This window comes from Silene latifolia, chromosome 6 (assembly GCF_048544455.1).
Source record: "Silene latifolia isolate original U9 population chromosome 6, ASM4854445v1, whole genome shotgun sequence".
NCBI classification, from domain to species: Eukaryota; Viridiplantae; Streptophyta; class Magnoliopsida; order Caryophyllales; family Caryophyllaceae; genus Silene; species Silene latifolia.
Window position 1 is genome coordinate 132,081,636 of NC_133531.1, and position 121,697 is coordinate 132,203,332.

The following is a 121,697-nucleotide window of genomic DNA, read 5'->3' on the forward strand; positions in this document are numbered from 1 at the left end:
TGACGAAAACCCGCAAATATTGATTATAAGGGATTTAAGTCGGTTCTAAAGATGACAAATTATTATGAATTATGCGTTATAATTATTAAGCGAATGGAACATGAAGGAAATAAGAGAAGACGGAATAAAAGAGACGAACCAACAAAGAACAAAAGAAGAGGAAGAAAGGCAGAAACTGCGGCAGCCTCAGAAAGAGGCGTAACAGATGTTGCGACTCTTCGAAGGGGCGCATCAGTTGTTGCGTTTCTTCTCGCCGTTTGTCTTCTGTTAATCCGTAAAAATAGGTTTGATAAAGGGTTTTATTAATCGGTTTTAAGCATATTTTCGACGTAAACCTTACATTAATTAATACAATAATGAAATACAACAATAAAAGATGGGATTTACACCCTCAGACTTACATGTTTGACGAAACGAGATTAACTAAGTTAACGATTAGTGATTACTCGACTCGAATGTATGAAGAAAGGTGCCCTCGTAAGAGGATTTAAATTAAATTGATTTGATTAAATGAGTGGAGTTGGTCAAATTGGTCGGTCATGCAACGAGACCGGTACTCAGAAGGATCCGAGCTTACGTGGTCGATTGATCAGGCACGTAGACGTCAATAAGCTTAGAGCACGGTCTTAGAATGCAAAGGGAGAAGAGAAGGGCGGACACTCGCGTGAAAAATATGTGAGGCCAAAGGTCTCTATTTATACTAATCACACGGAGGAATTATGGTATGACTGAAATTTTGGAAACAAATCTCGAAAAGATCTGAAAATACGCATAAAAGGGCTGGGGAAGAGGCGCAGCAGCCACTGCGGCCCTTGGAAGAGGCGCAGCAGGTGCTGCGTCCTTTCCCCAGAGGTTTCCTCTTGCGGAAGAAAGATTTTCCGCGTTTCTGTTATGGAATTGCGGTAGATCTCAACTTCCTTATTGTTCAAAATAAGATTTCGGGATATATTTTACCAAAAGATTAAAACTAAAATTACGGAATAGAAATATCCGAAATATTCCAGAATATTCCGACTCGGCATTTTAATCGGCTTATTAGGAAAATAAAGACGGTTTTTGACCCGGAGTCCAAATGAACTCTAATTACTGTCAAAACGACCATAACGGCGCGTAGATGACGACCAAGGGGTAGACACAAGTATTTGAGCTATCACTTGAGGATAAACTTACGAATTCTCATAAATCGTTCCGTGTACCAAACATGCGGCCCAATCATCACCAGGTGGCTTGCGGGAGATGCAGAAATGAGGTATCTACACCGACACTACAACAACCAAACCACATCAAAAGATACACTAGACAACCAAAAGTACTGAGTAGGCGAACTTACCTTTAGCCAACCGCAGCGACTCCACGTCCGATCACATGATACCAATCAACCAAGCAACACACCTATACAAACAGTACAACCGTCTATCACTACCACTACAACCCTAACTGAAAACAACAACGACAATGATGATGACGATGACATACCTACGCATAGCAATCCGGCATCAAGACCGCTACCCGACTCAAGCAACCCATCCCCGTGGCACAAGCATCATTAAGGACTCCAATGGAAGAAACTATGGTGAAGGGAAGAAGAAGTGACAACCTCTAGGTTTAGGGAAAAGAGGCGGAAATGATTTGCGGTTTCACAAAACACGATTTATAACTCCCCGCTGTAAACTCGTTACTCGATCGAGTAACTGACTTACTCGATCGAGTGACCTCTACTCGATCGAGCTCTCAAGCTACTCAATCGAGTAGCCTCCGCTAGATCGAGTAACTCTCAAACTGAAGCTCACACCATCACCACTCATCGCTCGTAAGGTTTTCGAAGGTCAAGATATGCGTCTAAGGTCGGTCAACGAGTCCCTAAAAGGACGAGTATTACAGGTTCCTTAGACTTACATCATCCCTTGCCCACATTCACTTACTTTTTCATTACTCAACACACAATCATATCACTCATCTCATATCACAAAACATGCTTCATGCCTCAATAAGTCTTACCAATCTTCCTTTTCTTTTTCCACTAACTATCATGACCACATATAACTCATGTCCTCCCCACCGAACTCATACTCACCACAGGTGCCACTCCTTACATCATAAGATTGGGTAACTTACGCATGAGGACCAACACATAGGTAAAACAATGCATAAAGAAGCAAAAGAACACCTTTGAATTAAACATAATAAGCGACGAAGTCAAAAGATAAACATATGACCCAAAATAGGGGTCACTAGATCGAGTACAAGTCACTCGATTGAGTAAGTGACTTACTCGATCGAGTAGGTGAAGGTCAGAGGCACGTACAACAAATTACAAGGGCTACTCGATCGAGTAAGAGTTACTCGATCGAGTAACACGTGGTGCACTCGATCGAGTAAAGGCCACTCGATCGAGTACCCTACGCATTTTTCAACACTGTCCAATTTTCATAAAACAGTCATATCTCACTCGTTTCTTCGTCATTTTGGGCGTTTGACATATCGTTAGAATCTTAAAAGAACGTGCTATCACCTCCAATTGGAATCACATCTAAATCATATATACATCTCAGGTTATAATAGTTTAAAGACAACCTCTCTATAATCGAACAACATAACTATTTGATTTTCTCTTTCAAACAACTTAAACGTCAACAAGGTGAACAAAAGCGACTTGATACTTGTAGAACCACTATCTCTAACCACATGTTACTACTTACCAAAAGCCAAACAATAACATCTATCATACTCATATAACATTCAACTTATCAATCATGTACTACCCGCATGCTTTAACTTTATAACCTTTCGTAACACAAAACAAACTCATACATTACAAATCCTATTTCCATGTTACTGATACAACAATATTACAAATCCACTTCGTCACCTAAACATATTCATAATCACGAAATTCATATTCTCGTGCAATTGCCACTTCATCTTTTCCAATCAATTCATCCATTTCAACCACATTCTTAATCTAACAAGTGCATATGATACAACAGTAGACAAGTATATGAACTTATTATATAACTTTACGCAAATAAAATTATGTATAATTATATCACATCCCCTAATCACATGTTACTAGTATAGCCACATTGTAAATCATGCATCCTGCAACATCATTATTCATCACATATTATCATATATGAACTACTTCATTTTTCCACCACATCATTCATCATTCTCATATACTTTTCCAACAATTCCAAACAACATTGTAAACCAACTATCATGCAACATGCTTATTCACAACACTTTATCATTTACCACATTCCCCATTCCACCACAATCATTTTTCAACATTTCTATACAACACATCATCCAACATACGCAATAGAACATTAGTAAACACATAGCGATCCCATGACACCCCATAGTGACCGGTTTAAAGTTGTAGGGCGAGTTTGTGACTTTAGGATGTCTTCCAAGTCTTTGCATTAGCTCCTAACAACTCCTACCCGGGTTCATTTTATTTTGACTCTTTAGATTCATTGGGTTCATTAGTTACAGGTTCCAAAATCGTCACTCTGATGCCACTTTGTAACACCCCCACACTCCAAGTGCCTTACCGGGACCACTTAAAGCATGAAAATGCTACCATCTTGGTTATCCGAGGTAATTTATATCAAATAGACCATAAAATAACACACTTTAATAAATAAGTTTAAGTGATTACATAACAAAACCAACTGTAAAGTAAAGTACAATTGTTATACAACCAAACAACAACTGAAGTAACAAAAGTATAAACACAACACAACGGAAGACTACTATCAGACTCGTGGCAACTCCATCCCCATCTAATCCCGCGCGCATCCATAGTATACCTGCTAGACAACTGCTCACCACTCCCGAATGGATCACCATAGTTTTTAAAACATTTAAACGGGGTCAGTACTGATTACACAAAACAAACAGCTGCAATAAAACAATACCACAACCAATTCAATCAACCTAAACTCCATCACATTACCACACAAGTGTGTAGTCCTGCCAGAATACTCATCGCAACAAGTTTTCCACACCGCCAGTGGGGGACCGCAGCCGTTCCCACCTAAGCCCCGCTCATCTTATCCGAGCGATAAACCCATGTTCCTTAATGTGCACATCCCTTCTGTGGCGGGTTCCACATAAGGTGAATCAAGGGCGTCAAGCCACTCCTGCAAGTGACTCCACTCAGCCGAGGACGTACCTCGCAAACCACAGACAGTTATACGATAATCACATTATACTACCAACAATCACCAATTCAGAATCCAATTCAGAATCCAATGCCAATACGATCTATAACAAGACCAATCAATCACCACAAACCATGTAATCAATACTGAGTAGGGAAATCCTACCTGGAAATAGCAATCACAGACCGTCACACAGCTAATCAATAACGTTCCTCAACGAATCCTCCTCCTATAACACATATGCATACAATTACCATCTAATCACATAATACTCCCAAAACCCCCAATCTACCCAATTAGGGTTTTAAACAAAATCAAGGAAATACTAAAAAAAACTATACAATGATCTTATCCTCGACACGACGAACTCAACGGCGTAAAGAACGTGATGATCCGACAACCTTAGCCCTTGGGATTTGATGGTAATGCGACGAACGTAGACAACATAACTTCGTTTCTCTTTTGAAAGGTTTTTATAAAAGATAGAAATGATGAAAAAAGTGACGGAAAGCTTAATATATCAATCACGCGTTACTAATAAAACCCAACTAAAACAACCCGCAAAAGTAACTTACTCGATCGAGTAAGTAACTTACTCGATCGAGTCCCCAACTTACTCGATCGAGTACCCTTCAGCAGAATACTGTTTCGTAAACCAAACTTACTTACTCGACAGAGTAAGCCCTACTCGATAGAGTACCCATAGACATAGAAAACCGTATTATTACAGTCTTCCCTCCTTAAAAAGAACTTCTTCCCCGAAGTTCAACCCATACTCAAAACAAACATACTAACTCGGTCAAGACACAAGAACGCAACTAATAACTCAAAACAAAACCCCAACCTATAAAACATGAACTCTTAACACCAACTCCACGACCTATGCTCACCTCCACAACACGGCTCACGATATCATATCAACTACATTATAGCCTCTCGGCCGTAACTCCATACACTATCGAATACCATCCATAAACGCCGCTAGCTCCGTTTCCTTAACATATTATCCACTAGAAAAACCAATCTCAAGATACTCATAACATCAAATGCAATGTTACAGTACTGATTAACCAGAATACCAATTTTAACCAAGACAAAAAAGAAGTCTTCCAACCAACTATAACAAGGGATAGCAAGAGCTGCATAAGACGCAGCCAAATGAACAGAAAAGAGGACCAATAGTCAAAGCCTAACCGAACCCAAATAAACCAACAAACCCAAAGAAGTCAATCAAGACCAAGAAGGAATAGGACGACAGACAAGGGGTATAAGACCCGTCACTTAAGGGGACATACAAGACTGAAAAAAGACACCCGATTCACCAAACGACACCTCTCAGGACCACTGTCGTACAAGCAACCAAACGAAACTAAAGGAAGCTTCTGGCAAAGGAAGCTTCTGACAGACACTAGTGAAAAAAAAAAAAGGGACTGATTGATGGGGGAAAAGAGGGGATCATAAAATCTGACCCAAAACACGACCACATAGAACAACAGCGCAGCAACTGGATGAGCTATACTCATCGACACATACAGACAAGACCAATAACAAGAAAACCAAACCAGAGGTGGGGGAATGGGGGCATCACCTATGGAATAGACAGAAGAACCACGGCGACAAGACAAGGGAACGAAGGGACGAGAACTTCACCGATTCAGATGCATGCAAAATCACCTATAAAACGACCAACAACACAAACTAACCAACTCGGAGATCGACGACTCAGACGGGAATAAATGAGACGGAAAAAGCAATGACCACAGCCAACACGCACCACATCGAATACCACGGCCTTGATTATAGAAGGGAGGACGAAATAACGATTCAATCTCATCGAGAAAAAGGGGGAAATTGGTATATAATGAATTAATCAAAAACAGAAATAATGGTTCGCCGGAGATGAGCGCAATCAAACCCCGATAGCCTCATCTCCGGTGAAAGGCGATGAGATATGGGATATGGTATGGAAGGATGGCAGCGACGGCGGTACAAAGAAAAGAGAGGATAGGTTTTTTTTTTTTTTTTTTTTTTTTGGGGGGGGGGTTAAAGAGGATTTTAGTGAGATGTGTATGCTTACGGGGTGGAAATAAGCTGCTGCACACGATGTCATGTAATCTCAGGTGCAGTGACAATGCAATTCAAGCATAAGAGGTTTGATTACCAGTCCATCCAAAGAGGTGTCGGATATGCTATTGACAAAGTCCATTGAAGGTGGAACAAAGTTTTAAGTTTTGACATTGTACTATTATAAAAATAAAATAAAATAAATCCGATTCATGCACCATTTTGCAAATATAGTTGTAATTAGCATTATATTTGAAAACAGCCTCCGCATTTAAGTAAGGTAGAGGAATGTCATGTTAACTAGAGGTGGCAATTATTGACACGACACGAAAACACAACACGAACCCGACAAGAAGTTAGCGGGTTAGGGTTAAGACTCTGTGACCCATTTAAGTAATTGGGTTGACACGGACACGACACGAAATAGAAATGGGTCGGGTTAGGGTTGAGCTCATTTGACACGAACCGGACACGAATAACCCATTTATTTAACATGTCATAATATATTTGAATTGAACCAATAATTCAAACAAACAAATTAAAAATCTGCAATTTATTCATCATTTTTGGATAATAGGGCTATAAAGCTTAATTGAGTTTATTAGTTTATTGGGTTAAAGTGGGTTAAAATGACCTACTAAAAGATAAACGGGTTAAATAGGTCGGGTTGGGTTATGGAAAAATTAAATGGGTTGGGTTAGGGTTGAGACAAATGACCCATTTATGTAATTGGGTCGGGTTAGGGTTGGGGTGGTGATGACCCGTTTAAAGTTGACACGAACACGAACACGACACGACCTGATCTGTTTGCCAGGTCTAATGTTAACATATCTCCTTTTACCTTGCCATAGGTTGAAAGCCAAAGCCTATTTTACGATTACACTCGTATAAATGTTAATCTGAAACTCAAGGTCTAGCTCCATTTCATGGTATTCTGAATCAAATTTTATAGTTTTCAATTGCGGAAGACAAACAAAACCCATTTTGTTATATTTGAAAAAGAACTATATTTTTCAACTTTTCTATTGTCTTATTTTGGGAAGAGTAACATTTTTTTTATCGTCAATTATAAATTACGGGTATATATTCAACGATGAAAAAATTGTTGAAATCCACACATCCACTACTAAAATTTTAGAATCGCCATTGGTTGGAAGCTTCTTAGGTAACTTGAGTACTGTTTCTTTCTATTGAAACTTGTAGCATAATTGAGTTGTTATCTTCAAGGTTCACACGGCTGAAGAGTTAACAGCATAATCAGGACCTATACTTTACTTTTTTTTTTGCGATAAAGACCCGAACTTATTCCGTTTAGCGTTAAGGACCTCTACACTAATCCGTTACTCTTTCCGTTAACTTTTATACTCAACAATAGAAAAATAAATAAATAATACAAACCTAATGAATCTTCAAATAAGATTGCTGCTACATATTTCTTCTAAGAAGATTCTGCTAAGAAAATTGCTGCTACTTCATATAAAATCATAAGATCCAAAAAACTGATGACATATTTTGTAACTAAATACAAGTCAATCTGTCATCAAATCTGCTACTTAAAATCCGTTACAGCAAAATATTCAGTAATTGGAGTTTCTTCGTGACAAAAAGAGATACTTGAATATTGGAGTTTCTTCGTGACAAAAAGAGACACTTGAATATATACCTGCAGTCACGGCTAACTTTTATTTTGTGTACAAATCTCGTCACGGGTGGCTTTTATGTTTAAAATTTGAATGAGCAGAACCTCTTGATTTTTTTCTTCTGAGAAAATTTCTGAAAAAAGAACATGTAAAAACAAAATTTAGTGATCAATGTTGTTATTAATCAAGCAAAAGATTTGAATAGTTTATTTGTATTGGATATTCAAATCATTTTTGTTGAGAAATAATTTTGAACGTGTAAAGGTTGCCTTGTTATCGTATGCTTGCCACCTGCATCTATCAACCATGGAATGACGCTTGAATTAGTAGTTTTAGTTCCGGAAGGTAGACGAGGAGCATTTTCATGTAACGTCAAAACTAACTGAATAGTTTGTTCCCCTTCATAATCTGTGTATATAGCCACCCTTTATGGTACAGATGACATCGTCTAATGCAACAAAAAATAAAAAGTTAAAAAAAATAACATAGTTAAGTTTCTAAAGAGGAAACTGGAATAAAAGGGAGAAAGACTAACATGACAATTAGAATTGCTTCTGGTTTGAGAGTGTTTGTTTGGTGCTGTATAATGCCTTCTCTTGTTATTTTGCAACTTTGTAGCTAAGTTGCTCAAAGCGGATGAAGGTAAAGTAGATGTAGTATGTGGAAGTGATGTAATAGATTCAACCTGCTGGGCATCCTCCTTTATTGTGTCTGTAATACTCCGTATTTATATGTCTTGGGGTACTCTATCGAGTAGCCCTTACTCTGTCGAGTAAGGGCAAGTTGCGAAATAAAATAGTTTCTGACCTGTTGGGTACTCGATCGAGTAGCTGGGGTACTCGATCGAGTAAGGGGGTACTCGATCGAGTACCTTGGGTACTCGATCGAGTGTCCGGTTTTACGGGGGTTTTTCTCGGGTTTTGTTAATTATGCGATTTAGGTATTTAAGTTCGTCGTCATTGTTTTAAATCACTTTTACAAAACCTAAAACCCTATTTAAGAGAGAAAGCAACCAGTTCATCTTCCTAATCGCATTCTTAGCAATTCCCGGAGTTCAGACGGTCAGTTCTTGTCGTTGTTTATATCGTTGGATTCCTTGCGTCGAGGGTAAGATCTACGTACCCTTTTTATTGTCTTTCCCTTGTTTTGATTAAACCCTAATTTAGAGATTGGGGGTTTTTGTGTGTAGTATGTGATGTGTAGCCTTTATGTGTTATATGATAGGAGGAGGGTTCGTAGAAGAGGATTTTTGATACAGCTGTTGATACCGTCTGACTGTTGTGCTTTCCAGGTAGGATTTCCTACTCAGTATTAGTCCCATAATGGGATGTTGGTGATGTGCTGTATTCAGTTGTTTGATATAATGATTGTACTGTGTTTGTGGTTGTGATCGTTGTTGATGGTTCTCGAGATGCGTTCTCGGCTGAGTGGGGTCACTTGCGGGAGTGGCTTCACGCCCTAGTTTCGCCCTCCGTGGAACCCGCCACGGGAGGGGATGTGCACATTAATGGACAGGGTTATCGCTCGGTATGATGAGCGGGGCTTAGGTGGGAACGGTCTGCGGTCCTCCCGGGTGGTGGGTCCGGTGGACGGTCGGGATTGAGATGATGGAAATTGTTGGTGTGTGTGTGTGTGTGTTGATTCAAATTGTCTGTTTATCTTATTATTGTTATCTATATTGATTGTGTGATTAATCGACGGCCGGTGTTGTTTTGTAAACTGCGGTGATCCATTCGGGATGGTGAGCGAGATATTGAGCAGGTATTGAGATGAGTCTGGGATAGCCGGGATGCCACGACATGATGATAGGAGTCTTCCGTCGTAGCCTTTAGTTTATTTATAATTGATTAGACAGATCGATTGGAAATAATGTATCGTACTTTTGGTTTGGTTTGAGGATTGTATCTATTCACTAAATTATTATATTAAGCATTGTTTCTTTATTGTTGTTTGATTATCATTGCCTCGGGTAACCGAGATGGTAATGTCTTCATACCTGAGTGGTCCTGGTAAGGCACTTGGAGTATGGGGGTGTTACAAATGGTATCAGAGCGACGATCCTGAAACCTGTAACCAATGAACCTAATGAACATAGGGAGTCAATTAAAATGAACCCGGGGTAAAAGTTGTAGGAGCTAGTGCAAAGGCTTGGGAGACGTCCTAAAGTCGCAGGGGTCGCCCTACAACTTTGAACCGGTCACATGGGGGAAGTGTTTGTCGAGTCGTATGTGTGTTTGGTTAACTGGTTTATGAATGTGATGGAGTGTGTTAATTGTTGGATGTTGAAGTAGAAAGTTGAGCATGTGAAAGAAAATGGTGATATGAGGAAACTTGTTGATGAGATGATAACATGTTGGATGATTTACAATGTGGCATTTAATAACATGATGAAATGGTTTCGTAGATAGTAGAAAAGATGCTAGTATGCCTATTATGATATAATATGATTTATAAAGTTTAGCATGTTAGCATATGACGTAACATGCGGGTAGCTCTTACGAATTAGTGTTACTCGATCGAGTGAGACTGACTCGATCGGGTGGGTTTATGGCGATTTTGAGTCCAGAATCGAGCTTTGGGGCACTCGATCGAGTAACTAGGGGTACTCGATCGAGTAGGGGGTCACTCGATCGAGCAGCCTAGATACTCGATCGAGTAGGTAAGAGATCAGAAGGTCTGTTTGGGTTCTGGAGTTTGGGTACTCGATCGAGTACGTGGGGCACTCGATCGAGTAGCCCGTTACTCGATCGAGTGTGTTTGGGAACTCGATCGAGTGGGTTCCGGGCAGCGTGTTTTCGTGTTTTGAGGTTTAGTACGTGTGTTTATGTTTACCCTTTCTTATATAGCTTCAAGATGCCGCCCAAGAGAACTGCGTTGTATGCGAGAGCTGAGCTTATGACCACGGATGACATCGTTAAGATGTTAGAGCACCAAGATGCTCTTACTGAGACCCTGAAGAGAGTGAATGAGGATAAGGATAAGGGTAAGGAAAAGGAGGTTGATCATTCTAAAATCAGCCTCTATATTGCGAGGTTTAACCCGAAAGAGTACAAGGGAGTTGGGGAGCCTAATCTGCTTGATAGTTGGCTGAGAGAGATGGGGAACATCTTAGACCTGGTTCATTGTCCTGATGAGATGAGGGTGGAGCAGGCTGCGTTCTATCTGAGGGAGGCAGCAGGGAAGTGGTGGGATTCAGTGAAGGTGAGTGCTAAGGAGATATATACCAACCAAGGCTTACCTGCTATACCTTGGGAGGAGTTTCGTAGGGCTGTGAGGAAGGAGTTCGTACCGGAGCATGTGAGGAGTAAGTTGAGGGAAGAGTTTGATAAGTTTAAGATGATCACGAGATGTCCGTAGCCGAGTACTACGGCATTTCAATGAGAAGTCCAGGTATGCCGAGGATATGGGTTTGAGTGAGGAGAACCTGGCATTGAGGTTTGAGAGAGGGTTGACTACCACGATTATGGATAAGTTACCCGTGGGAATCCTTACCGATGTTAAGGAAGCTTATGAGAGGGCTAGGAGAGCTGAAAGGTTGGTGGAAATGGCTCAGGAGAGGTCTGGTGGTGAGAAGAGGAAGTCTGAGAGCGAGAGTGGTGGCCAATCTAATTACAAGAAAGGCAACCACAATCGCCTAAGGGATTTTCTTCCGGGTCGGGTTGATCTTGGGCTTCCTTTGGGCGTGGCCGTGGAAGTGTGAGTAATAGTTGGGGAGTGACTGCTTTGGTTGTGGTGGCGTAGGCCACAAGAGACATGAGTGCACCAGTGCACCGGGATCTTTCGGACACCGCACGAGCTTCGCGAGCAACAGACCGGGCCTGGATCATGGCCAAACCGGGAAGTCGAGTTACCAGAGTGGAGGCAACCGCAACGGCGGTAATTCTTATCAGAAAACACCGACGAACAACAACAACAACCAAGGGTCGGGTGCTAAGCCGACCGCATCAGCCAGTACTGTCCAGGGAGGTGGACAGAAGACCAGTGGCAAGTTATTCATGATGGAGAAGAAAGCAGCTGAGGAAGATGCGCATGTTATCACCGGTACATTCCTTGTTAATGGTGTTCCTACCTTTGTTTTGTTTGATTCGGGGGCTTCTCAGTCGTTTGTGTCTTCGAGTCATGTTAAACAGTTGGGATTGAGAGTATATGAATCTGTTAGTGAGCAAGTTTTCATACCTTCGGGTGAGTCTGTCTCGTGTGGGAGGTTGTTTAGAGATGTATCTTTGATAGTTGGGCAAGTTGATTTCCCTGTAGACTTGCTAGAGTTTCCTTTTAACGGTTTTGAGATGATAGTTGGGATGGATTGGTTAGGTAAGTATAAAGCTAAGATAGACTGTCATCAAAAGAAAGTGTCCTTAAGAGGTCCAAAGGGTGTTAGTGTGTCTTATCGTGGGTTTCTCGTCAAACCCAAAGTTAAGTTGATTGCAGCTGTTACCTTGAAGTCTTATCTGAGGAAGGGATGTCCTTTGATCTTGTGCCATGTGAGAGATAATCGGATAGAGAGTCCGACAGTTGATGAGATACCAGTGGTGGGAGAGTTTGCTGACGTTTTTCCTGATGAGATTCCGGGATTGCCACCGAAGAGGGAGATAGAGTTCACCGTCGAGTTGAAGCCAGGGACGGGGCCAATCTCTAAGGCACCGTACCGTATGGGTCCTAAGGAGATGGAGGAGCTTAGGAAGCAGTTGGATGATTTGATAGAGAAGGGATACATTAGACCAAGTGTATCGCCTTGGGGAGCACCAGTTCTTTTCGTGAAGAAGAAAGATGGGAGTTTGAGGCTGTGCATAGATTACAGGGGAGCCGAACGTGTGACGATAAAGAACAAGTATCCTTTGCCAAGGATAGATGACCGGTTTGATCAGTTGAGCGGTGCAAAATGATCTTTTCTAAGATTGATTTGAGGTCGGGGTACCATCAGGTGAAGATTAGAGAGGTGGACATACCAAAGACAGCTTTCACGTCGAGGTATGGTCATTATGAGTATGTGGTGATGCCGTTTGGGTTATCTAATGCGCCGGCAGTGTTTATGGATTTGATGAATAGAATCTTCAGACAGTTCTTGGACCAGTTTGTAGTGGTGTTTATCGATGATATCTTAGTCTACTCTAAGACTAAGGAGGAGCATGAGGAGCATCTGAGGATCGTGTTGCAGACTTTGAGGGATCATGAGTTGTATGCTAAGCTGTCCAAGTGTGAGTTCTGGTTAGAGAAAGTTGCTTTTCTGGGGCATGTGATCTCTAAAGATGGGGTAGCTGTGGATCCGGCGAAGATTGAGGCAGTGACAAAGTGGGAAGCACCGAAGAATGTTGCTGAGGTTAGGAGTTTCTTGGGTTTAGCTGGATACTACAGACGGTTCGTGAAAGATTTCTCCAAGATAGCTAGACCGATGACAGCGTTGATGAGGAAAGAGAACAGGTTTCGTTGGGATGAGAGTTGTGAGACGGCGTTCCAAACATTAAAGGAGTGTTTGACCACAGCTCCTGTCCTAGCATTGCTTGAAGGGAGCGAGAATTTTGAGGTTTATACGGATGCCTCGAAGAATGGGTTGGGATGTGTGTTGATGCAGAATGGTAAAGTGATTGCCTATGCTTCTAGGCAGTTGAAGCCTTATGAGGAGAACTACCCTACCCATGATCTGGAGTTGGGTGCAGTGGTGTTTGCTCTCAAGATTTGGAGACATTACCTTTATGGAGCAATCTTTAAGGTATTTTCTGATCACAAGAGTCTTAAGTACATCTTCACGCAGAAGGAGTTGAACATGAGACAGAGGAGGTGGATGGAGTTGATTGGCGATTACGACATGGAGATCATCTACCATGAAGGGAAGGCTAATGTTGTTGCTGATGCTTTGAGTAGGAAGAGTGTACATTCCTTGTGTACAGCTCTATCTTTGATGAGGCTGAGGGATGAGGTAGCGAGCTTTGGGATACATATGATGCAGAAAGGAGATGCCATGGGTGATATGACAGTACATCTGGAGTTTTATGATGATATTCGAGGTAAACAGGCTTTGGATCCTAAGATAGTTGAGTGGAGAGCTGGAGTAGAGAGAGGGACAGTGTCCCGGTTTTCTATTCATACAGATGGTAGTTTGAGGTTTGATGGTAGGTGGTGTGTTCCTAATGATGAGGAGTTGAAAAAGACAATCATGACAGAGGCGCATTGCACACCATATTCAGTTCATCCAGGTGGAGACAAGCTATACAAGGATTTGAAGAAAACGTTTTGGTGGCCTGGGATGAAGAAAGAGACAGCTGAGTTTGTGTCCCGTTGTTTGACATGCCAGAGAGTTAAAGGGGAACAGAGAAGACCACAAGGTAAGATTCAGTCTTTAGAGGTACCCGAGTGGAAGTGGGAATCCATTTCCATGGATTTCATTGTGGGTTTGCCAAAGAGTCAACAAGGTAACAACATGATTTGGGTGATAGTGGATCGCTTGACCAAGTCAGCTCACTTTGTTCCAATGAAAGATACATGGACTAAGGCACAATTGGCTATGGCCTATCGAAAGAACGTGCTTAAGTTACATGGAGTCCCTAAGGACATAGTGTCTGACAGAGATGCGAGGTTTATATCGAGGTTTTGGAAGGAGTTGCAGGAATCGTTGGGAACAACCTTGAAGATGAGTACAAAGATTTCATCCGACGGACAGATGGGCAGACTGAGAGAACAATCAAGACTCTGGAGGATATGTTGCGAGCTTGTGTGATGGATTTTGGTGGTAGCTGGGAGCAGAGGTTGGACTTGATAGAATTTTCTTACAACAACAGCTACCACACCAGTATTGGCATGGCACCGTTTGAGGCTTTGTACGGGAGGAGATGTAGGAGTCCAATCTGTTGGGACGGCAGATCGAGGCAAAGATGGTTTTAGGACCAGAGATGGTGCATGAGATGGTGGAACAGATTAAGATGATCAGGAAACGGATGAGAGCAGCCCAGGATCGACAAAAGAGTTATGCAGATCTACATCGTCGGGACATAGAGTTTCAAGTTGGGGACAAAGTTCTTTTGAAAGTGTCTCCTATGCGCGGAGTTATGAGATTTGGGAAGAAAGGCAAGCTAAGTCAGAAGTTTATAGGGCCTTATGAGATCTTAGAGCGAGTTGGGGAAGTTGCTTATCGCCTGGCCTTACCAGCTGCGTTAGAGAGAGTGCATAATGTGTTTCATGTATCGCAGCTGCGGAAGTATGTGAGTGACCCGTCACATGTGTTGGAGGCAGAGAGTTTAGGGCTAGATGAGTCCTTATCATATCTTGAGGTGCCTAAGCAGATTCTAGACCGAAAGGTTAGAAAGACTAGGAGTGGTGAGACAGTTTTGCTTAAGATCCTTTGGTCTAACCACGAGACTGAGGAAGCTACATGGCAGGCGGAGGATATCATGAAAGAGCGTTACCCTTTCCTCTTTGATCAGGTATGTATGGTTACGGGGACGCAACCTTGTTTCTTTTAGGGGGGGTAGGAGATGATCGCGAGCAGTTTTTAAGAGTTTTTATACCCCTTTTATATGTTGTGTCGGTATGTTTGTCGGGATAAGTTGGGTTAGTATCATGTCTTATGTTGTTTTTGTTTTGGTTGCCGAGTCGGGAAGCTTATGGGAGTACCTTTGTTTAGTAGTGGTTTGAACTTCGAGGACGAAGTTCCTTTTAAGGAGGGAAGACTGTAATACTCCGTATTTATATGTCTTGGGGTACTCTATCGAGTAGCCCTTACTCTGTCGAGTAAGGGCAAGTTGCGAAATAAAATAGTTTCGACTGTTGGGTACTCGATCGAGTAGTGGGGTACTCGATCGAGTAAGGGGGTACTCGATCGAGTACCTTGGGTACTCGATCGAGTGTCCGGTTTTACGGGGGTTTTTCTCGGGTTTTGTTAATTATGCGATTTAGGTATTTAAGTTCGTCGTCATTGTTTTAAATCACTTTTACAAAACCTAAAACCCTATTTAAGAGAGAAAGCAACCAGTTCATCTTCCTAATCGCATTCTTAGCAATTCCTGAGTTCGACGGTCGAGTTCTTGTCGTTGTTTATATCGTTGGATTCCTTGCGTCGAGGGTAAGATCTACGTACCCTTTTTATTGTCTTTCCCTTGTTTTGGTTAAACCCTAATTTAGAGATTGGGGGTTTTTGTGTGTAGTATGTGATGTGTAGCCTTTATGTGTTATATGATAGGAGGAGGGTTCGTAGAAGAGGATTTTTGATACACTGTTGTTGATACCGTCCTGATCATTGTGCTTTTCGGTAGGATTTCCTACTCAGTATTAGTCCCATAATGGGATGTTGGTGATGTGCTGTATTCAGTTGTTTGATATAATGATTGTACTGTGTTTGTGGTTGTGATCGTTGTTGATGGTTCTCGAGATGCGTTCTCGGCTGAGTGGGGTCACTTGCGGGAGTGGCTTCACGCCCTAGTTTCGCCCTCCGTGGAACCCGCCACGGGAGGGGATGTGCACATTAATGGACAGGGTTATCGCTCGGTATGATGAGCGGGGCTTAGGTGGGAACGGCTGCGGTCCCCCACTGGCAGGCCTGGTCCAGTGGACAGTCAGGATTGAGATGATGGAAATTGTTGGTGTGTGTGTGTGTGTGTGACAGTTCAGCTGTCTGTTTATCTTATTATTGTTATCTATATTGATTGTGTGATTAGTACTGACCCCGGTGTTGTTTTGTAAACCTGCGGTGATCCATTCGGGGATGGTGAGCTGATATTGAGCAGGTATTGAGATGAGTACTGGGATAGCTGGGATGCCACGACATGATGATAGGAGTCTTCCGCTGTAGCCTTTAGTTTATTTATAATTCAGTTAGACAGTCAGTTGGAAATAATGTATCGTACTTTTGGTTTGGTTTGAGGATTGTATCTATTCACTAAATTATTATATTAAGCATTGTTTCTTTATTGTTGTTTGATTATCATTGCCTCGGGTAACCGAGATGGTAATGTCTTCATATCTGAGTGGTCCTGGTAAGGCACTTGGAGTATGGGGGTGTTACAGTGTCCCTGACCACCACATTTACTACATCTCATACTACCTCCAACCCTACTCATTCAAGTATTATTGGCAACCTCGCTAGCTTGTTTTCTTCTTTTAGTTGTTGGCTTGCAAGCTTTTAACTTCTTCAAGGGAGGAGGCAATATAGGTTCAGTTTCGGATTGAGGCCATTCTTGGAGCCCGTTCAAAGGTTCTAAGCAGTGGTCATACGCCTTTAGATATGTAGCTCTCCTATAACAATCAGCTACATATTCTTCTGGTTGATGACCTTTTTTTCCAAATAACTACTACTGCATGGTGACACGGCACACCACTGATATGCCATACATTACAGCTACATGTCATATTTGACAAATTGACGACGTATTTTTTTTTGTGTTGCACCTTCCCTGACACCAAAACGTACAGAAATTTCCATCCCAAAACGCAAACCATCCTCTTGCATTGAACTTTGACCTCTCCAGTCTTTCTTGAATTCTTGGACAAATTGCAACATTTTTGCTAGCAATAAAGTCTCTCTTCTTATGCATTCTCTCCATCAAACTTTCTCTAATATCCTCGAGCATAGTTATAGCAGGCTTGTGTCTTGATTTAAGAATGTACGCATTGAAAATTTTGGACATATTATTGTCGACATTATCACATTGAGACTGTGGTGTGAAGAATGCTCTGCACCATTTCTTATAATACTCCCTCTCAGTCACTATAATGTTCCCTCTTTCCCGAAACGGCTTATTCAAGTAATGTTCCCCTTTCTATTTTTAGAAACTTTTACTCTTATTTTATTCATTCCTCTCTCCTATCATCAAACCTCACACAACTCTTTTACTCATATTTTATTACTTTCCTTTATGTGTTGGTCCCACAATTCTTTATTTAACTACTAATAATTCATCCCTTTCTTCTATCACCAACCCCACACAACTATTTTACTCCTATTTTACTACTTTTCCTTAAGTATTGTGCTCATATGAAATGGGAACAATATAGCGACTGAGAGGGAGTATCTCCTAAGAATATCTTCACCAGCATTAGTAGAAATCTTATTCATATATGCGATTCTCTCGACAAATTCATTTTCAATGGTGCTTTTAGCGATCTTCCAAAAAGCTATTATGTATTCCTTGCCTCCTCCAAAGACCTCTCTAAAGTTACAATATGCATGTCTTGTGTAACACCTATGCTCAGCTTGTGCCCAAACTTCCGTGACGGCTTTTATCAATCCTTTTTGTTAGATCTGACATTATAGTGTAACCGCTTCCTCTGTTTGCAAGAGTATATTATTTTGCTTCTTCAGCACACCAAGGGTTTGGCTTCTTTTTAGTGGGCCCATTAATATATTTTATATAGAAAAAGGATAAATAAGCTAATTAAAAGGTCCATGTGATCAGTGGCGGATGCAGGATTTGACTAAAGGGGGGCACACCCAAAAAAAAAAAAATTTGCGGACAACTTTTATACATTAAAATTTTTTCATCGTCAATACATAATAATATAATCGTAAAGAAAAAATATATCAACAAACCCTAAACGGCTAAACCAAATACCAACAAGCCCAAGTGCATTATTTTAGAGGGAATATCCATTTTCGGCGGTAGAATTTGGGGTCCTGTGTAAAAAAAATTCGAGAGACCCCTTCAATTTCATATATTATCGTCATGAAAATAGTAAAAAAATTAACCAAAGAGTACCATAATCTTTATTTATAAGACAGTGGGAAATTTTACATGGAACTACTTCTAAAAGTGTATAATTCTATAGATATAAAAATATATATGCTTAACAAACAATATTAGTATGCAATTGGTGTGTTGGACAATCATTGAATATACTAGCCTAACGTCCCAGGTTCGAACCCTTGTAGCATCATTTTGAAATTCAATTAATTAAATCTAATTTTGAACATACAAAAAAAATAAGCCAAACCTAACCATGGTGAGATTCGAACACAAGACCATCAGGGAAGTTTATAAGCCTCTTACCACCAGACCAAGAGCATCATCTTACTAAAAATAGGCGCTCTAAATATGTAAACATAGATTTTCAGTTTTTTTTTTCCCGACACGTGAGGGCACGTGCCCTCACTTCTCACCCCCCTCCCCAAATCCGCCGCTGCATGTGATAGCAAAGTAAGAGCAAGTCCAATGGTTTGGCTTAGGGACTTGCTTGCAATTTTTTAAAATTGCTAAAAAAATTGCAAGCTAGTAGCCAAGCCATTGGAAATGTCCTTAGAGAAACTTCAATGATTTCATATAAGGACTTGCTTGCAATTATTATAATTTATCAAGCATGTTGCTCACCATTGGAGTATAAAAATAGCTTACTGCTTGTAAGTTGATGTAGCTTTGTCAAGCTACGTAGCTTGAAATAAAAGAAGTAATTACAAAACAATAAAATAATTTATATTACAATATTTATATGTTATGTGGGACATTGTAAGCTAAATTTATTGTAGTTTGCCACTGGAGGGGTTTTGCACAAATAACATTATATCTCCAGTGGTACAATAGCATCGTACAACCAAGTTATATTTTATCGAGCTTATGTGTAATTTTATTGAGCTTTCTTAAAGTTAATTTTTTTTTATGTTTAAGTGAGTGAATTCAAAAAATTTATGGTATAACTCGACTTCTTTAAAACAAAACTCGAAAACTTTATTATATAGCTCGGATTCTAGAGCATACAACTGGGTACAACTGGTTGTAGGATCTATTAACTGGGGGTTTTGTAGCTTGAAAGCATTGTTGCTTAGAATTTTTTTTTTTTTTTTTTGTTAAGTGTTCCTTAGAAAATTGTTGGGGTAAGGCAAACTACACGATTTTGTAGTTTGCCATTGGAGTTGCTCTTATAGATTAGCTTGGTTTAAGCTACTAGTTTCATTAAGCTAGTTGCTTGAATTTGGCTAAATGGACCTACCACATGAAAACAACCAATAAAAAGTTAGTATCTTAAAATGTGGGTCTAGTTTAGCTAGTGAAAAATTAAGCCAAACCATTGGAATGAATTGTTAGCTCAAAAATTTTGTAGCTTAAAACTTCATAGGACAAAAGTAAGCTAGTAGGTAGGGGTGTTCAAAATAAACCGAACCGCAAAATCGAAAAACCGTCCTTAAGATTCAATTAACCGAACCGTTTCGACAAAGCGGTTCTTTGAACCGAACCGTTAACTTTATTATGGAAAACGTTCGGTTAAGGTTCGCAATTTTGGATAACCGGTTAACCACGAACCGAACCGTTTCACAAAAAAGTAAGCAAAAAATTAAAATATTATATAAAAACCTGTTCGTTCGTTTAATTTTCTTAGTGTATCCAAATTTAAAATTTCTTAAATTGATTAATGCTAAAGTTTAGCTTATTAATTTCATTGTTGGGTATAATATATAATGAAAATTTAATTAAACTATTAGAAAAAATTCCCAAAAATTAACGAAAACTGAGAAAAAAATAATATAGAACGATTATCGGTTAACCGGTAACCGAACCGCTAATAACCGTTTAAAGTAGTTAACCGAAACGTTTATAACCGTTTCTAACGGTGCGGATTAGGTTCGGAGTTTTGGCGAACCGAACCGTGTGTGAACCGAATTAAATTAGAGGTTCGGTGAACCGAACCGCGAAAGAACACCCCTACTAGTAAGTACTAGCTTACCATTGGACTGGACTTGCTCTAACGGAGTAAATAAGCAAGTCATTTTTCGCTAAACAGAATGAATACAAGTCCTTATCTCAAAAAAAAAAAGTTAAGTATAGGTCCTGATTGTGGTGTTAACTCCACGGCTGAATGTTAATGTTTAGAACATGTAAAAAAAATGACATGATACAAATTTCAAACGGACGGCCTTAATAAGTAACTAGTGTAACACCCGTGAAAATTCACGGGATTGTTTTTTAAATTTTTTTAAATAAAATTATTTACAAAATTTTTAAAATGAATATTACAATTATGATAGTTGATATCCCGCTTTGTGTTTCTCAACATCGTTAATGGTGGAGCACGTCGTATGATAAATTGTTGTATTAACATGAGTTTCAATGTTGTATTTGTAATTTCTTGTTTGTGTTACTTGGTATCAACTTTGTGCTTTTAAGTTATAATGAGCATCTTAAAATTGGATATCTACGTATTCTTACAAATTGAGTAAATAATTTAATTTAAAAAGTTAACTTTGTGTTACTCTTGTTTGTCCTAATTCACCAAGGTTCAATTGCATTAAGATAATACTCATATTTTTTGTTGACTTAAATAATACCGAACATCATATGTTATTGCTTTTGACAAATTTCATTACCAGATAAGAATTCCAAACCAAATCGTATATCTAATCATCTAAACAGATTTAAATCCGTTTCGAGAAATAAGTTGGATTGGATATATACGTATTTGAATTTTTCAGATATCAGATCCACTATTGATATTCATCATGTTCCCTTCAACCACCATGGCCCCGGGTCTCTGCCTTCAACCACCGTCTTTAAGAAGGATCTCCCAAATATTTAAGCATTTCTTCTCAGAACAATAGCATAGTAGTAGACTTGCAATTTGGACACATAAAAGCAAGTTGTTTGTTTCAATTTGGACACATAAAAGCAAGTTGTTTGTTTCCTGCTGGATAGAACATAGTTTGAACACATAAAGTAACTTATCAGCCTTAGCTTCTTTTTGCCAAATTATATTTCTGAAGAAGAAAATAAATGAGCAGGTCGGAGCTATAGATACTTACTTTGTCCCAAGTCACGGGTTGTTTTTGAGTCTCCCTGACCCCACTCGACATTGGAGAATCAAGTAAGTGAATCAAGAATTCCAGACCCAGGAACTCACCTCTAATACCAATCTGTACAAAATCAAGGAATTTCAGAACTCCCTCCATCTCATCCGATTTTGGCAAGTCAGAAATGATGATATAAAAAATGCGGCCTCAAATCAAATGTGATAAATTTTACTCACTCCGTACAAATCATTTATTTACCTTTTTATATTTTTTTGTCAGAGATATATCAATCAAAGGTAAACCAGTTATTGAGACGGAGGGAGTATATTTTATATCTTCACCAGCGTAAATGGAACAAATGCATTCAGAATATGAAAGGCTAGTGTATAAGGAAATTGCAAGGAGAACAACCTTATAGGACCATTTATGCCACGTCAAGTCTCTTTCCTTCATTCAGACAACTAAGCAAGACGGGACCAAGAACACCGGCATTCGACATCTCAAAATGTGAGCCAACATTCTGAATTAATAAATAAAAAACATCAAAAATTGCATTGGTAATATAGAGAATTGATCAAGGTTCCGTTTCTTTAAGCAAAGTGAGAAATAAGTAAAGCACCAAAAAGAATAATAGTGAGAAAAGCTCGTCTTTTGTTTGTTCTTGGATGTGTGCTTTATCTTTCCCCAAAAAACTGAAAATGTTCGACAAAATATACAAATGAGAGTCCAAATATATCAATAAATCAATTAATCCAAAATGTGGAGTACTCACAAATTAAGAGTCTCAAAACATTATACCTAGGAATCATCTTATACTATTATCACTCTACTTTTCTAATAATATGTGAATATCCTGCCAAAAATCAACATTTAAAATAATATTATTAGAATGAATGTTCGAGTGATGAAAAACGAAAACTCAAGTATATGACTTTGCTAAATGGATAATTTAACAAAGTCTCTCGTCATCAATATGCGTGTTAGCTTTGGATAAAATTGCAACATTGCGGCATGTAGTTATCAAAATTTAGATAAAACATTAGAGGAGAAGACATGTAGACAAAAGCGCCGAACTCTCAGATAACACGTGTTAGTTTTATTCTTGAGAAGTAGTAACATCGATAGAGCTATTTGTATTGCAATGTGCCTCAATAGTCACCTTATGCAAAAGATGCAGCTAAGGTGCCATAAGACATTTTCGCACGTCTGTAGCGTTGTTGTTTTAACTACTCACCCTACCTAGCTTTTTAATTAATCATTCCCACATGAAAAATTTGAAAACAAAATGTCATACTTTTACTCAGGAGTGATAGTAACCAAGACAAAGTTGCTATCAATAAGATAGAAATGTCAGAGAAAATGAAATGCAATAGGAATGAACCATGATCAATCCGACAATCCCCTCTATGTATCTGCCATTTAAAGCAAGTTTTTATTTCACAAAAATGGTCTCATATTCTGTCAAGAAACCATCTCAACCAAAAGCTTAAGCCGATGGTTGAAGTTCCTTGATTCGTTTTATATTCTAACATATTCCATTCTCCGCCTTACTTGTTCAAGAAAAAAAATATTAAACAAACCCACAAACTTCATTAAATTTCACAAAGATAATATTTAAAAGAAATTTATGTAAATGAAAAATTTCAGGGACTAACCTCATCAGCCCCAGGAACTTGATTGTTCATTCAAAGGCCTCAAACTCGCCAATGTTATCTATATAAAAGCAAGAGACAATACTGATCAGAGAACGCGCCACGTCATTATTCCATTTTTTTTTTTTCGAAAATTGACATTATGGTGGGACCCATGTGTTCGCAACGTTTTTAATTTCTGAGATATCCGTCTTTCAAAGCACGTGCTAAAATCCGTCTCACTACAAAATCTATAAAGTCGTCTTACGGAATACTTCTTGAAAATAACATTATGATAAAATTTTATAGAAATTGATTAATAATTACGCATAATTAATTACAAAAGCGAGTTACCGTAATTGAATTACATAATTACAAAACTAAAATTAAAGAACAAAAATACATAGTTTCAGGAAAAAATATCACTTATATACGAATCGAAAATACATCGAGATGAATGACAAAATGAATAACAAGTATTTTTGTTATTAACGATTTTGCCTTGTGCAGTAAATTAATTGAAAACATGATTTTTTAAAAATACAGTGTACGCGAATTTTTTTTTTAAATATAAATAATGACGAGAAATGTAGTTGGAATATAAAACTCGGCATCTGATGAACCAGTCACGCACACCGAGTTAATCAGTAAAAGCTACTTTTAATTTTTTTTTTACTCTCAAAATTTAAAAAATAAATGTTCATTTAAATTACGAGTGATGTAAAAATTATATTAAATTTTTTGTAATAATTTTTTTTCAAATAATTTACAATACTGCACGGTTTTCTTAGGACTTAATTCACAATACTGCACGGGTTGTGAATTAAGATTAATTAAAATTAAATTAGTATACCCGTGAAATAAAACATATGCACGGATTTTTTTTAGATTTTAATAAAAAAAATTTAAAAACGATACGAAAAGTCGAAACACTGTAAAATATGTTTTTTAAAAAATTAATCCTCTCAGATCTGTATAGAAAGCCGTTCATCACCGAGGATTATGTACTTGGAGCAAAAATTCTGGCAATTTAAGAATCAGCCTCGCACTCCGAATTCGGAAGATGGCAATGATAAACTACCGAGTAATTTCTACTTCTACAAGTACGAATGTTAGGCAACGTTGTTATCATCATAATATATACACTTGGACCGTCCAACCATGAAATCCGAAACTGCATAAAATTAAAATAATCAGCATATTCTGAAATTAGAGCATATGCAGTTAAATATGGAATGGCAGCAGTTACAGCAGTTTCAAAGAAGTGGGTTTCATGGGTAATGGAAGTAGTGGGGGATTTAGGGTTTACAAGGGGTGGTAATTTAGTATATATAGGATTGCAAACATTGAGATTTTCACAGAAACTCAATATAGCAAATTCAATCAAAAACTTGAGATTATGGCACACATCCAGAGCATTCCAATTTCGAGCATCACCAAAGAAACATCAAGGACGGAACAATTAACTGTTCGGGTTATGAGATTGTGGTACATAAAGTCGGAGACAAATCCCCAGGACGTGAAAGGTGTAGAACTCATCCTAATTGATGAGAATGTAAGTCTCCCTTTACCCCTTTTCCTGTGGTCTTTTTCAAATTATTGTCACAAGGTATTAACAAATATGAATGAATGCAGGGAGACACAATTCGGGCATCAGTCAACCAGAGGCTGACTCGCCTTTTCTTAGAGCACCTTAATGAAGGGAGCACATACAAAATCAGAAGGTTCAGTGTATCATCAAACCGAGTGGGACTTGACATGGCAACAATTCACCCGTGAAAGATTTGGTTCGAGTATAGCACTAGGGTGGTACCGATTCCAAATGTAGATATTCCTCTTTCTACCCATGCTTTCTACACTTTCAATGAGGTCGTGTTTGGAGCAATGCCAAATAGACTTTATATTGGTAAGCAACAATGGCCTACAATTAATTTTTCATATATGCACCCTAAGTGTTTACTACCAACTGAAAAAATTTGTTAACTAACAACTGAAAATTTCTGTGACAGACGTAATTGGAAGGTTGGAGCACATTTATCCAATAAGAGACAACAATGGAAAGAAAAGGAGGACTATTGTTTTGGGCAATAATCTGTAAGTCGACTATATTCAATAAACAATATGCCAAACTTAACACCATATCAAAATAATCATTACAAACCGTTTTTTCAGGAACCAAAACATGTGCTGCTCATTGTTTGGGGATTACCTTCAGCAAATTGCAGAAATTGAGCAAGAATTCATTAACAAACCAAAGCCAACATTGGTCATGCTTTTCGTAAAACGATCAGTTTATGAAGGTATAAAATTCTGGTGATTCAAATACCTTTTTCAGCATTACAAACACTTTGATGACTTACAAAATTTAAGAAAAAAATGTTGGAAAAAAAATTGTCTCAATATTTCCTACTATGCAGGGGAAGTTAGCATAACAACAACATGGGGTGCAACAAAAATATTGGTCAATCCAGATATGAACGAGGTGAAAGTGTTCAACAATAGCTATGACATCTAAATCCGTTTTTTGTGATGTTATTTTCTTTAGGGGAATAGTAGGTGCATTAATTGTTATTGACCAGAAATGGCACATCATGAATTCTCCAGAAAACGTCCAAAAATGAAGCAGTCGAAAACCGTCAAAAAAATTATTTGAAAAAAACAGTCTAAATACAATCCAGAAACATTTTGAGTTCAAAAGTTTTTTAACATTCCCACTTCAGCTTAAATTAATTAAGCCATTTTTTTACCAGTTTTCCAGATGATGATGAACCAATCTTTGGGGCTCCAGAAACTGCTGGGTACCACCCTCCAATCCTCGCAAGTGCAAACATCAAAACACTATCAGAGATACCAAATTTAACCAAAGGAGGGGCATATGTCACAATGGCCAAGATTATTGAGTTAGATACATCTGGTAATAGTTGGTACTACTACTCTTGCAAAGAATGCAGATCAAAAGTGAAGCAAGAAGAAGATGGGTTGTGGTATTGTGACAGGGAACAAATTAACAATAATTGCACAATTAAGGGTGTGGGGGTGACATCACCAATACCAAGGTTTCAAGTCAAGTTTATTGTCACATATGAAGATCCAGATTCGGTTGAGTTCATTATTTGGGATGATGTAATGGTTGATTTGCTCGGGAAAACAGCACAAACCATCCTTGACGAAGATGAGGTAACCAAAATCTCATTTACATACAGTTTGCAATAATATGTAACCAACTTATAATGTTACTGATTAATGTTTAAATATCGTTTCACATGTACAGTGTCGTCCCTCCCCCAGATTTCAGGCCCCTACTAGACAGGACATTTGTGGCAAAAATTCGAGTGACTGATTTATATAACATTCAACAAAAATCGAAGTCATTTGGGGTGGTCAGTTTATGTGATGACCCAAGAACAATTGCTAAGTGGGATGCTATGAATAATGCAAGAAAGGTATAAGACCAATTAATGACTAACATTTACACACTTTATTTTCGTATGTTTGGTTTTACTAATAAATATTGTCCTCCTTTAGGAACAAGCAATTTCAACTTTGACAAGGGACACTTCGAAATCAGATTCAATAATGGTGAATTTAATTTTAACTTGAACTAATTTTTTTGATACTAATGGCTTTTTAGTAACAATTAATTTTTTGTTAGGAGCAAATGAGAGAGATGATTGAATCCGAACCTGTGCTGAATTCCCAAGAGATCACACCACAGAAAGGCGTCGTGGAGACGACTGAAGCATCTGACAAGTCATCTGCCACAAAAATGAAGGAAATTAAGTTAGGCAAGCAGCCTATGGAGTTCTAAGTAACATTTAAGCAATTAAGCAATTTCTGAACTTTGTTAACAGACATTTTTGTTTTTGTTTTTGGACTGTTGTTTTATGTTCTATTTTGGACCAAGGTTATTTTAAGTTGTAATCGAACAATTTAGGTCGTCATATTGTATTTCAGCCAATCAAGAAGCTAAAGGAGAAACGGATGGCACAACACTTCAAACATGGAGCTTAAAGGAAAGCAAAGATTGGATGCAGTTTTAAAGAAGCAACATCGACGATCTTTATTTATGTACTACGTTTTTTTACTATTGTATTTCAATTCCCACAAAGAATTAATGAACTTTCGTCATCATTATGAAATTTAATTCTTTCATTTCCAGTTTACGAGACATGTCATTAGTCATTAATAAGCGAGTATTACCAAAGAAACATGGTTTTTTACAGCCAACAATAATAGAGTACATTCAATATCCTACCAATGAGTAAACGAAAAATGTTGCAAGAGTATTTGACTTATATTGAAAATCATGGAAAAAAACGGATGAATGGAAGGGCATAAATTTAAAAGCATAGTCACGGAATGTGTAAGCAAAAACGTCTTAAATATAAAGGTCTAAATTTTTTCAGCTTAACTGACGGTTTAAACAGTTATGGTAACTATCCATGATGCACTACTTGCAGTTTATAAGTTAGTGGCCAATAATTGAATCAACAAAATGAAGTAGTTGTAGCATAGTGACGGAATGATCAAGAATAAACGTCTCAAAAATGAAAGTTGAATTTTATTCAACTTTAAGCGGCCAGTTTAAACCATTATGGTCAACTATCCATGATGCACTACTTACTTGATTAATAAGTTAGTGGGCAATATTTGAGTAAACTAAACAAACAGTTTTGTAAGTTAGTGGGCAATAGTTGAATGAAGTAAAAGTAAATCAAACACATATTTTGTTTACCAGTTTTTTTCGATGAATTATAAAGAAAACCAACTAGAAACTGTGCACATTTTTTGCATCATCTTCAGAAGCATCAAAACAGAGGTGCGTTAAACATGGAAAAGGGTAATTCAAGTACAAGCCAAAAAAAAAGGAGACGGGAGCAAGGAATGAACAACGAAAACAGTAAGTTTCTTAATTTATTTCTATGAATTAAAATTAGTTACATTGTGGTATTGCTTACTTAACTTTTTCAAACTTTGACGAACAACATGCATGCTTAGAATGTTATTAGTTACTTAACTTCTTCTATCTTTGAGGAAGAATATGCATGCTACCAATGAACCTGCATTTTAGTAACATATTTTCATCAGATTAAGTTCATAAAAATTTGACAAAATTGAAAGCAAAAAAAGGTGTTGGTAATAAGAAATCAAAGTAAAGCTTAAAAGGAAACTTTTTTAATGAAACAAGGACTGAATAACACTTAACTTAATTTTTTGAAACCTTCCCTTCAAAATGTGTTGAAACCTTCCCTTCAAAATGTGTCTACAAGGAGCAATGTAAAAGTGTTAGTAAATTATGTTCCCAAAAGGGAAAATATGAAATTGAAAGGTATATTAGAAAAGAGATTGAAATTGAAAGGTATATTAGAAAAGAGAATCAGTAAACGTACTTAACTTTTCACATGTTGATAATTGATCTGCAATGAATGTTCTGCAAACAATTGTAGAACAATTACTATGATTTGTATACTATACAACACATCTCACAACTGTTAAATTAAGATGAGTTTGAAATCAAAATAAGTTTACTAATGTAACACTTTGAAACGTGAGTGTGAAAGACAACAGTTGTATTGGTTGATTTGTGGTAGGACCAACACATGGGTTGGGTTAGGTCAGTCTAGGTTGGGTTGGGTTAGGTCAGTCTAGGTTGGGTTGGGTTGGGTCACTCTAGGTTGGGTGTGTTGGGTTAGGTCAGTCTAGGTTGGGTGGGTTAGGTTAGGTCAGTCCAGGTCCAACAGTTGGGCTGGGTTGGCTTAGGTCCAACAGTTGGGTTGGGTTGGGTTAGGTCCAAGTTGGGTCGGGTTAGGTCCAAGTTGGGTGGGGTTAGGTCCAAGTTGGGTGGGGTTAGGTCCAAGTTGGGTTGGGTTAGGTCCAAGTTGGGTTGGGTTATGTCCAAGTTGGGTTGGGTTAGGTCCATGTTGGGTTGGGTTAGGTCCAAGTTGGGTTGGGTTAGGTCCAAGTTGGGTTGGGTTAGGTCCAAGTTGGGTTCGGTCAGTCCAGATTTGGGTTAGGTCAGTCCAGATTTGGTTGGGTTGGGTTGGGTCAGTCCAGGTTGGGTTGGGTCAGTCCAGATTTGGGTTAGGTCAGTCCAGATTTGGTTGTTATTGGGTCAGTCCAGATTTGGTTGTTATTGGGTCAGTCCAGATTTGGTTGTTATTGGGTCAGTCCAGTTTTGGTTGTTATGGGGTTGGGTCGGGTTGGAACCCGTATGGGGTTGGGTCGGGTTGGAACCCGTATGGGGTTTGGGTCGGGTTGGAACCCGGGTTGGAACCCGTATGGGGTTTGGGTCGGGTTGGAACCCGTATGGGGTTTGGGTCATTTTGAAATCCGTGGTATGTTTGATGGGGTTAAAACCCGGGGTGGTTGGGCCGGGTTATCCCTTTTTGGGTTGGGTTGAACCCAAGTTTAGGTAAGATTCTACCCAGACTAAAACATGCAAGATTAAGGAATTTTAATTAATCAAGTTAGGGATTTTACTTCTCATAACACCAAAAACAGCAGCAATCATCTATCATAACAGATGCAATTGTCATATTTTAAGATTTTGGGGCAATAATTTCAATAAGAGTGATAAAAATTGAAGACAAACAAAACTAAATTAAAAAAACTATATTAAAACAGATTCAATACATGCTAAATCCGTCATCTCAGATCGACTATATTACGAAAAAAAATGCGATAAATATTAACAAAAATTGATTTTAAGTTGTTAATAACATGTATATGAAATAAAGTCATAGATCTAATTAAAAATCATGGTATTTAATCAAGAAGTGACAATGATCTTAAAAAAAATCATATGTCGATTTTATTATTAGCATCAACTCAAATATGTAAAAAAATTGATAGATCTAACATCATAAACAACCATTTTAATTATATGTCGTTTTTTTAATTACCATCAACTAAAATATGTTAAAAAATTGATAGATCTGACAGTATAAACAACCATTTTAATTATAAGTCGATTTTTTAATTAGCATCTACTCAAATATGTCATAAAATTTATAGATCTAACAATATAAACAACGATTTTAGGTTAAAAAGTCGAAAAAAAATTCAAATTTACTAATTAATCGGCGGAATGAAAGGTAAATAATAGAGTGAAAATGAACTTACCAATAATACATCTTGAATAAATGGTTCGAATAACAAAAAATCGACCTTCACCATGTTAAAGAATGACCGTGTGCATGCATGAAGAACAGATCGGATAATGAAGGGTTGCTAATCGGAAATAGGGTGGACGATTGGCGAGATGGGAGTGTAGTTTTTATGAGAGAAGTAATCAATTAATGAAGATGTTTGTCTATGAAGGTAGACTGGGTAAAAGAGACGCATAAGTATTTATTTTTAGGATTTTAGTAAGAGAGAGAAGCAGCAGAGAGAGAGAGGGAGATAAAGCGATAAAGGCGGAGGCGTGTAATGAAGAGGAGACGGGATTTTAGGGTTTCATTGAGGGGAAAGGGGTATATATAGGTGGGGTAAATTATTAGGGTTATTGTGATTTGGGCTGGACGGAAATTTAGAAAGGTTTAGCCCAACTTTGCATTTCTATCAGCCCATGTTTGCTATTGTTTGTGTTTTTATTTTTGTTCGGGAATTGGGTTGGACGGGAATTGTACCAAGGTATGAACCCAAATTAATACATAATAGGTTAGTATTAGGGTTTTTTTTACTTGGGCAAGACGGGAATGAAAGAACTGGTGAGGCCAAATTTGGGTTTTCGAGATGTTGAGTGCAAATTGGGTCATTCTCAGCCCATATGTGATATCGTTTGGCCTTTTAATTTTGTTCGAGATGTGTTTACATGCAGTCTATGTTGTTTACAGTTTGAAAATGTACAATAAAATATAACGTTTGACATAAATTGTCTTTGTCATTATGGTTTACCAATATAGGTGTTCGGATATCAGAAAGAAACTTGATGATTACGGACAATACGCCACAATCAATGTCAAATCCTCGAGTACCGCTATCTGACATTAGTAACGGTACTTCTTTATTTTTAATTATTAATATTTTACTACTTATATTCAATTTTTTACATTTTTTATTTTAATTCAGTTTCATTTGTTCTTTTTTAAAAATTATAATAAGTCATTACCAATTGTGAAAATTTCAGTTTCTCATACCCCATGTCATCGAAGCAGCAGACGAACCACAAGTGAACAGTTACCGATAAGAACCCCGCCAACTAACGTTTCTTATGATCCTACTCCATCATATGCGAACACTGTTATTCTAACGCCTAATCAGTTAAGAGCGAGAACGGCAAGAGAAAAAAGACAGTCGCAATTCTCTAAGAAACGTGGTGGTAGCGTTCATAGTAACGTTTCTCAAAATACGGTCAATTGTACAGGAGCAACCTCCAACGTGACAGGTATATATCTATATTTAATTTTTTACATTTAACATGTATTAACGTTTGTGAAAGTCTAAATTTTAATTAAAAACGTTGTGTAGAACTTATTTGTAGTCCGGCCGATGTTGTTGAGCGCTTAGTGAGAGATCTATGTGCTGAATATGGTGAAACTTTCAATGAAGTGATTCCGTCTGTAAACCGAATTGAACAAACACCCGGTAGTTGTTTTTTGAATGCATCCTATTCACATGGTGAATCCTCGAGAAGTCAGCAAAATACTTTCGTGCCGTTAAATAATGATGGTTAGTTCATTCATGACTTTTTATTTTTTAATTTTAATTGCAACATGATTTCGTTATTGTAGTCTAATTTTTATGACTCAATTTATGAATTATGTTTTGAAAACTGTTTAGCATGGGAAGGATATTGGGACTGTGGTGATGCAGAATATGAGTGCGAGAAATGTCACGCGTTGATGTGGTTGAGGAGAGAAAAGATAAAAGACGTGGTACAAGACGTCCTAAGTTCTCACTTTGTTGTTCAGATGGAAAAGTTGAACTCGCATTTCTCAAAGACGCTTTGAACTTATAAAGTCGTTGTTGACCGGTCAGCATCGATTTAGCAATCATTATAGAGAAAACATTAGAGCTTATAACTCGATGTTCTCATTCACTTCTATGGGCGGTAAAATCGATCATTCCATCAATCAAGGTAAAGGACCGTATACCTTTAGGATGGGAGGTCAAAATTGCCATCGGATAGGGACTTTGGTACCGGCCCAGGAGATGCAAGGCCAAAGTTCTGTCAACTTTACATTTATGACACGGAAGAGGAAGTTCAAAATCGAAAAAATGCAATTAGGTAAATATATTTTCTTTCCGTAAAAAACTTTTTTTGTATAATAATATTTTTCGTAGGCAATAATTTTATTTTTAATTGTAGTCCAGGGGATCCATCAAGGTTCAATGACGAGTTAATACGATTGTTGGAAAATATGATTGACTCGCACAATACAATTGCAAAGACATTTAGGAAGGTTAGGGATAGACTGACTGAAAATATAGACAGTGAAGTGAGTATCAAACTGATTTCAAGGAGATCAAGTGATGGAAGAACTTACAATCTTCCAACAGTTTCAGAGGTAGCGGCTTTAATTGAGGGTGATATTGGTCCACATATGGAGAAGCGAGATATTATTGTGAGAAGGTCGTGCGGTGGTTTACGGCGGATATCCGAGTTGCACCCTTTATACACCCCCTTACAATATCCTTTGTTAATTCCATCCAGAGAAGATGGGTATAGGCCGGGTATCCTACATAGTGCTTCTTCTATTGGTGTTAGCAGGAGTGACCAACCACGTGAAGAAACAACGTGTAGGGAGTGGTTTGCTTATCATCTTATAGAGAGACCACCAGATGTTGAATTTCCAACGATCTTATTATCCGGTAAGGCATTCCACCAATTTTTAGTTGATTGTTATATCTTTGGTCGAATCGCATAGGCTCAATTTCATTCGTTTTAACCAAGATCGACTTTGAGTTGATAATTATAAGAACCTCTCAAATCTTTGTTGGAAGAGGAGATGTTGAGCCATCTTCGGCGGGTACTCGGTTTATCGTGCCTTCTTCTTTCCCAGGAGGTGACAACTGGAAAAAAAGCAAATTTCCTCGATACCATGACTATTTGTAAGTGGTCTGGTTATCAAGATTTATTCATCACTTTCACCTGTAATCCAAAGTGGCCGGAAATAGTACGATTTGTTTCTAAAGAGGCTTGCGACGAGGATCGTCCGGATATTGTATCGTCGCGTCTTTAAAATGAAGCTTGATGAGTTGATTAGGGACTTAAAGGATCGACATATTTTTGGAAGAGCGCGAGGAGGTACTACCAATTGCTAATCTTTTAATTTAATATATCGTTTGCTTTTTTAGCATTACTGTAGAAAAATCTAATGACATTTATGAACGTGTTTTTTGCAGTCGTGTATACTATTGAATTTCAAAAACGTGGACTCCCTCATGCCCATATAGTATTGTTCCTACATCGGGAGGACAAATTTCCTACAGCCGTAGATGTTGACAAAATCATTTTCGCGGAGATTCCTGATCCGACTACAGATCCCGTCTTACATAGTGTTGTTTGCGAGTATATGCTTCATGGACTGTGTGGTAAAGTAAAGCCCTCATGTCCGTGCATGGTGTGAGGCAAGTGCTCAAAATATTACCCAAAGCCGTGCACCGAGAGAACAACGGTTGACGGTGATGGGTACCCTATATACAAGAGAAGCAAGGAAGGAGTTACGGTGATTAAAGATGATGTGCCCTTGGGAAATGATTTTGTCATTCCATATAACTCTCAGTTGTTGTTGAAATATCGGGCTCATATCAATGTCGAATGGTGTAATCAATCTAGATCCATAAAGTACCTATTTAAGTACATTAACAAGGGCTCTGATCGAGTTACCATGCAGTCGTCTTATACACGACGTAATGAGGAGGACCCTGGTCGATTTGATGAGATTAAGAGGTTTTACAATTATCGATATCTCTCAGCATGTGAAGCCGCTTGGAGAATTTTTGGGTTTGATATTGACTACATAACTCCTGCTGTTGAAAGGCTACAATACCATCTTCCGGATGAGCAACCTATTGTCTTCCACGATGATGATTGGGTTGATGAGGTCGTAGAAAAGACTTCGCTCGGAGTGTCACAATTTCTTAATTGGATGGGCTGTAATAATTCGACAGTAGAAGAGATGCAGGTTGCTAAAGAATTATTGTACTGTGAATTTCCAACCAAATTTGTTTGGAAAAAGAAACTTCGTCAATGGAGCCTTAGGAAAAAAGGATTTACAATTGATAGGTTGGTTCACGTTCCCCCGCAATGTGGTGAATTGTATTTCATGAGAGTAATGTTGAATCACGTTAAGGGACCAAAATGTTTTGAGGATATTAGGACTGTGAATCAGTTTGTTCATCCGACATTTAGAGAAGCATGTTATGCATTGGGATTAATTGGTGATGATCGAGAGTATATTGCAGCTATCAACGAAGCGGTGATTGGGTCCGCTTCTACGAGAAATTTGTTCGCGACGTTATTATTTTGTGGCACTTTGTCTATGCCGAGCGAGTGCGGGACGAAACTTGGCAACTGCTATCGGACGACATCCTTCATAGGCAACGCACTATTCTTAACAATCAAGGTGTGTCTTCATTTAATAGTAAACATTTACCGCTATTTTAATTAGAACAACTTTAAAACAATTCTTCATATTTCGCATTCTTACCTTCATCTATTCTATTAATTGATTTTGCAAGTATATAAAATCACATAGATAATATTGAAACTTTTTTAACCACGATTTACAAACTTACCGATGAAGAGTTGCAAAATTATGCACTTATTGATATTGAAAATTCTCTTCAAATAAATGGTAGTTCACTTCGTCGATTTGAGGGAATGCCGTTCCCATACATGTCTGCAACGACACATCATCGAAATAGTTTAGTCATGGATGCGTTGTCATACGATAGACAGTCCTTGAGTGAAGAACATGAGATTGATTATCTTCAATGACCACTGAGCGAGAGGTTAATGGTGTATAATGAAGTGATGGAAGTCGCTTTAAATAAGAAAGGAGGGGTGTTCTTCGTTTATGGATATGGTGGAACTGGGAAAACTTTCCTTTGGAGAGCCTTGTGTGCTGTTCGTGAGAGTAAGGGCGATATTGTCGTCATTGTTTGCGTCAAGTGGAATTGCAGCAACATTGATACCAGGTGGTGTAACGGCTCATTCCAGGTTTGGAATTTCCATTAATGTAACGGAGGATTCCATATGCTCCCGAATTAAGCCCGGCAGTGATTTAGCTGAACTTTTGATACATGCTAAACTCATAATATGGGATGAAGCACCGATGACTCATAGGCATTGCTTTAAGGCCCTTGATAAAAGTTTAAAAGATGTTATGCGTGTTTTGGACGTGGGAAATGCTGAAGTGCCGTTTGGTGGGAAAGTTGTGGTATTCGGGGGTGATTTTAGACAGACATTACCGGTTGTTTCAAAAGGAAGTAGAGCAGATGTTGTCGCTGCATCCCTGTGTTCATCGTATTTATGGTCTTTCTGCAAGGTATATATATTTCTTTCTTTAAATATCAATATTACCGTTTTATGTGAGTCTTAGTTAAATTATTTTTGTCGTACTGTATTTATATAATTTAAAACGTATACCACTTATAGGTACTTAGATTGACCAAAAATATGCGATTGCAAGTTGGTAGTTCAACTGACAATGTTGAGGAGTTACGAAAATTCTTCGAATGGCTCTTGGAGATTGGAGATTGTATAGCAGGCGGTGAAAATGATGGAGAAGTTGATCTAGAATTACCAGCCGACTTACTAATTCAGGATGTGACGAATCCTATTAAGACATTAGTAGATGTCACTTATCCGAATCTGCTAGCACAATTGTGGATTCCGGAATATCTCCAACAAAGGGCAATCCTGGTCCCTACTCACGAGATTGTTGAATCAGTAAATGAATATGTTTTGTCGCTTATTAAAAAGGATGAGAGAATTTATTTAAGCTCCGATGAGGTGTGTAGTGATGACAGAGGTACAGGTGGCGGTGACGTTCACTCTATTGAATTCCTCAACAGTATTAAATGTGACGGACTCCCGAATCACCAGGTGAAGTTGAAGGTCGGTGCTATGGTGATGCTTCTGCGAAACATTGATCAATCACGTGGGTTGTGTAACGGCACTAGACTAATTGTGACTGATCTGGGGGCACGCGTGATAAGATGTACTGTCTTAACTGGTAGTCATAAAGGTGATAGAGTGCATATTGCTCGACTAACACTTACTCCATCGGACACCGATGGAGATTTCGTGCGTTTGATGAGAAGACAATTCCCCATATTGTTTGTTTTGCAATGACGATAAACAAGAGTCAAGGCCAGTCTTTATCTCAGGTCAGCATCTATCTTCCAAGACCAGTGTTTAGTCATGGCCAGCTTTATGTCGCACTTTCCAGGGTCACCCGAAAAGAAGGCTTGAAAATTTTAATTTGTGACTCAGATAAGCGTACTTCTACTACGACTACTAATGTAGTGTATCATGAAATTTTTCAATTTTTAGAATAACTTGCATTTGTTAAAGTTGATTATTAGATTATATTTCTTTTATCCGAATGTAAAGTTTTGTATGTATGCATTTTTTATTTACAAGATTAGATTACGTTATTTCCTTATAAACCAGTGCATATGAAGACATGTTTTTAACAAATTTAAACATTAATTATGTACATCGTTGATTTAGACCATTTAGAGAGGTACAAAAGAATTGCAAAAACAAATATACATCAAAAAACATTCTTCCCGGCCCAAATACATACCCGTGCAATTTTGCACGGGTTTAAAACTAGTTTTTATTTACAAGAGTAGATTACGTTATTTCCTTATAAACCAGTGTATGTCAACACGTGTTTGTAACAAATTTAAGCATAAATTATGTAGATTGTAAATTTAGACCAACTAGATAAGTACAATAGAAATGCAAAAACAAATATACATCCAAAAATATTAATACTGGCCCAAATACATATCCGTGCAATTTTGCACGGGTTTAAAACTAGTTTGTAATACAGAAGCAAAAAATTTCAAGGAAACTTGTATTTCATTAAGGTAAACAAGGACTAAAGGAGACAAAAAAAAAGTGATAATTTTAACCGAAATTTCAAATTTTCAAGCCCACTTAATTCCGTCAAGGCCTAATACATTCCCATGATGTCCATAGCCCTCAACTTCAAAAATAAAATAAAACATCAAGAATGTATATAAATCCCTCCGTTCCAATCACATGTTTACCTATCTATTCTTCCTGAGCGGTATTTTAGTTAAAGGCGAACAAATAATCACGACGGAGGGGGTAGAAACCCTAAAATTAATCAATCACACCAACTCCATAAAATAACTATCTACATTAAAATGAGTTATAACCTGCCAACAACTTTGGAAAGGGTTTGAATATAAGCATCAATCATCTGCTGTTTGCTCTCGTCTTCGTCACCGTTTTTACACATAAGAATAAGCCAATGTGCATAATCACAACCCGGAGGAGGCGACTTAAAGTCCGTAGGCGGGCGGTCACTGGAGTTGGACCCACCCGAGTTGTTGTTATTGAGTAGGGAGTATGGATCAGACCAGTTGACCCGGCATCGGATGGAGTCGAACCGGGTGGCGGAAAACGGAACGAGGGACCGGGTTGAGTTGGAGATAAGGAGGGTGGGACGGGCGGGTCGGGTTGGTCGGAGTGTAGGTGGGCGAGTGATGGTTGGGACGTTGGAGAAGAGGCGTTTGAGAGAAGGGCGGAGGAATAGGGTTGTTGTTAGGGTTTTAGTGATGGGGGTTGTCGCCATTGTTGATGAGAGAAATGAAATGAGTGTGGGTTTTGTGTTTGAGGGGATTCCAAGTCAACTTAAACAGTTAAATTTAGAGACTAGGGCCCTGTTCTTTTTTACTTAATTTCAGTTCTAATAAGTTCGGTTCAGTTCAGTTCAGCTCCATTCAGTTCAGTTCAGTTCAGTTCAGTTCAGTTCAGTTCAGTTCAGATCAGTTCAGTTCAGTTCAGTTCATATTAGTTTATTTCAACATTACTATTATTATTCTTATTGATATCATTATTATTATTTTTATATTAATGTATTTACTATTGTTGTTATTATTATTATTATTATATTATTATTATTATTTTTATTTTTATTATTATATTTATTATAGTACTATTATATTTATTAATAATTTATTCGTATTGTTTATATTGGTATATTTATATTTAATATATTTATTATTATTATTATTATTATTATCAAAATTATTATTATTATATTATATTTACTATTTTATTAATATATTCATTATTATTAATATTATTCATAACATATTTATTATTATTGTTCCGAGTGTAATTCCGGAGCAGGATTGTGACCACTTGAGCTTGCAGAATGATGTCGTTGCTCGTCTCTTCCTTTCACTCTTTCCTGTAAAGATGAACAAACTGAGGGATCGGCTTGGGGCCGAGCGTACTCACTCCGACGCTCAAGTCAGTAAACTTAGAGAGATAAGTTGTATGTTTAACTTGGCAAAGTATATTGTAGAGAGATAAGGGAGTTTTATACCAGATTTTCCAGTGGATTTCTCAATGAGAGATGTGGAGTATTTATAGACTTTCACCTTTTGTCACGTAGTGGCCAAGTGGCGTAGCGGTGGAAAAGCGGCTTACCCTCGGCCGAGGGACCCATGACAGCCGACAGGCTGGTTGACTCCATGTCGAGGGACTGGATGCGAGTATACGGATATGCCTCTCGGCGGCTAGTTTCGAGCCGAGACCAAGTGGACCGACATCGGCTTTGTTGGTTAGGCCGTTTTTCTTTTGACTTGTTGTCTTTCAGCTTTGACCTTGGTCAATATGTTGACTTGGTCAGCGGGTGCAGAATATGCCCCTTCAATTTTCCCCCAGCGTAGTCTATGCCATGGTATGGACCTTCGATGCGTGTTGAGCGTATTCTGCGCATGTCGAACTTCTTCTTCGGCTTGGTCCTGTTCAGGCCGTACCATATCCCCCCTCCACATTGTTGTGTAATGGACATCGAATGTGGAAAAGGAAATGGCGCTGGCCAAGACCAAGGTTGAGAGTGCCGCGTGCTTTTGATTACCTCCGGCCGGTGCTGCCAAGCTTGGTTGATCAGCTGGCCGTTGGCAAGTAGATACCAAGGAGCGTGTCGCAGAAGATGGGTCACTGTATGTCGATTGACATTCTGCGGCTGCATGCTTGACACGTGGCCTGGTATTGATTGGTGGACGCTGCATGGGCTTTGCTCGGATTGGTCCACTGAATGGGCTTTGCTCTATAAATAGAGCAGTATGCCCCTCATTTTGCTGCGCAAACTTCTTTTTCAAGAAAAATTTCCTTTTTTAGTTTTCGAAGAGTTTTCTCTCTCTAATTTCCGAAGCATTACTCGGCGTAACACTCTCTTTCAAGGTAAAAACAAATTCTTCCCCAACTTTTATTTGTTAAGTATTCGTTGACACCATGTCTGCTGCTGACGCTCCGCCTAGTACCTCAACCCCGGGGGACGAACCGCCGCGTCCCGCTGAACAGGAGCCACTGGTTGTCTCCCCGGTAGGGTTTGGGGGTCGCAAGTCGTCTTCTCCTGAAATTGTCGAGAAATATCTCGAGGATTTTGATGATGAGGAGGAGGAAGAGACCCAATCTGATTCAGAGAGGCCGCATTACTTGTGGCACGGCGAAGCCTGCTCGATTAAACCTGATCCCGTTTGGACGAACAAGTTCGCTCGTGCCTCCGGCCTGAACTTTTCGAAGACCACTACAACTTCGGCGGGGTATAGAATTATTGTCCCTGTGGGTGATCAGGCGTCTGTTGCCCTCCGAAGGTTGTATAGGCGTGTATATTAGACATCTGGAGTATGGGCTCCGTTTTCCTCTTAATAAACACGTCTCGGCCATAATCAAAGCCATGAATGTCGCCGTGGCACAACTGCACCCGTTGGCCATTAGGACGATTATTGGCTTCGTATGGTTTTGTCTCTTTAAGGGGAAGGCCCCAACGGTGAACCTTTTCTGCCGGCTCCACCATCTTTCTACTGTCTACCCAAGGCATCATGGGGTGGTACAGCGTGCGAGACCGAGCCGGGTTACGTGACCGTCTCAAGCGACATCCTGCAAAGACGGAAGGGGCGGTGGGTATATGTCGAGGTTCCGGAGGACTATCCACCGCCCGGTCCTTCCCGCCAGCACACGTCAATTTGCGTTGTGAGAGTCGGGGGGAGCATGAAAGATATGTCTCCGTAATAAGATTAAGATGGACGCCAAGAAGGTTTATCTTAATGACGACGAAGTACACGGCAAAGAGCATGTTCGAGGCTGAGAAGGATGGCACGCCGAAGGGATGGATGCCTCCGACGCAGATCGTCCTTCAAGATGAGCCGCTTTGTCACGTCGGCCTCATACCGGCCCTCGGCCCGGGTGAGTGGGGTCGGTATGAGGCCCACCTTTGCTTTTATGCTTCGATATTTGAGCCTCGGTTTACTTCTTTCGCTTAACTCCTGCTTTGTTTCTTGCAGATCGATTTGGCCAGGATCTCTCTGTCTCCATCCTAAGCAAGTTGGGACTTGACCGGGACAGAGAGTTGTTGAAGCGCACCCTAAGGCCGCGTCGCGTGATCGCAGCGAGGCCCCCGCACGAACTCATGGAGCGATCGTTGAAAGCAATGGACGTGGGGGCGACTCAGCGAGATTGGCGTAACGTCTTTGCGCTTAGGAGACCAAAAGCAACGTCTTCGGCGGCTACGACATCAACTCCAACTCGATCTCCAATCCCCATAGTCCAAAAAGATAAGGAGGTCGTCAATGTTGACGAGGACCTCACCGTTCTGGAGGGTCCTCCTCCTTCACATAAGAGGAAAGAAACAACGCCTGCTGCTGCTGTTACCGAGGCAGGGAAAGAGAAGGGGTCAGTTGGCCCTCCATCCAAGAAGGCTAGGACTGGTACGGATCTAACCCATGGCTCGGATTTAGTAGGTTCCTTATGCATTCCTGATGATAGGCTTTCTGATATGTCGATGAATGTTGACATGGACGCTTTGTCTGGGTTTTTTCTAGATCAGCCATCGCCAGCTGTTGCTTTCACCAAACGGCAATTGGAGAAGCAGCCTGTGAAGATGGGCGACAAAAATGTCGCCGTCGACACCTCGTCCAATAAGGCTTCCTTTGTTCAGCTCAGGGCGGATGGCATGAGGTTGGCCAAAAGGTTGGTAAAGTGGGTTTACGTTGCCGGCACTCATCTTATCGAGCAAAAAAAGCTCGTGGCTCAAACTGCCCCTACGCTCAAATGGCTTAGGCTTGAGCTTGCCGCTTCTAGGGAGGAGGCCGGGAAGGCGAAGCAGGACTTCCTCGCTGAGCGAAAGCTTAAGGAGGACGCTGAGAAGGTGGTCCTGGCCGAGAGAGCTAAGGTCTTGGCCGAAAGAGCTAAGGTTGAGTCCGCGTTGGCTGATGCCGCTAAGTTGCGGGAGGAGAGAAACAAACTTGAGGGCGGTTATAAGGCCATGGTTGAGCAGAGGGAAAGATTGAAGACCCTGCATTTGGCCGAGGCGAAGGAACACAAGGGGACAAAGGCTATCCTTGCTCAGAGGGAGAAGGATATTAAGCTGCTGAAAACCGTCATCATCCCTGAAATGTGTGCCCGGTACCGGGACCAAGCTGAAGATGCTACAAGGGATGCGATTAAGGAGCTCCTTCCTGAAGGCGCTTTTCCGTGGCAAGATTTTGACAAAACGGATGAGAAGGCGGTGCCGAGGAGGCCAAGGCCGCGGCCGAGGTGAAGGCGGTGAAGGCCGCTCGGGAAGCCGCGCCAAGGCGCCCATGATGCTAAGGTGAAGGAGGCTAGAGAGGAGGCCGAGAAGGCAAAGGCACATGAAGCCGCCAAGTCGTCCTCCTGGGCCGTCCACCGACGGTGATCTTGCTGCCGCTGCCGGTGGCGAGCGGCAACAAGCATAGGGAGACAGGCGGTCGTCACGAGACTCACTGGCCCTTCGGACAGCCTTCTGTACGGGGGCCTGCTGAGCCTTTCCTCCTCGCCATCCTTTTGGCGCTTCATGTCTTAATGTTGTAATTTTTGTTGTTCCTTCTTTTTTGTTAAACTTTGGTAGGTTGAGCTTAGGCTATCCCTATGGGGACGGCCGTCGACTTTATTTTGTCTTACTTGTAAACATTTTCAATGAAGTTTGTTTATTTGCCTTCGGCTTGGCCGAGGCTTTGATCTCATCCTCCATTCAGTTGTCTTTTTACGTTTTTAAACATATTGAGCGCTTTCTTCGTTTTACCTTTAGCTTGGCCGAGGCAATTAGATTGCGTATCTCAACTGTACTTAAACGTTTTTTAGCATATTGGTCGTGCCCTCTGCTGCACCTGAACAGGCCGAGGTAGCAAGATTCACGTTTCCCAATTTGCTCAGCAACATGTTGGCATGTCGGCCGCTTCCTCCTCCGCTCTCGGTCTGGCCGAGGCGGTCAGATTTGCGCTTTCCAACTGCTGTTGTAAACATGTTAGCATATCGGTCGTTTCCCCCATCACTCCCGGCTTTGGCCGAGGCAATCGAGGTTACGGCTCGACTGCATTCGTATCTATAGACATATTGATCGCTTCCTCTGTCACTCCCGGATTGGCCGAGGCAGTCAGATTTGCGTTTCTCAACTGTACTTATACGTTCTTAAGAATGTTGGTCGCTTTCGCGAGTATCAACTGCATTTGTAGTGACTGCCCGGCTTTGGCCGTGGCGTCTACTTTGGTACGACTACGGAGGGGACAAGCATTTCGATAGAAAACTTGGATCACTCTTCATAAGATATAATCACGCGTTGGGGTGCCCACAACAGTCTCGGACACCTCCGCCGCTATACGAAATATTTCCTAAGGTTGTCTGTGTTCCAATGGCTCATTAGAGTCACACCCTCCATGTCTGTCAGCCGGTATGTCCCCGGCCCCATTTCTTCAACCACCCTGTAGGGTCCCTCCCAGTTGGCCATCATCTTACCATGGATGTTTCCTTTGTTGGTTGCGTCCGACTTTCTCAGAACTAGATCTCATACTCTCAAGTCCCTTTTGTGGACCCTACGGTTGTAGGCTCTTCTCATTCGGTTTTGATATACTGCCAAGTTGAGCCGTGCCGTATCTCGACTTTCTTCGACCAGGTCTAGGGAGGCTCTCATGCCTTCTTCATTTTCGACTAGGTTAAAGGTTTGCGTTCTGAATGTCGGCACCGCTGCTTCAATTGGCAGGACGGCCTCAGACCCATAGACTATGTGGAATGGACTGTACCCTGTTGCTTCTTTCTCCATGGTTCGAAGGGACCACAGGACGCCGGGTAGTTCATCCGCCCATCTTCCCTTTAGATCTTCAACCTTCTTCTTCAACCCGTTCAGTATTGTTTTATTAGCGCCTCCCGCCCGTTGCCGAGGGTGGAGACGGAGGAGTATGCAAATTTGATACCGAGCTCTTTCAACCAATTCATTACCATGTCGCTCCAAAACTCTCGGCCGTGGTCAAATACAATGACTTGGGGTAACCCAAAACGAGTTATGATGTTCTCCCAAATCACCTTTCTTACGGCCATCGTGGTCTTTGCAGGTACCGCGACAGCCTCGACCCATTTGGTGAAGTAGTCAACGGCGACAATCAGGTACTTCCTTCCTCCGGAGGCCGTCGGAAATGGTCCTAATAAATCCATCCCCCACTGTGCAAATGGTAGGGGATTAAATGCACCAGTTCCAGGTCTCGGGAAGGTGCATGTATTACACGGAGCATGCATCGACAATTCTTGCACTTCTTGGTTTTTGCCCGGAATCTTTCAAAGCATGTTAGGCCGAAGTAGCCGGCTCGGAGAGCTTTGTGGGCTAGCGTTCTCGCCCCATGTGATGTCCGCAGATGCCTTTGTGAATCTCTGTCAAGATAAGCCCGCGTCGGCCGGGCCGACACATTTCAAGAGTGGTCTTATTACGGACCTTCTGTACAATTCTCCTTCGAACACTAAGTACCTTGCAGCGATCCTTCTTATCTTCGAGACAGAGATGCGGTCCTCCGCCAACTCTTTTGTCAGCTTGTATTTCATTATCGGAGTCATCCACGTCGTCTCGGCTTTGATGTCGTCCACCATGCCGACGGTCTCAGTGATGCTTTTAGCATTTCGATATCCACCAAAGCACGGTTCGACGTGACATTTTTATGCTTGAAGCGGCAAGTTTTGAGAGAGCGTCGGCTCGGTTGTTCTCGACTGGGGATGCATCGTATTTGGAAAGATTTCAATTTTGAGGTGTCGCTTTTACCCTCTCCGGTACCTTACCATCCCATCGTCTCGAGTCTCGTACTCTCCTCGGATTTGATTAGTCACTAAGAGCGAGTCTGCTTTCAACACAATATGCTCCGCCCGGCTGAGCTCTAGCTAACTCGACTCCGATTATCACCGCCTCATATTCGGATTCGTTATTTGAGGCCGAGAAGGTAAATTTCAAGGCGTACTCAAACTCGTTTCTCGTTAGGGTCGATGATAAGGATGCGCTCGAGCCGTTTGCCGTGGAGGACCCGTCGGTATACACTTCCCACACGCCGGGATGTGATTCTTCTTGATACGTGCACTCGGCCGGAAGTCCGCAAGCGCTTGCCCGTTTATCGAAGGCCTCGGCTTGTACTGAATGCCAAAGCCGGAGAGCTCCACCGCCCATTTGATAAGTCTGCCGGATTTTTGAATTTTTCTAATGCTTTCTCCAATGGTTGGTCGGTTAAGACCGTCACGGGATGTGCGTCGAAGTAGGGTTTAGCTTCCTTGCAAGAACGCATTTACGGCAAGGGCGCCTTTTCTATTAGTGGGTAATTTCTTTCGGTGATGTGTATGGCGATAAAGTAAATTGGGTATTCCGCTTATTTTCTTCTCGACGATTACGGACCGACCGTGGCCGAGGTAATCGCTAAGTATAGATATAGCGTCTCCCCCCGTCGGCACCGGACGGGGTCGCGGTGTCGGAAGGTGGGCTTTCGGTTGCACGAAAGCCGTGCTCTCGTTCCTCCCCAGCTAAAGTTTTTATTCCCCTTCAGCACTTTAAAGAACGGAGTGCTCTTGTCGGCCGACCGAGAGATGAAGCGGGCGAGATCCGCCATCCTTCCGGTCAGCGTCATAACCTCTTTTCGATTTCTCGGCTCCGGTAGGTCTAGTATTGCTTTGACTTTCTCCGGATTGTCATCAATTCCCCTGTCGCTGACAAGCACGCCGAGGAACTTGCCGGCCCGGACACCGAAGTTACATTTCTTTGGGTTAAGCTTCATTTTATATTTCCTTAGTGAACAAAATGTCTCGCCTAAATCGGCTAAGTGCTCGCTGTCAGACTTGCTTTTTACAATAGCATCGTCGACGTAAGCCTCGATGTTTCGCCCTTTTTGATTTTGGAACACTTTGTCCACCAACCTAGTGTAAGTTGCGCCAGCGTTCTTCAAACCGAACGGCATCATTTTATACATGAATGTGCCGTGACTGGTGATGAATGCGCATTTACGCATATCTTTTCCTCGCCATAAATACACGATGATACCTCGAGAAGGCGTCTAGCGAGGCTTAGCATAGTGTAGCCTGCCGTGGCGTCAATTAAACCATCTATTCGAGGCAAGGGATAGCAATCTTTAGGGCAGGCTTTATTAATATTGGTAAAATCAACACACATCCTCCACGCCCCTGACGATTTCCTCACCATTACAACATTTGCTAGCCACTCAGGGTAAGTACAAGGCATGATAAAGCCCGCCGCTAATAATTTGTCTATTTCAGCTTTGATGGCCTCATCCTTCTCGGCCGAGGAGTTCCTCATCTTCTGCTTGACCGGCCGAGCGGTGGAGAGTACGTTCAGCTTGTGAACGATCACCTCCCGGCTCACGCCTGGCATCTCGGCAGCTGAGTATGCGAAGACATCTTTGTTCTTCCTCAGTAGGTCTAGGAGATCAGCCCTGAATTTTGGCTCCAGGTTGACACCGACAGTTATGGTGCGCCCTGGGTCAATTTCCGCTTCCTCGGTCTCGGCTCCTTCGACCATGCCGACATTAGTATTCATCGGTTCGCCCTCCTGCTGCAAGGATGGGCTCTTCCCTTTCTCCGATTTCTTCGCCACTTTGAGGGATTGCATGTTGCACCCCGGCGGACACTTGGATATTGACTATTTCATCTTTCGTCCTTTGAGACGAGCTTTTGTGCTTCCCCGGTCCGAGACGTACATCAATGTCGGGCCCGGATGGACATCATCGCATCGGCCTTGCTCAAAGTGACCCGGCCTATGAGAACATTGTAGGCAGACGAACCATCGATAACCACGAACTCAGATAAAACATTTTTAGCCGCATCCGCTTGGCCGAACATCACCGGCAGTCCGATTGACCCTGGGGGTACCGAGCCGGCCCGGAGAAGTCAGTATAGCGGGTTAACGAGGGCTCGTGTCTCCAATCTTGAGGACCGAGATTAAGAAAGCACTCCCCGAACATGATGTTCGTGTAGGCGCCTGTGTCAATCAGGCACCTTTTGACCAAGTGGTTGGCTATATCCAGGTGGACTACAAGCGGTCGTCATTTGTGCGGGTCGACGATTCCCTCGTAGTCCTTCTTTCCAATGGTTATATCGGGGATGGTGGAAGCGGGGATCGCTGTTTTAGGCACAAAATTGATGGCTTGGTATAACTCATTTAGGTGCCGTTTGTGCCCATTAGCTGACCCACCGTTCTCGTTTCCCCCGATGACAACCTGGATTACTCCCTTCCGTTGGAAAACTGATTTTCTATTCGCCCGTCGGCGCTTGTTCCTGGGCCTCCAGCTACATATACTTGCCGAGGCCCCCTTTCGGATTAGCTCTTCGATGGCGTTCCTTAGATGTCGACAGGTTGTCGGTTTATGGCCGGTGTGGCGTGGTACTCGCAAAAAAGCGGCTTGTGTCACCGTCCCCCCTCCCCTTGGGGGCCTTGCCCACTTCTCGTCCATCATTCTTGCTTAGGGTAAAGACCTCGGTGGAGAGGCGACCATGGGGGTGAGACTACTGCACCGCTTCGGTAGTATGGTCCCGAACTTCCCGCGCCCGCCGAGTGTTTATTTCCTATTAGATCTCTCAGGCCGTGACCTATTCCCGTCACGGCGACCTTCATCTATGTTGTCCCGGCGGCTCTTCCTCTCTGGGTGCCCAGCTTCACTGTGGCCTACCCAGATTTTGTGATAGTCTTCCACCTTTACGGCTCGGTCGGCCATCTTTCTGGCGGAGTCTAAGTTGAGGTCTTCGCACTTGATCAGCTCGTTTTTGAACTCGCCTTTCGGGAGGCCTTTCATTAGCGCGAAGGCCGCCAGTTCGGTGTTCAGCTCACGGATCTGCTGAACCTTAGCGTCGAATCTTTTCACGTAGCTTCGGAGGGACTCGTCATCCCCCTGTCGGATAGTTAGGAGATCTGATGTTTCCACGGCCCTTCTCTTGTTGCAAGCATACTGGGCTGTGAAATTCTCTCTCAGGTCGGCATAACAGTATACCGAGCCATTAGGTAGCCCCTTGTACTAACTCTGAGCCATCCCATGCAGGGTCGTTGGGAAGACTCGGCACCACACCTCATCAGGCTGCTCCCATACCGACATGTACGACTCGAAAGCCTCGACATGGTCGGTCGGGTCGCTATCCCCTTTGTATGATAAGGGCGGCAGCTTCAGCTTAGTCGGCACAGGGATCTCTAGGACATAGGTACTGAGGGGCTGTCTGACCACGTGTCGAATGACACGCAGCGATCGGCTCCTCGCAACCTTAGTCCGGCTTATCTCCCTCTGGCGGGATGGGCTTCTTGTCCGACTTTGGTGAGTCGGACTTCTTTCATTCCTTCGGCGGCGGCTCTCCTGTTGCGGCGCGGCGACGCTGTCCTCCCGCGAGTGGGGGAAGGACTCGGTCGCCACGGCACCACGGGCTCGCTGGCGTTCTTGCACGCCCAGCTCCTTGTATCGCTCCGGACAAGTTGTTCGGGGTCACTCTATGGGCCCTGGTCACCTGTGGATGCGCTGCCGTCCCCGTCGTCGTGACAGGGGTAACCGGCGTACTACCCATCAGGTCCAGGAATAGCTTTAATTTGGCCGCATCGACCAGATTTCCCATGACAGTGACTTGGTCGGTAGGCAGCGGTGTTTCTGGCTCTTTCGGCATCCCAGGCGTCGTGTCAGTGACTCGGCGGTGGGGATCGCCAATCTCGAGATTACAGGAACGTGTCATCCTGGAAGAATGCGGTTCCTTCACTCACTGATTTCTTGTTGCTTTGACATCTTCTTAGCTCATTTGAATGAGCTTTTTTTTTTTTTTTTTTTTTTTTTTTGGTAATGTAGGTGACTAGCTTTTAGTACGTATCCCCACAGACGGCGCCAATTGTTCCGGGTGTAATTCCGGAGCAGGATTGTGACCACTTGAGCTTGCAGAATGATGTCGTTGCTCGTCTCTTCCTTTCACTCTTTCCTGTAAAGATGAACAAACTGAGGGATCGTCTTGGGGCTGAGCGTACTCACTCCGACGCTCAAGTCAGTAAACTTAGAGAGATAAGTTGTATGTTTAACTTGGCAAAGTATATTGTAGAGAGATAAGGGAGTTTTATACCAGATTTTCCAGTGGATTTCTCAATGAGAGATGTGGAGTATTTATAAACTTTCACCTTTTGTCACGTAGTGGCCAAGTGGCGTAGCAGGTGGAAAGACTGTCTTACACAAGGCCGAGGGACCCATGACAGGCCGGCAGGCCTGGTTGACTCCATGCCGAGGGGACTGGATGCGAGTATACAGATATGCCTTTCGGCCGGCTAGTTGCCGAGCCGAGACCCAAGTGATAGGCCGACAGGCTTTGTCGGTTAGGCCGTTTTTCTTTTGACTTGTTGTCTTTCAGCTTTGACCTTGGTCAATATGTTGACTTGGTCAGCGGGTGCAGAATATGCCCCATCAATTATTATTATTATTTTAGACATATTATTATTATTATTTATTTTTTAGTTATTATTATTAATATATTATATTATTATTAATAATGTTATCATTTATATTACTAATATATTATTATTATTATTACTATCTTTATTATTATATTACTATTTTATTTTTTATATATCTTATTAGAGTATTATTATTAGTTTATATTATTATTAATGAATAATATTATAATAATATTTATTATTATTGGTATTGGTATTATTTTTATTATAATATTTATTATTAGTAGTATTATTATTATTATTATTAATATAATCTTTTTATTATTATTTTATTTCGATTCGATTGATTGATTGATTGATTGATTAAGTTAAGTTGATTCGATTGATTGACTCCATTAAGTTGATTCAGTTCAATTCGATTCGATTGGACAATTTCGGTCAAAAGAACAGGGCCTAGATCCGAGTCGCATGACTGACTCGATCCATACTTGATCTATTAGTATAGAGAATTTATACTCGACTTTGAGCATGTTTGGCCAAGTTTTTAGAATATAGTTTTTGTTTTTCAAAAGTATTTTTCCAAACACTCATTTTCTAGAAATTGGGGTGTGTTTGGTTAAGCTTATAATAAAAGTATTTTTGATAACTTTTTAATGTTTGGCCTAACTTGTTTAAAAAAGTCATTTTAACACTGCAAAAATTAATATATGTATAAAATAGAGTATCGACTCTTGTAGTATTATCATTATTATTATAAAAACAAGTTATAATTACCAAATTCTTATTTAAGACAGGTGTATCCGTCTTAGGCATGAGTCTAGTCAAGTAATTAGAATAAGACAAACACAGAATGTATCCGAAAATGCAAAAGATTTATCTTATATGCTCAAATGGTATTATAATTGACTTGTTCTAATGTTAAGACGGAGAAATAAAAAAAATATGGAGTATAAGAAATAGTAGCTTGTAACATGGACAGCTTCATATACTAACGGCCCAATGACTGAATTCGTATAATTTGCTTGAAAATTGTATTGTAGTATGAGATCATAAAACAAATTTTAGTGATGAGGCTTGTTAGGGTTTTGCAATCGGTTAAAAGGAAATAAGAAAGGAAATAAGAAGCAGAAGTAGAAACAGAAGTAGCTATTTGCTGCTTCTATTTCTAGGGGTCAAATTTGATGTTCGGGCTTAAAAAAAACAGTTTTAGTTTTTTTTGAAAATTAGCGTTTGTCCTAGTTTGTGTTTATGTAGTGAAAAAACACTTTTAAAAGTGTGGCCAAACACATACTTTATCTAATTCGACCTGAACTTTTTATATTGGTCGATTGCCGTTGTAACTAACTAATGATTTCTTGTGAATTTGTCTCTAATTTTATTTTATGGTATTGTCTTATTGTTTATTTGCTTTATGAATTTGCAGTTATTAGTCGGAGATTAGAGGATTTTGTTTTGTCGGATTCTAATTCAAACCATACCGCCGCAACGATAATTTTGGAATTTGGCTTCGATCAGTCGTTTCTGAATTTTGTAAAGTTTGGGGCCTCTTATTTTTTTTTGGCACCGGACCTCCAAGCTAGTTCAATTCAACTTTCTTACATAAACCAATTCGATTGCCACGGTCCACTCGAGATCACCTCATGTTTTCCCTCATCAGCGAAATATAGTAAATCACCCCATAAGTTTGATAGTATGTATAATTAAGTCCCTTAACTTATAAATGTAGCAAATAAGCCCCATAAATTTCTCTTAATGTGCAATTCACCACATATTTCATTTTTAATAATAAAATTAATGAAATTTACTAAATTAAATATATTTACTGTTATTAAAAGTCAAAATTATTGAGCAAATATTATTCCTAAAATTCCTAATTATTAGGTAGCATAATCAAATATATATTTTTTTTATTTTGGTAAAAAGAGTATTCATAAAATGAGAATTTTTATTTTTTTACTAAAGTTACAATGAAAAGTTACATGCCCAAATTCCATCTCTCACCCAGATCTATTCCCACCCCACTCACCACTCATCTACTCCTACAACCTTCACCTCCCCACAACAATGTCCATGATGAACATTGAGAAACCCCGCCCCAACTTACCAGTGAGTGTGTATCTCTCCCGTTCCGATCTAGCGATAATCCCGTGCTTGAGCCCGCCATTGTTGGCCTATCCGGAGTTCTCCATCAACGAAACCAGATACCTACTAGATCATCTCCCAGGCTCGCCTCCTCTAACCGTCGATCAACTCAGGAAAATCATAGCCTCCCCAAGACAAACCCCATGCAAACTCCTCCATCTAATCCCACCCCATCTGCCGGACTTATCCGACCTCGTATCTCTTCCTCGGGCTCTCCTAATTTTCATCAAGTGGTGGGTAAATGTCCCACCAACGAAAAAGACCAGGTAAGTGATACACGGCTCTCTGGCGTGCCTCACCGACCCCTCCCCGATATTCCCTCAATCGAGAAAAATCTGTTTGTTGAACTCAAACCCGAAGGATATTATGATGGCAAGCTACTCGACCTCGATGATTCTGGTCCGCACGGCTGTAAGAATGAGACAATTAGTTCTTTGGGTAACATGGACAAACGTGGATTGGTCGAACCACCGCCTAACATCGGTGGAAATACAGCCAACAGAACGATACGTCTTCATAAAAAAACAAGAGAAAAGGTTAGATCTAGTAATGGAGGCAGAATGTCCAATTGCTCGAAAGGAGCAGGAAGAAAACTTCCCGATACATGTTAGCATGACGATCCTCTGTTGGAATTGTAGAGGTATAGCTAGGCCATCCTTCACCAGGCATTTTCTTCAACTTAACCGTACCCATCAGCCGAGTATTGTTATTCTTACCGAAACTATGGTTGCTAATTCGAACGCGTTAACCATTGTGAAAGGTCTTCCTTTTGATTCCTTTGAGATACTGGATCCGATTGGCTTCTCTGGTGGCATCATTATGCTTTGGAAGTCCTCGGATGTGGATGTCATCCCTTTCATCAAAATCAATCATTCTCTTAATGTGGTGGTTGAGGTAAAAGAAAATAAATTTACTTACTTTCTTTCTGCTATTTATGCTAGTACCAAATTCAAATTCCGTAAATTGTTGTGGCACGATTTAACTGAAATTGCTGGCAATATTTCTCTCCCATGGGTCTGCATCGGCGACTTCAATGAAGTAATTTGTGCTAATGAAAAATTTGGGGGAAATCCGATTAAGACTTATAGAACGAGAATGTATAAAGATACCATGGATAATTGCTGCCTCTGTGACCTTGGCTTTACCGGACCTAAGTACACTTGGACTAATCGCAGGAAAAATTCCCCTATTTTAGAAAGACTTGATCACGCTTGGGTTAATCAATCTTGGCTTGACTCCCACCCTAACTCCCATCTTGTCCACCTCCCTCGTCTCTCCTCTGACCATTGCCCCATCCTTCTCAAGACCAGCCTCCCGTGTAATAAAGTGCCAAAACCGTTCAAATTTGAGTCGTATTGTCTTTCTGAACCTTCCTTTATACCGCTCACTACCTTTGTTTGGGTTGAGTCTGGTGGAAATTTTAGTAGAAAGATGAACATTCTCACCAATGAGCTGTCCCGGTGGGCTAAACTCAATCTTGGTAAGCTTCACAACAATAAAAACAGACTCCTTGCACGACTTCATGGAGTCCAGAAGAGCCTCTGCCTCTATCCTTCTTCTTCCTTCCTTCACAACCTCAACAATACCCTTACTCATGACCTCAACCTTATCCTTGAACAAGAGCAATCCTTTTGGAGAGACCGGTCCCGCTGTGATTGGTTGGCTAATGGTGACATGAACACTAGCTTTTTTCAAAAAATGTCATCCACCGCCGTAATCATAACAGGATCATCTCTCTTGAGTCTGATGTGGGTGTCACCATATCTTCCACCCATGACCTTCACAGCCATATTGTCACTTAGTTTTCCAACCTCTTTTCCTCTGATCTGCCCCACTCCCCTTTCACTACCCTTGTGGTCATTAATCCTATCTTTCCTTTCTCTCTTTCTTCGCTTGATGAGATTGAAAATGCTCTCTTTTCTCTTGGCTCCCGAAAAGCCCCTGGGCCTGATGGGTTCCATGCTGGTTTTTTCAAAAGTTGCTGGGAGATTATCAATGGAGACTTGGTCCGCTTCATCTTTGACATCTTTGAGAGCAAAATTATTCCCCCTGCCACCAATAGAACCTCCATTTCCCTTATCCCTAAGATTCCCCATCCCCAAAACATCCGCCAATTTAGACCAATTAGCCTTTGTAACACCTCTTACAAGATCATCACCAAGATCATAGTCAATAAACTCAAACCCTTCATGCACTCCATCATCTCCCCTTATCAGGGCAGCTATATCCCAGGCCGTGGCACCGACACAAACTATATCATCACCTCTGAAATCCTTCATTCTATGAAACTTTCCAAGGCCAAGTCTGGATGGTTTGCCATCAAACTTGATCTTGAAAAAGCATTTAATAGAATCGAATGGAGCTTCATCCATAAGTGTCTCATTAAGTGTCGTCTTGATAAAGACATTATTGACCTCATCATGAATTGTGTTTCCTCCACCTCAACACATGTCCTTATAAATGGAACCCCCACCCATGATTTTTCTCCCTCTCGAGGCATTCGACAAGGCGACCCCCTCTCTCCCTATCTTTTTATTATTTGCATGGATGCCCTCTCCTCGCTCATTCACCAGTCATGCATTGATCTTGATTGGACTCCCTTCTCCCTTGGGAGAGGAGGTGCCACTTTCTCGCACCTCCTTTTTTCGACGACATCCTCCTCTTTGGTAGTGCCACAGAGAGAAACCTTTGTACTCTCCAAAGTACCCTCAATGAGTTTTGCCTCTCCTCTGGTCAGAAAATAAACTTTAACAAGAGCAAGATTCATTTCTCTCCTTCTACCCCTTTTGACTCTCATCTCATGTTTGAGACCGCCCTCGATATGAAACACTCCTCCTCCCTTGGCACTTACCTGGGATTTTCCCTCACCACTAGAAACCCCTCTAGAGGTGATGTCCAACCTACCATTGATAAAATTCAAGCAAAACATACAAGCCGAAAAAACAAGTTTCTCTCTCGTGCTGGTAGGATTTCCCTCATTCAGTCCACCCTTAATGCTATTCCTGCTCATCTTATGCAATGCATCGCTCTCCCTTCCTCCTCCCTTAGGAGCATCGATAAAATTGTAAGGGGTTTTCTTTGGTCGGGGAACGCGCCTGCTAATAAGATTCATCTTGTCAATTGGAGCACAATCATTAAAGCGAAATCTGCCGGGGGATTGAGTATTAGAAGCTCGCCTTGTCTTAACCTTGCCTACGCTAATCGCTTGTGTTGGAGAACTTGGTTTTTACAGTCCAATCTTGCTAGCACTGCCCTCTGTAGCAAATATATTTCTAATAGACCTCACCCATCCTCCTTTTCTAGAGGCTCTCACATATGGAAATACATTGGGAAAGGTTGGCCCTCCTTTGCTAACTTTTTAACCTGGTCCATAGGCGATGGTTCTGATATTAGCCTTTGGTTTGACTCGTGGTTCCCCGTTGGTGCTCTCAGACCTCTCCTTCATGGTCCCCTCTCTGTCTCGGCATCCACTACCCCTCTTAGCTCCATCATCTCCAACGGTTGTTGGGACCTTAGTCGCGTGGACTTCCCCATCCCGACTGAAATCTATAACATCATCCTCTCTACCCCTCTCCCTTTGTCTCCTAGAACTGATGTTGCTACCTCCTCCTTCACTAGTAGCAATTCCTTTTCCCTCCACCTTGCTTATAACAGCCTTCTTGATAGCTCCTTTGATGTCAGCCCCTCGCCCTCCGTGGTTGACCTAGGATGGATTTGGAAAGTCCCTACCCAACCTAGGATTTGTGTCTTTTTGTGGCTTACCTGGTGGGACAAGCTTCCTCACCGTTCTACTCTTTTCACTAGATCGATCTCTCACTCCCCCCCTTCGCGATGTCCGCCCCCTCACCATAGAAAACTCCATTCACATTCTCCGCGATTGCCCTTTCTCTCGTTCAATCTGGAACTCCATCACCATCTCCCCTGACTTCTTCACATCCAATCTTCGAGACTGGCTCACCTCAAACCTTAGCTCTCCTCGGGTTCTCTGGCCCACTCTCTTTTCCTTTATCCTTTGGAATCTTTGGATTAGGCGTAATGAGCGTTTGTTTAGTTACTCATCCCCACTCTCCCATAAACCTTGTCTTGACCGTGTCTACCACCTTACCTTCTCTTGGGCTTCTGCCCAACCTTCCCCATCCCCTTTGGCTCTCCCCCCTCTCACCCATAACCTGCCTTATAGCCCTTCATGTGGCCCCTGGTTTCCCCCCCCCCCCCCCCCCTGATTCTTGCTTAAAAAATAATGTTGATGCGTCCTTTTGCTCTACCTCTCTCTCTCTTGTGGTATAGGGGGGGTGGTTAGAGATAAGAATGGGAGTTGGATTTTTGGGTGGGCGCGTCGTTGTCTTGCTCCTAACCCCTTAGCATGTGAACTCTTTGCTATTAGAGAGGGAATTAAGTACGCGAGTATGTCCGAGGGTACTTTTATCATCAGTTCGGATTGTAAAGTTGTTGTAACACTTATTGACTCCATTATAACCCCTTTGTGTCCTCTTGCTAACATCATCATGGAGTGCAGGGAACGTTTAAGAGCCTCTACGTATTTGAAGATCCTTTTTGAAGGAAGATTAACCAACTTGGTTGATGATTCTCTTGCCCGTTTTTCTCTAGATGACCGATCCCCTTGTGATGGAAGTTTTTGCTGGCAGCATGCTCCAAGCTTTGTTGACAACTTTTGTAAAATTGATTCGGATATTGTAACTCTATCCCCAAACCCGCCCCCTTGATGTACTCTTCGATTACTCTATTTTTTAATTAAGTTCCGTCTTTCCGCCAAAAAAAAAAAAAAATTTTTGATCTTAAATTTGGTTCACATTTTTGGTGAATATGTAAATATTCTACTCGTATTTAATTTTTAATAGATATATTTAAAATGATTTTTGTAATAGAAAATAATAAGTTTTAGTTAAAAACAATGCTAGAAAAATTGATTTGGGTTGATTGCACATTTTAAAAAACTTACGAGGGTAATTTGCTACAAGTGAAATTTAGGGGATTGAATTGCACAGAGTTTTTGGGCTAATTTGCTACATCCTCGTTTCCCTCGTCTTATAACGACTTCTATCACCAGATCTTGGCCTATCACCATGTCTTGGAGCAATTGTCTCAACTCTCCTTTTCCTTTCTGGAGATCTCTGGACGATTTCACCGTTAACAAACAGCTCCGCTGCAGAGAATAAGATGGATAGCACATTTTAGTGTCTAAAATGTATGTACAAACTACAAACTAGTAGTGAGTTGCCTTACACCAATTTGGTGGTCTACTAATACGAATATAAATTCCTCCCTCCAAATATATGTAGTGTGTAAATTTTATCAAATTTAATTTACTACTATTATTTTCTATTATCATCTTTATAAAGTACCAAATTACCAACTATTGTATAGATTGTGAAAATATTCTCAAGTAAACACTCTTAATAACTAAAATCAAATGGTAAAATGAGATAATATCTATGAGGTTTGGTTAATACAATTCATGAGTATTTAAGTTTATCATCAAAAGTATCATTTTGTTTTTCTTAGGAAGGATTCCATGAAAAACGAAATTATCTATCTATATATCTATCAATATATATATATATAGGGGCGGGTTCAGGTACGAACTGCCTTAACGTACGAACTGGCTTATTTTGACCTTTTTTTTTTTTTTTTTTCAGATACACTTTGTTTCTTTACTACATACACTTTTTATTAGATACATTTTATTACATATGTAAATACAAAATTTTTAACACTAAAATTATAGATACACTTTTACACTTTTTTAAACTAATTTTTTTACGGATACATTTTATATTTTTTGCGGATACACATGACATTATAATATTTCTGGATACACAGATCTATACTTCCGTATACGCATCATATTAATACCAGATACACATGGTTATACTGCCGGATACACATGTATCTCGTATTAATACCGTGTGTATCTAGGGTGGTATAATAATTATCAGATACACAGTATAATACATCTGGATACACAAGTTCATACTTCCGGATACACAACATGGTATTACTACTAGATACACATGTATCCTGTAGTAATACGAGGTGTATCCGGTGGTAATACGAAGTGTATCCGTCGTGGTATTTTGTGTAACCACTACCCCACCTTCACCACCACCACCGCTGCCGCCACCAGTACACCGCTGCCACCACCATTACACTACCACCACCACTCCACCGTCACCACCGCCGCCGCCACCACCATCACAACTGCCACTATGCCACTTTCCACCATTTTTTATCGTCTCACTACCCCACACTCCTCCCATAACCATGCCGCCACTAACACCAAATTCACCACCACTCGCTACCACCACCACTGTGACCACCCCCACCAGCAGCGCTACCGTTGCCACCGACACCACCGTTGCAATTAACTATTTCTTAGCATAACGTTTCATATTCAAAATATCACCAGAAATCATCAAATGCACTCAGATATGTGAAATTTTGCTTACAAATTTGTAGATCTGATCTTTTCAAAATTAATGTTCAAAAATTTAAGAAATTAAAAACTATTTGTAGATCTGAGATTTCGAGTGACGAGTTAGACCACAATACAGCGACCTAAACCACCGCTGCCACAACCACCATCCACCGACCTAGACAACCACGGATCCACAACCTCCACACCCACACAAACCGGCAGCGTTGTTGGCGAACACGATGTCAGAATATTTGGACTAAAATTTCATCTCTTAAGTACTAGATCTACGAAAAATGGAGGAGATTTATGAAAAGTTAGCCGCATTAATCACCATGTCGGAATATTTGGACTGTAATTGAATCGATTATTGGCGAAAATCGAAAATTAATTAGGCTTGAAGAAAAAGATGAAAAAGAAGTGCGCGAGTAACACAGACGACGGATCTCAGGTGGTGCACCAACGGGTTTGATGTCGGGGCTCCGACGGTGATATGGTGGTGTTCGGGTGGATAAGGATTGGTGGTAAGCTGAGGTTGGGGTGGACGACTTAATGATATATTTCTATTATACACTACCACGACCACACCTACTTAATCTCAGGCGACATAAAACGATATCACCAACAATGTCAGACGACAACCACGACAACCCAACGCCCGACCACATACCCACACTAACCTCATGCTTACCCAGATATCCCGTCGGACAACAACACCGACCACCACTAGAAGAAATGTCAGAAATCGCACTTCTTTCACACCACCATGAATCTGCTTCCTCGCCACCCAGCTCCGGCATATAATCACCGCTATCAAAACTATAACTCGATTCATAACGGCAAAGGAGGAGCTTTTCTGATTATAAATCTTTCGAATAGGCTATTAACACCATTATTTTTTCGAAATTCAATTCGGTTTTTGTTAGATCTAAAAAAACAACGGTGAACACGGTGCGTGACGAGGGATTGAGGTGAGTGACGGCAAGAGATGTTTATTAATGGTGGTCGCCGGAGACTCGCCGGACGTTATCCGACAGTGGCAGCAGGTCAGATGAATGAAGATGGGAATTGATGGGAATTGGAAAGTTTAGTTTATTAGATTTGGTGAGATTTGAGTGTGGTAGGTAGGAGTAATGTTACTGGGTTTGAGTTTTGTGAGAGACTTAGAGGTAAAAGTATGTCACGTGGGTGGGCCTGCGTTCTTTAATCTGAGAGTTTTTATTCAGTTCGTACGGTTCGTAACTTAATTTGGTTCGTACAGGATCCCGATTCTATATATATATATATATATATATATATATATATATATATATATATATATATATATATATATATATATATATATATATATATATATATATATGGGGATGGAATACAATATGTTTACCTCCATAGTCATTGTACTCAGGGTCAGCATAGGAATCCGGAAGAACGCAAAAAACACCCGGCAAACCTACATGCAAACCAACTTCCAGATGAATAAATGCATACGGAGTAGTATATAACTAAACAAGCCAATTCAACATAGAAAGCCACATTACCTTCCATCTTTTTTGCAGTCTCTTCATCAACTTCACAACCGAACCCAAAGTATCCCTCACAGGAGACATTGTAAATCTTCTTAATCGCCTCTTCCTTACTGATTCATTCATTCATATACACAATGTAATCAGTCAAATTGAAATTTATAAAGCAAGTTAAGGAAACAAATTGTCGTAGACAGACGAGAAAGCAAACATCCACAGATGAATTCAAAAATTATAATGGGTTTGTCTACAGTGTACTCCTCAAATTTTTACCTTTCTAGCTTGTACCCTCACTTTTTAAAAATTATACCATGTACCCCTAAACTTTGTTAGTAATTCCAAACCATGACCAATTGTCAAAATTCCGGCAATATTAACTGATACGAAAATTACTCAAAAGAATAAGATTCGTTAGAGTTGCAGCGGAATTAACAAAACTGGACAGTGCTGAAGACTGTTTGATTGTCGGATTTATATGATTTAAACGGTTTAGTGAACTGTTTGAATCTGAACGTGAACTTAATTATTTTTATGTGTTTTTTGTAATATAAACAAACAAGAAAATAAAAGAATATTTGCTTGAGCAAGACCTATAGCTCAACCAATGGTGAATTATAATCAAGACCAATTGATTATAACTCGTGTTAATGTTCGAAAGCGCGTCAAACAATAACGAAATTCGGAACGAAACTCGTCGAACCTATGGTTTACAAATCATGTAAACGGAAAAGCTTCTGCTTTATTTCTTAAACACTCAATCTCTGCATCAATTTCGTATCATCCCCTCCCCCTTTGAAAGGAATTGTCCTCAATTCATGATTCTTCAATCCTCCGGGATTAAATATGAACTTCACAAACCTGGATGCAAATTCATTTATAAGAAATAGTAATAAACTTGAATTATCTTTTAGTTCATCATCTTCAATAAAAACTTCAAGCTCATCTATCTTGTTTCCTTCCAAACTCGTCTCGTGCCTTCCACCCCTCCACCCTCTGTGCACAAGAATTAGAAACTTGTTAATATCTGCATATTCAAGATCAAGTGAACATGATGATCTTTTAACAGTTGCAGCATTCACATCCATTTGAATACCGACCATATAAGAACTATGCACCTCTTTCAACTCTATTGAGCCAAATAAGAAGTTATCATTGCCTTCAATATCTTCATAATTCCCCATTAATACCGAAGTGAAGACAGTAAGATCAGAATACCTATCACCATATAAGAACTCATCTATATATGATTCCAATGCTGATTTATATTTTCCCTTCATCAATGTTGGTTTGACATGAATTAGATTGTTATGAATCGAATTAATGTCCAATGTCAATTCTTCAACAATTTCTTTTTTCTCTTCTTTTTTGTTATCATCCTCATCTAAATTCACAATCTTTGAAACTTCATCATCAAGAGCATCAACCGTTTCTTCATCACCATAATCGTCAAATGTTGGTGGATGATTTAAATACAGAAAAGAATCAATGGTGTTGTCTTTAAACTCTTCCTTGTTTAGCTCTTGGTCAAGTTCGTCTTCCATAGCAAACATTGTTAGACTCGATCTTTTGTCACGACCAGAATGCATAACATAAATTGCTTCGGACGACATAGGCCTCAAGACGATTTTCTTTCCACTAGATGATAGAATATAGTCATTGCTTCGACCTTTATGTGTCACATCTCTATCAAATTGCCAAGGTCTCCCTAAAATAATATGACAAGCATCCATAGGGACTACATCGCATAAAACCTCATCTTTGTAAGGACCCATTGCAAAACAAACTCGAACTTGTTGTGAGACTTTCACCTTCTTATCATTATCTAGCCAATGTAAAGTGTATGGTATAGGATGATTTCTAGTTGACAAAACAAGTTTACTTACCATCTCGGATGAGGCAGCATTGGTGCAACTTCCTCCATCTATGATAACACTACACCATCGATCATTCACTTGGCACTTGGTATGAAAGAGTTGATCTTGTTGCTCCGTGTTGATAAGTTCCATCTTCCTTTCCCCCATAGGACCGTCTTGTTTTAAGGAAATCAAGAGCCGGAGCTCTGATACCACTAATGATAATAAAATTACTCAAAAGAATAAGATTCGTTAGAGTTGTAGCGGAATTAACAAAACTGGACAGTGCTGAACACTGTTTGATTGTCGGATATATATGATTTGAACGGTTTAGTGAACTGTTTGAATCAGAACGTGAACTTAATTATTTTTATGTGTTTTTTGTAATATAAACGAACAAGAAAATAAAAGAATATTTGCTTGAGCTAGACCTATAGCTCAACCAATGGTGAATTATAATCAAGACCTATTGATTATAACTCGTGTTAATGTTCGAAAGCGCGTCAAACAATAACGAAATTCGGAACGAAACTCGTTGAACCTATGGTTTACAAATCATGTAAACGGAAAAGCTTCTGCTTTATTTCTTAAACACTCAATCTCTACATCAATTTCGTATCATTAACAGTTAATTGATGAGTTGGCAGTTAAATCAGTGTAAAGTACGGAGTAACATTTATTAACCCTAATCCCTATTCAATCTTTTTCAAACAAGAACCAACCATCTTCAGAAGTTCTCTAATCTCTATCTTTTCCTCACTATCCACGATTTTCCACCACTTTCACTCTTTCCATTATCAACCTCCATTGTTTTAGCACACCACCACCATTCTCTACCAATTGATTATTCGGCAAAACCTCTAAATCAACCACCATTTTCACCTCATACCAGCGCGCATGCTCATTAATCATTACCACTTACTACCCATAACTGATGCTGTCGATGCTCTCTATTGACTGTTGTTGTCAAGTAACAAACACTAATTTGCAAAGGTGACAATATCCCCAAATTGATTTTGCTTCAAATATGTCCCAAACTGTGTAAAATTTGGCTGATTTTTTGTACAAACTAAGAGAAGAATTAACACTAATCTTCACCAAAATAAGGTGTTTTAAGAAATATCAATGTAAAACATTGAGAAACATTATCAATGGATTAATAATTAAGATGAAGTATTGTGAAATTTAGTACCAAAATTTTTTCCGACAATGATAGTTTGAGGATAGTAAAAAATGAAACAAAAGTCGAGAAAAGTAATAGAGGAAGGACTTATGTAGGTAGAACAAGTTGAAGGAGATGAAATAGAGGTGGAAAGAAGGTTTTAGAAGTAGAAGAAGGGTTAGTAGATCTAACTTTGGGGTTAATTAACCACAAATCATGCCATAACGGAAAATAGTAACGGAATGTTGATTTTTGGTTACGGAAGGAACATTTGAGAAAGTTCAGGGGTATTCTATGTGTTTTTGTAAAAGTAGGGGTATACTATAGAAAAGTAAAACATTGAGGGGTATACCATAGAAAAACCCAATTATAATTTACTTGTGAACAGTCATATGCTCACATAGTAGTCACATGTAAAAACAATGGAGGGGATCCAAATCTTTCTTTTCCCAACCTAGACCACTAGCCCTAAATGAAAACAAACGGTTCAATTCTTTTTACTATTCCCCGCTACTCAATTTCATTTGATTTTTTTTTATCCTTGAAAACCGTCAAGTGGGTCTAATTGAGCGAAATGGAAGATAGAAACTAATAAAATCTCATACATGACTCAAATCAACGCAAAGCTCCAAGCAAGCACATGAGGATTAACAAGGTCTTTTGTATTACAAATTACTACGAATGGCGGAACCAAGATTTGTAATACAGGCGCAAAAATATTCAAGGAAACTTGTATTGCATTAAGGTAAACAATGACTAAAGGAGACAAAAAAAAAATATTAATAGTTTTAACTGAAAATTTCAAATTTTCAAGCCCACGTAATTCCGTCAATGCCTAATACATTCCCATGATGTCCATAGCCGATTTGCCTCAACTTCAAAAAGAAAATAAAACATCAAGAATGTATATAATCCCTACGTTCCAATTATATGTTTAATTATCTATTCTTCCTGAGCGGTATTTTAGTCAAGGGCGAACAAATGATTATGACGAGGGGGTACAAACCCTAAAATTAATCAATCAAACCAACTCCATAAAATAACTATCTACATTAAAATGAGTTATAACCTGCCAACAACTTTGGAAAGGGTTTGAATATAAGCATCAATTTGTGGACAGCGGGGGCCCACGGGGGTGCTTGGGAGGAAAGAGAAACAAGCGTTTGCATTTTGGTTGGAGTCGCCACCAATTTTTATGGGAAATTGGAACCGTTCGAATACTTCATGTCATGTCAAGACATAAAGTAGAGACATGAACACTAAGCAATCGTTACCCTTAGCATTCTATGTCTAGAATGACTCTCGTGGATGCCAATGAACACGGGTGCTCACGGAGATGTGGAGTAAGGGGTGAGGGTACGTATTAGGAAGCTCTTTTGATCGAACACCTAATCCCGCCCGCCTCGATAGCGGCCTCTACTAATGATTAGGGAAGTTATTCGTACTTGATATATCGTCGGTTATATGCATGCAATGCAACATCCAAGTTTTAATCCTAGCATGTGAGAATTACACTAAGTCGGTTAACAATTAGTTTAGCATACAATTGGGTCAAAGTAGGATTTAATGTTCAATTACATGTGAAAACATACAAACAATGCAAAATACAATGATAAATACAATAAATGAAAATTACAATAATTAAAATTACAATATTACATTGGAATAGGCGATTTATGTCGAAAATACCTTTTAAAACGGATAATTTGAAAAAAAGAAAGAAAAGAATAAAAGAACTGTAACAACCCGGATTATAAAACAAAGGGAAAACTTATATAAAACGAATATCAGAGTACGATACTGATAAAAGGGTCAAGGTGGCGGAAACACCAAGCCCAAATCCGGTTCGCTACTAACTCCAAAACAAACTAATACATTATTCGAAAGGTTCTTAAAACATAAAACCAAAGTCCTAATTTATTATTAAGCTCGCTTCGCACATTCCCCAAGCAAGCATCAACCAAACAGCAACGAACTGAACAACCTGAAAGGGAGGTCGACAATCAGTCGGGAGTAACTAGATGCTCTCCCAGTCATGTTTACAACAATTGAATATAACTAACAATCATTAACAATTGAAATGCAAAACTAGTAAACATGTGAGACCATCTATACTCATGAAAATCCGACATAACATGCCATTAAACCAGGACATGTTAGGACAACCACCTAATTAATAACTCCAAATTAAACCACATGAGACGACACATGACAACAACTCATGTTACGACACCATGTAGAAACTTAGGACAATCAAACTCAATGCAACCATAACCAAACCAAACAACCCTCAGAGCGTATAACGAACTGCCTCTGACTAATGGAGCGTATAACGAACTGCCTCCAACCACTAGAGCGTATAACGAACTGCCCCTAGCAACAAACACAACGTATAGAATGAACGTCGTTAGAGCGTATAACGAACTGCCTCTAACCACTAGAGCGTATAACGAATCGCTCTAGATATGGAGCGTATAACGAATCGCCTCCATAGTCGGTATGGACCGTATAACGAATCGCATCCATGTGGACCGTATAACGAATCGCATCCACACTATGTGTAGCGTATAACCACCGCCTACATGCCTAAGACTGGCCGACCTCTCGATGAAACACAGAGCGTATAACGAATCGCTCTCGTTACACCGAACGACACTCGGGGAACAGAGCGTATAACGAACTGCCTCTGCTACCCCCCCGACCATAGACCATAAGAATCCCCGAAGGGTGGCGTTTGTTCATTCCGATAGTATATAACTGATACTATCGTCATCTATACAACCAACCAAGTAACAAGTACACAGTATAACTAACAGCACCAACAATGCATGAACAAACATCACAACTCGACTCGTAGAATAGTGTAACCGACTATACCACTTATCATATGAATAGAGTAACCAAAGACATAAGCTAACATAATGTTATACTACAACTGGATGTAACTCTACATATGAAGCAATTATTAATGATCAATGTTATAGTAACCTTAACCATAACATGAACATTAGACGTGAGGCTATACTAACCTCGACTATAACTTCAACATATATAACTTGAAGTTATACCTACCTCAACTATAACCTTGATACGAAACTCAAAGTTATACTAGCATTAACCATAACCTTGAGCCATAATCCCAGGGTTATATTAGTTACAGCTATAACCTTGACTCGCACTTCAATGTTATAGTAGGTTCAGTTATAACCTTGAATTCATATTCCCAAGGTTATACCTGTTTCAGCCATAACTAGAGTAACTACCCAAAGTTGTATTAACTTTAGCTATAACACTTGAATCATCATCAAGGTTATACTAGCTTTAGCTATAACTTTGGAGGGAACTCTTGGCCGCCTATCATGCCGCCACTAGGGTTTATTCGTAAACCCTAATTGCGCTCATGACACCCATAATTTAATGCATAAGCAACATACGATATATAATTAATGCGTAAAAACATATACAAGCATGCGAAATATATTTAATCATGATAACAAATAATCAAACATGTACCAATTATGCAAAACAATCATTAAATCATATTAATTACATAGATTGGCATAAACACAATTAAAAGAAAACACCTAGTTACCTTATTAAGCAAATAAAACCCTAGAGATCGTCTTCAACGATATAAACGTCTTCTCCAGGTGCAAACTCCACGCCTTTAAAGAATCATCCACGTGCCAAAGATAACGAAACTAATAAATATACTAACTATATATATAAAAACTATAAAACTATAAAAACTACGCGAAACATAAAAACTTACGAAGAGGATAGATAAATCCAAGAAGTAGGATCGATCTAAGCACGAAAGAACGATGAAGAACGAAGGAGGAAGAAAGACGGCACGAAACCCTAGGCAGGGGTGGCGCGCGGCACGAGGAGGAAGAGAGGAGGAGAGAATTAGGTTTTAGGGTTTTGTGAGAATTATAAGAAAAGAAGAGCAAGGGTTTGGTTTCCCCTTATATTTATAGAGAAGCTCATGGGTTTATTCTAGGTTTAGGCCCAAAACTCACCCATCAACACTAAGATTCACGTGAGACCCAAGGAGGGAACGGATCTTCACCGTTTTTCAAGCCCAACGAGCCCAAAAGACGACAAACGGATATTTTCCCGAAAATAAAATATGAAATATGGGAAAATAAAATTATAGAATTATATTATGGAAATTAGGGGTGTTACAATCCAACCCCCTAAAAAGAAGTTTCGTCCTCGAAACTTGATAAGAGAACTACCTCACTCGAAAAGATGTGGATGCTTCTCTCGCATAGACGCTTCGGTTTCCCAAGTCTCTTGCTCAAACTTCCGACTCCTCCATTAACCCGAACCAAAGGTACAACCTTATTCCTTAACCTCTTCTCCCGACGTTCCAAAATGCGAGGGCATGCGTTCCTCATAAGTCGGGTTAGGTTCAACCTCGATAACATCAGCCTGTAGAACATGAGAAGGATCATCATGCGATAACGTCGCAATCGCGACACATGGAAAACATCATGAACCTTCGACAAGTTCGGAGGTAAAGCCAACCTATAGGCTACCTCGCCAACTCTCTCGAGCACCTCATACGGTCCAATGTACTTAGGACTAAGCTTGCCCTTTAGCCCAAACCTCTTAATACCTTTCATCGGCGAAACCTTAAGAAAAACCTTGTCGCCAACCTCAAACTCAATCGACCTACGCCGCAAGTCTGCATACGTCTTCTGTCGATCCTGGGCTGCCTTATGCTTCTCGCGGATCAACCTCACTTGCTCAATCGATTCTTGAACCAACTCGGGCCAAGAACGCGTGCCTCACTAGAATCGTCCCAACACAAAGGACTACGACACTTCCTTCCATAAAGTGCCTCAAACGGAGCCATCTGAATACTAGCTTGATAACTGTTGTTGTAGGAGAACTCCACAAGCGGTAAACTCTTCTCCCAACTAACTTGAAATTCCAAAGCACAAGCTCGCAACATATCCTCAAGCGTCTGAATCGTACGCTCAGTCGACCATCGTTGCAAAGATGAAAAGTCGTACTCATCTTAAGCTCACTACCCAAAGCCAACTGAAGCTTCTTCCAAAACTGAGAACAAAACCTCGGATCACGGTCGGAGATGATATCCTTAGGAACCCCATGAAGACGAATGATCTCACGCTGATAAGCATTCGCTAGTTCCTCGAGACTCCAAGTCTCCTTCATTGGAATGAAATGCGCGACCTTAGTCAAACGATCAACCACGACCCAAATCGCATTCATCCCTCTCGGCGACCTCGGCAAACCCATAACGAAGTCCATCGAAATCGAATCCCATTTCCAGGTGGGAATCTCCAAAGGTTGCAATAGACCACCAGGTCTCTGATGTTCGAACTTAACCTTCTGACAAACCAAGCAACGGCTCACAAACTCGGCGATCTCTTTCTTCATACCCGGCCACCAAAACTTTAGCTTCAGATCCTTATACATCTTATCACCACCAGGATGAACCGAATAGGGAGTACTATGAGCCTCTTTGAGAATCTTACATTTTAAGACCTCACAGCTAGGCACACACCAACGACCATGGAATCGTAGACCATCATCAGGTCCAACGTCGAAGTCTTTGGCGCGCCCTTCGCTTATAGCGACTCGAACTCCTTCTAAGTATTCATCCTCTCTTTGCTTAACTCGGATCTCATGAAGGATCTCGGGTTCAGCAACCATCGCACTCAAATCTAAAGTACCAGGAAGAACTACTTCAAGGCTCATCTTCTGGAACTCTCGACTCAAGTCATCAGGTAACACTAACACGGATCTCATACCATGACATACCTTGCGACTCAAAGCATCGGCAACCACGTTTGCCTTACCCTCATGATACTGCAGCTCAATCTTGTAGTCGTTAAGCAGCTCCAACCAACGTCTATGCCTCATGTTAAGATCTTTCTGAGTGAAGATATACTTCAAGCTCTTATGATCCGTATAAAAGTTGCAAGAGACCCCATACAAGTAGTGTCGCCACAGCTTAAGTGCAAACACCACTGCTGCTAACTCAAGATCGTGAGTCGGATAGTTCGTCTCGTGAACTTTCAACTGTCGGGAAGCATAAGCCACAACCTTACCCTTCTGCATCAAGACACAACCCAACCCAAACTTAGACGCATCGCAGAAGACATCGAACTCAACGCCATCTTCTGGTAGAGTCAACACAGGAGCGGTAGTCAACCTTTTCTTCAACTCCTGAAAAGCAGCTTCACAAGCCTCAGTCCAAATGAACTTGGATTCTTTCTTCATTAACTGAGTCATCGGTCTCGCGATCTTAGAGAAGTCATGAACAAACCGACGATAATACCCAGCTAGACCAAGGAAACTCCGAACCTCGTTCACATTCTTTGGACTTTCCCAATCGACCACGGCTCGAATCTTCGACGGATCAACCATGACTCCATCGCCAGATATCACATGACCCAAGAAGGTAACTTCCTTTAACCAAAACTCGCACTTCGAGAACTTAGCATACCACTTTCGCTACTTGCAGAATCTCCAAGATAACACGAAGGTGATTCTCGTGTTCAGCCTCATCTCTCGAGTAAATCAGTATGTCGTCTATGAACACCACGACACACTTATCCAAATACTCGCTGAAAGTGCGGTTCATCTGATCCATGAAAACGGCAGGTGCGTTCGTCAAACCAAACGGCATCACCACGAACTCATAGTGGCCATACCTCGAACGAAAAGCAGTCTTAGGAATATCCTTATTCCTAACTGGAATCTGATGATAACCTGACCTCAGATCGATCTTCGAGAACACACTTGCACCACGGAGTCGATCAAACAAATCCTCGATCCTCAGCAAAGGATACTTATTCTTGATAGTAACCTTGTTCACTCATGTAGTCAATGCACAACCGCATACTACCATCCTTCTTCTTGACGAACAAAACAGAAGCACCCCACGGCGAAGCACTCGGTCGGATAAAACCCTTATCGATCATCTCCTCAAGTTGCTTCTTAAGTTCCTGTAACTCAGCTGGTGCCATACGATATGGAGCTTTCGAAATGGGACCAGTTCCAGGTAGCAACTCAATCGAGAATTCCACATCTCGCTCAGGAGGAATACCAGGTAAATCCTCAGGAAAGACATCGGGAAACTCCCTAACCACAGGGATATCCTCTAGCTTAGGCTCAACTGAAACACCATGAACACTACACAGATAGATCTGATAACCCTTTCTACCCATGTTAACCATCTTCATAGCAGAAACCCACTTGACCGTAGGTGTAACCCTAACACCTTGGTAAGAAACTCTCGAACCTGTGGGACCCTTAAGCACGATCTTCTGATCACGACACAGGAACCTAGCGTCATAGCGAGATAACCAATCCATACCCAAAATTACATCAAACTCTCCGAGTTTGAATTGGACGAGATCGGCAGGAAGGATCGCCCCTGCGATATTGACAGGCACGTCCTTGAAAAGAACGGAGCAAGAAACGATCTCACCCGTAGGAAGGGATATAGAGGTATGAACGGATGAAGAAGAAGAGAGTCCAGCACGGACGGAAAAGGATTCGGATACGAAAGACATCGATGCACCCGTATCAAAAAGAACAAAAGCAGATAAAGAATGAACGAGAAAGGTACCCGTAACCACATCTGGATTAGCATCAGCCTCAGCACGACTCATAACAAACACTCGACCAGCCTTCGGAGCATCCACCTTTGGCGCTTCCGTTTTTGGTTTCTGGGGGCAATCGATCGACTTGTGTCCCGGAGCCTTGCAAGTAAAGCAAGTGATCGGGGCACCAGTAGCACAGGTCGTACCCGGGTGATACGCCTTCCCACACCTGTAGCAAGTAAGATCCCTCTTCGCTTGACCTTGATCACGCGGAGCATACGAACGAGCCTCATACTTCTGTTTCTTCTGGGAAGAACTAGGAGCAACATAAGGCCTCTTCATGAACTTATTCTTCGCACTCTCCTCAGCCTCGGTGGCAAGGACAGAATCATAGATGCTAAGAGCACGATCATAAGCCTGTTGGAAACAAGTTGAAGGAATGCCAGACATAGCAGTCCGGACCTTAGGAGCTAGATTCTTCTCATAGCGACGAGTCCTCGAAACCTCGTCCATAGCTACGAATAACGAAACGTGATGCCTTCACGAACTTGTTGGTGTACTCCTCAACGGTCATGGAACCTTGTTGTAGACGAAGGAACTCCCGCTCCTTCTCGCCCGCATCTCCTCGGGATAAAACCTTTTCTTCAGCGCTTCAGAGAAAACAGCCCAACCATATCCTGGTTGAACTTCCAGACCAGCTCTAGCAAGAGCCCACCAGTTGTCGGCCTCGTCCTTCAGATAATAGGTGGCGATATCCACCTTGTGATCCTCTGGACAACCAGTAGCCAGGAACAACTTCTCGATCTCTCGAATCCAAGCCTCCAAAGCAGTAGGATCATTCGCACCATCGTAAGTCGGAGGACGGTGACGAGCAAAGCGATCAAACACGGTCGGTTGCGGATGGTTGTTGTTGTTGTTGTTGTTGTTGTTGAGGTGATTAGTGAAACCTTCGGCCATAGATGCCAAAGCGGCCTCAAGTCTCCTGATGCGGTCAGCATCGGTCTCACCATTAGCGTTACGCACCATCTGCAAGAACGAAGTCTCGTTATAAGTGGTAGAACCTACGTACCACTCCAAACAACTACTCATGCACTTTACAACATAAGAATCCCAACCAATCCTATTGGTTTCTACCCCATTTACTTTCACTCATTAACTAGGTCATTTATTTTAGTCATCAACTAAGCGAGAGTTGGGAGCGTGTTCGCTCTGATACCAACTGTAACAACCCGGATTATAAAACAAAGGGAAAACTTATATAAAACGAATATCAGAGTACGATACTGATAAAAGGGTCAAGGTGGCGGAAACACCAAGCCCAAATCCGGTTCGCTACTAACTCCAAAACAAACTAATACATTATTCGAAAGGTTCTTAAAACATAAAACCAAAGTCCTAATTTATTATTAAGCTCGCTTCGCACATTCCCCAAGCAAGCATCAACCAAACAGCAACGAACTGAACAACCTGAAAGGGAGGTCGACAATCAGTCGGGAGTAACTAGATGCTCTCCCAGTCATGTTTACAACAATTGAATATAACTAACAATCATTAACAATTGAAATGCAAAACTAGTAAACATGTGAGACCATCTATACTCATGAAAATCCGACATAACATGCCATTAAACCAGGACATGTTAGGACAACCACCTAATTAATAACTCCAAATTAAACCACATGAGACGACACATGACAACAACTCATGTTACGACACCATGTAGAAACTTAGGACAATCAAACTCAATGCAACCATAACCAAACCAAACAACCTCGTAGCGTATAACGAATCGCTCTCGACTAATGGAGCGTATAACGAATCGCCTCCAACCACTAGAGCGTATAACGAATCGCCCCTAAAGCAACAAACACAACGTATAGAATGAACGCGTTAGAGCGTATAACGAATCGCTCTAACCACTAGAGCGTATAACGAACTGCCTCTAGATATGGAGCGTATAACGAACTACCTCCATAGTCGGTATGGACCGTATAACGAACTGCATCCACTGTGGACCGTATAACGAACTGCATCCACACTATGTGTAGCGTATAACCACTGCCTACATGCCTAAGACTGGCGAGACCTCTCGATGAAACACGAGCGTATAACGAATCGCCTCTCGCTACACCGAACGACACTGGGAACAGAGCGTATAACGAATCGCTCTCGCTACCCCCCGACCATAGACCATAAGAATCCTCGAAGGGTAGCGTTTGTTCATTCCGATAGTATATAACCGATACTATCGTCATCTATACAACCAACCAAGTAACAAGTACACAGTATAACTAACAGCACCAACAATGCATGAACAAACATCACAACTCGACTCGTAGAATAGTGTAACCGACTATACCACTTATCATATGAATAGAGTAACCAAAGACATAAGCTAACATAATGTTATACTACAACTGGATGTAACTCTACATATGAAGCAATTATTAATGATCAATGTTATAGTAACCTTAACCATAACATGAACATTAGACGTGAGGCTATACTAACCTCGACTATAACTTCAACATATATAACTTGAAGTTATACCTACCTCAACTATAACCTTGATACGAAACTCAAAGTTATACTAGCATTAACCATAACCTTGAGCCATAATCCCAGGGTTATATTAGTTACAGCTATAACCTTGACTCGCACTTCAATGTTATAGTAGGTTCAGTTATAACCTTGAATTCATATTCCCAAGGTTATACCGGTTAAACCATAACTAGAGTAACTACCCAAAGTTGTATTAACTTTAGCTATAACACTTGAATCATCATCAAGGTTATACTAGCTTTAGCTATAACTTTGGAGGGAACTCTTGGCCGCCTATCATGCCGCCACTAGGGTTTATTCGTAAACCCTAATTGCGCTCATGACACCCATAATTTAATGCATAAGCAACATACGATATATAATTAATGCGTAAAAACATATACAAGCATGCGAAATATATTTAATCATGATAACAAATAATCAAACATGTACCAATTATGCAAAACAATCATTAAATCATATTAATTACATAGATTGGCATAAACACAATTAAAAGAAAACACCTAGTTACCTTATTAAGCAAATAAAACCCTAGAGATCGTCTTCAACGATATAAACGTCTTCTCCAGGTGCAAACTCCACGCCTTTAAAGAATCATCCACGTGCCAAAGATAACGAAACTAATAAATATACTAACTATATATATAAAAACTATAAAACTATAAAAACTACGCGAAACATAAAAACTTACGAAGAGGATAGATAAATCCAAGAAGTAGGATCGATCTAAGCACGAAAGAACGATGAAGAACGAAGGAGGAAGAAAGACGGCACGAAACCCTAGGCAGGGGTGGCGCGCGGCACGAGGAGGAAGAGAGGAGGAGAGAATTAGGTTTTAGGGTTTTGTGAGAATTATAAGAAAAGAAGAGCAAGGGTTTGGTTTCCCCTTATATTTATAGAGAAGCTCATGGGTTTATTCTAGGTTTAGGCCCAAAACTCACCCATCAACACTAAGATTCACGTGAGACCCAAGGAGGGAACGGATCTTCACCGTTTTTCAAGCCCAACGAGCCCAAAAGACGACAAACGGATATTTTCCCGAAAATAAAATATGAAATATGGGAAAATAAAATTATAGAATTATATTATGGAAATTAGGGGTGTTACAAGAACAAATCAGAAGGTGATAATACGGTTAGTAGTTAATTACACGTAAGCTAATTAAACTAGGTCAAGCAACAACGGAGTTCAGGGACAGAATTCAACCCGGAATAGGCGCAGCAGAGCTGCGTCCTTTGGAATAGGCGCAGCAGACGCTGCGTCTGTTTCGACTCGAATTTCCGCCGTGAAGTTTTAATTGCGTGTTGTTAATATCGTTGGTGAATTTAATGATTGATTAAATTATTTACTCGGATGAAAGTGATTAACAGGTTATTTACATATGAATGATGGATCATAAAGCAATAAAACATGGATGAGACGGAATTATGATGAATTATTTACATGAATGAACGATGGATTAATGACATGGGTGAATTAAATAAACTAAACATGGCAAATTAACAACAAATTAACGACAAACATGTGAATAAACAGATGAAAATATGTCAATGATTGGAATTCCAGAAACCCAATATGAACAAATCGAATTTCTACAACCCGGATTGAATTTTAATGACGAAAACCCGCAAATATTGATTATAAGGGATTTAAGTCGATTTTAATGATGAAGTAAACGTGTTAATGATGAATAAATAATATACATGTGAATTATTATGCTATGATGTCAAAGAATTACAGAACAAACGAATACAAATAAAACAAGAACGAATTACAGAGGACGAGGAAGAAGAAAGGAAGCAGGAACTGCGGCAGCCTCAAGAAGTGGCGCAGCAGATACTGCGCTCCTTCGAAGAGGCGCAGCAGTTGCTGCGTCCTTTCTCGACGGTTAGTATTCTGGAAATCCGTAAAAAGGGTTTTAAATAGGGTTTTAGAAATCGGTTTTAAACGGTATTTTCGACATAAATCTTACATTAATTATACAATAAAATAAAATACAATAAATAAAGAGAGATTATACACCCTCAGAATTACATGTTTGACGAAACGAGAAGGACTAAGATATCGATTAGTGATGCTCGACGCGAATGTAAAGAAAGTGCCCTCGTAAGAGGAAAACGATTAATTTAATTAAGTTGATTGATTGTGGAGTTGGTCAAATTGGTCGGTCATGCAAACGAGGCTGGTACTCAGAAGGATCCGAGCTTACGTGGTCGAATGTTCAAGCACGTAGACGCCAAAAAGTAAGAACAAAGGTCTATAATGCAAAGGGAGAAGAGAAGGGCAGACACTCGCGTGAGAAATATGAGGAGCGAAGGCTCCTATTTATACTAATCACGTGAAGCCGTGAAGGAATAGGGTTTTCGGAGACTCTTTGGAAATGAATCTCGGAAAGATATGAAAAAGATACGAGAAATACGCAGAAAAGGACCTGGGAAGAGGCGCAGCAAGCACTGCGTCTCTTGGAAGAGCGCAAAGACCGCCGCGTCTGTTTCCAAAGTGGTTTCCTTCTGCGAAAGAAAGATTTCCGTGCTTAAATTATGGAATAAAGGGATAATTCGGTTTTCCTTAATATTTTGTATGAATATTACGGGAAATTGTTTACCAAAGAATAAAGATTGTGAAATATTTATTAAAATATGGAATAGAAACATCCGGAACATTCCTAGAACATTCTGACTCGGGATTTGACGGTTATCAGAAAATGAAGACGGTTTTAGGCCCGGACTCCAAATGTACTCTAATTACTGCCAAAACGACCGTATCGGCACGTAGATGACACTTAAGAGGTAGACATTAATGTTTGAGCAATCACTTGACGATAATCTTACGAACTATCACAAAACGTTCCGCATAGCAAACATGCGGCCCAATCATCACCGGGTGGTTTGCGGGAGGTGCAGAAATGAGGTATCTACAGAGCCCCCACTTTGACTGAGGCTTGGACCAGGCGAAAGTCAAAGTATAGCCATCAGGTCAATCGAAGATTACAACCTGACGACTATGGCGACGCGAGGCGGCTCAAGGGGTCTGAACCAAAGACCTGTCGTCGGGAACTTTTTAGAGTCTGTCGACTATCAGAGAGGGTCGTTTAAAGTCCATTTGACTACGTAAGGAGGCTCGCCCGCCATAAGAAGAGACCATACCTGAGACTTCTTTCTCGAGATGCTTCCGGAAGTACATGGGAGCTATCGAGCTAAGGTCAAACGTGGCGGCTAAATAAGGTGAGTAGCAGGACGCAGGCGGGAACTGCTGAGAGAAGACTGCTTGGGTAGACTTCGAGAAATAATTGTGAATAACAGAACACAGGCGGGAACTGCTGAGAGAAAACTGCTTGGGTAGTCTTCGATAAATAATTACGAATAGCAGGACACGGGCGGGAACTGCTGAGGAGAAATCTGCTTGGGTAGATGTTAATCTCCATGTCTTGAGAGGGAAAGTTCATCCGCTTACTCTCGTTGGGGAACATAATGAAGGCGTGTCGAATTCTCTGAGGGAATAAATGCTCGTTGCGACAAGCCAAGGTCTTGGAAGAAATAAATTATATGCAACAGTCTGCTCCTGGTTTGGAAAATACGGGTCGGAACGAAAGAAAATCGTCAAAAGAGCCAAAAGGATAAAATAGCATCGGGGAAGAGGCGCACCAAAGATGGGCCCACGAATAACGAACTCATAACGAATTTTTGAAAATCCGTATGGAGGGAACACAAGGAAGAGGCGCAGCAAGAGCTGCGTCTCTTGGAAGAGGCGCAGCGCCTGCTGCGTCTATTCCCCAAAGTGTTTTTTCTGCGTAAAAACGTGATAATCAGAGGTTTTGCAAATCATTATTTTGAAACATAATTTACACATTTCTCTCTCAAATCTTCACCATTTCCGCCAAGGTTTGATTCAAAAGCTTGCATTAATCATGACTAATCGAGGTATGTATCTCATTCTTGCATTAATCTTCGGTATTTGCTCAATTTTGGATCGAAAAATTAGGGTTTATGACCCAATTAATCGAAAATTTGGGGCTTTTCCCCCAAATGCATTTGCCTTGTCAAATTGACATTAGAAATGGATAATTGGTAATATAAGGAACATAACCATGTATTTGTCTTGAATTTTCGTTGAGTTTCGAGCCTTTGAGCGAATTTTGAGACGGTTTCACAGCTAAACCGTAAATTGCTTCGAAAATAGCTTTAGGGTTGCCCATTTGCGATGAAACTTGATATCTGGGACCCTTGGATGATGGGTAAACTTGCTATAATCTCGGAATTTCGGTTTGTGACAGCTTTTTCAGGGCACTTTTGGAGGGCATAATCGCCGTTATAACGAAATGCTGCCGAAATTTCGACTCGAACCCGGAACTAGGCTTCAAATTAGGTTTGACTTGACCCTAATTACCACATGAGTGACCGGGTTGGTGAGAATGCGGCCAAAGATGGCGAAAAAAGGCGATTTCAGTGCTTCCGAAGGCTCGAAAATCCCTTAACAAGGCTCGTCGTCACATGACACGGCCTAATTTTACTTTAATGTTGCAGGTGATGAGGCTTCTACTTCTGGGAGGACTCCCATGGAGATAGACATTGCTACTGTTGATGAGGCTTTAGAGCAGGCCTTCACCGCCGCGGTGATGGCTGATGGGGACGAGGTCCACGAGGAGGAGGCTGTTGAGGAGGAGGAGGCCCCGAGACGGGCCAACGTCGGGTGAGGGGGTCGTTAGCTGAGAGGAGCTCCTGCATGGGCTGAGACCTGGGAGAGCAGGCACCTGATGTGGGCTGCAGAGGGTCACCTGTCCTACAGGACGGTGAAGAGCTTGGTAAATAGGAATTCACTACTCATTACTTATCTTCTTTCATTCATTTGTTCATATATCTTTCAATTTCATTCAAAGCTAAAGATAGCTTTTTGTTTCAAATCACAATAGGAGGCCGGGAACATCAGGTCATTCTCGGGCTATACGACAGCGATGGAGCACTACGAGCGGCTGTCGGCGGAGGAGCGGGCCATGATTGAGCGTGGAGCGTTTGGTCCTTTGGTGCAGGCCTGGAGGGGTATCGCGAAGAGGAAGCTGCGGGCTAACCTTAACCTGGTCCGCGCTTTCTTGGACCGATTCTGGGATATGACTTCCACGTTTCACATGCCTTTTGGTGAGGTGGGAGTCACTTTGGAGGATTACGGCATGATTTCTGGTCTGCCGTGTGGGACCGAGGAGGTGGAGTGGCTGGAGACTGCCATGAGGGTGGACTCGGTTGGAACTTGTCGCCGAGGGCTGCTACAGTGCCGGGTTTGATACCCAGCTCCTACATTCGAGATTACTTTGCGGGAAAGATCCCGGCGATGGTGACGATTGACGGGAGGGAGACGGCTCCTCCTCCTTGTACAGCTAAGCAGAGGGCTCGTTTGTGGCTCTGGTGGTTTCTGTCTTCGATTTACCGTGGAGACAAGGGAGAGAGGCTGTCGATGAAGCTTCTTCCCTTCCTTTCTGACCTGAGTTCCCTAGGGCGTTGGGACTGGGTCACTGCTGGATTTGCGGTCCTCATCCGCTTCATGAGGGCCATTGTTCGTCCGGAGTTGATGGAGAAGGGGACTTCTCCTGGCGCTGTCGGACCTGGACTACTGCTGGAGGTATGAACCTTCATTTAGACTAAAATGAATTCTTTCCTTTTTTATCGAATCCTGAAAGATTATCATTGATTATCTTGCTTCGCAGGCGTGGGTGTACTCCTACTTTCCGGACCTCGCGCCCAAGAGGACGGAGCCACTGGAGAAGGCCTATCCCGTGGTGAGGGATTGGGTGATGTGCAGGACAAAGAGCAAGCGTTCTTCTCACGGCGTCTATCGGCGGGACGTGAACGCTCTTCAGCTGGATAGCGTGAGCATCTCACTTGTATTCATTTTGCTCCTTTATTGCTTTTAAATCGATCGTAGGAATGATTCCTTTGTTTGTCTTGTTTCAGTGGGTGCCCAGGCCTTGGGCGGAGTACGCTGACGTACCTCCTTTCGTGGCTGAGCTCCTTCGACCTAGGAGCTCGAGTCGGCTGCTGTTGAGGACGTCGATGGGTCCTGTGTGGTACTTAGGCGAGCGCTTGGCTCGTCAGTGCTCTCGGGATGTGTTGACGGTCCCCGTCGATCCTCCTAGACGATGTTCGTGGAGCCTTCGAGCGAGAGAGGAAGCGAACTTGGCTGGCGCTAGTGGTGATGCCCTCCTTCTTCCTGGCGAGGACTACTCGGTGTTCCTCTACGGGGGGTTGGCGTACTGGCCGGTAGTGGTGAGCATCTTTTACTCTTCCTCTTTACTTGATTTCCTTTTGAGAACTATGATGAAAGATCATCGATTAATGAGAAATATTTGACTTTGTAGGAGGTTGAGGCGGCGGGCATCGAGCCCCCGGAGTACCCCGAGACCCTCGAGTACACTGACGCGACCGGGAGGACGGCGATCTCCGAGCTGCGTGACTTTGACGTGGCTGTTAGAGATGCTGGTCTGGACGATTGGCAGCATCTGATTCGGAGGGTGAGCCTCTAATTTGCATGATTTTTGTGTAAGAACACATTTGATTAAGTTTGTTCGATTATTGAGAACTCCTTTTTTTTTAAAATGCAGGTCGCGCCGTCTCGGTTCGTGGCGTTATGGAGGGGGGCCAACCGGCTGCGAGCTACTGCCGTCGAGGCACTTATCGGTGGTCGAGGCCGTCAGGTATGAACCTTGTGCCTATTTCATTTTTGAATTTTTGATTTTTCAACTTTTCTTGTAATTGATTGACATGAGCCAATTTTGTTGTTTATAGGGGGACCGTGAGCTGGAGCGAGAGTTGGCCCAGTCTCGGGAGGAGACAGCTCGCTTGTTGAGGGAGCTTGAGGTTCGAGACGCCGAGATTGCCGCTCTTGCGGCAAGAGTTGCAGAGCTGGAGGGCGACCAACAATAGTTTTGTTTGGTTTTTTTTTGTTTGTTGGCTGTATTTTTGCACGATTGTACATTTTGGACCTTGATTTTGAACATTCTGGACTTTGTTTGGGGCGAGAGCCCCCAGTTTATTGCACATTTCCCTTTTTGGTGTATATATGACGGCCTGAATGCCTTTGCTGCTGGGTTGTGTTACTTGTATCTGCAGGTTAGCTTTGAACAGGTTTGGCAGATGACGGTTTACGCCGTCATGCTGCCGAAATTTACATAGAAATCACGCAAAACATACATTTGTATATACATATGGCCTTAATTAGCGCAAAACAAAAGACTCAAAAAGATGCAAAAATGCAAAAATTTTGCCGGAAATGACCGGACGGTAGGTAGGGTTACCCCCTAAAAAAAGAAAAACAGAAATCTATAAGTTTGAAGTGAGATTATTTAAAAAAAGAAATAAATGTAATAAGTGTAAATCGAAACGATAGTTATGTCTTAAAACTGAGTAAGAAAAAAAAAACTATTTCCTAAAATGAAAATGAAAATTATTTCCTAAAGTGAAAATGAAGATAATTTATCTAAAATGAAACGGAAGATTATTTCCTAAAATGAAAAAGTGCAAGTGCTGTAAAATGGCGAAAATGTCGATGTCGCCTCGAAATGCGTGCCCGCGGAATTAGGAAACCTGAAACATGGTAATCTACACGTATTTACCAAAATAACAACCCGTAGGAATAGGAAATTATTCGTCATAAAATTAGGAAAGATCCAACGCGGAAAATCATAGAAGTGAAGCTGAGGAAGAGGCGCAGCATGAGCTGCGTCCCTTTGAAGAGGCGCAGCAGGTGCTGCGCCTGTTCCCAAGTTGTTCTATTCTGGCAGATTTTTGAAAACAGAAATTAGTATAAATAGAGACGTCGATGGAGCTTTTATTCACACAATTCTTTCGTCTCTACTTCGTCTATTTACATAAAATTCTCAAAATAATCTTTTCATCATGAATACTTTGGAGATTCGCTTGAAGGAATGGACCAATGAATTTTCGAACATGGAGAAACATGATATGGGTGCTTATAATTTTGGGTCTTTGTTGAGTTTAAAACTCATCAAGGTTGTTAAACCGTTCTTGGATGCTTGTCTTGACTATTGGGACCCGAATTACCATGTTTTTGCGTTCCCTGGAGGTGATATTTGCCCATTTCCTGAAGAAATTGCTGTTATTGGTGGGTGGGATCCCGAACACTTGTCTGCCATTCCTTCTACTTCGCAAGGGTACAAGAGCAAATTTAGAGACTTGCTTGGGTTGACTAGACTTGAGGTGGACCGTCTAGTGACTTGAAGGAGTGCGAATGCTCGGACTTCATAGATCGATTCATCACAGGCCGACCCCACCGTTTCTCATGTTGCTAGGCGGAGGGCATTTGGCTTTTGCTTGTTGCATGTGTATGTCTTCCAAGGGCATGTTGATGAAGACTTGAGAGGTGATCCCCGTCTTCTGGTCCTTGTTGAGCAAATGGAGCTGCGCAGGAGCCCAACTTGTTTATGCTTAGGAGAGATTCTCTTGGGATTGGATAATAGGAAAGCCAATCGTGACCTACCGTATTTGGGAAGTCCCGTCATTCTGCAGGTAAAAGACATTTTTTTTTTCTTTTCGTTTTTTTTTTCCTTTTCGTTTTTTTGTTTTCTTTTTGTTTTCCGTTTTTTTTTGTTTTCTTTTTTCGTTTTCTTTTTGTTTTGATGTCTAATACCCGCTTTTGGTAGGTTTGGCTTATGGAACGGCTTCGATTGATCGAGCCCCCTATTCATGTTCCTTCCTATCATGCTCGTTCAATTTCCATGAGGACTAGGCTTTACATGGTGGACTTCACCCGAGTTTGCAATTATTGGGAGAACAAGCTGAAGAGCGATGATGGTCCCTTGATTAGGTGGATTGTACCGTGGTGGCACCTCAATTCTGTCACTGGAGTGTCTTCTTTGGATTCCACTCGATCCTTGTGCATTCCTGGATTGGAGTTTATGGTGTGCATCTTCCCGGAAAGGCTGATGAGACAAGTTGGGCTGAAGCAGACTATCCCGAAGCTTGATACTGTCCCGCAGATTGTTGTGGCGCTTACTACGGAGAGCCGAAGAGAGTGGGCCATCAAATGGGCTCAAAGAAACATGTGGTTTTTGAACTCTTCTGCAAATGCCTTGTGGGTGTCGGATTCTTATCTGCGATGGAGGAAGGCTACTACTCCGGAAGAGCGTGAAAGATTGAGGAAGCGCGAGCCCGTTGACTATAAGGCGCGCGAGGTAGAGAAAGCAAAAGAGAAGCATCTGACTGAGGGAGAGGAAGAAGCCGGGTTTCGAGTCGTTCATCCTTCGAAGAAACCGAGGACCTCTCCTATCGTAGAGATGGTGATTGGCAAGAATGGGAAGTCTAGGCCTCGAGAAAGACCGTTGGTGATTAGATCCGAAGTGGCGCAAGAGCGTCCGGCTCGAGGTCGCGACAAGAAATATGACAAGAATGACAAGGGCAAGGGGAAGATGGAGGAATAGCCCGAGTCTTTATTTATTATTTATTATTATTATTATCGTTGTAATAAAAGGTGGGGTTTTTAGAATCCTAGCCTATTTTTATTTTTATTATATAGCTTACTATTATTATTAGAATGAATGAAATAAAAAGGTTAAATGGTTATGAAACCGTTATGATTTTCTATTTATTACTCTTGTCGAATTCCAAATGCAATGCAAATGTCCTTCTATTTACATTTCAAATATAATGGGTTGCATCCTGTGAAGGATTGCCTACGTATTCACTTAAAAAAATGAAATCAAACCCTTGCGCGTAGTTCGAGTAAATGTAAAAGAATAATTGTTCTAAGCAAGAGCTTGTGATGAACTTCGAAAATAAGCATGAGCTTTTTTTACTTACTCTGAAGGTGCGAATTTAGTTTATTTGATGATATGAGGATGACAAGTTTGTCAAAATGCAGGAGCACAGTGACGTTAGCTTATTTCAGCTTGGCCAGGGGCCGTTTATTTAGTGTCACAAGAGCGACACGTGGGGATACGCAAGGCGTGTTTTTGTCCCTATTCTAGGCATAGTACCGTTTTAGTTGGTCAAGGTTTGTTGGGTTTGAGAACTCATTCCCGTCTAGGTCTGTGATTCTAACCGCACCCCCTGGAAGTATGGATTTGACTAGAAATGGTCCGGCCCAATTAGGTTTGAATTTTCCCCGTGGGTCAACAGGTAAAAGAGCTCTAACCGATTTAAGTACTAAGTCTCCTTCCTTGATGTTTCTTGGCCTAACTCTTTTGTTAAAAGCTCGTTTGATACGTGCTTGATATGTTTGGACATTATGCAAGGCGCGTAGCCTACGTTCATCCAAGAGGATGAGTTCTTCATATCTATCCCTCTTCCAATCGGCTTCTGGGATTTGACTTTCGAGTAAAATACGCAAGGATGGTATCTCTAGCTCGACTGGTTGCACAGATTCCATGCTGTATGTCAAATAGAAAGGAGTAGCCCCAGTGGGCGTCCTAACAGATGTACGATATCCCCACAAAGCGAAGGGTATCTTGCTTGGCCAATCTCGATAGTTGTCAATCATTTTCTTGAGAATTGTGACAACATTCTTATTTGCCTCCTCTACTGCACCGTTAGTCTGTGGTCTATAGGGCGAAGAGTGGTGATGCCTAATCTTGTATTTGGCTAGCAATTGCTCAGTCTCAGCTTGGAAATGTGATCCATTATCACTAATGATCTTATGTGGGCAACCATATCGACAGATGATGTTGTTTTGTATGAACTTTGCCACATTTTTGGCTGTAAGACTAGTGTAGGAAGCCGCTTCTACCCATTTGGTGAAATAGTCGATTGCCACTAGGATGAAACAATGACCTCCTGTTCCGGCTGGGGTTATCTTCCCGATTATATCAATTCCCCACGCAGAAAATGGCCAGGGAGACGTCATTGTATAGAGTAATGAAGGAGGGACATGTTGTACATTCCCGAAGATTTGGCAATTGTGGCAATGTCTTACGTATTTGATGCAATCGGATTCCATTGTGGTCCAATAATACCCCAAACGTGTGATTTTCTTTGCCATCATGGGCCCACTCATGTGAGGACCGCATTCTTCGTCGTGGACTTCTTCCATCACTTTTTGTGCCTGTGAATGATCAAGGCAACGTAGGATTACACCAAGAGGTGTTCTTTTGTACAACTCTCCTTGCATGAGAACATATTGGGAAGCTAGTAGGCGTATAACACGTTGTCCCCTCTTATCCATATCCGGTGGATAGCTACCATTGAGCTTAAAATTCAGGATTGCTTGTGACACGTCTGTCGCGTACCTGTCAAAAATAAAACCTAACGGTCTCAACTAAAAATGTAGTAGAGGCAGTCGAGTATCGAATCCTCAGGGAGGTAATGCAATTATAGCTGTCTATTCTAATCCTATGGTAACAATGGGGGTTGATTGAATTTTTGGTTTCTAAACTACGGAGTTGAAAGGAAAGAGAAATAAGGCGGAGAGTAGTAAAGCAGGAAATGAATTAAAACTATCAATAAGAGGGGGACATGTCGGGAATTCGGTTCACTACGGTAGTTCAACAACTTAGCAAGAAATGACTCGATTTAACTAATGCGAGACGGATATTAGAAGGTCCTTTCGGTCCACTTCCCACCCTAAAATACCACTAACTTAACTTTCGTCCTCATTAGGGTAGTCTACTGTTTATAGCAGGCCTATTTAGTCCAATATTTCGATCCAGGATTAATTGTAGCCAGATTAATGGGTGACGTAGAAGCGTGCACTCAACTAGGTCGAGAATTACAGTTATATTGCTATAGTGACAGAGTCTCTTATCGGTTCATCTAATTCATTCACTACGTCGTCATTATTCTACCGCAGATTCCCTAATCCCAACATGAAAGGGTTTAGCTACTCATACCCATAATTAATCTAACAGCAGATAATTTCCCAGCAGATGACATAATGGAACAATAATAAAACGCAATAACGGAAATTAGGGCAAAAAGGAACGAAAACAAAAAACAAGAATTAAAAGCAACAAGAAGGTTAATTATTATTAAGAGCAGAAAGGAGATTACAATCTAAGCGATTCCGGCGTAAAGAACAACCGAGTCCGAGTGAAATAATCCCAAAATGCCAGCAACAGTAGAAGGAGAAGAGTAACGTAGGAAAAAGTAGCAGTAGTTCTAATGTGAATGATAGTAAAAAGATAGTAAAAGGAATACCTAATAACCTAGTTAAACGTAGGTTAAATAGGAAAACAAACAATGTTTAGCGAAAATTAAACACACGGACTGAAATAAAGCCCACGCCCGTGAAAAACCTCTCGATCGAGTAGATTAGACTACTCGATCGACCATCATCTCAGCAGAAATCCCTCGATCGACCAGCAGGGCACTCGATCGAGGACTTGGTCATGTGCATCTTACTCGATCGAGTAAGGAATAGCTCGATCGAGCCTCAGGGAACCTAGGAACCACTCGATCGACCACCAAACAGCTCGATAGACCACTTGGGTCTTCAATTCAGCTCACGTCTTCACCCAAATGCCTCGTAGTGCGTGCAACGACACTTCCAAGTGCGGTACTCTACTCTGGGACAATCCCGTCTCCTCTAAATGCATGCAAAAAGGACGAAAAGGAGCATGGTTTCACCACTTCCGCGATCATTCCTACAAAAAGGACAAAATACACCAAAGTAGCCAATTCGGGGCAAAATACTATAAAAATAGTATAGAAATGCATAGAAATACGTGCTGAAATAGACCAAAAAGACTATACATTAGGCACGTATAAAATCTCCCCAAACCAAACCTTTACTCGCCCTCGAGTAAACTCAAAACTAAACTAATGGAACGGAAATGATAACTCAGAGCTAGCTTAACTTGTCTACTTGAACCAATTTAATGCAACGAAAATCAACGGTTAAAGCTAAGCAGTCAATACGCAAACGAATTATAAGCTGTTCAGGAATAAAGCTGACCTATCGACCTTGCAAGACCAACAAAACTGGACTCTCACGTGGTCACTCTTCTCTCATGAAGCAAAGGGCAAATGTAATATGTAAAAGAGAGAAGAAAAGACAGTCACTCACCTAACTGCGACCTACATAGCATGCATGCAACAAAGATGAAAGACAATTCAAGTACTAATGTACAAATTCCAACCAACAATGTCCGTCACAGCCGAGGGTATGCAAATAATATAGGAATAGTGAGGTTCAGGTGAGAAAAGGCAAAACAAGTTATGGAAATGTGGAGGTAAAAGCGTCAAGCTAGTTCCTAACAGGACCATAATGAAACCATCCGGATCTCAAACTGACTGGAAAACTAAGTACTAGTGCCCTTCACTTGGCACAAAACTCACTAGACTCAAAGCACAATCTCCTCAAAAATATAGAATAAGAGTGGAGGAGTCAGACGGTCACAAAATTCCCTTTTAAACACATCGTCTGAAACAACTGACTGAAACAACCAACCCTCTTGTCGATTGTACATCTTCGAACATCTTCTCAACTCTGACAAGAGGGGACAACTTTTTACACAATTTCTCTTTCTTTTCTTTCTCGTTCCAGCTCTCTTTTTTTTTCTGTTTTTCTTTTTCATTTTTCATTTTTTTCTTTTCTTTTCTTTCACGTTTTCTTTCTTTTTTTTTTCAATACTTTTTTCTTTCCTCCTTCCTTAATACAGACACCAGCTCCAAACGGGAATTACGGACCAAACTGCAACGGAAAATCATACCACAAAAGGACAGACTAACTAGCTTGACTAGGCAGGCTTAGTTTGGAATGTGGCTAATGGGTCAAAAAGGCAAGTTTTGGTCAATGTGGAGCTAAATGGGTGAAGATATAAAGAAAGGGGAATTTGCAAGACCCTCCCTGCATGTGACACCAACCACGAACCCGAATGTGTGCATTTGACGAGAAATTGAATGTCATAAATGTGCATATGAGACAAACATGCTATGCAAGGAGTACCACTCTCAAAATTCCTAATGAACTGGTCATGAATGTCACCAGTTATGGCTCTAAAACTCAGAATTTTTTAAGTAGTTTGCCAGTTTATAGGTCAAGTCTAAACAGTCAGCTATTATTCGAACAGAAATTCGTAGATTATGCGTATGACAAGGCTAAAAACCATCAATAAAGTGCAAGGCTCAAGTAATATGACAAGTTATAGTGCATTGTCATCATGGGAATCTACCGTTCCGACTCAACCTAAATGCAAAAATAAACGTGAAATTTTTTGAATTTTGACATTTTCTAATTTTTTTGTATTTTTGATTTTTTTATGAAAATAAACAACAAATGCAAACTGAAAAATTAAACGTGAATGCAAAACAAATGCAGATGCAGACTCAAAAGGATGCAATACCCTCCCCAAACCAAAACGGACAACGCCCTCGTTGTCCTCCAGCATACACCAGCAGAAATATGGGGGATGGGGGTATACAACCAACAGAAGGAAAATAAAGGAGACGAAATAAAAAGAGTAAGAAAACATACAAAACACGAACTTCCCCAAACCAAATTTAAAATCGGGAAGTGAGTAGACCAAAGAGCTACTCGTCGTCGGCACCGCCGTCTCCTGTGTACTCCGACTCAACAAAACGGTCTCCCAAACCAAAGAACAAACAAGGGGAGACTCGGTCGTCATCTCCGGCCGATCCTCCGGACCGGGTACGAACGGAGGGTCACTCTCCTCCTCTGGGCGGCTCGGTTTGTGCCGCTGCTACGCCGGCAACGGCGCCAAAATTTGATACCGTGGGCATCTTCGGTAAAGGTGTGAGAGCGCCCTCTCCCGTAACAACAGCCTCAGAAGGGCTGGAAGTGATGGCTAACTGGCTAGCCTGCTGGTGTGGCCTCGGTGGCACCATACCAGGTCGGAAAACGGGGATGAATCCGCAGTCCAAAGAAAGAGAAAGACTGGTAGGAGTGATGGCGGTGAAGCTCGAACCGAGCTCCCTACCGAGCTGGCGCGGAGCTTGTCCTCGCAGTGAGACAAGTAGAACTGGTGCTGCAGTGGTGACCAAGGCGGAGCTAGTGGCAACAGCAGGGACCACTGACTCGCTCACGGACGAGCTGGAGGACGTACTAGTAGAAGACAGAGAACTCGCGTCCATCCTGCAAAGTATCAAAGGGCACGAATAAGAGAAGATGCTGCTAACCGTGGTTAAAACAACCGCTAACCAACATGTGACAGCAAAAAGAATGGCCCTATTGGTCGAAACAATCGACGTACAGCAATCAAAACCAAACAATTCCTCAAAAATTTTGAAGAGCAGCGTATGAGTGGTGGTAAAATGACAAGTAGTGACTGCTAAAGGAGATAAACACAGCATGAAAACCACATAGGGGAGCACGTAAGACTCCTAGCAGTCGAGCATAACCACTCACAGCGCGAGATTCCCAATAATTCACATCAAGTAATGGCGATAAGGGACGGTAACGGTAGTTAACAACAGCGATAAGAAAGCATGGACTGAAGTTAAACAAGCAAGGCAACAGAAAACCGTCTGACAGTCGACACATTTCGACTCACAGGAACCCTAATCGTGGAAGTCGCGCAAAATTCGAATTTAACATGCAAAAACAGTGAGGAATTGCGAAAATATCATCATCAAGCTAATCAAGGGCAAATAAACACAATTTAATCGAATAAATTCGACTAGACATGGGATTTTCGAACCCTAATTCAAATCACCTCAAGAAATTCGAATTAATTAAAGAGAAAATGCAAAGAGTGTGAAAGAAACACTTACTTGATGATGATTAACCTACAATAAGCAATTAAACTTCAAAGAAAACAATCAACCAAGGCGGATTTTCGATTGAAAAACCGCAAACCCTAATCCCCTTTAAAAACCGAGAAAACGAGCACAAAAGAGGGGGAAAATAAGGGGTTATTGAAGATTAATTAGCTAGTGATAGAATGTAGGTGATTGATTTGATAATTTTGGGCAAGAAATGGGGATTTGGGGGAAATGGGTATCGCAATTAGGGAGGTGTTAGGAGAAATTAGGGACAAAATTAGAAATGAAACGGAAATAAGGAGTTAAGTAAAGAAAACTCCCGTCCACTGTTCATTTCACTCGATCGAGTGAATTTAATCACTCGATCGAGGGCTTTTGCTGTTCCCCTTGCTCGATCGATTAAGAATCCTCTCGATCGATCATTTCCTCTGTGGCCTTCCTCGATCGAGTAACCAGCAAGCTCGATCGAACCAACTTCCACTCGATCGAGTACAAAAAGTACTCGATCGAGGACTTCCTCGTGTAGACTTCTTTGAATTTCGTCCTTTCTTCCTCGAATTGCGTGAAACTTCCCCAAACCTGCGTAAAACATATCCAAACATATCCCAAAATACCAAAAACGCAGAAAACACAGTCTATAGTCTCAGTCTAAGCTAAAGAAATGTCTAAACTAATTGTCCTAATTAAAAACGTAATAAAGAAATTCAAAAGAAGTTCAAACAAATATCTATTACAATTTGTTACACGGGGCATTTCCCCGTTTAATTCCCATCAGCTTTCAGTAGCCCCTTGGTGGGCTTCTCGATGGAGGACGTCACCTCGACTTCGACCGTCCTTTTTGATTTCCAGGAACTTGAATTACTGTTTGCAAGAGGAGGAGGAACATAGTTCCAATCTATGTAGGTGCGAACTTTCTTCGTTCTCGCTCCTCTGTCATCTTCTTTGGCATCCTTGGCTCCAGTTTGATTGATAATGGCTGCACCCTGTCCCTTGACAACTCCTTTCTTGCCTTCATCTGTACCTGCAGTAAGGAAAACAGACGAATTTTCCTCCTTTTTGCTCTCAGTGTGAGGCGGAGGGTTAGCAATAGCAACAATATCCTCCAAATTTTCATCTGGAGTGTCAATAATAGGGTCAACAGAAGAGAGGGCATTGCAAGGCTGAGCTTGCATGGGAGCCCTCCGGAATTTGGACTGATGGAAGGTCAGTTCCTCATCCCCTACCTGAAATGTCAAAGTCTTCCCACTGACATCTATCACTGCACGGGCAGTGGACAAAAATGGTCTCCCTAAAATGATAGGGGTGTGCACATCTTCGGGGATATCTAAGACGACAAATCAACGGGAATAAAGAACTTCCCGATCTGAACAGGTACGTCTTATGCTACACCTAGTGGCCGTGATAGACTACGGTCGGCCATCTGGACAGTCATGTTGGTGCAGCTCAATTTTGTTCACACCAAGTCTCTTAGCTAGAGACAAGGGTAGAACACTTACGCTAGCGCCTAAATCGCATAGCGCATTATCAATCAATCGCATACCGATGTGACAAGGGATCGAAAAACTACCCGGGTCTGATTGCTTAGGAGGTAGCTTATTTTGAGATAGGGCTGACCCCACCTCAGTCAAAGCTACGGTCTCATTATCGTTTATAGTCCTCTTACGTGCTAAAATTTCTTTCATAAATTTTAAATAAGAGGGTACCTTGGTCAGCAATTCAGTGAACGGCACGGAAACTTCCAAACTCTTCAAAAGTTCAACAAATTTGCTAAACTGTTGATTAATCTTGGTATTCTGCAGCCGCCTTGGGAAGGGAACAGTAATTGGAATCTCGAGCCTCTTGTTTCTTGCTTCCAAAGTATCTTCCGGAGCGAGTTCGGTATCCTTTGGACGCTTCTTACCTCTAGAACGAGGCCTTTCTGGTAATTCCTCGCTTAAACGAGCACTAGCAGGCTCTCGTATAAGCTTCCCGTCATCAATATCACTCGATCGAGCAACATTATCACTCGATCGAGGAGTTTCTTCACCAGCGTCAGTCGATCGAGCAAACTCACCACTCGATCGACCAACCTCATCTGCTGCTTCACTCGATCGAGCAGGAACTATACTCGATCGACCAGATTCTTCACCATTTCCACTCGATCGAACACCTGATTTCAGTCGATCGAGTAACTGTTTGTCGTAAGCCCCTTTTTCTTAACAGTACACTGTTCATCATCAGTTACAGCTTCCCTCGGGTCTGATTTCTGTACTTCTGGTCCTTCATAAGATAGACCACTTCTCAACTCTATCAAATGCACCGTTTCATTTGGGTTCTTATCATTTTGAGTCGGTAAATGACCGGGCTTCCTTGAAGATTGATTTTCAGCCAGTTGGGCAACTTGAGTTTCAAGTGCCTTGAATGCCGTGTCCTTCTGTTGTAATTGCTTTGCAATGGACTGCATCATGGACTTTAACTCACCCATCTCACTCACCCCACTAGATGACGAAGCACCTTGGTTAGGAGGGTTGAAAGACGGAGGCTTTTGATAGCCTTGTTGCTTCTGGTGCGGGGGAATATATGGTTGTTGCGACTGATTTGGAGGGGCGGTGGGATTGAGTACGTTGTTCTGGTTACTCCACCTCAAATTGGGGTGGATATTCGGCTCGTAATGAGTGTTGTTTTGCCTGTAATGTTGAAAGGCAGCACATTGCTCATAAGGACTAGGACAATATTCAGCGACATGTCCATCTACCCCGCACCTTGTACAGACGAAGGGACCGTCTGTCATAGCATTAACCTGATACATTCCTCCCTTGAGAGCTCCCCCTAGTTCATACTTGTCGAACCTCGCGGTAAGGGCTTCTAATGCGCTATCGAAGAGGATTCAGCTGGCTCTCCTTTGGTTTCCCCTTGAATTCCCATATTCATACTCGTGAGTGGCCAAATCATCTATAATCTTCCATCCCTTGGTCGCTCCCAAGTTGTCAGCAAATCGACCATTGGCTGCAGCATCTAATATAGCCCTCTGATCATCATATAAACCGTTGTAAAAATGGTTGCACAAACTCCATTTCTCGAAACCATGATGCGGTATGGTCCGCACCAGTTTCTTAAAACGAAGCCATGCCTCGTGGAAGTTCTCGTCAGGCCCTTGTTTGAAACTTGTTATCTGGGCTCTAATGGCGATGGTTCTCGAAGCAGAGAAGTACTTCTTATAAAACGCTAATGCTAGCGTATTCCAATTTGTTATGCCGTGAGCAGCTCGGTCTAAATCCCTGTACCACTCCCTTGCAGATCGCGAGTGAGAAGATGAACATAGTTTTTCTTTGATCGATCGGTATCACGCCGGGGAGGAGGTATGGAGCAAAGATAATCAATGAAAGTCTCCATATGCCGAGTCCTGCGTCTTGATTTGCAGCTCCCCGAACCGATTTTTCTCGACCATATTGATGTATGCAGGCTTGGGCTCGAACTTCCTAGCATCTCCCGGTAATTCGAACCCCTTATAGAGATTGTCAGCCGTGGGCTCGGAGTGACTAGCAATGGTTGCTTCCTCAGCCATTTCGGGAAAATCTGGGAAAGTGACGGATTCAACTGATGAGTTGGAAACTGGAGAAGATGGTGGGTTCTCCTCGAAAAGCTCGTTCTCGTAAAAGCTACAGCGAGAACTAGGCTCTTCCTCTGCCTGTTCTTGAAATAGTCTCCTTTTTACGTGCAGAGATCTCTCAATCTCGGGATCAAAAGGTAGTAGTGGACCACCCTGCGACCTGCGCATAAGAAGAAACTACAACAAAAATGAGAATAGTCCAAGGAACTGGTGTCCCTTAGACCGAAAAAGGATTAAAACTAAACAACTAGTAAATTGAACAATTGCCTCCCCGGCAACGGCGCCAAAATTTGACACGTCTGTCGCGTACCTGTCAAAAATAAAACCTAACGGTCTCAACTAAAAATGTAGTAGAGGCAGTCGAGTATCGAATCCTCAGGGAGGTAATGCAATTATAGCTGTCTATTCTAATCCTATGGTAACAATGGGGGTTGATTGAATTTTTGGTTTCTAAACTACGGAGTTGAAAGGAAAGAGAAATAAGGCGGAGAGTAGTAAAGCAGGAAATGAATTAAAACTATCAATAAGAGGGGGACATGTCGGGAATTCGGTTCACTACGGTAGTTCAACAACTTAGCAGTAAATGACTCAGACGAACTAATGCGAGACGGATATTAGAAGGTCCTTTCGGTCCACTTCCCACCCTAAAATACCACTAACTTAACTTTCGTCCTCATTAGGGTAGTCTACTGTTTATAGCAGGCCTATTTAGTCCAATATTTCGATCCAGGATTAATTGTAGCCAGATTAATGGGTGACGTAGAAGCGTGCACTCAACTAGGTCGAGAATTACAGTTATATTGCTATAGTGACAGAGTCTCTTATCGGTTCATCTAATTCATTCACTACGTCGTCATTATTCTACCGCAGATTCCCTAATCCCAACATGAAAGGGTTTAGCTACTCATACCCATAATTAATCTAACAGCAGATAATTTCCCAGCAGATGACATAATGGAACAATAATAAAACGCAATAACGGAAATTAGGGCAAAAAGGAACGAAAACAAAAAACAAGAATTAAAAGCAACAAGAAGGTTAATTATTATTAAGAGCAGAAAGGAGATTACAATCTAAGCGATTCCGGCGTAAAGAACAACCGAGTCCGAGTGAAATAATCCCAAAATGCCAGCAACAGTAGAAGGAGAAGAGTAACGTAGGAAAAAGTAGCAGTAGTTCTAATGTGAATGATAGTAAAAAGATAGTAAAAGGAATACCTAATAACCTAGTTAAACGTAGGTTAAATAGGAAAACAAACAATGTTTAGCGAAAATTAAACACACGGACTGAAATAAAGCCCACGCCCGTGAAAAACCTCTCGATCGAGTAGATTAGACTACTCGATCGACCATCATCTCAGCAGAAATCCCTCGATCGACCAGCAGGGCACTCGATCGAGGACTTGGTCATGTGCATCTTACTCGATCGAGTAAGGAATAGCTCGATCGAGCCTCAGGGAACCTAGGAACCACTCGATCGACCACCAAACAGCTCGATAGACCACTTGGGTCTTCAATTCAGCTCACGTCTTCACCCAAATGCCTCGTAGTGCGTGCAACGACACTTCCAAGTGCGGTACTCTACTCTGGGACAATCCCGTCTCCTCTAAATGCATGCAAAAAGGACGAAAAGGAGCATGGTTTCACCACTTCCGCGATCATTCCTACAAAAAGGACAAAATACACCAAAGTAGCCAATTCGGGGCAAAATACTATAAAAATAGTATAGAAATGCATAGAAATACGTGCTGAAATAGACCAAAAAGACTATACATTAGGCACGTATCAGCTTGGAACCAGGGTTCCTGTGCGACTTCCTCTTCGTCGGTGATTTGGTGGACATAAGCCGGCTCTGACCGTCGTTCGATGCATAAAAGGCATTTCCACCATGTGATCTGGCATATTAATCAAAGATGCGAGTTTTGCAAGAGCGTCTGCAAATTGATTTTCTTCCCGAGGTAGGTGTAGATATGTCTCGTGATCAAAGAATTGGGCAACTTGGTCTATTCTGGCTTGATAAGGTGTGAGGCTTTCGCTTCGGATTTTCCATGATCCCGTAACTTGATTGATGATCAATGATGAATCTCCTTGTACTCGGAGGTTCTTAATGCCTAAACTCACTGCCGCTTGTAGTCCAATGAGACAAGCTTCGTATTCTGCAGCGTTATTCATCACCTCGAAGTCGAGTTTGACAGAGATTGGTGTATGCTCACCTTCAGGAGAAATGAGCAACACTCCTATTCCAAATCCTCTTAAGTTTGATGCTCCATCGAAGTAAAGATCCCAGGAGTCTACATCAGTTTGGAGTATATCCTTGTCTGGAAATGACCAAGTGTCTATCGTTTGTGCGTCATTGATGGGATTTTCTGCGAAGAATTCGGCGACGGCACGACCTTTTATAACTTTCAGAGGCACGTATTTGAGATCAAATTCTGAGAGCATTAAGGTCCATCTTGCTAGGCGTCCGTTGAGGACGGGTTTCTCGAAGAGGTATTTGACTTGGTCCATTTTGGAGTATATTTTAACGGAGTAGCTAAGCATGTAGTGGCGTAGCTTCTTCGTTGCCCACACAAGAGCGAGGCATGTCTTTTCGAGTTGTGAGTATTTACACTCGTACTCCAGGAATTTCTTACTAAGGTAGTAGATAGCCCTTTTTTCACTTCCTACAGTTTGAGCTAGCATGGCACCCATGGCGGTTTCGGTTACTGTGAGATATAAACCAAGAGGTTGATCTCGTTGAGGTGGCATGAGCACTGGTGGTTTAGCCAATATCTCTTTGATTCGGTCAAATGCCTTTTGACAATCGTCATCCCACATGGTGTGGTCCGTTTTCTTGAGTTTCTTGAAGATAGGTTCGCAAATCATGGTGAGTTTCGATATGAATCGACTTATATATTGCACTTTTCCCAGGAATCCTCTGACTTCTTTTTCTATTTGAGGTTGTGGCATTTCGATTAGAGCCTTGATTTTGGAAGGGTCTATTTCTATACCTCGTTGGCTAACAACATATCCCAGGAGCTTACCAGATGTTACTCCGAATGTGCATTTCTGAGGATTGAGCCTCATGTTGTACTTTCGTAGCCTTGCGAAGAATTTACGAAGGTTCGCAATGTGCCCCTCTCTATCCTTGGATTTGACAATCATGTCGTCTACGTATACCTCAACTTCTTTGTGGATCATGTCATGTAAGAGTGTAGTTGCGGTGCGTTGATATTTAGCTCCGGCGTTGATCAATCCAAACGGCATGACCGTATAGCAATAGGTTCCCCATTGAGTGACAAAGGCGGTCTTATGCATGTCTTCTATGGCCATCTTGATTTGATTATAAGCCGCATATCCATCCATGAAGGATAGTAATGCGTGATCTATGGTATTGTCCACCAATATATCGATGTGTGGTAGAGGGAAGTCATATTTTGGACTTGCTTTGTTTAAGTCCCTAAAATCAACACAAACACGGATTCTCCCATCCTTTTTGGGTACGGGTACTATGTTGGCTACCCAGTCAGAATACTCGGAAACTTTGATGAACCCGGCTTTGAATTGCTTGTCAACTTCCTCCTTAATCTTTAGAGCCCATTCTGTCCTCATTCGTCGAACACATTTCTGAGTTTGAAACCTGGCTTAATCGGGATTCTATGTTCGGCGATGTCCCTGTCGATCCCTGGCATGTCTTTGTAGGACCAAGCGAAAACGTCTTTGAACTCGTTTAGGAGGTCTATGAAATCGGTCCTTTCGGTAGAGCTCAAGGTAGTCCCTATCCTAAGTTCTTGGGGTTCTAGTTCTGTTCCTACATTGATGGGTTCGGTGTCCTCTATTACTGGTCCCCCTTCCCCTTCCTGCAGTATTTCTTTGGCTACGTAGGGAGGTATTTCGATCGAGTTTGGGTCTTGGTCATCCTCAGTATCATCGTAAACAGAATTGCACTCAAGATAACACAAAGAGTAAGCAGAACCTGATTTATTCATATTAAAATTTGAGTAGAGTTGAAACAGAGAAGCCAACTGATCCATGGTCAGTGGCGGCAAAGGGACAGTGGTTGGGACATTTCCCGAACTACTGTGACTACTCGAGGCTAAGCTAGGAGAAACAAAGGGAGTGGGGATGACGACAGGAGGAGACTCTCTAATGACTTCTCTAGACTCCGACTCTGACTCCGACTCGAACTTATCGTCTTCTGGTTCTCCTTTGAACATCTCTCCTTCTCCAGTGGTGAGCTAGAAGAGTCTTCCTTGATTGTTGGTCCACTTGATTGATTTTCTCCATCCTTTCTGCTGACTTGCGTTGGTTTCTGTGATTAACGCGGTGGGGTTGAAGCAATCCTCTTGAAGTATCATGGTAATGATCTCATCCTGCGCGGCCCTAACAAATCGATCTTCTCCAAATAAAAGACTGACAGCTTGTTCGTCTAAGCAAGGTGCTTGAAGAGTTTTGACGGTAAGAACCGTTTCCGGAGGGATGAAATAGCAATCGTGAAAGATCTTGATTCCGGCTAGCTTCCTCTCGAGATAATGCCAAGGCTCGGGAAATCCGTGAAACAGTTCTAGGCTTCCTTCTTGAACAAAGTACCCATTTAAAGTAGGGAGATAGGGTCGCATTTGGACTCCTACGTGCTTGCGGTTTTGGACTTGAGCAAGCATTTCGAGAACCTCCTCTTTAGTGGGTTTGTATCCTAGTCCAAGTGGTATTCTCTTTGAGTTGCCTTCCTTATATGGTGCGAAGGTATTTTTCCGAACGGGGTTCAAAGGCATTCCAGGGAAGTATCCCTGGGTTTTGAGTATGTGGTTGACCACCAAGTTGGAGTAAGGATCATAGTATAAGGGTGCCAACTCACTTTTTATGACGCTTATGTTTTGGAAGCCCCCAAGTTCGTATACGGGATCTACAAGAACTTGATTGTTCGACTGTTTTTCGATTATTGCCTTGATGGGCGACGAAGTGATCGTCACTACTTTGCCATTTAGTGGGATTTTGATGTTTTGATGAAGAGTGGATGTTACTGCTTTGGAAGCGTGAATCCAAGGCCTTCCTAGAAGTATGTTGAAGGAAGCTTCGATGTCGACTATTTGGAAGTTAACCTTTCGCTCAATTGGCCATGTGGCTATGGTTAGGCTAACAAGTCCTACTACCTTTCGTCGTGTACCATCATATGCGCGAACACCTTGATTGGTAGGGGTCCAATCCGACTCTTTCATGCCTAATTTGTATGCCGTTTTGAGGGGTATGACGTTGACCGCAGAGCCATCATCTACCAAGGTCATTGGCATGTTTTTCTTTAGACAAATGACAGTGATGTATAGAGCAAGGTTGTGACTAGCGCCAAAAGGTGGCAAATCTTCGTCTGAGAAAGTAATAGGATTACTTAGCCTCGGTGATTCTTGGAAGACCAAGTTGACTACATCTTCAGGAGTGGAGTTATGTGCTACATTTAGTTTGGCCAGAACTTGCAGTAAAGCTTGGCGATGTGGGAATGAGCTTGCTACCAATTGCCAGACTGAAAGATCAGCCTTTGTCTTCTGTAATTGCTTGAGCAAATGATCGGTGGATTCTTCTTCGTTATCATTTTGTGTGATAACGTTGGTTGGACCATTTTGAGTAGTGCTTTGATATGGGCGACCCGAACAAGTTAAGTGATCCACATCGTGGTCTTCACCATTTTGGATTATCTCTTTGACTAAGGAGTTTTCAATGAGATACTCGTCCTCATCATCATCGGCCCAAACCCCCTGGATCGTAGCTAGTTGCCTCATTCTCATGATATCATCTTCTAGTCGTATGATTTGGTCGACTAATTTATCAACCACAGTGACTATTTCTTGCATAGTGGCATTTTGAGAGAAGATTAGTGGCACATGCTCCTTGGGTGTTGCGTTGGGATCATGTAAAGTTGTCACCACATTTTCTAATTCCCAAACTTGTCTCTCCACACTCCTCGCCCATGTGATGAAGTCGGAAATGGTAGGGGAGATGGTAGAATAAAACCCTTCATTTTCGATGGCGTGGATATCATTTTCGATTGGAGAAATGAGGTGTGAGCAATCTAAGGTAGATTCGTCACTTGTAATCACTAGAACTCCAAGAGGATTCTGAGTGTTGTTGGGTTTACCTCCCGGCGGTATTGGCAATCGACCATCTTCAATCATGTCTTGAAGCACATTTTTCAACTTGTAGCATTTTTCTGTGTCGTGCCCCTTGCCCCTATGGTATTCACAGTACGAGTTCTCGTCCCAGAATTTGGATTTCCTTTCGGCTTCGGGAGTAGGCCCAATGGGTTGAAGTTTGCCTTGCTTCATTAATCTTTTTAGAGCGTTGGAGTAAGTGTCCCCAAGATTTGTGAATTTCCTTGGTGGGGTATTTTTCTTGGATGGCTCGAGAAAGTTAACTTCATCTATCTTGCTAGTAGAGCCGTATGAACGACTTGTTGAACCTTGATATCCTCGACCTACCGTTTTGGACAAGAGCCCTTTACGGATGTCATCTTCAATCCTTGTCCCTAGTACGGTTAAGTCCTTGAAACTTTTGATGTTTTGATATCTCAAATGATTGGCATAGATGGGTTTGAGATTATCCACAAACTTCTCCACAAGGGTAGCCTCATCTGGGCGTTCAACTAGTTGGGTACTAGTATTCCTCCACCTACTTAGGAAGTCGGTGAATCCTTCTTTGTCATTTTGGGTAAGAACCTCTAGAGTGCGCATGTTAACTTGGATCTCAGCATTATCCGCATATTGTTTAGCAAACTCGATCGCGGCATCCTCCCAAGTAGCGATCTTCTTGTGGTCTAAAGAGTAGAACCATTGCTTTGGGATAGTATCAAGAGATGAAGGAAAGATCCTTAAGAACATCTCGGGTTTGATGCCTTTGATAGACATATAATCCTTGAAGGCACGGATGTGGTTCAAAGGGTTCTCGTGCCCCTTGAATTTAGGGATATCTGTCATATTGAAGTTGGTTGGCAATTTGGAATTGACGGCCTCATACTTGCGATTGTTCTCCCTATAAATGTCATCCCCCTTAAGGTACATCAATTGCTCCTCTAAGTATTGGAGTCTTTTCTCAGCTACAGTCATCCCCATAAGAGGATTTTCATCCCTGAAGTCGTTCTCGGAGTCACCAACTACTTCACTTTCATAAGGGGGCAATCTCCCCTCTACGGCATAGATCCGGCCCTCGATGGTCTCAAGGCGGTCATAGACTTGGTCTTGGGTAACTTGCATTTGGGCTAGCGCGGCTAGGATTCGATCATTACCATCTTGAAGTTGGTGGAGGTTTGTTTCGCTGGATCCAAGCATCTTGAAAACTAGATAAGAGATCGACGACGAATCAAAACACGATCGACCATTCTACACACTTGCTAAAAGAAGAAATGTTTTGACTCGTGAAGTGGGTGTGTGCCACTTGTGTTGAATGAGTTTTGAAGAGAGGATAAGGTTTTGAAAAATGTGTATCCTAATCAACTATAGTGTAGTTGTAGGAGTGGACTCAAAGTGAGGTTTTGAAATGGGCTTGTGGCCCGAATTTGGACTCGATAAACGGACAGAGTTTTGACTGGGTTTTGCGCTAATCTAGGCCTTTTCGAAATTTTCATTTAAAAAAGAATTTTGATGATCTTACAGAAACCGTCATGGTTTTGTTTAGAAATGGTGATCACGTAAGGTACAAACATTTATACAAGCATTATAACGGGATGTTGAGTGCATTTAAATAGGTTTTGGTTTAAAGGGTAGGTTGCCATACCGAACCATCAAACCCGAAGTCAGTGGAGAGGCTCGTGCCAAACAAGAGTAAGGCCGATTCCTAGTCCATTTCCTCAAGTAGTGAAGGCCCTTGATACAAACAAGAGTAAGCATCATGGTATAAATAACGTCAATCGCTATTCATCCTTAGGCCCAAATAAGAATTAGGACCGTTTAGACGGGACGATTGGTCCAATGGGTTGGGTTGGACCTAGGAAGGCCGAATAAACGGTCTAGGAAGACCGAGTTATGAAAACCGACAATTGTCTTGTAAAAATTATTCCCTAACCTTGTTCAAGTTTCACCCTTGCTACACGTAAGTGTATTATCCCCAGCGGAGTCGCCAAACTGTGGACAGCGGGGGCCCACGGGGGCGCTTGGGAGGAAAGAGAAACAAGCGTTTGCATTTTTGTTGGAGTCGCCACCAATTTTTATGGGAAATTGGAACCGTTCGAATACTTAATGTCATGTCAAGACATAAAGTAGAGACATGAACACTAAGCAATCGTTACCCTTAGCATTCTATGTCTAGAATGACTCTCGTGGATGCCAATGAACACGGGTGCTCACGGAGATCTGGAGTAAGGGGTGAGGGTACGTATTAGGAAGCTCTTTTGATCGAACACCTAATCCCGCCCGCCTCGATAGCGGCCTCTACTAATGATTAGGGAAGTTATTCGTACTTGATATATCGTCGGTTATATGCATGCAATGCAACATCCAAGTTTTAATCCTAGCATGTGAGAATTAGACTAAGTCGGTTAACAATTAGTTTAGCATACAATTGGGTCAAAGTCGGATTTAATGTTCAATTACATGTGAAAACATACAAACAATGCAAAATACAATGATAAATACAATAAATGAAAATTACAATAATGAAAATTACAATATTACATTGGAATAAGCGATTTATGTCGAAAATACCTTTTCAAACGGATAATTTGAAAAAAAGAAAGAAAATAATAAAAGAACAAATCAGAAGGTGATAATACGGTTAGTAGTTAATTACACGTAAGCTAATTAAACTAGGTCAAGCAACAACGGAGTTCAGGGACAGAATTCAACCCGGAACAGGCGCAGCAGAGCAGCGTCCTTTGAAATAGGCGCAGCAGACGCTGCGTCTGTTCCTGACCTGAATTCTGGCTGTGAAGCTGGAATTGCGTGTTGTTAATATCGTTGGTGAATTTAATGATTGATTAAATTATTTACTCGGATGAAAGTGATTATCAGGTTATTTACATATGAATGATGGGTCATAAAGCAATAAAACATGGATGAGACGGAATTAAGATGAATTATTTACATGAATGAACGATGGATTAATGACATGGGTGAATTAAATAAACTAAACATGACAAATTAACAACAAATTAACGACAAACATGTGAATAAATAGATGAAAATATGTCAATGATTGGAATTCCAGAAACCCAATATGAACAAATCGAATTTCTACAACCCGGATTGAATTTTAATGACGAAAACCCGCAAATATTGATTATAAGGGATTTAAGTCGATTTTAATGATGAAGTAAACGTGTTAATGATGAATAAATAATATACATGTGAATTATTATGCTATGATGTCAAAGAATTACAGAACAAACGAATACAAATAAAACAAGAACGAATTACAGAGGACGAGGAAGAAGAAAGGAAGCAGGAACTGCGGCAGCCTCACGAAGAGGCGCAGCAGATACTACGCTCCTTCGAAGAGGCGCAGCAGTTGCTGCGTCCTTTCTCGACGGTTAGTCTTCTGAAATTCCGTAAAAAGGGTTTTAAATAGGGTTTTAGAAATCGGTTTTAAACGGTATTTTCGACATAAATCTTACATTAATTATACAATAAAATAAAATACAATAAATAAAGAGAGATTATACACCCTCAGACTTACATGTTTGACGAAACGAGAAGGACTAAGATATCGATTAGTGATGCTCGACGCGAATGTAAAGAAAGTGCCCTCGTAAGAGGAAAACGATTAATTTAATTAAGTTGATTGATTGTGGAGTTGGTCCAATTGGTCGGTCATGCAAACGAGGCTGGTACTCAGAAGGATCCGAGCTTACGTGGTCGAATGTTCAAGCACGTAGACGCCAAAAAGTAAGAACAAAGGTCTAGAATGCAAAGAGAGAAGAGAAGGGTGGACACTCGCGTGAGAAATATGAGGAGCGAAGGCTCCTATTTATACTAATCACGTGAAGGAATAGGGTTTTCGGAGACTCTTTGGAAATGAATCTCGGAAAGATATGAAAAAGATACGAGAAATACGCAGAAAAGGACCTGGAAGAGGCGCAGCAAGCACTGCGTCTCTTGGAAGAGGCGCAACACCTGCTGCGTCTGTTCCCAAGTGGTTTCCTCCTGCGAAAGAAAGATTTCCGTGCTTAAATTATGGAATAAAGGGATAATTCGGTTTTCCTTAATATTTTGTATGAATATTACGGGAAATTGTTTACCAAAGAATAAAGATTGTGAAATATTTATTAAAATATGGAATAGAAACATCCGGAACATTCCTAGAACATTCTGACTTGGGATTTGACGGTTATCAGAAAATGAAGACGGTTTTAGGCCCGTACTCCAAATGTACTCTAATTACTGCCAAAATGACCGTATCAGCACGTAGATGTAACTTAAGAGGTAGACATTAATGTTTGAGCAATCACTTGACGATAATCTTACGAACTGTCAGAAATCGTTCCGCGTAGCAAACATGCGGCCCAATCATCACCGGGTGGTTTGCGGGAGGTGCAGAAATGAGGTATCTACACAATCATCTGTTGTTTGCTCTCCTCTTCGTCACCGTTTTTACACATAAGAATAACCCCATGTGCATAATCACAACCCGGAGAAGGCGACTCAAAGTCCGTAGGCGGGCGGTCATTGGAGTTGGACCCACCCGAGTTGTTGTTATTGAGTGGGGAGTATGGACCGGACCAGTTGACCCGACATCGGATGGCGGAAAACGGAGCAAGGGACCGGGTTGAGTTAGAGATAAGGAGGGTGGGACGGGCGGGTCAGGTTGGTCGGAGTGTGGGTGGGCGGGTGATGGTTGGGACGGTGGAGAAGAGGCGTTTGAGAGAAGGGCGGAGGGATAGGGTTGTTTTTAGGGTTTTAGTGATGGCGGTTGTCGCCATTGTTGATGAGAGAAATGAAATGAGTGTGGGTTTTGTGTTAGAGGGGATTCCAAGTCCCGGAGAAAACTCAAACCTTGAGGAGCCAAATCACCGAATTCCGTCAATAAGCTCTTGAGAGCTTATATGAAGCTTGGGAGAGGTACAAGGAGTTGCAAAGACAATGCCCACATCATGGGTTGGATGCTTGGTTTCTAGCTATAGCATTCTATAATGGATGTTGTGCCGAGTTCCGAAGGATTCTAAATTCCACCAACAACAAAAAAATATCTCTCTATCTCTAGAGAGTTTCTCTCTAAATGAGAGTTTCCTTGTTCAATAGGTTTTCTCTGCCGACCCTTTTTTTCCGACAAACAACAACTCCTTCCACCCTCTTCCTTATCTTTACGGCCAAACCCACTCTTCTTTCCCACTTGTTTATCTTTCTGCCAACCTTTCTACTTCTGCATGAAGTGATGAGGTGTCCGTTTACCGGCCTTTGTTTAAACACGTGTCCTCCTTAGCTATTGCTTTGCCACCGTGTGTTTCTCCGGCCAACCCTGCAAGTAGTTGCTCCTTCTATATAATGCAATCTACAGTTTTTAATTATCCCAGATCAACACACCTTTTTAAAATCAAAACCAAAACAATAAACAATGGCCTCATCTTCATCCATTGCTCCTTGTCGGGCAGAGGTGAGTATAAAACTTCCCCCACATCTTTGTGTTGATCTCACGGGTCTTGATTTCAACAAAGTTCTTACTGCTCGCTTTATAGACCAACGTTATCTGACTACTGACCGGATTTTGATTCTGATTGGCATCAACTGGAGGCTAAATGGGTCGATTTCTATTCGACCTATGAAACCTTAATACTTGTTCAGCTTCTCCTCTGCTGCTGACTACCAGTTTTTCAGAAACCGTCAGATTGTCAATATTGATGGCGGTCTTTTGGTTCTTCGTCCTTGTTCTGCTACTACCTTTCCTGACAATATGTTATTTCATATTGTCCCGGTCTGGGTGCGGGTTCTACATCTTCCCTTTCATTTAATGCTCTCTTCTGTTGCGGCCTACCTCTTGTCTCATGTTGGTGACGTCTGTGAGGAGGAGGTTGTCAATACTTTGACTCCTACTCGCTGTTTTGTTCGGGTGAAGGTCTGGGTTGACCTTTCAAAACCTCTGATTCCTGGCTGCTATCTCGCTATTAGTGACACCGATCATCAATGGATCGGGTTTTCTTATGAGGGAGTGTTTAGATTCTGCAAAACTTGTGGCGAAGTGGGTCACCGGGTATCCTTCTATCCATCTGGTAAAATTCAAGGTGCTCGTCGTATTCATGCGCGAATGGAAGAGCTTCGAACAAGGGATCTGTTGGTCCTTCATGGACTGCCTGGTTCGCGGTTTTATACTCCTGAAGTTATGGGCTTACCTTCTCGTGCCAACTATTTGACCTCTAAGATTAACATCGCCGCCCCTGATGACTCTGCCCATGTTGACTCTGGAGGGGATTCACCGATTTTTTCGTTCTCTTCTTCTCCATCTGACAATGGAGATAATGAGGAAGCTCCTTTCTCTGCACCAGCGCCTGAGCTTGTGGTTCATAAGGATGAGTCCAAGGAAGTTCTACTACAGCATCATCCCCTGATTCGCGCTCTGCCTGGCCCCACTGGAGCTTCTACTTCTGCAACTCCAGCTTCCCCTACTTTTAAAATGACGGTTCCAGAAGAGGATTTGGATACTACCATGGCTTTGGGACTCATAGAACCAATTACGCCCCCTCGACAGGTTGATGTGGGCATTCTTTTTCGCGACAATATGGGTGCTGGTCCTAGTCGTGGTTCTGGTTTTAGTCATGTGCCTATGGACTCGTCTGGTAGGAAATTAAAATTTGTTTTCAAAAGGAAGGTAATTGCCAATCTTAACTGCTTGAGTACACCTTTCTTTAAGAAATCAAGCCGCTCAAAGTTTTTGAATTTAACCTGGGGTTCCTCCTCTTGGTCTGTTGTTGAGCTTCACACTCGTCCGCCTGAGTGTCTTTTTGAGTTCCTGGGCATCCCTGGGTTTAGTTACACGAAGCCTAAATCTCCGGATTTAGACTTTCGTGATCGTTTGGTTGGGCCATTTAAACGCAAATCTCAGTGTTTGGATTTGGCCCCGGATATTTTGTCTAATAAGCGTTTACGGTTTTCTGTTGACTGTGTTTGGGGTTTTCAATTCTCTTCGCTAACTTGGTTTTCATCTCATTTCATGTCTTCTACCAGCGCTGAAGATGGGAGGCTTCTCTTAGGTCAGGTGGTGGACCGTAAATCACCACCCGGGGAACAATGACTATCTTTTGTTGGAATTGTAGAGGCTTTGGTGAAGCGGATGATCCTACAATTCCGTATCTACATAGATGTGTCCTTAAATTTCATCCGCTGCTTTGGTTTTTACAAGAAACTCATGCCTCTGTAGATATTGCTTGTATGAAGACTTCTCATTTAGGCTTTCCCAATTACTTTGGGGTGGACTCTAGTGGTCGTAGTGAAGGTCTTCTTTTGTATTGGGATAATTCGGTTGATGTTCAGGTCCTTTGTAGTAACCCGCATTTTATCTTCTGTAAATTGGGTTTGCATCTACCTCAGGGTGTGTATAACGATATGTACATTATGTTCATATATGGGGAATCTATGTTTCAGTATCGTTCAAGTTTATGGGATCGGATCTCTAATGTTATTTTGGGTTGTACCCCTTTTCTTGTAATTGGGGATTTTAATCAGGTTGAATTGCACTCCGACAAATTTGGTGGCTCCAGCTCTATACGCGGTCAGGTTGATTTCACGACATGGAAACTTCTAAACTGTTTGGTAGACATTCCTTTCTTTGGGCCTCGCTTCACTTGGATGAATGGACAGTTAGGTGATAATTGTATCATGGAACGACTTGATCGGGCTTATGCAACGCAGGAATGGTTTGACATGTTTCCTCAGACCTCTCTACTAAACTTACCTATTCTTATTTCCGATCATTCCCCGATCATTTTACATTTTTTCCATGCTCAAAATACCTTCAAACGTCCTTACCGTATTGATACCTGGTGTTTACATTTTCCAGAAGTTATCTCCCTTGTTAATTCAGCCTTTCAAACCCCGATCCATGGCTCCTTACCTTTCGTTCTTTCCCGTAAACTAGCTACCGTGAGATTTTCTATCCTACAATGGGTTCTTCAGCATCGTCTTACCTATGGTATAAATTGGTCATGCATTGAGAAGGACCTGGAACTGTCGGCTACTGATATTTTGGACTTTGATTCTGCTAATGATTTCCAATCGCTACGTTCTAATCATCTTCAGCTCATTTCCAAACAACATGGATATTGGGCCCAGCGGGTTAAGCTTCGCAATGAGGTCTTAGATGGGTTGCCAACTCGATTTCTCTTTAATCGAGTCAGACAGCGTTCTGTTAGACAACGGCTGGTTTCGATACGCACACCTGCTGGGATTTGGCTCCATGAACCAGAATAAGTTGAGCATGAAATTCTATCTTACTTTAAGAATCTTTTGTGTGCGCCTACAATTTCGACGGCTGAATCATCCTTTGCATCTTTGGAATCATTTCTTCTGTCTTTGGTCTTGCCATCGCTTTCCTCGGCAGAAAGCTCCATTTTATGTGCACCTTTCACTGAATTTGATGTCCTTCGAGCACTCCGCACTATGAATGGTTCGAAATCTCCTGGTCCATATGGTATCACACCACGGTTCTACCAGTTCTTTTGGCCTCAAATCGGTTCTCTTGTGTCCGCGGCCGTACTACAATTCCTGAATGTGGGGGTTATGCTCAAGGAATGGAATAACACACACATTGTCCTCATCCCAAAGATTGACCATCCAGAGTTGGTTACTCATTATCGTCCTATTAGCCTATGCAATGTTATTTACCTCATAGCTTCTAAATGCCTTGCAAATAGACTCAAGCTTGTTATCCCTTCGATTGTTTCGGATTCCCAGCAAGCATTTATTCCGGGTCGTCTAATGTCGGATGGTTGCCTTGTTGCTCATGAAGTCCTGCATTATATCAACAAAACTAAGAAAGGGACTAATTGTTATGCCGTTCTGAAGCTAGACATGAGCAAGGCTTTTGACCGAGTTTCCTGGCACTTCCTTATGGCGGTTCTGCGCCATATGGGGTTTCCCACTCACTGGCGCGACCTTCTTTGGGAATGCATCTCCACAGTTTCTTACAGTGTTCTTATAAATGGGACTCCTTCAAGTACTTTACGACCTACTTCTGGTCTACGTCAAGGTGACCCTCTTTCCCCGTATTTGTTTATTATCTGCATGGAGGTTTTATCTCGTCAGCTGGCCATGGCCGAAAGGATGAAACTTTTTACGGGAATCAAAATTTTGCGATATGCACCAACTTTGTCACACTTGTTCTTTGCGGATGATGCTTTACTTTGCTGTAAAGCAACGGCTAACTCTTTTGAAGTTCTACGAGATTTGCTGAAGAAATTCGAAGTTGTATCGGGTCAAATGATTAACCTGGATAAATCCTACATCAAATTCAGTCCGAATTCGCCAGCTGATTTTCAGGAACACATGAAGTTAATACTCAAGATGCCTACAGTCTCTTATTTTGGTGACTACTTGGGTGTTCCAATTGATATCCCTCGCAAGAGATCGGAACCGTTTCTCCCTTTAATTGACAAGTTTACCACTCGCATTGCTTCGTGGTCCGCGCTTCATTTGAGCCAATCAAGCAAACTTGTTATTATCTCTTCTATCTTGCTGGCTTCTTTAAACCATATCCTCTCCTGCGTTCCTATACCGCATGGGGTTTGTCGAAAGCTTGATGCTCTGATTGCTGCTTTCTGGTGGAGAAGTGACTGGAATAAGAAATCAATTCACTGGCTTCGTCGTGATATTTTACATGCTCCCAAGTCATATGGCGGTCTTGGTATAAAAAATACTTTCGTGCTGGGACAAGCCTTACTCCTTAAAAAATTCTGGCACATCACTTCTCAACCAAATTCTTTGCTTGCAAAGTTCTGAACGGTTAAATATAAAAAAGACTTACCTATTCCGAAGTCCAAGTCTTTGGTTTCTAATGTTTCTTACGCATGGTCGGGAATTTGCTGTGCTGTGAATTTAACTAAAGACGCTGACTGTTGGAAAATTGGAAGTGGTAAGTTGATTAATATTTGGTCCAGTCGATGGGTTAATTGCGAGCTACCTACTCTGAATCCACAAAGTCATGTCCCTCTACCACCTTTATCATCCTTTATTTTGCCATCTGGGAGTTGGAATCCAACAATGCTCTTCCGTTACTTTTCGACAACAACAGCAAAGGTAATCATTGCTATGGAACCTCCCGTACCTGCGATTGATGATTTTATTTATTGGAAATTTACGGAAGATGGTTCTTATTCTGCCAAGTCCGGGTATTGTTTCCTCTGGTCACAAACTTCGTCTGGCTCCTCTGTTAGATCTAGTTCACCGCGTTTTCCTTGGCATATTGTCTGGAGAAAGAACCTGTCACGAAAGTTGTCTTTGCTTCTCTGGCGAATGGCTCACAATATTTTGCCAACGAATGCGAATTTACTTTCAAGCGGTTTGAATGTGCCACAGGAATGTCACTTCTGTCATAGTTCGATTGAATCGATGGATCACTTATTTAGATCTTGTTTGATAACACAACATTTATGGAGGTCTTCCTGGCTCGGTATCAATTCCATGGCGAACCCGCTTACTCCTTTTACCACATGGACTGCGGATTTGTTATCTTACCTCTCTCATCCGTATTTGCGTCAGAATGAGGACTACAGCTTGATTTACTTTTGTTCTTTAATCCTGGCGATTTGGAGTTCGTGCAATCTGGTTGTGTTTCAAAACCATCCTGTTGATCCTGATTTTGTTTATCGAGTCACCGATGAACTGGTAAGTTCTTGTACTCATTTGCAAATGAGTAGATCATTATTTCGGCTGAAAATTTTTTTTGCCGTGAGGTAAATTTTTTTTACCGTCTGTTTTTCTCGTTTTTTTTCTCTTATTGTTGATGATTTATTTCCATTTGATTCATACAAATTATTGTTTTAATCAGTTAAGATGATAATAAAATGAATTTGTAGATATCTTGATTTAATTCGGATTAAATTAAATTGTTAATGGAATAATCATGTCGATGATACAAGAACTTGTTTTTGCTATATAGTTTTAGAATATAAGATTAATCATGTTCATTAATTTATTTGCTAAATCATGTTCTATATGGCAACTGTAAACATTTTCTTCATCGGTTTTGTTTTAGGGCAATTCTTGCCGCAAGAAAATTTGTGACGGCTGTTTATTTTTTTTTGCCGTTGAGTTTTTTTTTTTTTCTGTTGTTCGGATTACTGTTCACTGTGAACAGTGGTTTTAAAAAAAAAAAAAAAAATTGTTTCGGTTTTTACAAGAAAAAACCTGAGTTTAAAAGAAAAACAAAACCGGGCTGTTTTGTTTGTTGCTTTGTCGAAAAAAAAAAAGGATGGGCTGTTTTTATTTCGGCCGTGAGCTGAATTTAAAAAAAAAAAAAAATTCCTGGTTTTCTTTTGCCGAGACCCAAAAGGAAAGAAAAAAAAGGTTTTTATTTTTGTTTTTGGCCAATTAGTTATTGTGAAACGGTTCACAATTAAAAGATACCGAATTATTTTAAAGCAGTTTAAAATTTTGACGGATAGAATTCATATTACAAGTTTAATATGGATTAAGAATGGAATTAATGTGATTAATTGAGGAATTGTCACTTAATTTGATTTAAATAGGTGGTTTGGATAAATTAATCAACATAATTAAGGAATTGTGTCATGTATGTTTAATTTATTTTAGTTGATGCTTTTTAATTTTGTTGAATGAATCGAATGAATGAATTTTATTTACGTATATAATTTTGCAATCGGTTGTAAATTGTAATACTTAGTGTGGCCTTAGTCAAATTATGTTTTCGTAATGAAGGAAACATGATTTTTTATGTAATTATGAGATCTCGAATCTCCTTTATTTTAGTTTGGGTTTTGAAATTAGATTGTAATAAATAGGTTTATTATGTAATTTAATTATTGTAATTTCAAAGAAGACTAAAGATGGAGATTGGTGCTCACTCCCGCTACATGGATCAAGATGGAACATCAAGACAAGCTTCTCGGGTCCAAGGATGGATTCCAAACTTGTATTTAATGTTCATTTTGATAGGATAGGCCACACTAGGACTTTTACTGTTTTTACGTTTTCATTTTCTTTGCTTTTCATTCACATGTTAGTTTATGCATCATATACCGCCTAAAACCAAACCACCTACTACTAAAATGCATGAAAATTGACTCATATTGGTTGTATGATAGTTTTCATGGACATACAGATGTCATAGTCTTATTGAGCCATCACCTTAGTTTATTCATTCTCGCATGCTAGATATTAGTTCACTTAAAATGAATTAAAATAAAGTTGATGGGATCTTCCTCTAAAACAGAAATTGAGATTAGTCTTTATAAGGGCAAACATCTATGAATCCCTTCTACGTCGGTAGGCCTAATATGACCCCCTTCTACGTTGGGTAAGTAGTTGTGTTGACTTAGTTTACCTCAACATCATAGTCCGAAGAGTTTCTCGTGATTATAATCGACTAAAGATAGAATTTACAGAAATTTATCGACCAAGAATTATAACGGTAGAATTAGCTAAAATGTTAGCATATTAATTTACAGAGAATTGAGTCTTGGGATCATTTATATAATTCTTAAGGGAGGTCAATTGTATAAATGTTTTTGAGTCTTCGCGTTATGACTTTAGTTCATTAGACTTAAAATCAAAACGATGCACATGCTTATTATTTTTAATTCTTCTTTCGCAGTGTAGAACACGATTATTTTCGATAATACTGTTACAACAAATGGCTGGAAATAACGCAATCCCAATGCCTAGTGCCACACTAGATCGTTCATCCTGGCTGAAAATATTCATGGACCAAATGAATCAGTCCACGCGACTGAAGAATGATGGGTCCAACTTTGCGGACTGGGAGGCGGCACTATGGAATGTTGTCATTGCTGACGGTAAGCTCAGGTACTTAACTGAGCCAATACCGGTCAACCCAGGCCCCAATGCAGGAGTCAACGAGTCACTCGCTTATAGTGACTTCGTCATGGAAGCGGGTGCGATAAAGAACGTACTCATCTTTGCAATGGAAACCAATTTGCAGAGACGCTTCATTGCCAAAGGTGCAAACAAGATTTTCACCACGCTCACTAACGAGTTCTCAAAGGCACCGAGAATCATTACATATGAGCATACCTGTCGCTTCTTTGATGCGAAACTCCAGATGGGCCAACCGGTTAGCCCACACATTCTTCACATGATTGAGAATGTCGAGAAGCTGGAGGCACTGAATTGTAAAATCAGTGAGAGCATTGTCATTGACCGAATGCTTCATTCTCTTCACGATGGTTTTGCCCTTTTCAGGGCAAACTACTACATGAATGACTTGAAAAAGAGTCCTCATGAGCAACACTCCCTTCTCGTACAAACCGAGAAGGATAAGAAATTGAGTGGGAGCGTAAAGCAGGATGTTCTCATGATTTACAACAAAGGTAAAGGTAAGGGCAAGGCTCATGGCGACCTAGCTGTAGGTAAGCCAAAGTTTAAGAAGCCAGGAAATGGTAAGAGTGCGCCTGGTGAGACTAGTGGCTCACAGGGCAAGGCAAAGAGCAAGGGCGGTGACATAGAGTGCCACCATTGTCACAAGACTGGACATTGGCGGAGGAACTGTCCTGTCTACCGTGAGGACATCAAAGCAGGCCGCGTCGTTCCTGTTGGTATGTCATCTTATATTCATATGATTGAGATTAACCATGCAAGTTTCGGAACTTGGGTACTAGATACTGGTTGTGGTTCTCATCTGTGTAATCATTTGCAGGGCCTAAAGAACATCATACCTCTCGAAAAAGGTGATGTGGACCTGCGAGTCGGGAATGGAGCACGAGTTGCTGCTGCCTCGAAGGGAACATATGTAATCCAACTCCCTAGTGGTTTTGAGTAATTTTTAAATAACTGTTAGTATGTACCTAGTTTGTCTAAGAACATTATTTCTATCTCCGTACTTGGTAAAGACGGTTTTGCATTTTCAATAAAGGATAATAGCTGTATTTTCTCTTTTAGTGAAATGATTTATGGCAAAGCAGTTTCCATGAATGGAATTTATATCTTAGACCAAACCACGGATGTATTACACGTGAATAATAAGAAATTAAAGGTTGCTGACAAAGATCAAACCTATCTATGGCATTCTCGAATGGGACACATAAATGAGAAACGCGTGAAGAAACTCGTCGATAATGGGACAATACCCGCATTCGATTTTTCTACATATGGCACATGTGAATCATGTCTCATTGGCAAGATGACTCGAATTTCCTTCAAAGGTGTTGGAATGCGCGCTAGTGACCTATTAGGACTCATACATACAGACGTATGTGGACCTATGTCAATTACCGCTAGAGATGGCTATAGATATTTTATCACTTTCACGGACGATTTGAGTAGATACGGATATGTCTACTTAATGAAGCATAAAAGTGAGTCCTTTGAGAAATTCAAGGAATACCAGAACAGGGTACATAACCAACTGGGTAGAATGGTTAAAGCACTCCGTTCAGATCGGGGTGGCGAATATCTTTCAAATGAGTTTGATCAACACCTTAAAGACTGTGGAATCGTTCTACAGTTAACTCCACCTGGAACACCTCAATTGAATGGTGTGTCCGAAAGGAGAAATCGAACCTTACTTGATATGGTTCGATCCATGATGAGTCACACGATAGTACCTGATTCATTATGGGGTTATGCTCTTTTGTCAGTTGCTCTTATACTTAACCGAAGTCCGTCTAAAGCTGTCGACAAGACTCCATATGAAATGTGGAAGGGAACGGTTCCTAACTTGTCCGTTATTCGGGTTTGGGGCTGCGAGGCTTATGTCAAGTGGAGACACGAGGATAAGCTCGGCCCGCGATCGGTCAAGAAATACTTTATAGGTTATCCAAAAGGAACATTTGGTCATTACTTCTATTCGCCTACCGAACATCGAGTTTTTGTTGCGGCTAGTGCGACGTTCTTAGAGAAAAATTTCTCGAGAACAAGACGAGTAATAGAACCTTCGAGCTGTCGGAGATTCCAGAACCAACAACCGAGGAACGGATGGAGGAAGTGGTTCCTCCAACTGATGATACGGTCAATATTTCTGAGGAACCTAGGAGGTCGGGTAGAGTCTCTCATCCTCCGGACAGATACATTGGTATGGTCGAGGAGAATGACGTTTTACTCCTAGAGAGTAATGAACCCGCTACCTATAAAGGTGCTATGGCCTGTTCCGACTCAAAGCTATGGCTCGAAGCCATGCAATCCGAGATGAACTCCATGTATGAGAATAACGTATGGGATCTAGTTGATTTACCTAATAAGGTAAAACTCTCTGATGCAAATGACTTTACAAAATAAAGCGTTCTGTAGACGCGCAACCAGATACCTATAAGGCACGACTTGTGGAAAAAGGTTTCACTCAAGTGCACGGATTGCATTATGATGAGATTTTTGCACCTGTAGTCATGCTACGTTCCATTCGGATAATCTTAGAGATTGCCGCATTTCATGATTATGAGATTTGGCAAATGGATGTGAAAACCGCCTTCTTAAACGGTTATTTGGAGGAAGAGTTGTACATGGTGCAACCCGAAGGTTTCATAGATCCTGAACATCCTAAGAAAGTATGCAAGCTTAAGCGTTCCATTTATGGACTTAAGCAAGCTTCTCGGAGTTGGAATCATCGTTTCGACCAAGTGATAAAAGAGTATGGCTTCACTCGATCGGTCGAGGAACCATGCTTATATATCAAGTCGAGTGGGAGCAAGATTGTATTCTTGATATTGTATGTCGATGACATACTCTTGATTGGGAATGACATTCCTCTACTATCTACGGTTAAAGAATGGTTGAAGAACCATTTCCAGATGAAAGATCTGGGTGAGGCACAACGCATTTTGCGAGTCCGTATCTACCGAGATAGATCACGACGGACGTTATCACTTAGTCAAGAGTCTTATTTGGATAAGGTTCTTGAGTGGTTCAACATGACCAACTCCAAGAAGGGGAACCTTCCTATGACGACTGGGATGCAGTTGAGCAAGTCTCAGTTACTATGTACCCAGTTTATCTAAGAACATTATTTCTATTTCCGTACTCGATATAGACGGTTTTGCATTTTCAATAAAGGATAATAGCTGTATTTTCGCTTTCAATGAAATGATTTATGGCAAAGCAGTTTCCATGAATGGAATTTACATCTTAGATCAAACCACGGAAATATTACACGTGAATAATAAGAAATTAAAGGTTGGTGCCAAAGATCAAACCTATCTATGGCATTGTCGAATGGGACACATAAATGAGAAACGCGTAAAGAAACTCGTCGATAATGGGACTATTCCCGCATTCGAATTTTCTACATATGGCACGTGTGAATCATGTCTCATTGGTAAAATGACTCGAATTTCCTTCGAAGGTGTTGGAATGCGCGCTAGTGACCTATTAGGACTCATACATACTGATGTTTGTGGACCTATGTCAATTACCGCTAGAGATAGCTATAGATATTTTATCACTTTCACGGACGATTTGAGTAGATACGAATATGTCTACTTAATGAAGCATTAAAGTGAGTCCTTTGAGAAATTCAAGGAATACCAGTACAGGGTTGAGAACCAACTGGGTAGAAAGGTTAAAGCACTCCGTTCAGATCGGGGTGGCGAATATCTTTCAAATAAGTTTGATCAACACCTTAAAGACTGTGGAATCGTACTACAATTAACTCCACCTGGAACACCTCAATTAAATGGTGTGTCCGAACGGAGAAATCGAACCTTACTGGATATGGTTCGATCCATGATGAGTCACACGGTAGTGCCTGATTCATTATGGGGTTATGCTCTTTTGTCATTTGCTCTTATACTTAATCAAGTCCGACTAAAGTCAGTCGACAAGACTCCATATGAAATGTGGAGGGGAACGGTCCCTAACTTGTCCTTTATTCGGGTTTGGGGCTGCGAGGCTTATGTCAAGTGGAGACACGAGGATAAGCTCGGCCCGCGATCGGTCAAGACATACTTTATAGGTTATCCAAAAGGAACATTTGGTCATTACTTCTATTCGCCTACCGAACATCGAGTTTTTGTTGCGGCTAGTGCGACGTTCTTAGAGAAAGAATTTCTCGAGAACAAGACAAGTAATAGAACCTTCGAGCTGTCGGAGATTCCAGAACCAACAACCGAGCAACAGATAGAGGAAGTTGTTCCTCCAACTGATGATACGGTTAATATTCTTGAGGAACCTAGAAGGTCGGGTAGAGTCTCTAATCCTCCGGACAGATACATTGGTATAGTCGAGGAGAATGACGTTTTACTCCTGGAGAGTAATGAATCCGCTACCTATAAAGGTGCCATGACCTGTTCCGACTCAAAGCTATGGCTCGAAGCCATGCAATCCGAGATGGACTCCATGTATGAGAATAACGTATGGAATCTAGTTGATTTACCTAATAAGGTAAAACCTCTACATTGCAAATGGCTTTACAAAATAAAGCGTTCTGTAGACGCGCAACCAGATACCTATAAGGCACGACTAGTGGCAAAAGGTTTCACTCAAGTGCACGGGTTGCATTATGATGAGATTTTTGCACCTGTAGTCATGCTACGTTCCATTCGGACAATCTTAGCGATTGCCGCCTTTCATGACTATGAAATTTGGCAAATGGATGTAAAAACCGCCTTATTAAACGGTTATTTGGAGGAAGAGTTGTACATGGTGCAACCCGAAGGTTTCATAGATCCTGAACATCCTAAGAAAGTATGCAAGCTTAAGCGTTCCATTTATGGACTTAAGCAAAGTTCTCGGAGTTAGAATCATCGTTTCGACCAGGTGATAAAAGAGTATGGTTTTACTCGATCGGTCGAGGAACCATGCTTATATACCAAGTCGAGTGGGAGTAAGATTGTATTCTTGATATTGTATGTCGATGACATACTCTTGATTGGGAATGACATTCCTCTCCTATCTTCGGTTAAAGGATGGTTGAAGAACCATTTCTAGATGAAAGATCTGGGTGAGGCACAACGCATTTTGGGAATCCGTATCAACCGAGATAGATCACGACGGACGTTATCACTTAGTCAGGAGTCTTATTTGGATAAGATTCTTGAGAGGTCCAGCATGACCAACTCCAAGAAGGGGAACCTTCCAATGACGTCTGGGATGAAGTTGAGCAAGTCTCAGTCACCCACGACGCCTGAAGGGATTGAGCGCATGAGTCGTGTTCCTTATGCATCTGCAATAGGATCAATCATGTATGCCATGATATGCACACATCCAGACGTGGCATATGCATTGAGTATGACGAGTCGGTACCAAAAGAATCCAGGTGAAACATTTTGGATAGCTGTTAAAAATATCCTCAAGTACCTACGGAGGACTAAGGATAGGGTATTGACTTATGGAGGAGATACTAAGCTATGCGCAATCGGTTACGCAGATGCTAGCTTCCAAACGGATCGAGATGATTAGAAATCTCAGTCTAGATTCGTTGTTACTCTTAATGGTGCTTCGGTCAGCTGGAATAGTTCCAAACAGGAAGTTGTAGCAGATTCTACTACTGAGCCATTGAAATATGATAAGCATGGAGGGCACGTTATTTCCATGAGAATTAAACGTGTACCTGAGTTATAGTAGTTGATTATGAATTCGATACGTTATCTTTTTCATAAACTATTTATAACTTCATCGTTTTTATAATATTTTGTTTTTCATGTGGATTGTACTGACAACATTGAACGCCACAAAGTGAACTGAATTACATTATATTTGTTTTGGTCCGTAATCGCCAATGTAAGCGATAACTCGGCTATTATATTGTGCGGTTGATTGATGGTGGGTTCAACGAGCCATAAGTCAAACGGTTGATCGATCGATCACGAGATGCGAGATTATAACGATACCTCGTAGGACAACTTTTTTTGTGACAACGTAATGGAGTCCTAAATGTTTAAAAACATTCGGTGCCAGGTCGTGGATAGGACATCCATTGTGTTCCTAGAGTCGATTCTTTTGACTATCGACTGTCTCTTAAGATTAAGGCAGTTTTTGGGTGACTTTGGTTTCTTTCTCACGGTCTGCCGTGAATCGGAGGCTAAGTAGATTTTTTTCCGGGTCATTTTATCTTTGTGCTTCCATCTGCAGGATTCGAGTTGAGGAAAATATCCAACCCTTATCAGGCATAGTTATTTCTCAGGGCCACTCGAGGAGTTGTAACTGAAATGCATGGCCATGCTCGAATGATGATTCGTTTATCAGTTAAGTTACTCTCTAGTCGGGGAAACCACTCTTGATGATGATCGCTTGTAAAATACGACCTTTGTGAATACGGATTTGCAAATTGTTTTACATTGAGTGGGAGAAATTTTAGGATATGAGAATCGGTTATCGCACATACACTTGTGAGGACAAGTGGGAGTTTGTTGGAGCTTGTGTCCTCCACAAATTAGTGTGATAACATTTGTAAATCTCTTACAGGTTCACAAGGGTATACTTCGTATTTTACTTAGTTGATTAACGATTACCTAATAACGGTTGGCTTGCTAGAAAGTTTGGCGTTATTATCATACAGATGGCGGTGATCAACTGGTCCCTAAAGGTCACACCTATAGGATGTGTTTGAGAGATGTGGTTATTGAAATATAATCACATTGATGCCTTATATGACTAAACAGTTAGTCAATGTGTTGATGAGACAATTATTTAATGAAGATTAAATAATATTAGTTGAGACGAATTAACTGTCAATTCGTAAATTGAATATAATAAGTTATATTTAATTAAATGTATGTAATGTTAGCATGGACGAATTAATCTGTTAATTCGTAATTAAATGTAATCGGTTATATTTAATATCAACAAGATGAATGTGTCATAGTGGTAATAGTGAGGGTACTCAAACCAAGAGGTCATGGGTTCGATCCTCACTAGATGACAATTTACACATTTTATACATTTTTGGAATAACCAAAAATAAGGATTTTAATCCTTATTATTTCGGTTCCTATGGGCCGAAAATTTGGAAGAGAAAATCAACCCATCTACTCCATATACTCGGTTATAAGGAGAGTAGGGGATTTCTCTTTAACCTAATTTTCTTTTTCCCAATTCTTGCCTCCTCTCATCGGAAAAACACAAGAAACCTAAAATTAATCAGTTAATTTTTGGATCGATTCTAGCAAAATCAAAGGGCATTTCTCGGAGCATCTTGGGTGCAACTAATAGGCGAATATCATTGCGATATTGTTCTTAGGCTGAATTAGCAAGGACCAAAGGTTGTTTCTTAATTCTCTACCCTTTTGTTTATGTAATTTATTTTATGACTCGCATTCATCATTTATAAATTCGTTATAGTCCTTATTTTTAAGGGATGCATACAGATAAATCCCACATTTACCACATAGACTGCGGATTTGTTATCTTACCTATCTCATTAGTCTTTGCGCCAGAATGAGGACTACAGCTTGATTTACTTTTGTTCTTTAATCCGGGCGATTTGGACTTCGCGCAATCTGGTTGTGTTTCAAAACCATCCTGTTGATCCTGGTTTTGTTTATCGACTCACCGATGAACTGGTAAGTTCTTGTACTCATTTGCAAATGAGTAGATCATTATTCACAACTCCTGCTCTGTGTTTCTCTCCTACTGCTATCACAGGTACTTCTTCCTATCAATCTGGAAGTAGTTGGATAACCGTTTCTACACAACGTCATCGTGCTTCAACAATCTTCACTTGCTCCTTTTGGGATTTTGCTTTGGGCCGTTTATTCTCACACAAAATACGTGCTGCAACCTCAATTGACGCGTCTGCAAGAGCCCTCCTTTTGGCTATGCGTTATTCTCAAAGCATGGATTACAGCACCGTTAGCTTCCAAGTTACATGTCGAAAACTATCCTCCGTTCTGGCAAACTTACTGCTAGTACCAATTACTGTACGGAACTCTGTCTTTCAGATCCGTACTTTGTTTGTCCTTCGTAGTTTATGGTCTGTAAGCCTTGCAACAGGCTAACCGTTTCTTGTATCGTGCTTTCTGTTTTAATATGATGGTTTATTGTTGTCAAAAAAAAAAAAAAAAATCGACTTAAACAGTTAAACTTAGAGACTAGATCCGAGTCGCATGACTCGATCCATACTTGATCTATTAGTATAGAGAATTTATACTCGACTTTATCTAATTCGACATGAACTTTTTATATTGGTCGATTGCCGTCGTAACTAATTAATGATTTACTAGTATAGATCCCGCGCAAATGCGCGGTTTTTTAGATAGGGATATTAGAGAATGTAACAATTATACTATTGGTATTTAATAGTGTAAATCCCGCATATTTGCGGTATATATAGAGGTTTTATTTTTAGTTATTATTTAAATATTTTAAATTGATACATTATTAATTTTTCATATTTTTCATATACCTCATCGAATTTCGATATGAGAAAAAAATGAACTATGAACTAATCAAGAGAATTTAGTAAAGTTATAAAATATGTTTAATGATTTTTTTTCTTTAACATAAAACTAATGATTACAAATAATAAAGTTTCTCAAATTATGTTAATGATTTTTTATTTTTTTTTTGTGATGAAGCTAATTATATCAGTTTAATATTTGTTTTATACAAAATGTGTCAAGTCATTCTCTCATATATAATAATAGATAACAAAAATTTAGAAATTTACAGTTTATAAAATTATAGTGAATTTATCTTCCTTAATTAAAATATTATAATTTAGATTTTCAAAGAAAATATTATTATTTGATTAAAAGGTTATAATTTGATGAAATGATAATAATTTAAAGAAAGAAATATTTTTGTTTTCTTATTTAGCTTGATACCTTTTTGGATGAAAACTTTGGAGAATTTTATTCTCTTAGTATATAGGAGGATTCATTCCAAATTTTATACCTTCAAATTTTTATATTTCACCTAATTGTATTTTAATATGAGAAAAAAAAAGTAGTATTTCATGAATTTTTTTTTAACATAAAGTTAATGATTTTATTTTATAACATTGCTTAAATTATCTTAATGAGTTTTTTCACGTAGCTAATAATATTATTTTATTGTTTTATATAGTTTAAGTAGGCATTAAGTCATTTTCGAAGAAAAATTAACGATTTTGTATTTTATAATTTTATACTCCTTTTATTTTATTTTGATTAAAACATTATATAATTATAATTTAGAATTTAATAAAAAAAGCCATGTTTTAAGAAAAAGATTATAGTTTAATGGGAAAAATTTATTTCTTTCCTTATATAAGTAGGTGGAGTTTGGAGGGAAAACTTTTGAGAATTTTTATTCTCTTAGTAGTAGGGGGATTGTCAATCTTGTCTTTAATTTTATTTTATGTTATTGTCTTATTGTTTATTTGCTTTTGGAATTTGCAGTTATTAGTCGGAGATTAGAGGATTTTGTTTTGTCGGATTTTAATTCACACCATACCGCCGCAACGATAATTTTGGAATTTGGCTTCGATCGGTCGGTTATGAATTTTGTAAAGTTTGAGGCCTCTTATTTTTTTTTTGGCAGCGGACCTCCAAGCTAGTTCAATTCAACTTTCTTACATAAACCAATTCGATAGCTACGGTCCACTCGTGATCACCTCATGTTTTCCCGCATTGGGGGAATATAGTAAATTATCCCATAAGTTTGATAGTATGTGCAATTAAGGCCCTGTTCTTTTGGACTTAATTTCAGTTCTAATAAGTTGATTGATTGATTGAAGCTCCATTGATTGAGTTGATTCGATTCGATTGATTCAGATTCGATTGATTGATTGATTCGATTTCATATTAGTTTATTTCAACATTACTATTATTATTCTTATTAATATCATTATTATTTTTATATTAATGTATTTACTATTGTTATTATTATTATATTATTTTTATATTTATTATATTACTATTATATTTATTAATAATTAATTCGTATTATTTATATTATTATATTTATATTTAATACATTTATTAGTATTATTATTATTATCATCATTATCATTATTATTATTATTATTATTATTTTATTAATATATTTATTATTATTAATATTATTCATAACATATTTATTATTATTATTATTATATGGGTTTTTTGTCAAACACACCCTTTAAAAAAAAAGTTTGTGAAACACAACCTTTAATAAAAAAAAATTTGTTAAACACGACATTTTGGCTAGAGCTTGAACACTTGCAATGGGGTGACTTTCAGTCCATGTTTGGTATAGCAAACGAGGTCGGTTTGAGATGTTTTTAGACTCCTTGGAAAGGTGGGAGTATAAGCTTTCTAGGCGTTATCACTAATTCAATACGGCGGTGATAGGTGGACTTATGTGGGGTCTATTGGTGTGTAAAGTAAGGATGGTCAATGAGTGAATTGGTGTTTTTCCGATTTGTTTTTACCTCCAATTCACTCTTTGACCAACCTTACTATACACACCAATAAACCCCACATAAGGCCACCTATCGCCACCGTATTGGTAACCCCTGAAAAGCTTGTACTACCACCTTTCCAAAAAGTCTAAGAACACCTCAAATCGACCTTGATTGCTACCTCAAATATCGACTTAAAGTCACCTTATTGCAAGGTGGTTAAATTCTTGCCAAAATGTCGTGTTTTACAAAAAAAAAAAAATTATTAAAGGTTGTGTTTTACAAACTTTTTTTTTAAAGGTGGTGTTTGGAAAAAAAAGTTTTTTAAAGGTTGTGTTTGACAAAAAACCCTTATTATATTAATAAGTTATTATTTAATATTTATTATTTTATTAATATACTCATTATTATTAATATTATTAATCACATATTTATTAATATTATTATTATATTTAATATTATTATGTTAATAAGTTATTATATTAGACCGATTGTTATTATTATATTATTATTATTATTATTATTATTTATTTTTTAGTTATTATTATTAATTTATTATATTATTATTATTAATGTTATCATTTATATTACTAATATATTATTATTATTATTATTACTATATTTATTATTATATTAATATTTTATTTTTTATATATCTTATTAGATTATTATTATTAGATTATATTAATATATTATTATTAATAATGAATAA

General features: G+C 40.7%; 3 protein-coding genes, 1 long non-coding RNA gene and 1 other non-coding gene across 7 annotated transcripts; 2 read left to right on the top strand and 3 right to left on the bottom strand.

The window, feature by feature from the left end:
• Positions 1-21,542: 21,542 nt before the first annotated feature.
• Positions 21,543-23,279, bottom strand: LOC141659013 (uncharacterized). Of its 3 annotated transcripts, none has more exons than XR_012549567.1 (4): positions 22,345-22,363; positions 22,192-22,264; positions 21,984-22,092; positions 21,543-21,695 (listed from the first exon to the last, which is right to left on the bottom strand). It is a non-coding gene; the product is annotated as an uncharacterized LOC141659013 (long non-coding RNA). The 3 variants fall into 3 exon arrangements; XR_012549566.1 differs by lacking the exon at positions 22,345-22,363 and adding an exon at positions 23,228-23,279 and having other exon boundaries at positions 21,544-21,695; XR_012549565.1 differs by lacking the exon at positions 22,345-22,363 and having other exon boundaries at positions 21,544-21,695; positions 22,192-22,312.
• A 9,286-nt stretch (positions 23,280-32,565) lies between these two features.
• LOC141588698 (uncharacterized) lies at positions 32,566-35,147 on the top strand. Its single transcript, XM_074410127.1, has 4 exons — positions 32,566-33,016; positions 33,551-33,744; positions 33,931-34,655; positions 35,009-35,147. Exons 1-4 carry the CDS (start codon positions 32,566-32,568, stop codon positions 35,145-35,147), a joined length of 1,509 nt encoding a protein of 502 aa, XP_074266228.1.
• Positions 35,148-35,232: 85 nt separating this feature from the next.
• LOC141588699 (uncharacterized) lies at positions 35,233-36,506 on the top strand. Its single transcript, XM_074410128.1, has 2 exons — positions 35,233-35,697; positions 35,808-36,506. Exons 1-2 carry the CDS (start codon positions 35,233-35,235, stop codon positions 36,504-36,506), a joined length of 1,164 nt encoding a protein of 387 aa, XP_074266229.1.
• A 19,764-nt stretch (positions 36,507-56,270) lies between these two features.
• On the bottom strand, positions 56,271-102,335 carry LOC141588701 (multiple organellar RNA editing factor 2, chloroplastic-like; the record flags this gene model as incomplete). Its single annotated transcript, XM_074410129.1, has 5 exons — positions 56,271-56,410; positions 59,067-59,132; positions 59,221-59,318; positions 63,290-63,330; positions 102,129-102,335. Coding segments are annotated over 5 exons (552 nt in total), but the record flags the coding sequence as incomplete, so codon positions are not given.
• Positions 102,336-102,561: 226 nt separating this feature from the next.
• On the bottom strand, positions 102,562-102,669 carry LOC141589317 (small nucleolar RNA R71). The gene has a single exon (XR_012520261.1). It is a non-coding gene; the product is annotated as a small nucleolar RNA R71 (small nucleolar RNA).
• Positions 102,670-121,697: the final 19,028 nt, after the last annotated feature.

What these genes read in the sequence shown, in the direction of transcription:
- LOC141588698 (XM_074410127.1), top strand. Translation starts at nt 32,566, where the DNA reads ATGATTGACTCGCACAATACAATTGCAAAGACATTTAGGAAGGTTAGG. An exon ending in TCCAACGATCTTATTATCCG is followed by an intron (nt 33,017 to 33,550) that starts GTAAGGCATTCC and finishes TGTTTTTTGCAG; the next exon opens with TCGTGTATACTATTGAATTT. An exon ending in TCCGCTTCTACGAGAAATTT is followed by an intron (nt 34,656 to 35,008) that starts GTTCGCGACGTT and finishes AATAAATGGTAG; the next exon opens with TTCACTTCGTCGATTTGAGG.
- LOC141588699 (XM_074410128.1), top strand. Translation starts at nt 35,233, where the DNA reads ATGGTGGAACTGGGAAAACTTTCCTTTGGAGAGCCTTGTGTGCTGTTC. An exon ending in ATTTATGGTCTTTCTGCAAG is followed by an intron (nt 35,698 to 35,807) that starts GTATATATATTT and finishes TACCACTTATAG; the next exon opens with GTACTTAGATTGACCAAAAA.